The sequence below is a fragment of the Oncorhynchus kisutch genome, linkage group LG8 (assembly GCF_002021735.2).
Source record: "Oncorhynchus kisutch isolate 150728-3 linkage group LG8, Okis_V2, whole genome shotgun sequence".
Taxonomy (NCBI): domain Eukaryota; kingdom Metazoa; phylum Chordata; class Actinopteri; order Salmoniformes; family Salmonidae; genus Oncorhynchus; species Oncorhynchus kisutch.
Genome location: NC_034181.2, coordinates 26270783 through 26414961, shown reverse-complemented (window position 1 = coordinate 26414961; position 144179 = coordinate 26270783). Strand labels below are relative to the sequence as shown.

Sequence of the window (144179 nt, the reverse complement as noted above, 5' to 3'; positions counted from 1 at the left end):
GCACTGGTTGCCATTCACACACACGTGAGGGAGAGAGAGCGCACGAGAGAGAAAGTGTGGCTTAGAACTGCATCAGAACAGGGTTATCTCAAGTTGAACTACTTTTCACCTCCTCACCTAGACATCATCACCTCTCCACTCCTCCTCACCTATACATCCTCACCTCCTGACCTAGACATCACCTCCTCTCCACATCACCACCACTCCTCCTCACCTAGACATCACCTGCTCTAGAAATCCCCTCCTCACCTAGACATCATCATCTCCTCACCTAGACATCATTACCTCCTCACCTAGGCATCATCACCTCCTCACCTCCTAAAGACTTTGTCACCTCCTCACCTAGACGTCATTATAACCTCCTCACCCTAACTTATTTTCAACCTTCCTCTTCCTCCTTCTTCCTTAGTCAGTCCTGTTTGAGTGCTGCCTTTAAAAAGCTTCTTCCAGTTGGATACCTTATCACCTCAGGGATGTCAGTCTTTAAAGGCTGAAAACTCACGTCAACACAGCTGACATTTGTGATGCTCGGAGAACCTTTACTGTGGCCTTTACTGTGGCTCACACCTTTCACCATGGTACAGAGCTCAGGAGGCCTGGCCCCAGGTGGGGTGGCCTGTGTTAGTGTTGGGTCACAGGTTTCAGCTCTGGATGTGTTAAACACTTCACTTAACACAGCCTCTGGCTGGGCCGGCCAGGGTGGCGGTTCTGATGTCACTTCATCTCACCTCCAGGAGAGAGAGGAGAGAGGAATAAGAGAGAGAAGAGGAGATACAATAGGAGAGAGACAAAGAGTAGGTCGGTCTGTCTGTCTGTCTGTCTGTTTGTCTCTTTCTGAGACTGTTCAGTTCTTTGTGTTGCTTGTATCTAGCACTACAGTGACACTACCAGATCACAGGATGATAAACAGTTACTACTACAGCAGGACTATGTGGGTCATACAATCACTTCACATCAAAGTACGGACCAATATGAGATGGGTTTCAAATCAGATACCTTTACAACAGAACTAAAAAGCTTCCCTTGTTATTTAATGTGCTTGCTTACAAGTCAAAAAACAATACCATTTCATCAGGAAGGTGAGTGGACACCAGGTAACCAGGTAAAATACATATGCAAAACAACAGGAATGAATCAGAAAACACTAACCAGAAGAGAAAAATACATTAATCACACATTAGCATTTAACCATTCTCTTTTCTGGAATGACAGTACTTAATGTTGAAAATATACTTACCTTTAAAAACAACCATTAGGTCTATGTTTGTACTTGGTGTAAAGTAAAAAAATAGACAAATACATAATCTTGTTTCTAAAATGTTTGGCCAGCCAGTCAACCATGATGAGAATACACACACACACGTTTGTGATTAATAACAGGAGTCTATACATAGAATCATAAACATGACATGTTTGGTTTTGAAGAGAAGGAGAAAAGCACACCTCGAACAGGTTGGTGAGGTGCAGGCAGGCAAAACACAAGACATAACACAATACCATCGGCGATTCCACACCAGCTGAAAATATTTTTGATATCTCAGGTTGTTCTGGCATTTCTCACATAGTAATATCATTGGAAAGAAGGGTGTTTGAAATGGGTTTTACATTTGTATCACAAACTATTTTTGAGAAAATCATGATGAAAGTGGTCATTTTTTGCCCTTTTAAGACTTACAGGGCCTTGCAAAAGTAACACCCCTTGGTGTTTTTCCTATTTTGTTGCATTACAACCTGTAATTTAAATATATTTTTATTTGGATTGAATTTAATGGACATACACAAAATAGTCCAAATTGGTGAAGTGAAATGAAAAAAAAAAAACGTACAAAAATAAATAAATAAAATTGGAAAAGTGGTGCGTATGTATCTATTCACCCCCTTTGCTATGAAGCCCCTAAATAAGATCTGGTGCATCCAATTACCTTCAGAAGTCACACAATTAGTTAAATAAAGTCCACCTGTGTGTAATCTAAGTGTCACATGATCTCAGTATATATAGAGCTGTTCTGAAAGGCCCCAGAGTCTGCAACACCACCAAGCAAGCAGCACCACCAAGCAAGCAGCAGCAGCACCACCACCACCACCACCAAGCAAGCAGCACCACCACCACCACCACCAAGCAAGCAGCAGCACCACCACCAAGCAAGCAGCACCACCACCACCAAGCAAGCAGCACCACCAAGCAAGCAGCACCAAGACAAAGGAGCTCTCCAAACAGGTCAGGGACAAAGTTGTGGAGGAGTACAGATCAGGGTTGAGTTATAAAAAAATATCTGAAACTTTGATCATCCCACAGAGCACCATTAAACTCATAACATTTTTTAAAGACTATGACACCAAAACAAACCTGCCAAGAGAGTGGGTGGGTGGCCCCCCAAGAGAGGGCCACCCACCAAAACTCACAGACCAGGCAAGGAGGGCATTAATCAGAGAGTTAACAAAGAGACCAAAGATAACCCTGAAGGAGCTGCAAAGCTCCACAGCGGAGATTGGAGTATCTGTCCATAAGGACCACTTTAAGCCGTACACTCCACAGAGCTGGTCTTTACGGAAGAGTGGCCAGAAAAAAGCCATTGATTAAAGAAAAAAATAAGCAAACACATTTAGTGTTCGCCAAAAGGCATGTGGGAGACTCCCCAAACATATGGAAGAAGGTACACTGGTCAGATGAGACTAAAATTGGCCATTTTGGCCATCAAGGAAAATGCTATGTCTGGCGTAAACCCAACACCTCTCATCACCCCGAGAACACCATCACCACACAATTTTTTTAATCGTCAGGGACTGGGAAACTGGTCAGAATTGAGGGAATGATGGATGGCGCTAAATACAGGGAAATTCTTGAGGGAAATCTGTTTCAGTCTACCAGAGATTTGAGACTGGGACAGAGGTTAACCTTCCAGCAGGACAATGACCCTAAGCATACTGCTAAAGCAACACTCAAGTGGTTTAAATATCCCATTTAAAGGTCTTGGAATCGCCTAGTCAAAGCCCAGACCTCAATCCAATTGACAATCTGTGGTATGACTTAAAGATTGCTGTACACCAGCGGAACCCATACAACTTCAGGGAGCTGGAGCAGTTTTGCCTTGAAGAATGGGAAAACATCCCAGTGGCTAGATGTGCCAAGCTTATAGAGACATACCTCAAGACACTTGCAACTGTAATTGCTGCAAAAGGTGGCTCTACAAAGTATTGATTTTGGGGGGGTGAACAGTTAAACGCTCAAGTTCTGTTTTTTTGTCTTATTCCTTGTTTGTTTCCCCCAAAATATTTAGCATTTTCAAAGTGGTAGGCATGTCGTGTAAATCAAATGATAAACCCCCCCCCAATTTTTTTTTTTAAATTCCAGGCTGTAAGACAACAAAATAGGAAAAATGTGAAGAGGGGTGAATACTTTTACAAGTCACATGTCTCCTGTAAGACCCTATGATCTGTGAACCGTTCATGATTCAGACAACATCTGGGTGTCATTACACTCCGTATGGTGTTCTCTAAAATATGGAGTATGTCTAGATTCTGAAATAAAAAGTTCACATTCATTTATTTAACATAAAATATGAATATCCCATAATGACTCTTAGATTTAGTTCATTTTAAACACATTGTTTGGAACAATATACTTTACAACAGGGGTTCCCAACCTTTTTCCCCCAGGGACCCCTTTTTCATATTTCAACATTAAGAACACCTGCTCTTTCCATGACAGACTGACCAGGTGAATCCAGGTGAAAGCTATGATCCTTTATTGATGTCACTTATTAAATCCACTTCAATCAGAGTCAAGGTTAGAAGACAGGTTAAAGAAGGATTTTTAAGCCTTTAGACAATTGAGACATGGATTGTGTTTGCCTGTCATTCAGAAGGTGAATGGGCAAGACAAAATATTTAAGTGCCTTTCCACAGGGTATGGTAGTACTGTAGGTGCCGGGCACACCAGATTTATCAAGAACTGCAACGCTGCTGGGTTTTTCATGCTCAACAGTTTCCTGTGTGTATTAAGAATGGTCCACCAAGGACATCCAGCCTACTTGACACAACTGTGGGAAGTATTGGAGTCTACATGGGCCAGCATTCCTGTGGAACGCTTTCGACAACATGTAGAGTCCATGCCCTGACGAATTAAGGCTGTATCAATAATCAATATTAGGAAGGTGTTCCTAATGTTTGGTATACTCAGAGTCAAACATTGTATTAGATTATCTCCCAAGCGAAGTCCAATTTCTTTGACTCCTCGACTTTAGGATGTCTCAGCTCATGTGCAGAGTCGCATTGTCCTCTGGCATTTTACCGCTTGTTTCTAGCCTAAAGCATTGCGGATTTATGAGTTGTTTTAGATTGGTTTAAACAATTGTGAATTGTAAAGAAGAAAAAAACAATAAGAATGAGCCCTTTAATCAAGTAAGGTCCCGTACACCCCCACAAAATGTTGGTGCGCCCCCTAGTTTGGGAACAGCTGCTCTGCAAGTAAATCAAAATTCCATTGTGGGCTCTCTGATAACATTTTATGGGAAAATTGATTCAAACGGAACTTCCTCTGCTGGTGACTTGCTGAATATGCATCCTACAGTAGGGCTGTGATTGATTAATGATCTATAATGTCAATTTCTATGTATAAAATGGGTCATATAATGAAAAGTACTAGAGAGAGCCCACTCTGGAAATTTTAACTTGTTTGAAGAGCGTCACAAACTATATGTAAAAAAAGAAAGAAAGCTAAATCAAAGGGTCGTTTTGAGATATGAATGTGAAAATGAGTATTTCAGAATCTAGACATACTCCATATGTTAGAGAACACTATAAGGAGTATAATGGCACCCAGATGTTGTTTGTATCATGTACGGTTCACAGATCATAGGGCAGTATTGTGATAATCTGTCGATGGCAAAACACAAAGTAGACCAAACTCTTCGGTCCTTTAAAAACCTGCTGTATGTAAAATAGTGTGCTTCAGCTTGGAAAATGAATAAATGTGACTCTGGATGACAACCTGATGTTTGTTTCCAACATTAGGGCTGTTTTCCTAAAGAAGTTAAATCTGCTTTGTTTCCTCGCGATACTGGTATCATCCCAGTCATAATGTATAGGTCTAAAAATGGCCACTTTTATCAAAATAATTGTTTGTGATACAAATGTAAAAGCATGTCAAACATCGTTCCTCCTAATGAAGTTACAATGTGAGAATTGCTAGAACAATCTGAGACACCCAAAATATTTCCACTCCCTCTGGAGTAGTAAATCCTTTGCATTCGATAAAGAGAACGAGGCTAGCGGAAAAGTGTGCAGAAATACCATAAAATGCGCTGCTGATGTACCGATTTAATGCAATTGGATTTAGTCTAACAAGGGAACAACATTGTCTAGAGACAAGCAGACCCACTGACACGAACATCGTCACTATTCTATGACCAGGTGATGGATTGAATGGGACTCTTGGGTTGCGTCCCAATTGGCAGTGGCACCACATTCATTATATAGTGTACTACCTTTGACTAGGGCCCATAAGGCTCTGGTAAAAAAGTACTGCATGATATAGTGAATTAGGGTGCCAATTGGGACATACTTTAGATTTGGTTAATATAGGTAAAAGACCAGCTGACTAATACTATTAGAGGGTATTTGGTAGACAGACCAGGCTCCAACACAATACAAACCTTCCTTCATCTCAGTACATGAGAATTACATTCAGGTTTTAAGAGGAAATCGTACAACACAGAACTTAACCCTTCGCAGTCTACCAGACACTCCAACACTGATAACCCCTCCCAGTCTCTCTGAATAACCCTTTATACCAGAAGCCCACAGCCACTAACACACCCCTCACTGAGAGAACACATCCAGGAACCACAATTTGCATCACTACCCTCCCCCACAGGCCTCCAGAGAGAGGCTACTTTAGCAAACAGCCCACAGTAGCCGCAGCCAAATTTAATTTAATTTTACCTTTATTTTACCTTTATTTTACTAGGCAAGTCAGTTAAGAACAAATTCTTATTTTCAATGACGGCCTAGGAACAGTGGGTTAACTGCCTGTTCAGGGGCAGAACGACAGATTTTGTACCTTGTCAGCTCAGGGATTTGAACTTGCAACCTTTCGATTACTAGTCCAATGCTCTAACCACTAGGCTACCCTGCCGCCCCAAAGCAGCAGGCCTATGGAACTCTCAAAGGAGAGTGGCTGGGAGAGGGAAGGTTTAGTCTTTCAAAGGGAAAGGCACTCAATCAAGTGTCATTGTTGCTCTAGATATTGGTTCTAGATGTTGGTGGTTCCACATATTGTTGGATCCAGAGTTCTGTTGGTCTAGACGTGGTTGGTTCTAGACGTCGGTGGTGCGGATGCCATCATGGTCCAGGCTGAAAGGGAAGCTGCGGTCTGTGGTGGGCTGAGGCTGAGAGCGGTGTCTCCTCCGGCTGCTGGAGGGGCCTGGGGCTATGGGGCCTGGGCAGACTGGGACCCCCACACCACTGGCTGGAGCTGAGACCCCCTGTGGGGTGGGAGAGGGGAGGGAGGATAAAGATGAGGAGGTGGAAAGAGAGAGAGAGGAGAGGCTGGGCAGCAGAGAGCTAAAGGGACTGTCCTTATCTAGTATGCCCAGTGCGGGAGCCTCTCTTTGGGGTACGGGGGTCCAGGGCTGCCACCCCGGGGCCACGGAACATGACTTCACTAAAGGGGGTCTCTTGTCATCTCCCTGACGGCCACGGACAACAGAGGGTTGGTGGGAGGAGTTACCATGGCAATACAGAGAGGAGGAGGCACGTGTGAATGGAGAGCTCTGAGAGGGAAAGAAAAAAAGAGATACCATTTTGTGATTCCCCCACTGAATCAGAATTCCTCATCTCCCTGTTGTGCAATGACACTTGTATGGGCGCGCCATCAGGACCACTAATAGTACTGGTCGGAACTGTAAGTGGAATTTAAATCCACCTTTACCTTGCCCGGGCCTCTGAAGTCCTGTATCTTCCCCTCAATGTCTCTGATCCAGCCCTGCATGTCCTCTGGCGTGTCTGTCTGCAACAAAACCAGCACACGCTGACACATTATGCTTATACAACAAAGTAAGCACACACACAGTTACCTCTCTCTGATCTAAGGCCCCTGCCCCTAGTCAGCTGTTCTCCCATGGGGGGGACAAGCGATGTTGTTTTATGGTTAGTGTTTGTACAAACATTCCGTTCGTCCAAAAACAGAAGGCCACACATGAGCAACAGAGCATCAAACACAGAGGGAAGACCATCTGACGCACACACACACACCTTTATTTGAGAAATTTCAGGACTTGTTTGACCATTAAAAATCATTTTCTTTAACCCCAGGCAGGGAGCCTAGCAGTTAGAGCGTTGGACCAGTAACCAAAAGGTTGCTGGTTCAAAAACCCGAGTTGACCAGGTGAAAAATCTGTCAATGTGCCCTTGAGCAAAGCACCTAACCCTAATTTGCTCCAGGAGTGCAGTACTACTATGGCTGACCCTGTAAAACAACACTTTTCTTTTTTAAAACTTAACCCTAAACCTTAATCTTAAAGTTCTTGTTTTCCTACTTTGTACGGCCATTTGCGTGAATTGTTAGGACATTGGGGTCCTGATAAGGTAGGAAAACAAGTACACACTTACCTGGATGTAGAAAACCCTAGAGCTGGTGATAATCTCAAACAGGTTATCCCTCATCAGCAGGTCCCTGACAGAGAGATGACTAGGTAAGACAGCGAGCTTGTGTGTGTGTGTGTGTGTGTGTGTGTGTGTGTGTGTGTGTGTATTAGATTAGATAGATTAAATAGATATGTGTGACTCTCACCCAGATTTGACCAGACATTCATGGACCTTCTGAATGTCTCTCAGAAGAACCGCTCTTAGCGGCTCCTTATGCTGAAATACATATCAAATACAGGTTACACACACTGACGCCATCGTGCATCAGAGAAACACCAAACTTTACTCTGTTCCACTGACAGAAACACATCTGTCACACAGGACACTGAAACATACACCACACCAAAGCAGAAACAAAAACTTAAACATGGAGGACACATGTTTTTCTGACAATGTATTGTCTTGGTATGAATTTACTCCCCAAAGCCATTTGAGGACATCTGTAATTACAACCCACTGTGGTTTAAACAGCAACAGTTACCACCCAGAGCCACTCACAGAGGAGAGAGGAGAGACAGGATATGACCTCACCGTCTCACACTTGTAGTAACTGACAGAATTGTTGTCCAGCATGAAGAAACGCCTTTTCCAGCTTTTCCTCTGAAACATACAACTGATTAGTTCAAAAGTGTATGTGTAGGGATGTGGTGGTCATGACATTTCGTCAGCCGGTGATTGTCAAGCAAATAACTGGTTGGTCTCTCTGTAATTGACCGTTAATTAACATAAACACATTTAGCATCTCCTGGCTTCCACACAAAGCCTACAAGCCATTTTAAAAAGTCTATATAGCCTACACCTTCGCAATAAATCCATTATTTTAGACAGGTCTAAAGAAGCATGATATGGAGAAAATGTATTCTAATGTATTTTCAGAAGAAAATAATAGCATACTCTGAGTGGTCCTTATGTGGCTATGCCAAATGGCTGTGTGCTACACTAGTTCATTTAGCAGACAAGATTTGTTTATAATTCCGTGGCATTATTTTAGTATGAAGAATACAATTGAACAAAGCTGAATAAAATATTAATATTTTCTCCAAACGATTTGAGGGAGTGTGCACATGCGGCTATTCTAGGTTGAGCGGTTAAGCAATAGGTACTCCTATATGTTTCATGTAGAGTTATTAATCTAACTTTAGTTGTTCTACAAATGTTGGGCTATATGTTCTGAATACATTGTAAGGCTGCATGATGAGACTAATGATGATTTGAAAAAAGCTTGAAAGTCATGAGCTCTTTGTTTTTTGGCAGATTGTACACACTCCAAGAGTCTCTCATTTACAATTTGAAAAGTATTTGATAATGCCTCGAACTTCGCGCCGGCTTCCCCTTTGTGGCCGTAATGCCCCTTAAAAAAAAGCCATGCCTTTTGCGACCCGGAGTGCTGCGTTGTGCCCTTCTCCCTGAGTGTGCTGACCAATCCGAAGCCTCTCTGTCACAGGGTCTTTCTCACAGGCTACAAGTAAAGACAGACACATCAGGGACGCAACTGTGTGTGTCCTTATCCAATCCCGAGGTGAATATTGAAGATATTGGATGGACTGTCCACATTTACTTTTCGTCAGCCAACAAGATGAGTAGGCCTAATGAACAGCAGAAGCACTAGCCTATGTCAATCTACTATCCCCCATAGCACAAAAGTCGACCTATTCTGTTAGAGAAATAAATATTCCAAACATAGTCTGGAACAGTTGTGGGATGCGATAGATCCCAAATGAATACCACTAGCATCAAAAATACTTTTTTATGCAATGTGGCTGACACAATATCAGAACTTTTAGCTTGAAATGTTGATAAACTATTAGGCTATTTCTTCACATTAGAAGCGCAGCAATGCGCACATGGTAGGAGGCTATAAGCACTAATGTTCCGTTAGCGGAAAACACCATTACCAAAAGTGACCGCTAATGTGATTATGCATGTAATGCTTTTATTATAAAGGTGCATTTTTATGGTAAAAATTAACTTTCCCAAACTTGAAACTCACATGCTGCTTATATACAGTGTGGAGAACAAGTATTTGATAACCTGCAAAATCTGCAGTGTTTCCTACTTACAAAGCATGTAGAGGTCTGTAATTTTACATCATAGGTACACTTCAACTGTGAGAGACGGAATCTAAAACAAAAATCCAGAAAATCACATTTTTAAGTAATTCATTTGCATTTTATTGCATGACATAAGTATTTGACATATCAGAAAAGCAGAACTTAATATTTGGTACAGAAACCTTTGTTTGCAATTACAGAGATCATACGTTTCCTGTAGTTCTTGACCAGGTTTGCATAAACTGCAGCAGGGATTTTGGCCTACTCCTCCATACAGACCTTCTCCAGATCCTTCCGGTTTCTGGGCTGTCGCTGGGCAATACGGACTTTCAGCTCCCTTCAAAGATTTTCTATTGGGTTCAGGTCTGGAGACTGGCTAGGCCACTCCAGGACCTTGAGATGCTTCTTACGGAGCCACTCCTTAGTTCCCCTGGCTGTGTGTTTCGGGTCGTTGTCATGCATAAAGACCCAGCCACGACCCATCTTCAATGCTCTTACTGAGGGAAGGAGGTTGTTGGCCAAGATCTCGCGATACATGGCCCCATCCATCCTCCCCTCAATACGGTGCAGTCGTCCTGTCCCCTTTGCAGAAAAGCATCCCCAAAGAATGATGTTTTATCATTATATGTTATATCCATAATTTGCAAATAAATCATTAAAAATCCTACAATGTGATTTTCTGGATTTTTTTTCTCATTTTGTCTGTCATAGTTGAAGTTTACCGATGATGAAAATTACAGGCCTCTCATCTTTTTAATTGGGAGAACTTGTACAATTGGTGGCTGACTAAATACTTTTTTTGCCCCACTGTATATGCAACGCAGGACACGCTAGATAAACTAGTAATATCATCAACCATGTGTAGTTAACTAGTGATTATGATTGATTGATTGTTTTTTATAAGATACATCTAATGCTAGCTAGCCACTTACCTTGGCTTACAGCATTCGCGTAACAGGCAGGCTCCTCGTGAGGCAGGTGGTTAGAGCGTTGGAATAGTTAACTGTAAGGTTGCAAGATTGAATCCCCAAGCTAAAAAATCTGTCATTCAGTCCCTTGCCTAGTTAAATAAAGATTAAATAATGGTGTAAAAAATAAATAAATCGGCCAAATCGGTGTACAAAAATACCAATTTCCGATTGTTATGAAAACCTGAAATCGGCCATAATTAATCGGCCATTCCGATTAATCGGTCGACCTCTAGCTCCAACATCTAGTGGAAAGTCTTCCCAGAAGAGTGGAGTCTATTTTAGCAGCAAAGGGGGGACCAACTCCATATTAATGCCCATGATTTTGGAATGAGATGATTGTCGAGCAGGTAGGCCTACACAGAGCAAGTTGTGGTTACAGGACTATGCCACCCGTTTATGTTAATCTATTAAAATACACACAGTGTATTTATGCAAATGCGGCACAAAATATTTTTGCAAATACCTGATACCATTATAAAATGTATGAGTGAATAAAAGTGAAATTTTACATTAAATTGAATACCAGAATTCCCACCAAAATCGCTGAACATTATTTGTCCGTGGCAGTAAAATGTTTTGTGCTATAATTCGGTCAATATCTGATGGATTATAAAAATTCCAAAAGGTTTGGAGTATCTTCCTCCATTGTCCAACTGTTGCATTTATTTAAACCTTTTAACAATTTTGATGACCGTTGCTAGTGTGTGTTTGTACTCACCATGTTACCCTGTTTGACACAGTAGCCACACCTCAGCACGCCTGGTCTACTGCCTACAGCGTTGACCTTCCTGTCCCCTACCTCCATCTCCTCCCCCTCATTCTGCAACATGCACAAAATCATCATTATTATCACCATCACTGTACATCATCATCCTCCCCCTCCATTGTCATCACCACCATCATCACAATCACCAACACAGTCACCATGGCAATGATGCGTTTGGACTAGAACATAGTACCTGGTACATGGGGGTGTGCACCACCACTCCCCCGATGATCTCAGTCTTATAGGCCTGCCTCTTACCCCCTGCCTCACCGGTTACCATAGAAACCTCTGTCCTTGGCTGGAGAGGTCTAGCTTTCGGGACCTACAGAAAACAACAGTTTGAGCATCAAGTCAAACCCATAGCTAGCATTTATCCAACAATACATTATCATTAACTTTCATATATTGATAAACCATGAAACTATAATATAACATATTTCTGGAGTGATAAACAAGACATTTGATATAAACATGGCGCACATGTAGGCCTACAGTGTTTCTTCAGGGGGAGCCAAAGAGGAAGTGGAATAGAGAGAGCATCTGTGTTTCCTGTGTGAGGGCAGGTGACAATACAGAAGAAACAGAGCGGCACCACTCTAGCCTCACAGAGCCAAACACAGTGTTGACTATTGGGTCACAGGTCCCAATAATTTCTCCTTTCTCCTGAAGTGTGCACTTGTTCACCTCCTTTCATGGATTGAAAACAAAATGACTGGTATATGGAAACTCCCTCTAGGCCATGCCTATACCAATCCAATGCTTAAACATTTGTGTGAAGTGGTGAACGAGTGCACACTTCAGGAGAAAAAGAGAGAGAAAAGAGATTATTGGGATGTAATCACTAACTGCTGTTCTCAGCCTTCTGTAGTGGTGTGGAGGGGAGGAGTTACAGGCCTTATGACCTCCATGACTCAGCATTAAACTCTTTGACCCCCCCCCCCCCAAGAAAAATGTGTGGTCGAGAAGATTGCATGTGTGTGTGCTCTATAGTGCAGCTCCACAGCACAAACATCAGCAGTCTGTTAAAACAGTGTGTGTGGAAAGCCCCCCACAGGCTGGATATAAGTTAGCACACACTGTTCTTACCTAAATGTAAATATAACCCTGTACATTGGCTCAGTACTCCCTGTATATAGCCTTATTATTTTATTGCGTTACTTTTTTAACTTTAGTTTATTTAGCAAATATTTTCTTACTATGCATTGTTGGTTAAGGGCTTGTAAAGTAAGAATTTCACGCTAAGGTCTGTTGTGTTCGACGCATGTGACAAATAACATTTGATTTGATATGAATCTGCTATGTGAAACCTCAAAACAACTCCCACTGTCCTGTTTCACCATTTCCTCATATTTTAGATGTGTGTGTGTGTGTGTGTGTGTACACCCTGGCCAAACAGTTGAATGTGAGACCACAGACTTCTTCCTCTTGAGTGCTATATGCAGGTAACTACCAAAATAAAGGAAACACCTATACACAGTGTCTTAATACACCGTGCTTCTACACCTGCATTGCTTGCTGTTTGGGGTTTTAGGCTGAGTTTCTGTACAGCACTTTGAGATATCAGCTGATGTACGAAGGGCTATATAAATAAATTTGATTTGATTTGATTCTTAATAGGGCTTTGGGCAACCAAAAGCCAGAACAGATTGAATGTGTCACGTGTGTCACCTTAGTTCCTTTTTTATGTCTCTGTTTAAGTTTGGTCAGTGCGTGAGTTGGGGTGGGCATTCTATGTTGTGTTTTCTGTTGTGTGTCTGCACCAGCCAGAACTGTTTCGGTCGTTCGCTTTGTTATTTTTGTGATTTCAGTGTTCATTAAATAAATATGGACACATACCACGCTGCACCTTGGTCCTCTCCTTCCAACAGCCATTACAGAATGCATAGATTTTACAAGTGTCTGGAACTCTACTGGAGGGATGCGACACCATTCTTTCACGAAAATATCCTATAATTTGGTGATTGTTTTGATGGTGGTGGAAAACACGGTCTCAAGCGCCGTTCCATAATCTCTCATAAGTGTTCTATTGGGTTGAGATCTGGTGACTGAGATGGCCATGGCATATGGTTTACATTATTTTCATGCTCATCAAACCATTAAGTGACCACTCATGCCTTGTGGATGGGGACAATGTCATCCTATGGGGGGGGCATAGCTTGCCTATTATTTTTATGCATGACCCTAAGCATGATGGGATGTTAATTGCTTAATTAAGTCAGGAACCACACCTGTGTGAAAGCACCTGCTTTCAAAATAGTTTGTATCCCTCATTTACTCAAGTGCTTCCATTATGTTTGCAGTTACATGTATCTATGGCTCTGTGTAACATCACTTCTTGTCAGTGTGACTCAGGTGATTGTAGTTTCAGCTGCACTTAGCCTACAGGTTTACCAAAATCAAACATGAACATATTACGTGTAGTGTTAGAGTCAAGTTATAAATGCAATATCAAAAAGGTAGAGTCAGACACAGTTACACTAATATATAATTAGTGTAACTGTGCACAAAAAAAAAAAAAATTAAATCACTATTTCTTCTAAAATAAGTTGAAACTGAAATAACTTTCGGGATTCATATATTTTTTTGTTTGATATACAACTGTACAGGACCCCCAAAAATAATAATGGCCTAGACTAAACCATTACGAATTCAGAAGAATTCGGTTGGAGGCAGGTGATTCTCATTTACAGTGTAATTTCTCTCACTTGTGAGAAGTTGCGGGTCAAATCAAATCAAATTTTATTGGTCGCAGACACATATTTAGCAGATGTTATTGCGGGTGTAGCGAAATACTTGGGTTCCTACAGTAGCTCCAACAGTGCAGTAATATCTAATACACAGCAACAGTTGCAGGTGCGCACAAGGTAAAAACAACAATTCAGCCAGTTTTGAGAAGAGAAAATGGAACATTCCGCTCCATACCACTTCACTGTAAAGTGCATGGATGCCAATATATTACAGTACAACTGTATGCACGAAGTAAACAGCAATGTTAGGCCCATTGCCACAATAACCAAAAGTAGTGAAACGCAAACCTAAACTTCTCTGGTCTTTCTGATTCGCAGCAATCAGGTTGTAGCTATTGAAGCGCATCCGTGCAGACGCCCTGTGATAATCTGAGTGCCAAAGGTGACACCATTGGTTCTAAAGTGGTTTGGCAAAATGTGTTACGTGTCTTTTCTGGGGCCTTTCACATCTCAAAATAGGATGCTGCCCCTTTAAGACAAACGTTCCAAAAGAGACATTGACTGGCAACTGTAGACGAGCCTAGACCAATGCTAGGTGTCTTTTTGCATCTTTCTTTATACAGACTATCAACAGTAGCCAGCATATTGCTAATATGTTCACTAGTGAAAGTTTACTTTTGTAAATCACTTTCCCTAAAAATAAATAACTCAGTGAGTAGATTGATGGGCGCTTATTTTTGCTCAGGCCAGCTCGCATCTGCAATGTGAACATAGCCATCAACTTCTGTACTGCTCAAGAAGTGGTGACTCGCGGGAGTGTAGTGGTGCTTGAATGAACGGCCTATGATATTGCTCAAATAAAAACAGCACAACTTTTCTGTGTGTAGTCTTCAATGGTTTGTCAATGGTAGACGGCAACAGAGCAGGTAGATGCTGAACTGGAACGCAAAAAATTTAGAAGTTACTGGCCCGGTTGGTGCTGCTGCTTTGAAAGTGGTGTGCGATTGAAAAGTACTGGGGCAGATGCTGTCTCGCCACATGTTTTCCAGCAGCTCTGGGGAGTGCATTGTCTTGCATCACGCTCATCTGCAACATATGCAGTGCTGTTTGTAGCAACTTAATATCGCTAAGTCTCAGTTTGATGGAACGTTATACGTGTATTGATTAGATGGCTGAATGTAAAAGTTGATTTGAAGCTACATGAGTTGGGGTACTCACAGTGATCTTGGTGGCTTTGTTGAGAGCAATGACCCAGTCTCTGAGGTCAGCAGCATCGTTGGCTTGGAGGAAATACCGCCGAGATACTGCATTGATCACTGCAGACATAGTGATATACAGTACCACACCTACTCAGTCAAGGGTTTCTCTTTATTTTTACTATGTTCTACATTGTATATTAATAGTAAAGACATCAAAACTATGAAAACACACACACACACATTAACCAAAAAGTGTTAAACAAATCAACATATATTTGAGATAATTCAATGTTGCCACCCTTTGCCTTGATGACAGCTTTGCACACTTGGCATTCTCCCAACCAGCTTAATCTGGAATGCTTTTTCAACAGCCTTGAAGGAGTTCTCACATATGATGAGCACTTGTTGGCTGCTTTTCCTCCACTCTGCATTCCAGGTGAAGCTGCGGTCCAACTCAGGTTGGGTGATTGTGGAGGCCAGGTCACCTGAGGCAGCACTCATCACTCTCTTTCTTGGTCAAATAGCCCTTACACAGCCTGGAGAAGTGTTGGATCATTGTCCTGTTGAAAAACAAATGAGGGTTCCACTAACTAGATGGGATGGCGTATTGCTGCAAAATGCTATACCCATGCTGGTTAAGTGTGACTTGAATTCAAAATAAATCACTGACAGTGTCACCAGCAAAGCACCCCCACACCTCCTCCTCCATGCTTCACGGTGGGAACCACACATGCAGAGATAATCCCTTCACCTACTCTGCATCTCACAGAGACAGCGTAGCCTAGTGGTTAGAGCGTTGGACTAGTAACCGGAAGGTTGCAAGTTCAAACCCCCGAGCTGACAAGGTACATATCTGTCGTTCTGCCCCTGAACAGGCAGTTAACCCACTGTTCCTAGGCAGTCTTTGAAAATAAGAATTTGTTCTTAACTGACTTGCCTGGTTAAATAAAGGTAAAATACATTTTAAAAAGACACGGCGGTTGGAACCACTACTAAAATTTGGACTCAGTCATCTTTCTAGGCCCAAGCAAGTCTCTTCTGCTTATTGGCGTCCTTTAGTAGTTCTTTGCAACAATTCGACCATGAAGACCTGACTCACACAGTCTCCTCTGAACAGTTGATGTTACTTGAACTCTGTGACATAGCGACTTTATTTTGATAGCTTATTCGCCGTTAGTCAGCACCTCCACACAAACTTTTATTCTGGGTGTGCGCCAGCTCATGTTTTTTTGAAGCATTTAAACTCAGCAAAAAAATAAACATCCTCTCACTGTCAACTGTGTTTATTTTCAGCAAACTTAACAAGATTCAACAACTGAGACATAAACTGAACAAGTTCCACAGACATGTGACTAACAGAAATGTATTAATGTGTCCCTGAACAAAGGGAAGAAAAATCCAAATCAAAAGTAATAGTCAGTATCTGGTGTGGCAACCAGCTGCATTAAGTACTGCAGTGCATCTTATCCTCATGGACTGCACCAGATTTGGCGGTTCTTGCTGTTAGATGTTACCCCACTCTTCCACCAAGGCACCTGAAAGTTCCCGAACATTTCTGGGGGGAATGGCCCTAGCCCTCACCCTCTGATCCAACAGGTCCCAGAAGTGCTCAATGGGATTGAGATGTTTTTTGTTGTTGTTCACCTTTATTTAACCAGGTAAGCTAGTTGAGAACAAGATCTCAGTTACAACTGCGACCTGGCCAAGATAAAGCAAAGCAGTGCGACACAAACACAGAGTTACACATGGAATTAACAAGTCAATAACACAATAGGAAAAAAAGTTTAAATACAGTGTGTGCAAATGGAGTGAGGAGGTAGGCAATAAATAGGCCATAGTAGCGAAGTAATTACAATTTAGCAGAATAACACTGGAGTGATAAACGAGCAGATGATGATGTGCAAGTAGAGATACTGGTGTGCAAAAGAGCATAAAATAAAATAAAAACAATATGGGGATGAGGTAGGTAGATTGGGTGGGCTATTTACAGATGGACTATGTACAGTGTTGGCTTTGGGGATGACCAGTGAGATATAGCTGCTGGAGCGCGTGCTACAGGTGGGTGTTGTTATCATGACCAGTGAGCTGAGATAAGGCGGAGCTTTACCTAGCATAGACGTATAGATGACCTAGAGCAGTGCGTCTGGCGACGAATATGTTGCGAAGGACAACCGACTAAGGCATACAGGTCGCAGTGGTGGGTGGTATAAGGGGCTTTGGTAACAAAACAGATGGCACTGTAATAGACTGCATCCAATTTGCTGAGTAGAGTATTGGAAGCTATTTTGTAGAGGATATTGCCGAAGTAGAGGATCGGTAGGATAGTCAGTTTTAATAGGGTAAGTTTGGCGGCGTGAGTGAAGGAGGCTTTGTTGCGAAATAGAAAGCTGATTCTAGATTTGATTTTGGATTGGAGATGTTTAATATGAGTCTGGAAGAAGAGTTTACAGGCTAGCCAGACACCTAGGTATTTGTAGTTGTACACATATTCTAGGTCAGAACAGTCCAGGGTAGTGATGCTAGTCGGGCGGGCGGGTGTGGGCAGCGAACAGTTGAAAAGCATGCATTTGGTTTTACTAGCGTTTAAGAGCAGTTGGAGACCACAGAAGGAGTGTTGTATGGCATTGAAGCTCGTTTGGAGGTTAGTTAACACAGTGTCCAAAGAAGGGCCAGATGTATACAGAATGGTGTCGTCTGCGTAGAGGTGGATCAGGGAATCACCCGCAGCAAGAGCGACATCATTGATATGTACAATGTACAGAGAAAAGAGTCGGCCCGAGAATTGAACCCTGTGGCACGCCCATTAGAGACTGCCAGAGGTCCGGACAACAGGCCCTCCAATTTGACACACTGAGATCTGTCTGCAAAGTAGTTGGTGAACCAGGCGAGGCAGTCGTTTGAGAAACCAAGGCTATTGAGTCTGCCGATAAGAATACAGTGATTGACAGAGTCGATGAAGACGGCTGCAGAGTACTGTTTTTTATCGATGGCGGTTATGATATCATTTAGTACCTTGAGCGTGGCTGAGGTGCACCCGTGACCAGCTCGGAAACCGGATTGCACAGCGAAGAAGGTACGGTGGGATTCGAAATCGTCAGTGATCTGTTTATTAACTTGGCTTTCGAAGACTTTAGAGAGGTTCGGCAGGATGGATGGTCTGTAGCAGTTTGTGTCTAGAGTGTCACCCCCTTTGAAGAGGGGTATGACCGCGGCAGCTTTCCAATCTTGAGGGATCTCGGATGATACGAAAGAGAGGTTGAACAGACCGGTAACAGGGGTTGCAACAATGGCAGCCGATAGTTTTAGAAAGAGAGGGTCCAGATTGTCTAGCCCAGCTGATTTGTACGGGTCCAGGTTTTGCAGCTATCTGGATTTGGGTGAAGGAGAAGCTGGGGAAGCTCGGGCAAGTAGCTGCGGGGTGGGGTGGGGGGATCGGAGCTGTTGGCCGGGGTTGGGGTAGCCAGGGGGAAAGCATGGCAAGCCATAGAGAAATGCTTATAGAAATGTTCGATTATCATGGATTTATCGGTGGTGACCGTGTTACCTAGCCTCAGAGCAGTGGGCAGCTGGGAGGAGGTGCTCTTGTTCTCCATGGACTTTACAGTGTCCCAAAACATTTTGGAGTTAGAGCGACAGGATGCAAATTTGTGTTTGAAAAAGCTAGCCTTTGCTTTCCTGGCTGACTGCGTGTATTGGTTCCTGACTTCCCTGCACAGTTGCATATCGCGGGGACTATCCGATGCTATTGCAGTCCGCCACAGGATGTTTTTGTGCTTGTCAAGGGCAGTCAGGTTTGGCGTGAACCAATGGCTATATCTGTTCTTTTTATTTGACCTTTATTTAACCAGGCAAGTCAGTTAAGAACATAAGAACAAATTCTTATTTTCAATGACTGCCTAGGAACAGTGGGTTAACTGCCTGTTCAGGGTCAGAACGACAGATTTGTACCTTGTCAGCTCTGGGATTTGAATAACCTTCTGGTTACTAGTCCAATGCCCTAACCACTAGGCTACCCTGCCGCCCCTAGGTCTACATTTTTTGAAAGGGGCATGCTTATTTAAGATGGTGAGGAAATTACTTTTAAAGAACGACCAGGCATCCTTGATTGACGGGATGAGGTTAATATCCTTACAGGATGCCCGGGCCAGGTCGATTAGAAAGGCCTGATCGCAGAAGTTATTTAGGGAGCGTTTGACAGTGATGAGGGGAGGGGTGGTCGTTTGACCGCGGACCCATAGCGGATGCAGGCAATGAGGCAGTGATCGCTGAGATCCTGATTGAAAACAACAGAGGTGTATTTGGAGGGCAAGTTGGTCAGGATAATATCTATGAGGGTGACCATGTTTACGGATTTAGGGTTGTACCTGGTGGGTTCCTTGATGATTTTTGTGAGATTGAGGGCATCTAGCTTAGATTGTAGGACGGCCGGGGTGTTAAGCATATCCCAGTTTAGGTCACCTAACAGAACGAACTCTGAAGATAGATGCAATCAATTCACATATGGTGTCCAAGGCACTGATGGAAGCTGAGGGGGGTCTATAACAGGCGGCAACAAATTATTTCTAGAGAGATTAATTTTTTAAATTAGAAGTTAGAACTGTTTGGGCATATACCATGAAAGTAAGCCTGCAAAGTTCTGTCAATCTCTGCAGTAGATTGCAACTCCACCCCCTTTGGCAGCTCTATCTTTACGGAAAATGTTGTAGTTGGGTATGGTGGCCTAAGCCAGGATTCAGACACGGCAAGGACATCAGGGTTGGCGGAGTGTGCTAAAGCAGTGAGTAAAACAAACTTAGGGAGGAGGCTTCTGATGTTGACATGCATGAAACCAAGGCCTTTTCGATTACAGAAGTTAACAAATGAGAGTGCCTGGGGACACGCAGGGCTTGGTTAACCTCCACATCACCCTGGGAACAGAGGAGGAGTAGGACGAGGGTACGGCTAAAGGCTATCAAAACAGTTTGTCAAGTGCGTTGGGGACTTAGAATAAAAGGAGCAGATTTCTGGGCGTGGTAGAATAGATTCAGGGCATAATGTGCAGACAGGGGTATGGTGGGGTGCGGGTACAGTGGTGGTAAGCCCAGGCACTGAGTGATGATAAGAGAGGTTGCATCTCTGGACGTGCTGGTTATACTGGGTGTGGTCACCGCATGTGTGAGGGGTGAGACAAAGGAGGAATCTGAGGCATGTAGAATGGGACTAGGGGCTCCATGGTAAACTAAAACAATGATAACTATCCTAAACAACAGTATACAAGGCATATTGACATTTGAGAGAGACATAAAGCGAGGCATAAAGCAATCAAACTGTCACGCCCTGACCTTAGAGGGCCTTTTTTATTCTCTGGTTAGGTCAGGGTGTGACTTGGGTGAGAAAATCTATGTGTTCTATTTCTTTGTTGGCCAGGTCTGGTTCCCAATCAGAGGCAGCTGTGTCGTTGTCTCTGATTGGGAATCATACTTAGGCAGCCTGTTTTCCACCCTAGTTTGTGGGATCTTGTCTTTGTATAGTTGCTGTTTAGCGCTAGAGCTTTACATTCGTATCGTGTTTTGTTGTAATTTCAAAATAAAGTAAAATATACGCCTACCACGCTGCACCTTGGTCTCCTTTGAACAATGGACGTAACACACAGGTGTTGATTGGGAGAGCTAGCTAAGACAACAACGGTTAAGACAACAGCTAATCAAGTAAGACAACAGGTAAAATGGCAATGAATGGGCAGAGGGTCGGTTAACTGCACATAGGGCCTGAGTTCAGGCCGACATTTAAAAAATAATAATAATAATGGAGTACCGTGATAAATGAACAGTCCAGCAGACATCAGCTATGTAGCCAAGTGATCATATGGTCCAGTGAACAGCAATAGATGTAGCAGGGAAGCCGCAGTGTAGTCGTTACCACACTAGCACACGGGAGACACGGCTTTTAAAGTTAGCAGGCCAGGGTAGGTAGAAGCGTCTGCTCCGACGTCGGCAACAGCCTGTTGAGGACACAGCAGATGGAATTAAGATCCGGGCTCCTCGCTGGCCATGGCAGAATACTGACATTCCTGTCTTGCAGGAAATCACACACAGAACGAGCAGAATGGCTGGTGGCATTGTCATGCTGGAGGGTCATGTCAGGATGAGCCTGCAGGAAGGGTACCACATGAGGGAAGAGGATGTCTTCCCTGTAACGCACAGCGTTGAGATTGCCTGACAACAAGCAATGACAACAAGCTCAGTCCGATGATGCTGTGACACACCGCCCCAGACCCTCCACCTCCAAAGCAATCCCGCTCCAGAGCACAGGCCTCGGTGTAACGCTCATTTCTTTGACGATAAATGCAAATCCGACCATCACCCCATGTGAGACAAAACCGCGACTCCTCAGTGAAGAGTACTTTTTGCCAGTCCTGTCTGGTCCAGCGACGGTGGGTTTGTGCCCATAGGCAACGTTGTTGTCGGTGATGTCTGGTGAGGACCTGCCTTTACAACAGGCCTACAAGCCCTTAGTCCAGGCTCTCTCAGCCTATTGCGGACAGTCTGAGCACTGATGGAGGGATTGTGCAATCCTGGTGTAACTCGGGCAGTAGTTGTTGCCATCCTGTACCTGTCCCGCAGGTGTGATGTTCGGATGTACCGATCCTGTACAGGTGTTGTTGTTACACGTGGTCTGAGACTGCGAGGACGATCAGCTGTCCGTCCTGTCTCCCTGTAGTGCTGTCTTAGGCGTCTCACACTACAGACATTGCAATTTATTGCCCTGGCCACATCTGCAGTCCTCATGCCGCCTTGCAGCATGACTAAGACACGTTCACACAGATGAGCAGGGACCCTGGGCATCTTTTTTTTGTGTTTTTCAGAGTCAGTAGAAAGGCCTCTTTAGTGTCCCAAGTTTTCATAACTGTGACCTTATTTGTCTACCGTCTGTAAGCTGTTAGTGTCTTAATGACCATTCCACTGGTGCAGGTTCATTAATTGTTTATGGTCCATTGAACAAGCATGGGAAACAGTGTTTAACCCCTTTAGAATGAAGATCTGTGAAGTTATTTGGATTTTTACGAATTCTTTAAAGACATGGTCCTGAAAAAGGGACGTTTGTTTTTTTCCCATAGTTTATTTGGGCTGCAATTTCTGAGGCTGGTACTTCTAATGAACGTATCCTCTGCAGTAGAAGTGACTCTGGGTCTTCCTTTCCTGTGGCGGTCCTCATGAGAGCCAGTTTCATCATCGCGCTTGATGGTTTTTGCGACTGCACTTGAAGAAACTTTCAGATTGACTGACCATGTCTTAAAGTAATGACGGACTGTCATTTCTCTTTGCTTATTTGAGCTGTTCTTGTCCTAATATGGACTTGGTCTTTTACCAAATAGGGCTATCTTCTGTATACCAACCTTACCTTGCCACAACACAACAGATTGGCTCAAACGCATGAAGAAGGAAAGAAATTACAACTTAACTTTTTACAAGGCACACCTGTTAATTGAAATGCATTGCAGGTGACTACCTCATGAAGCTGGTTGAGAGAATGTCAAGAGTGTGCAAAGCTGTCATCAAGGCAAAGGGTGGCTACTTTGAAGAACCTCATAAAATATATTTTGAATTTGTTTAACAATTTGTTTTAGTTTAGTTACTACATGATTCTATATGTGTTATTTCATAGTTTTGATGTCTTCAATATTATTCTACAATGTAGAATGAATAGGTGTGTCCAAACTCTTGACTGGTACTGTATGTAGAAATATATAATATTATATAGCAATACAGAACATAAATACAGAGGCTATAATAGCATTGATCACTGCAAAGAGGACAGAACAGGTATGATAAAAATAGGAACACATTTTACTGTACGTGTTTCACCAGGGCCATGAGAACACACACACACACACACACACACTAACAAACAGGTTGACTCACCAAAGCAGAACTCAGTCTTGGGCTTCTGTTTCCCCGTGGCCTCGCTCACCTAACCCCCAAACAGAGGAGGAGAAGGCAAGAGAGAGAAGATGAGAGTCTGGAATTAGTCAAAAACATTGCCCTTAATAAGTAATCTGTTTTAGGGTGTTGTTACCTTGGAGATATATGTCAGCTGCAGACTCCCGACTGCGTTCGCTCCACTGGGCAGGTTCTACAGGCAGTGATACAACACACCAATGTAATAGACACAGTAACACAACACTCAATATAGCAAACACTTCTGCAGGCAGAGATAGTTCAAGACACAGAGAAGCCTTCTACACCTAGTCTCACTTCCCCTATAGGAGGTGTGTTTCTACTCTGCTAGTGGCAGAACACAACCACTATCTGACCACACTCTGCCTCAGACACATCAGAGATCATGTGTGTTTGTACAGGCAGTATGATGTGCGTGTTTGTGTGTACCTGGGGGTTGTCCATGTACCACAGCAGTGTGTTGCCCTGTGTGTCCAGTATAAAATAGCGTCTCTGGAAGCGGTTGCTGCCCTCTTTCTCCTCGATGTCTAGAAAGCCACAGACACGGTTCTGTCTGTCCACATACGGCATACTGCTGCCTGCTACCACATCACTGAGAGGGGGGGGGGGGGGGCATGTCACACACACACTCAGCAGTTTTTCATGTGACGTTATTGAGGCAGCCTAGCTAAGCCTAAGGCCCGAGGCTGTGCTGCTAACCAGAGGATTCACCACAGCTGGAAATTATAGACTACTGAACAGATCTGCATACAGGCACATTTCATCTGGCCAGATAGAGAGAGAGAACGGCAGGGGTGGGGGGGTGGGGGGCAGAGAGAGAGTGACAAGGGAATGAACATCAGAGGACAACCTAACCTAACTGTCAGAGAGACTGACATGCTGAGGACATAACATCATCATGACATCATCTGTGCAGTTATTGCACCTACCTGGTCACATGAGCATACAAAGACAACTTCCCTTCTGGAACAGGCAATATGAACAACATTTTGTTTTAGGAAATAAAGAAAAACACACACATGCAGACACACAGCCAATGCTTGGTATAAAACAAATCATATATTTTTGGCATTAAGCATAGCAGCAGTAACCAATGGTGGGAAAAGTTCTCAATTGTTATACTTGAATAAAAGTAAAGATACCTTAATAGAAAATGACTCAAGTAAAAGTTCCCCAAAAGTATCTGGTTTTAAATGTACTTAAGTACAGTGGTGGAAAAAGTACCCAATTGTCATACTTGAGTAAAAGTACAAAGTTAATCCTGTACATCAAACCTCTTACATTAAGTAAACCTGACTGCATGATTTTCAGACAGCCAGGGCACACTCCAACACAATTGACAAAAGCAGTATTTGTGTTTAGTATGTCCGCCAGATCAGAGACCGTAGGGATGACAATGCATTATATTAATAAGTGTGTGAATTGGACCATATTGCTGTCCTGTCTGAGCATTTGAAGTGTAAGTGTAGTACTTCTGGGTGTCGAGTAAAATGTACATATTTTCTTTAGGAATGTCGTGGAGAAAAAGTAAAAGTTATCCAAATTATAAACAGTAAAGCACAGATACCCCAAGTATTTTTACTTAGTTACTTTACACCACCAGCAGTAACCAAGTCTGAAATTAGGCTACATGTTGGCATAGATGGAAAACTTAAAGTAGTTATCCATCTTTACAATACATGGTGATTTGTGTGTGATTCCATGCTGATTGATCTATATAGGCCTGATTCCTGTAAATATTTAGTTTTGTTTAAATGCAGTTATTCTCCAAACCGAATGAGGAGATAGATACTTATACTATATTGATACTATCTATCTATCTATCTATAGGATCATATACAGACGGAACCCATCCTGTATCATATATACATTATTTCGTCAGGTGCTCAGTGGGCTTTGTTCCATAGATAAACTGTCTGTCAGTTATTTCACTAGTTGTCGACCCGTATGGATAACTTCGTCAGCCAATAAAGCATGATTTAGCATCAGGTTGAGATGACATGAAAGTTTCATGATTCAATTATCTGCCGACCACAACCCCCCCTTCCCAACAAGACGCGCGCGAGCGCGCGCACACATACACACGCAGACATAAATTCCGCGAAAACTTACCCGTTTTAACTGGTCAGTGTGCGCCAGTGCGTCCGAAGTGGAAGAGTAAAACGCGTCTCACCAGGGTAAAATGGAAGTTTAAATCCGCTGTTACTCTGAGTTTACATGACATAGCCTGACATCTGAAATGTATGTGTGCAGCACCCGAACACCGCTGTGGCTTCTTTCCGGGTAGAGCTCGCAATTATAATATATTTTCGACCTAGAACCAACCCCGGAAATGATCTAGTCTCTTGCTCGTTGTTACTGGACAAAAACGTCATCTATATACCTCTCTGGCATTAAAGAACTGCGTTGACTTGAACTCTTGACTGGCTCTGATCTCTCGGTTGTTGCTTCGTGTTTGAATTGTCCTCATGACTGTCATTGTGCTCTGCGCTACAATGTAACTTTCTGCAGCAGCTGTCAATTTAGCCAGCAGATCCGACCCGCTTGCTTACAGCTGCAATAGGGTCAGACAGGCTTCCTGTGTAGATTGACACATTGGAGCAGGTGAGAGATATGGCTCAGAAAACATACCTCAATCCAGGCATGAGAAATGAGTTAGTACTCAATTGTCCCATTATCCCAACTGTTTATCCAAGGTTTAATAGCAGTGGTTCAATCTTCTTGGTGTAACAGTTGGGATAAAGGGACAATTTTGAGTAACTGTTTGGATAATGGGACAATTCTCATCCCTGGATTGAGGTACATTTCTGAGCCATGACCCTACTGCAGCTGTAAGCAAGTGGGTAGGATCTGCTGGATACCTTCAACTACTGTAGGGTACAGCAGGGGTGTATTCAATAGTCAGAATATGTTGCTAAGCATTTTTCAGTTGCAAAACATTTGTTGCAAAACGTTTTGCAACAGAAACCCTTTACTCCAAATGTAAAATGTTATTCAACAAAAACAATAGTTTATTTTGGACAAATTCAGGTAAGTCCCTTCCTGTTTTGTTCATAGAGTAAACAATCAATGGTTTCCATTGCAAAACGTTTTGCAGCAGACAAAAACGTTTTGCAGTGGAATTGGACTAATGAATACACTCCTGGCTAGCCTGGAGGCTGAATGTAACTCACAGGAGAAAGCATCAGAGCAAGCAAAACAGCACCCCTCTGTCTCTCTACGTGTAGGCCATCTATCTGATACTGTCTGGTCCAAACGAGTATGACATTGTTGCTGGCTGTAGCATTGAATGAAAGGGAAGCCAGTGAGCATTTTGTATGAAAAATAAAATGTACCAATCAACGTTGAGCCAAACTGAGTGAGCTCCACTGTGAATGGTCCTAGCTTAGGTAAAAAATAAGTGTTCTGGGAAGCCAGCTTGGATTTGGTGTCTCCTATCAAATTGCTTTGAGAGCATACGTCATTAACAGAAACAACTTGAATTGTTGCATCTTGTGTTGTCCGCTGGTGGCTAGCTAGCTAAAATGGGCCCTTTACTAAATTAGCCATGGATGGAGATAGGGATTTGGACTTCTGGTTTTACTTAATTCTCCGTACTGGCCAATGTTTATAACTGTGATTCTGATCCAACCATTAATTCATACATTGTTGTGCCCCTGGCCTGAGAGGATGGAAGTTCAATATGTACAGTAGCTGGATGTAGAAGGCTGTTAACTAGCTAACGTTGCCCATGAATGAAAGGTAGGCTAGCGAGCACAAATTTTATAGCGAGCAAGCATTTTAGCCAGGTAGCCTAGGAGAACAAAAAATAAGAGTGTACTGTATGACAGAGTGATAGACCGTTTCGTCAACATGAAAGAGAGCAGGACGGCATTGGTGTTTCTCTAGAAGTAGGTTGAGTCAACATGTTTTTCTACTTCCACGGACATGCGTGTAAACAGATTAGAACCATGGATAGCCACATATTTAGCTTACATTGATTGGACTAAATTGTTTTTGGTATCTTTTAGTTGTCACTGTATTAGACGAAGCAGAGATGATTTGATGAATTTAAAATGGTGCTGGAATAGTGGAGGCAGCTCCTGTTTTCTTTGTAACTTGTGGTAACTCTCTGTGGTTCTAAATCAATAGTTGTTTAGTGGTCTGAAAATGTCAGAAACATTAACTTGCTTAATCATGCTGTAGGTCATGCCTGTTACATGCAATATGTGTCCTGGACTTCACTGGGCAGAGGTTGCTATCCGGTATTGTGATAAAAACAAAGGTGTGGTTGAATTTATTCTGCCACTGTCTTATTTTCCTGGCCTTTATTAGCCTAAACATCACAGTCGTGATGCTACAGAGCGGAAAAGTTGCGCATCTTGATTGTAGACCAATAGTGCCCCACAGTGGAGGTGTCATAATACCCATAACCTAGCAGTCAAACAGGGAAATAGTTCCAATTGTTTTTCAAACATACATTTTTCCCTTATGGAATTTTAGAAACACTTCAAATAAAAGCTGTGTTTCTTGTAGGCTTACCTTGGCGTGATGTTTTGATAAACGTGTAAATCTCTCCCAGACAAGGTGACTTTTATCAATATATTCAGCTCTATTTACTCTCAGATCTGAAAATACTAATTAGCATCAAAGTAGACATCATGCAAGACTACAAATCCCTGCAAACTCTTGGACGTCATCTCTAGCTGACACCTTTGCTAAAAGGTATTGTGTCAATTTAGAACTTGCACAAAACAGTTCACAGAATTGTCAATTTACAGAAATGAAGCCATTTTATTCATTACTACATTAGATAGTTAATCCAGATATTCTTAACTTTCCCTCGATTCGGCAGACTCGTCCAGATCATGGCATTTGTAGTTCTTTATGTTAGCCACATTAGCAGCTAATTAGCGTTTCATTTTTTGGGGGGGATACAGGCAAATATATTGATAAAATTCACCTTGTCCTAGAGAGATTTGCACGGTTATCAAAACATCACACCAGGGTAAACCTACATGAAACACAGCCCTTATGTTAAGTGTTTCTAAAATCCCTTATGGGAAAAATTTATGGGGGGAAACTATTAGAACCATTTCCTTGTTTGACCGCTAGGTTTTATGGGTATTATGACTCTAACTGTGGTACTGTCAATGATCAGCATTGAAAAGGGGATACCTAGTCAGTTGTCCAACTGAATGTATTCAACTGAAATGTGTCTTCTGCATTTAACCCAACCCCTCTGATCATTGGCACAAAGGCTGGTTCAAATATCCAAATTTGTGACCAGAAAGAACTTGTTTGGAGGAAATGAGTAGGCCTATGTTTATCATCCATATAAAATACAGTTTAGCAATCTACTAGTGACTTATTATTGCCTGAACAATAGGCTTCCTGGTGATTACATTGATCATTTTGCAGATAGCCAGTAGCCAACCAAACAAGTCCTATGTGTCTAAATAAGCAGCTGTTACATCGCACTGCCTTCTATATTACGAGATGAAGATGTAACATATTTTGGTGAATTTATTATGATATTTGTTAGGAAGAACAGGGCTAACCCTCAAGTGTTGGTGCGGTGCAGACCAACCTGGTCTCAGAGCATTTCATATTATTCTGTAAATACATCGGAGACCTCCATTTTAGTATGGTATGTATTCATTTCTGGATGTCATCCCCCATTTTGTATGATATATTACAATTTGTATTATATGTTACGAATTTGCAAAACATACAATATGTTACGAATTTGAAAAACGTATCATATGTTACAAATTGTAGCTAGGTGGCTAACGTTAGCGGGGTTAGGGTTAAGTTTAAGAGTTAGGTTAAAGGGTTAAGGTTAGGGGAAGGGTTAGCTAACAAGTAGTTTACACCACCATCAGTAACCAAGCAGTAACCAAGCAGTAACCAACAAGTAGTTGCAAAGTACTTAAAAAGTAGTTGAAAAGTTGCTAAAGTTGTCAGTGATCAAATTCGAACTTGCAACCTTTGGGTTTATACGCCCACCCAACCAACCACCCTACTTTCGTTTTTTCCTTAAGTAACAAGCTGTCCTATGTAAGCATACCAAATGTAACATACAGTGGGGCAAAAAAATATTTAGTCAGCCACCAATTGTGCAAGTTCTCCAACTTAAAAAGATGAGAGAGGCCTGTAATTTTCATCATAGGTACACTTCAACCATGACAGACAAAATGAGAAAAAAATCCAGAAAATCACATTGTAGGATTTTTAATACATTTATTTGCAAATTATGGTGGAAAATAAGTATTTGGTCAATAACAAAAGTTTATTTCAATACTTTGTTATATACCCTTTGTTGGCAATGACGGAGGTCAAACGTTTTCTGTAAGTCTTCACAAGGTTTTCACACACTGTTGTTGGTATTTTGGCCCATTCCTCCATGCAGATCTCCTCTAGAGCAGTGATGTTTTGGGCTGTTGCTGGGCAACACAAACTTTCAACTCCCTCCAAAGATGTTCTATGGGGTTGAGATCTGGAGACTGGCTAGGCCACTCCAGGACCTTGAAATGCTTCTTACGAAGCCACTCCTTCGTTGCCCGGGCGGTGTGTTTGGGATCATTGTCATGCTGAAAGACCCAGCCACATTTAATCTTCAATGCCCTTGCTGATGGAAGGAGGTTTTCACTCAAAATCTCACGATACATGGCCCCATTCATTCTTTCCTTTACACGGATCAGTCATCCTGGTCCCTTTGCAGAAAAACAGCCCCAAAGCATGTGATTGCTTGTGATCATTTTGACCCCACAGGGTGAGATCTTGCGTGGAGCCCCAAATCGAGGGAGATTATCAGTGGTCTTGTATGTCTTCCATTTCCTAATAATTGCTCCCACAGTTGATTTCTTCAAACCAAGCTGCTTACCTATTGCATATTCAGTCTTCCCAGCCTGGTGCAGGTCTACAATTTTGTTTCTGGTGTCCTTTGACAGCTCTTTGGTCTTGGCCATAGTGGAGTTTGAAGTGTGACTGTTTGAGGTTGTGGACAGGTGTCTTTTATACTGATAACAAGTTCAAACAGGTGCCATTAATACAGGTAATGAGTGGAAGACAGAGGAGCCTCTTAAAGAAGAAGTTACAGGTCTGTGAGAGCCAGAAATCTTGCTTGTTTGTAGGTGACCAAATACTTATTTTCCCCCATAATTTGCAAATTAATTAATAAAAAATCCTACAATGTGATTTTCTTGATTTTTTTCCTAATTTTGTCTGTCGTAGTTGAAGTGTACCTATGATGAAAATTACAGGCCTCTCTCATCTTTTTAAGTGGGAGAACTTGGACAATTGGTGGCTGACTAAATACATTTTTCCCACTGTATCATATTAATTTGAATGTCCTGAATATACATTAACTATGTTACGTCTAGTCTTGGAGACCAAGCTGCGCAGACAGAACATGCCTTCCATCTACCAATCCTGCAACCTCTGCTACAAGCAGGCCATATGATTTTGCCTGCTCTGGACTCTAGAGAAGTGACATGATATATCGCTAGTTGATATTGGCTGCTAACATGAATGACTTTCAGTTCCAAATGCAGGTCTAAAATGCAATTTATTTCTGCGTTTTGAAAATGTGTCAGCATTTATGGGTATAATGACAGGCAACATTTATGCTCCCGAGTGACGGATCGGTCTAAGGCACTGCATCTCCGTGCTAGAGGTATCACTACAGATCCTGGTTCGATTCCAGGCTGTATCACAACAGGCCGTGATTGGGAGTCCCATAGGGTGGTGCACAATTGGCCCAGCATCATCCAGGTTAGTTTGACCGGGGTATGCTGTCCATTGTAAACAAGATTGCGTTCTTAACTGACTTTAGTAGTTAAATAAAATGTAAATAAATACACAGCAGATGTGTGCGTGGGGGTCACAAGTTTTGTACCACTTCCTTTTGGGTGTTGTGGGTCAAAAAGTGTGAACCACTGGGATACATGATAGAGACAACACATGGAGAGGGGTTGGATATAGTAATGGTTGGCCAGTATTTCTTAATCTTCTATTTTTACTGGAATTGTATTGGTAGTTCTTAATACGTTCAAAATAGTTTTGTAAAATAGGCAAATTTACTCATCAGATTGTGCTGCTTTCCCTTAATAATTGCTCAATCCGTGACCATGGTTGTGGGAATTTTTTTTTTTGTTTTGTGTAAATACATACCCCCCAAAAGGTTGGTGTATGGCCTTGAGCCAGACTAACAGCAGACACTGTCTCAAACATTAATTGGTCTACCACTCACTAGGCTTCATGTATATCGGAAACAGTCTAATTGATTGTGGACCTATGCTTTATTTATTGTAGGTTATAGGGCCTACCTAGGCTATTAAATATGCTAGTTCCCTGCATTTATGATACATTCTCATAAACAGAGCAAGATATTCTAACCATTTATCTCTTTCCTTGTTGTCTTCTATCATTCTTTCCTCCCTCTCTCAGCTGGCAGCATCGCTATGGGAACTGGGTCAAAGTCACATCATATGATTCAGGATTTCACCCCCACACCCCCTCTGTATGTGTGTCTCTCTCTCTCTCTCCCTGTGTCTCATTCTGTGTTTGTCTCCCCCCCCCCCCCCCCCCCCCCCCCCCCCTCCTAATCACAGAGCTACTGTGATTAGCCTGTACGGGGTAGATATTCTGTCTGAATTGAATGATCAGGGGACGCGATCTGTATCCTTGTCTAGACCAGTTGTTTTCTCTGCCTCATATCCAACTGTCCTTACCTGAGCCTGCCATACATAGAGTTATTATATAGTCTGAGACAGAGACAGAAAGGAAGCCAGTGTTCAGTAGAAAAAACATGGGCCTGTGTGCTCTCTCTATGGAGAAGACTGGAGGTTAGAGGAGGAAGTAAGTGGGGTCTGTTAACCACAAGCGAGCAAAATGCTACCTGAGTGACCTCACGTCCTGTGGGCTGTAACTAGGTCAGAGGTCACAAACAGCGGAGAGAGTCTAAATCTACGGACTCAACATTTCCTGTGATGCCACCCACTGACAGTCTCATGCTAGCATGCTGCACAGGGGCGGATTGGCTGGACCATTATTTAGTTGGATGGGCTGGTTGAAATTGACATACAGAAATAAAACATTTTTTTTTTAAAGGTGACATAGGCCTATTAAGATTTTTCTCTGTTATACTAATCTATAATGAGTCTTTGGCTGATCAGTGGGCAAAGACTGGCCCCCCTACCAAGACAGACCAGCCTGGTTTTCTAATACCGGAGGTCACGCAAATTCAAAGTCTAACATGACATCAGCAAAGAAACCTGCTCCGACTCTGTCTTCAGCTATTTTATGGGTGGCTTAGACCATGATTTGGTCGAACAGTAAAGAGCATTATTCTCATGATTCCTGTAACGAAAGTGTCTGCCCTGTGCCCTCGCTGAGGCCTGCTACTGTGATGAACGAGACACTTTCCTCTCCCACATGTGCTCAAGAGAAAAATGCATTTAAAAATAAAATTGTGAAAATCTTTCGAAGATTAGTCCTGACCGTAAGCAACAATTTGTTTATCTTCATTAGACCACTTTGTTCCAATATATCTGCAATTCAGTGATATTTATTCCCATAGTAATTCGTTATGGATCCATAACTAAATAGACATCGGTATTTTGAAAGAGTTTTTATCATTCTTTTATTAACGAAAGCATAAAGATGTTATCATTATTTACATTGCACGTTCAAACTAAAACAGACTGGCACTAAGAACAGTGGGAATGTTTCCCTAGTCAGCGCCATTATTAGTGCAATGCCCCTTAAAGTGTTGCTCTGTGCTACACAGTGTGGGGGGGGGGGGGGGGGTTCCCCCCCCTTCCCCATGGGTTAGGTCTGTCTTCTGTGCACGGCTCTGTAGGCCCATCCAGTGCCCACTGCCCTCATGCCTTGAGCATTGTGCACTTTCAGTGGATGCAGCTGGAGAACTGCAAGCCAATCCCATTGTGAGCCACTCGGGAGCCATGACCAATATATATTGTCCTGCTAATGATAGGGTTGATAATATATCTGTGAGAATATCCAAGGGGCTTTTAAATAATTCAAAATTAATAATATTTGCTTTGTTTAAAAAAATAACAATATTTTGGGGATTTTGTTTTTTCAAATAACATAAAATGAGAGAGGGAAAAGGCCATTGAAGAGGGGGTGAGACATTATTACTCATTTGTAAATAAAGCCAGTTTGTTACTTTGAATGATTTCTTTCTGTTTTTTGAGGGGGAGAAACCAAAAACCTAGAGTCATCTCATGGGTCTCCCAGTTGAGGCCAGTACAGGTATTGAACCAGCATCTGTAGCAACACAGCTTGCACTGCTACTCAGTGTCTTAGACCATTGTGCCACTTAGGTGCTGTACAACGTGACCAGTCGGGAGTGGGCTACACTACAGTAAGAGCAAAATAATCCTGACAAAATAAAATAACCTTAGTGTAACAGTTTTAGTAAGTAATAATGAAGTCGTGCACAATTATCAGTTTCTATGTAGGTTTGTCGCCCGTTCATTGTCAGTTAGAGACACAGTAGGACCCAAAAGCATAATCAGAGCTCTAACTCCCCCTTGCGCTGGTCTGGAGCAATGAAGTGGTGACGCAGGGTACCGTACTAAACCACAAATTACCTCTAAGTACCGCAGCATAATCGCAAAACTTTTAGTGGAGTAAACACTGTACCAATGTAGTTAATGTGTTGAAAAAAATACCAGCATTGTAACGGCTCTCTTCTATCTCCTCCTCTGACGAAGAGGTAGAACAAGGATCGGACCAAAATGCAGCGTGATGATGATTCATGATATATTTTAATGAAGGAAAACTATACATGCAGAAACGACAAAAAATAACGAAAAGAAATAACGAAAACCGAAACAGCCCTATCTGGTGCAAACACAAAGACAGGAACAATCACCCACGAAAACACTCACAGAATATGGCTGCCTAAATATGGTTCCCAATCAGAGACAACGATAATCACCTGACTCTGATTGGGAACCGCCTCAGGCAGCCATAGACTAAGTAGACACCCCACAAAACCCCTAAGACAAAAACACACCACAATAACCCATGTCACACCCTGGCCTGACCAAATAATTAAAGAAAACACAAAATACTAAGACCAAGGTGTGACAAGCATATTCTGGAGTAATATATAGCAACTATAGCCTAATTGTCAACCCAAAATTCATGTCAATCACTGGATTAGGTTGCACATCCAAAATATCTTGACTCATTCATTCCTGCTCAGATGTGATAAATGAAACAACTTTGGAGCATGTTGGAGGCACGCACCGTGATGTGGGGCTGAATTCTTGTCCCACACACACACAACAAAACCAACTGCAGAGCGAATGGAAAGGAAAAAGTAAAGGGTGCAATAGCATGTTTATTTCTAAATAAGTATTCAAGCATAACAATATGAACAAACTTGTTGTCTGTGTTTTAGTTTCTGTTTAATTCATGATGTTTGAAGGCTGAAGAGTGCCGTAACAGACAGTAGGGGGTAACTATGGGAACAAGCCCAACACTAGGCCTACTGTGGGCTCAGCACTAACCAATAGTATCATACATGCACACTGCTACTGGCATGTTTAGATCTGCCCCAGCTATAAACCAGTGGAGGCTGCTGAGGGGAGGACAGCTCATAATAATGGCTGGAACAGAGCAAATAGAATGGCATTAAACACATGGAAAGCATGTGTTTGATGTATTTGATACCATTCCACTCATTCTGAGCCAGCCATTACCACGATCCTGTCTTCCCTAATTAAGGTGCCACCAACCATATCGTGTTAACTATTTAGAAATTAAAGCACTTTTTGTACAATGAACAAATTCACTTATACTGTATGTGTATTAAAGTAGTGAAAAGTTTAGTATTTGGTCCCATATTCCTAGCACGCAATGATTACATCAAGCTTGTGAATCTACAAACTTGTTGGATGCATGTTTTGGTTGTGTTTCAGATTATTTTGTGCCCAATATAAATAAATTGTAAATAACGTATTGTCACGATTCATTCAAGACTATCTGTAATCATGGTAGCATACACATGAATGTAGAAGTGTTTAGAAACGTATTCTATAATTATTTACAATAAAAGTGACTCCAAAATGACAATACATTATTTACCATTCATTTCTATTGGGCAAAAAATTATCTGAAACAATCAAAACAAACAACAAATGCACCCAACAAGTTTGTAGAGTCTCAAGCTTGATGTAATTTAAAAACAAATGTGTACCTTTATTTAACTAGTCAAGTCAGTTAAGAACAAAGTCTTATTTACAATGAAGGCCTAGGAACAGTGGGTTAACTGCCTTGTTCAGGGGAACAGTGGGTTAACTGCCTCGTCCAGGGGAACAGTGGGTTAACTGCCTCATTCAGGGGCAGAATGACAGATTATTACCTTGTCAACTCAGGGATTCAATCTAGCAACCTTTCGGTTACTGGCCCAACGGTCTAACCACTAGGCTACCTGCCGCCCGCCATGTCATCTCTGTGTGCTAGAAATATGGGACTAAATACTAAACTTTTGACTAATTTTAATACACATAAGAGAATTTGGGAGGGGGGATATGTACAAAAAGTGCTTTAATTTCTGAACGGTTCACCTGACAAATCCAAAGTGCTGGAGTACAGAGCCAAAACAACAGAAAATGTGTCACTGTCCCAATACTTTTGGAGCTCACTGTACATGTATAGTTGTAAACCCAGCCTGGATGCATGCACCCAGAGTCTACTGACACTACAGGAGCTCCAGTCCATCGCTGAATAAATTGAATAAATTTTTTTTATATATATATTTTTTTACATATGACTGGTTACAGACACACAACTGCATCATAGAGTCATATGGTATGATACATCAGTTCCATCTGTCTTTAAACTTGGTTGAATGTGCTTTTATGACCCCCCCCCCCCACCACAGGCAACACACACACATTCTCTACTAAACCCCGTAACCCCATATGATTCAGCAAACCATGGCTCACCAGCATTCTGCTGACACAGCTGACTGAGGGGATGAATCGATAAATGGTTTTGAATAGTAGAGGGTTGTGTGTGTGTATATATATATATATATATACACAGTGGGGCAAAAAAGTATTTAGTCAGCCACCAATTGTGCAAGTTCTCCCACTTAAAAAGATGACAGAGGCCTGTAATTTTCATCATAGGTACACTTCAACTATGACAGACAAAATGAGAAAAAAAATCCTGAAAATCACATTGTAGGATTTTTAATGAATTTATTTGCAAATTATGGTGGAAAATAAGTATTTGGTCACCTACAAACAAGCAAGATTTCTGACTCTCACAGACCTGTAACTTCTTCTTTAAGAGGCTCCTCTGTCCTCCACTCGTTACCTGTATTAATGGCACCTGTTTGAACTTGTTATCAGTATAAAAGACACCTGTCCACAACCTCAAACAGTCACACTTCAAACTCCACTATGGCCAAGACCAAAGAGCTGTCAAAGGACACCAGAAACAAAATTGTAGACTTGCACCAGGCTGGGAAGACTGAATCTGCAATAGGTAAGCAGCTTGGTTTGAAGAAATCAACTGTGGGAGCAATTATTAGAAAATGGAAGACATACAAGACCACTGATAATCTCCCTCGATCTGGGGCTCCACGCAAGATCTCACCCCGTGGGGTCAAAATGATCACAAGAACGGTGAGCAAAAATCCCAGAACCACACAGGGGACCTAGTGAATGACCTGCAGAGAGCTGGGACCAAAGTAACAAAGCCTACCATCAGTAACACACTACGCCGCCAGGGACTCAAATCCTCAAAACATGTCCCCCTGCTTAAGCCAGTACATGTCCAGGCCCATCTGAAGTTTGCTAGAGAGCATTTGGATGATCCAGAAGAAGATTGGGAGAATGTCATATGGTCAGATGAAACCAAAATAGAACTTTTTGGTAAAAACTCAACTCGTCGTGTTTGGAGGACAAAGAATGCTTTGCATCCAAAGAACACCATACCTACTGTGAAGCATGGGGGTGGAAACATCATGCTTTGGGGCTGTTTTTCTGCAAAGGGACCAGGATGACTGATCCGTGTAAAGGAAAGAATGAATGGGGCCATGTATCGGGAGATTTTGAGTGAGAACCTCCTTCCATCAGCAAGGGCATTGAAGATGAAACGTGGCTGGATCTTTCAGCATGACAATGATCCCAAACACACCGCCCGGGCAACGAAGGAGTGGCTTCGTAAGAAGCATTTTAAGGTCCTGGAGTGGCCTAGCCAGTCTCCAGATCTCAACCCCATAGAACATCTTTGGAGGGAGTTGAAAGTCCGTGTTGCCCAGCAACAGCCCCAAAACATCACTGCTCTAGAGGAGATCTGCATGGAGGAATGGGCCAAAATACCAGCAACAGTGTGTGAAAACCTTGTGAAGACTTATAGAAAACATTTGACCTCTGTCATTGCCAACAAAGGGTATATGACAAAGTATTGAGATAAACTTTTGTTATTGACCAAATACTTATTTTCCACCATAATTTGCAAATAAATTCATTAAAAAATCCTACAATGTGATTTTCTGGATTTGTTTTCGCATTTTGTCTGTCATAGTTGAAGTGTACCTATGATGAAAATTACAGGCCTCTCTCATCTTTTTAAGTGGGAGAACTTGCACAATTGGTGGCTGACTAAATACTTTTTTGCCCCACTGTGTGTGTATATATATATATATATATATATATATATATAAAATCAGGAGTTTAGAGCCTGCTGAGGGCCATGCGGAGTATCAGAGCCCCAAGTAGTAGAGCAGGGCTGGCTCCCAGACCACTAGCTGTGTTATTGTGCTCCCCGTGGCGGTGGCCCTTATGGGGCCCGTTGCAGTCGTCCGAGAAACAACACTCCATCTTGGCTTCAGAGTTGCCATTGCGGGCCTGATCACAGAACGCCTTGTAGGAGCATGACTTCATCACCGTGTCTGAAACAGAAGGAAGGGAGAGAGGAGTAAGGAGAAAGTGAGTGGGTAGGGACAGGAAAGGTGTGAGGAAGGAGAGTCAGAATTGGCTTATTCCAGCCCTGTTGAACCATGGTTTCATACTCTCCTCCTCGTCCTTCAATCTGCCTCTTCTTGGCCCTACCACTTTTCCCTCTTCTTGGCCCTAGCCCCTGCCCCTGCCCGCTCCCACTTTTCCCTTTTCTTGGCCCGAGCCCCTGCCCCTGCCCGCTCCCACTTTTCCCTTTTCTTGGCCCGAGCCCCTGCCCCTGCCCCGCTCCCACTTTTCCCTCTTCTTGGCCCTAGCCCCTGCCCCGCTCCCACTTTTCCCTCTTCTTGGCCCTAGCCTCTGCCCCGCTCCCACTCTTCCCTTTTCTTGGTCCTAGCCCCTGCCCCGCTCCCACTTTTCCCTCTTCTTGGCCCTAACCCCCTGCCCCGCTCCCACTTTTCCCTCTTCTTGGCCCTAGCCCCTGCCCCGCTCCCACTCTTCCCTCTTCTTGGCCCTAGCCCCTGCTCCGCTCCCACTCTTCCCTCTTCTTGGCCCTAGCCCCTGCCCCGCTCCCACTTTTCCCTCTTCTTGGCCCTAACCCCTGCCCCTGCCCCGCTCCCTTTTTCCCTCTTCTTGGCCATAGCCCCTGCCCCGCTCCCACTCTTCCCTCTTCTTGGCCCTAGCCCCTGCCCCGCTCCCACTCTTCCCTCTTCTTGGCCCTAGCCCCTGCCCCGCTCCCACTCTTCCATCTTCTTGGCCCTAGCCCCCGCCCCGCTCTCACTTTCCCTCTTCTTGGCCCTAACCCCTGCCCCGCTCACACTTTCCCTCTTCTTGGCCCTAGCCCCTGCTCCGCACCCACTCTTCCCTCTTCTTGGCCCTAGCCCCTGCCCCGCTCCCACTTTTCCCTCTTCTTAGCCCTAGCCCCCGCCCCGCTCTCACTTTCCCTCTTCTTGGCCCTAACCCCTGCCTCCGCCCCCATCCCCTTTTCCCTCTTCTTGGCCCTAGCCCCTGCCCCGCTCCCACTTTTCCCTCTTCTTGGCCCTAGCACCTGCCCCGCTCCCACTCTTCCCTCTTCATGGCCCTATCCCCTGCCCCGTTCCCACTTTTCCCTCTTCTTGGCCCTAGCCCCTGCCCCGCTCCCACTTTTCCCTCTTCTTAGCCCTAGCCCCTGCCCCGCTCCCACTCTTCCATCTTCTTGGCCCTAGCCCCCGCCCCGCTCTCACTTTCCCTCTTCTTGGCCCTAACCCCTGCCCCGCTCACACTTTCCCTCTTCTTGGCCCTAGCCCCTGCTCCGCACCCACTCTTCCCTCTTCTTGGCCCTAGCCCCTGCCCCGCTCCCACTTTTCCCTCTTCTTAGCCCTAGCCCCCGCCCCGCCCCGCTCTCACTTTCCCTCTTCTTGGCCCTAACCCCTGCCTCCGCCCCGCTCCCCTTTTCCCTCTTCTTGGCCCTAGCCCCTGCCCCGCTCCCACTCTTCCCTCTTCTTGGTCCTAGCCCCTGCCCGCTCCCACTTTTCCCTCTTCTTGGCCCTAACCCCTGCCCCGCTCCCACTTTTCCCTCTTCTTGGCCCTAGCCCCTGCCCCGCTCCCCTTTTCCCTCTTCTTGGCCATAGCCCCTGCCCCGCTCCCACTCTTCCCTCTTCTTGGCCCTAGCCCCTGCCCCGCTCCCACTCTTCCCTCTTCTTGGCCCTAGCCCCTGCCCCGCTCCCACTCTTCCATCTTCTTGGCCCTAGCCCCCGCCCCGCTCTCACTTTCCCTCTTCTTGGCCCTAACCCCTGCCCCGCTCACACTTTCCCTCTTCTTGGCCCTAGCCCCTGCTCCGCACCCACTCTTCCCTCTTCTTGGCCCTAGCCCCTGCCCCGCTCCCACTTTTCCCTCTTCTTAGCCCTAGCCCCCGCCCCGCTCTCACTTTCCCTCTTCTTGGCCCTAACCCCTGCCTCCGCCCCGCTCCCCTTTTCCCTCTTCTTGGCCCTAGCCCCTGCCCCGCTCCCACTCTTCCCTCTTCTTGGTCCTAGCCCCTGCCCGCTCCCACTTTTCCCTCTTCTTGGCCCTAACCCCTGCCCCGCTCCCACTTTTCCCTCTTCTTGGCCCTAGCCCCTGCCCCGTTCCCACTTTTCCCTCTTCTTGGCCCTAGCCCCTACCCCGCTCCCACTTTTCCCTCTTCTTAGCCCTAGCCCCCGCCCCACTCCCACTTTTCCCTCTTCTTGGCCTTAACCCCTGCCACCACCCCGCCCCGCTCCCCTTTTCCCTCTTCTTGGCCCTAGCCCCTGCCCCGCTCCCACTCTTCCCTCTTCTTGGCCCTAGCCCCTGCCCCGCTCCCACTCCTCCCTCTTCTTGGCCCTAGCACCTGCCCCGCTCCCACTCTTCCCTCTTCATGGCCCTAACCCCTGCCCCGTTCCCACTTTTCCCTCTTCTTGGCCCTAGCCCCTGCCCCGCTCCCACTTTTCCCTCTTCTTAGCCCTAGCCCCTGCCCCGCTCCCACTCTTCCATCTTCTTGGCCCTAGCCCCCGCCCCGCTCTCACTTTCCCTCTTCTTGGCCCTAACCCCTGCCCCGCTCACACTTTCCCTCTTCTTGGCCCTAGCCCCTGCTCCGCACCCACTCTTCCCTCTTCTTGGCCCTAGCCCCTGCCCAGCTCCCACTTTTTCCTCTTCTTAGCCCTTGCCCCCGCCCCGCTCTCACTTTCCCTCTTCTTGGCCCTAACCCCTGCCTCCGCCCCGCTCCCCTTTTCCCTCTTCTTGGCCCTAGCCCCTGCCCCGCTCCCACTCTTCCCTCTTCTTGGTCCTAGCCCCTGCCCGCTCCCACTTTTCCCTCTTCTTGGCCCTAACCCCTGCCCCGCTCCCACTTTTCCCTCTTCTTGGCCCTAGCCCCTGCCCCGTTCCCACTTTTCCCTCTTCTTGGCCCTAGCCCCTGCCCCGCTCCCACTTTTCCCTCTTCTTAGCCCTAGCCCCCGCCCCGCTCTCACTTTCCCTCTTCTTGGCCCTAACCCCTGCCTCCGCCCCGCTCCCCTTTTCCCTCTTCTTGGCCCTAGCCCCTGCCCCGCTCCCACTCTTCCCTCTTCTTGGTCCTAGCCCCTGCCCGCTCCCACTTTTCCCTCTTCTTGGCCCTAACCCATGCCCCGCTCCCACTTTTCCCTCTTCTTGGCCCTAGCCCCTGCCCCGTTCCCACTTTTCCCTCTTCTTGGCCCTAGCCCCTGCCCCGCTCCAACTTTTCCCTCTTCTTAGCCCTAGCCCCCGCCCCGCTCCCACTTTTCCCTCTTCTTGGCCTTAACCCCTGCCACCACCCCGCCCCGCTCCCCTTTTCCCTCTTCTTGGCCCTAGCCCCTGCCCCTCTCCCACTCTTCCCTCTTCTTGGCCCTAGCCCCTGCCCCGCTCCCACTCCTCCCTCTTCTTGGCCCTAGCCCCTGCCCCGCTCCCACTTTTCCCTCTTCTTGGCCCTAGCTCCTGCCCCGCTCCCACTCTTCCCTCTTCATGGCCCTATCCCCTGCCCCGTTCCCACTTTTCCCTCTTCTTGGCCCTAGCCCCTGCCCCGCTCCCACTTTTCCCTCTTCTTAGTCCTAGCCCCTGCCCCGCTCCCACTCTTCCATCTTCTTGGCCCTAGCCCCCGCCCCGCTCTCACTTTCCCTCTTCTTGGCCCTAACCCCTGCCCCGCTCACACTTTCCCTCTTCTTGGCCCTAGCCCCTGCTCCGCACCCACTCTTCCCTCTTCTTGGCCCTAGCCCCTGCCCCGCTCCCACTTTTCCCTCTTCTTAGCCCTAGCCCCCGCCCCGCTCTCACTTTCCCTCTTCTTGGCCCTAACCCCTGCCTCCGCCCCGCTCCCCTTTTCCCTCTTCTTGGCCCTAACCCCTGCCCCGCTCCCACTTTTCCCTCTTCTTGGCCCTAGCCCCTGCCCCGTTCCCACTTTTCCCTCTTCTTGGCCCTAGCCCCTGCCCCGCTCCCACTTTTCCCTCTTCTTAGCCCTAGCCCCCGCCCCGCTCCCACTTTTCCCTCTTCTTGGCCTTAACCCCTGCCACCACCCCGCCCCGCTCCCCTTTTCCCTCTTCTTGGCCCTAGCCCCTGCCCCGCTCCCACTCTTCCCTCTTCTTGGCCCTAGCCCCTGCCCCGCTCCCACTCTTCCATCTTCTTGGCCCTAGCCCCCGCCCCGCTCTCACTTTCCCTCTTCTTGGCCCTAACCCCTGCCCCGCTCACACTTTCCCTCTTCTTGGCCCTAGCCCCTGCCCCGTTCCCACTTTTCCCTCTTCTTGGCCCTAGCCCCTACCCCGCTCCCACTTTTCCCTCTTCTTAGCCCTAGCCCCCGCCCCACTCCCACTTTTCCCTCTTCTTGGCCTTAACCCCTGCCACCACCCCGCCCCGCTCCCCTTTTCCCTCTTCTTGGCCCTAGCCCCTGCTCCGCACCCACTCTTCAAATCAAATCAAATCAAATCAAATTTATTTATATAGCCCTTCGTACATCAGCTGATATCTCAAAGTGCTGTACAGAAACCCAGCCTAAAACCCCAAACAGCAAGCAATGCAGGTGGAGAAGCACTTTCCCTCTTCTTGGCCCTAGCCCCTGCCCCGCTCCCACTTTTCCCTCTTCTTAGCCCTAGCCCCCGCCCCGCTCTCACTTTCCCTCTTCTTGGCCCTAACCCCTGCCTCCGCCCCGCTCCCCTTTTCCCTCTTCTTGGCCCTAGCCCCTGCCCCGCTCCCACTCTTCCCTCTTCTTGGTCCTAGCCCCTGCCCGCTCCCACTTTTCCCTCTTCTTGGCCCTAACCCCTGCCCCGCTCCCACTTTTCCCTCTTCTTGGCCCTAGCCCCTGCCCCGTTCCCACTTTTCCCTCTTCTTGGCCCTAGCCCCTACCCCGCTCCCACTTTTCCCTCTTCTTAGCCCTAGCCCCCGCCCCACTCCCACTTTTCCCTCTTCTTGGCCTTAACCCCTGCCACCACCCCGCCCCGCTCCCCTTTTCCCTCTTCTTGGCCCTAGCCCCTGCCCCGCTCCCACTCTTCCCTCTTCTTGGCCCTAGCCCCTGCCCCGCTCCCACTCCTCCCTCTTCTTGGCCCTAGCCCCTGCCCCGCTCCCACTTTTCCCTCTTCTTGGCCCTAGCACCTGCCCCGCTCCCACTCTTCCCTCTTCATGGCCCTATCCCCTGCCCCGTTCCCACTTTTCCCTCTTCTTGGCCCTAGCCCCTGCCCCGCTCCCACTTTTCCCTCTTCTTAGCCCTAGCCCCTGCCCCGCTCCCACTCTTCCATCTTCTTGGCCCTAGCCCCCGCCCCGCTCTCACTTTCCCTCTTCTTGGCCCTAACCCCTGCCCCGCTCACACTTTCCCTCTTCTTGGCCCTAGCCCCTGCTCCGCACCCACTCTTCCCTCTTCTTGGCCCTAGCCCCTGCCCCGCTCCCACTTTTCCCTCTTCTTAGCCCTAGCCCCCGCCCCGCTCTCACTTTCCCTCTTCTTGGCCCTAACCCCTGCCTCCGCCCCGCTCCCCTTTTCCCTCTTCTTGGCCCTAGCCCCTGCCCCGCTCCCACTCTTCCCTCTTCTTGGTCCTAGCCCCTGCCCGCTCCCACTTTTCCCTCTTCTTGGCCCTAACCCCTGCCCCGCTCCCACTTTTCCCTCTTCTTGGCCCTAGCCCCTGCCCCGTTCCCACTTTTCCCTCTTCTTGGCCCTAGCCCCTGCCCCGCTCCCACTTTTCCCTCTTCTTAGCCCTAGCCCCCGCCCCGCTCTCACTTTCCCTCTTCTTGGCCCTAACCCCTGCCTCCGCCCCGCTCCCCTTTTCCCTCTTCTTGGCCCTAGCCCCTGCCCCGCTCCCACTCTTCCCTCTTCTTGGTCCTAGCCCCTGCCCGCTCCCACTTTTCCCTCTTCTTGGCCCTAACCCATGCCCCGCTCCCACTTTTCCCTCTTCTTGGCCCTAGCCCCTGCCCCGTTCCCACTTTTCCCTCTTCTTGGCCCTAGCCCCTGCCCCGCTCCAACTTTTCCCTCTTCTTAGCCCTAGCCCCCGCCCCGCTCCCACTTTTCCCTCTTCTTGGCCTTAACCCCTGCCACCACCCCGCCCCGCTCCCCTTTTCCCTCTTCTTGGCCCTAGCCCCTGCCCCTCTCCCACTCTTCCCTCTTCTTGGCCCTAGCCCCTGCCCCGCTCCCACTCCTCCCTCTTCTTGGCCCTAGCCCCTGCCCCGCTCCCACTTTTCCCTCTTCTTGGCCCTAGCTCCTGCCCCGCTCCCACTCTTCCCTCTTCATGGCCCTATCCCCTGCCCCGTTCCCACTTTTCCCTCTTCTTGGCCCTAGCCCCTGCCCCGCTCCCACTTTTCCCTCTTCTTAGCCCTAGCCCCTGCCCCGCTCCCACTCTTCCATCTTCTTGGCCCTAGCCCCCGCCCCGCTCTCACTTTCCCTCTTCTTGGCCCTAACCCCTGCCCCGCTCACACTTTCCCTCTTCTTGGCCCTAGCCCCTGCTCCGCACCCACTCTTCCCTCTTCTTGGCCCTAGCCCCTGCCCCGCTCCCACTTTTCCCTCTTCTTAGCCCTAGCCCCCGCCCCGCTCTCACTTTCCCTCTTCTTGGCCCTAACCCCTGCCTCCGCCCCGCTCCCCTTTTCCCTCTTCTTGGCCCTAACCCCTGCCCCGCTCCCACTTTTCCCTCTTCTTGGCCCTAGCCCCTGCCCCGTTCCCACTTTTCCCTCTTCTTGGCCCTAGCCCCTGCCCCGCTCCCACTTTTCCCTCTTCTTAGCCCTAGCCCCCGCCCCGCTCCCACTTTTCCCTCTTCTTGGCCTTAACCCCTGCCACCACCCCGCCCCGCTCCCCTTTTCCCTCTTCTTGGCCCTAGCCCCTGCCCCGCTCCCACTCTTCCCTCTTCTTGGCCCTAGCCCCTGCCCCGCTCCCACTTTTCCCTCTTCTTGGCCCTAGCCCCTGCCCCGCTCCCACTCTTCCCTCTTCATGGCCCTATCCCCTGCCCCGTTCCCACTTTTCCCACTTCTTGGCCCTAGCCCCTGCCCCTGCCCCGCTCCCACTTTTCCCTCTTCTTAGCCCTAGCCCCCGCCCCGCCCCTCTCCCACTTTTCCCTCTTCTTGGCCTTAACCCCTGCCACCACCCCGCCCCGCTCCCCTTTTCCCTCTTCTTGGCCCTAGCCCCTGCCCCGTTCCCACTTTTCCCTCTTCTTGGCCCTAGCCCCTGCCCTGCTCCCACTTTTCCCTCTTCTTAGCCCTAGCCCCCGCCCCACCCCGCTCCCACTTTTCCCTCTTCTTGGCCTTAACCCCTGCCACCACCCCGCCCCGCTCCCCTTTTCCCTCTTCTTGGCCCTAGCCCCTGCCCCGCTCCCACTCTTCCCTTTTCTTGGCCCTAGCCCCTGCTCCGCTCCCACTCTTCCCTCTTCTTGGCCCTAGCCCCTGTCCGCTCCCACTTTTCCCTCTTCTTGGCCCTAACCCCTGCCCCGCTCCCACTTTTCCCTCTTTTTAGCCCTAGCCCCCGCCCCCGCTCTCACTTTCCCTCTTCTTGGCCCTAACCCCTGCCTCCGCCCCGCTCCCCTTTTCCCTCTTCTTGGCCCTAACCCCTGCCCCGCTCCCACTTTTCCCTCTTCTTGGCCCTAGCCCCTGCCCCGTTCCCACTTTTCCCTCTTCTTGGCCCTAGCCCCTGCCCCGCTCCCACTTTTCCCTCTTCTTAGCCCTAGCCCCCGCCCCGCTCCCACTTTTCCCTCTTCTTGGCCTTAACCCCTGCCACCACCCCGCCCCGCTCCCCTTTTCCCTCTTCTTGGCCCTAGCCCCTGCCCCGCTCCCACTCTTCCCTCTTCTTGGCCCTAGCCCCTGCCCCGCTCCCACTTTTCCCTCTTCTTGGCCCTAGCCCCTGCCCCGCTCCCACTCTTCCCTCTTCATGGCCCTATCCCCTGCCCCGTTCCCACTTTTCCCACTTCTTGGCCCTAGCCCCTGCCCCTGCCCCGCTCCCACTTTTCCCTCTTCTTAGCCCTAGCCCCCGCCCCGCCCCTCTCCCACTTTTCCCTCTTCTTGGCCTTAACCCCTGCCACCACCCCGCCCCGCTCCCCTTTTCCCTCTTCTTGGCCCTAGCCCCGGCCCCGTTCCCACTTTTCCCTCTTCTTGGCCCTAGCCCCTGCCCTGCTCCCACTTTTCCCTCTTCTTAGCCCTAGCCCCCGCCCCACCCCGCTCCCACTTTTCCCTCTTCTTGGCCTTAACCCCTGCCACCACCCCGCCCCGCTCCCCTTTTCCCTCTTCTTGGCCCTAGCCCCTGCCCCGCTCCCACTCTTCCCTTTTCTTGGCCCTAGCCCCTGCTCCGCTCCCACTCTTCCCTCTTCTTGGCCCTAGCCCCTGTCCGCTCCCACTTTTCCCTCTTCTTGGCCCTAACCCCTGCCCCTGCCCGCTCCCACTTTTCCCTCTTCTTGGCCCTAACCCCTGCCCCACTCCCACTTTTCCCTCTTCTTGGCCCTAACCCCGCCCCTGCCCCGCTCCCACTCTTCCCTCTTCTTGGTCCTAGCCCCTGCCCGCTCCCACTTTTCCCTCTTCTTGGCCCTAACCCCTGCCCCGCTCCCACTTTTCCCTCTTCTTGGCCCTAGCCCCTGCCCCGTTTCCACTTTTCCCTCTTCTTGGCCCTAGCCCCTGCCCCGCTCCCACTTTTCCCTCTTCTTAGCCCTAGCCCCCGCCCCGCTCCCACTTTTCCCTCTTCTTGGCCTTAACCCCTGCCACCACCCCGCCCCGCTCCCCTTTTCCCTCTTCTTGGCCCCTTGCCCCTGCCCCGCTCCCACTCTTCCCTCTTCTTGGCCCTAGCCCCTGCCCCGCTCCCACTCCTCCCTCTTCTTGGCCCTAGCCCCTGCCCCGCTCCCACTTTTCCCTCTTCTTGGCCCTAGCCCCCGCCCCGCTCCCCTTTTCCCTCTTCTTGGCCCTAGCCCCTGCCCCGTTCCCACTTTTCCCTCTTCTTGGCCCTAGCCCCTGCCCTGCTCCCACTTTTCCCTCTTCTTAGCCCTAGCCCCCTAGCCCCTGCCCTGCTCCCACTTTTCCCTCTTCTTAGCCCTAGCCCCCGCCCCACCCCGCTCCCACTTTTCCCTCTTCTTGGCCTTAACCCCTGCCACCACCCCGCCCCGCTCCCCTTTTCCCTCTTCTTGGCCCTAGCCCCTGCCCCGCTCCCACTCTTCCCTTTTCTTGGCCCTAGCCCCTGCTCCGCTCCCACTCTTCCCTCTTCTTGGCCCTAGCCCCTGCCCGCTCCCACTTTTCCCTCTTCTTGGCCCTAACCCCTGCCCCTGCCCGCTCCCACTTTTCCCTCTTCTTGGCCCTAACCCCTGCCCCGCTCCCACTTTTCCCTCTTCTTGGCCCTAGCCCCTGCCCCGCTCCCACTCTTCCCTCTTCTTGGCCCTAGCCCCTGCCCCGCTCCCACTCCTCCCTCTTCTTGGCCCTAGCCCCTGCCCCGCTCCCACTTTTCCCTCTTCTTGGCCCTAGCCCCTGCCCCGCTCCCATTCTTCCCTCTTCATGGCCCTATCCCCTGCCCCGTTCCCACTTTTCCCTCTTCTTGGCCCTAGCCCATGCCCCGCTCCCACTTTTCCCTCTTCTTAGCCCTAGCCCCCGCCCCGCCCCTCTCCCACTTTTCCCTCTTCTTGGCCTTAACCCCTGCCACCACCCCGCCCCGCTCCCCTTTTCCCTCTTCTTGGCCCTAGCCCCTGCCCCGTTCCCACTTTTCCCTCTTCTTGGCCCTAGCCCCTGCCCTGCTCCCACTTTTCCCTCTTCTTAGCCCTAGCCCCCGCCCCACCCCGCTCCCACTTTTCCCTCTTCTTGGCCTTAACCCCTGCCACCACCCAGACCCGCTCCCCTTTTCCCTCTTCTTGGCCCTAGCCCCTGCCCCGCTCCCACTCTTCCCTTTTCTTGGCCCTAGCCCCTGCTCTGCTCCCACTCTTCCCTCTTCTTGGCCCTAGCCCCTGCCCGCTCCCACTTTTCCCTCTTCTTGGCCCTAACCCCTGCCCCTGCCCGCTCCCACTTTTCCCTCTTCTTGGCCCTAACCCCTGCCCCGCTCCCACTTTTCCCTCTTCTTGGCCCTAACCCCTGCCCCTGCCCGCTCCCACTTTTCCCTCTTCTTGGCCCTAACCCCTGCCCCGCTCCCACTTTTCCCTCTTCTTGGCCCTAGCCCCTGCCTCGCTCCCACTTTTCCCTCTTCTTGGCCCTAACCCCTGCCCCGCTCTCACTTTTCCCTCTTCTTGGCCCTAGCCCCTGCCCCGCTCCCACTCTTCCCACTTCTTAGCCCTAGCCCCCGCCCCGCTCTCACTTTCCCTCTTCTTGGCCCTAACCCCTGCCTACGCCCCGCTCCCCTTTTCCCTCTTCTTGGCCCTAGCCCCTGCCCCTGCCCCGCTCCCACTCTTCCCTCTTCTTGGTCCTAGCCCCTGCCCGCTCCCACTTTTCCCTCTTCTTGGCCCTAACCCCTGCCCCGCTCCCACTTTTCCCTCTTCTTGGCCCTAGCCCCTGCCCCGTTCCCACTTTTCCCTCTTCTTGGCCCTAGCCCCTGCCCCGCTCCCACTTTTCCCTCTTCTTAGCCCTAGCCCCCGCCCCGCTCCCACTTTTCCCTCTTCTTGGCCTTAACCCCTGCCACCACCCCGCCCCGCTCCCCTTTTCCCTCTTCTTGGCCCTAGCCCCTGCCCCGCTCCCACTCTTCCCTCTTCTTGGCCCTAGCCCCTGCCCCGCTCCCACTCTTCCCTCTTCATGGCCCTATCCCCTGCCCCGTTCCCACTTTTCCCTCTTCTTGGCCCTAGCCCCTGGCCCGCTCCCACTTTTCCCTCTTCTTAGCCCTAGCCCCCGCCCCGCCCCGCTCCCACTTTTCCCTCTTCTTGGCCCTAGCTCCTGCCCCGCTCCCACTCTTCCCTCTTCATGGCCCTATCCCCTGCCCCGTTCCCACTTTTCCCTCTTCTTGGCCCTAGCCCCTGCCCCGCTCCCACTTCTCCCTCTTCTTAGCCCTAGCCCCTGCCCCGCTCCCACTCTTCCATCTTCTTGGCCCTAGCCCCCGCCCCGCTCTCACTTTCCCTCTTCTTGGCCCTAACCCCTGCCCCGCTCACACTTTCCCTCTTCTTGGCCCTAGCCCCTGCTCCGCACCCACTCTTCCCTCTTCTTGGCCCTAGCCCCTGCCCCGCTCCCACTTTTCCCTCTTCTTAGCCCTAGCCCCCGCCCCGCTCTCACTTTCCCTCTTCTTGGCCCTAACCCCTGCCTCCGCCCCGCTCCCCTTTTCCCTCTTCTTGGCCCTAACCCCTGCCCCGCTCCCACTTTTCCCTCTTCTTGGCCCTAGCCCCTGCCCCGCTCCCACTTTTCCCTCTTCTTAGCCCTAGCCCCCGCCCCGCTCCCACTTTTCCCTCTTCTTGGCCTTAACCCCTGCCACCACCCCGCCCCGCTCCCCTTTTCCCTCTTCTTGGCCCTAGCCCCTGCCCCGCTCCCACTCTTCCCTCTTCTTGGCCCTAGCCCCTGCCCCGCTCCCACTTTTCCCTCTTCTTGGCCCTAGCCCCTGCCCCGCTCCCACTCTTCCCTCTTCATGGCCCTATCCCCTGCCCCGTTCCCACTTTTCCCACTTCTTGGCCCTAGCCCCTGCCCCTGCCCCGCTCCCACTTTTCCCTCTTCTTAGCCCTAGCCCCCGCCCCGCCCCTCTCCCACTTTTCCCTCTTCTTGGCCTTAACCCCTGCCACCACCCCGCCCCGCTCCCCTTTTCCCTCTTCTTGGCCCTAGCCCCTGCCCCGTTCCCACTTTTCCCTCTTCTTGGCCCTAGCCCCTGCCCTGCTCCCACTTTTCCCTCTTCTTAGCCCTAGCCCCCGCCCCACCCCGCTCCCACTTTTCCCTCTTCTTGGCCTTAACCCCTGCCACCACCCCGCCCCGCTCCCCTTTTCCCTCTTCTTGGCCCTAGCCCCTGCCCCGCTCCCACTCTTCCCTTTTCTTGGCCCTAGCCCCTGCTCCGCTCCCACTCTTCCCTCTTCTTGGCCCTAGCCCCTGCCCGCTCCCACTTTTCCCTCTTCTTGGCCCTAACCCCTGCCCCTGCCCGCTCCCACTTTTCCCTCTTCTTGGCCCTAACCCCTGCCCCACTCCCACTTTTCCCTCTTCTTGGCCCTAACCCCCGCCCCTGCCCCGCTCCCACTCTTCCCTCTTCTTGGTCCTAGCCCCTGCCCCGCTCCCACTCCTCCCTCTTCTTGGCCCTAACCCCTGCCCCGCTCCCACTTTTCCCTCTTCTTGGCCCTAGCCCCTGCCCCGTTCCCACTTTTCCCTCTTCTTGGCCCTAGCCCCTGCCCCGCTCCCACTTTTCCCTCTTCTTAGCCCTAGCCCCCGCCCCGCTCCCACTTTTCCCTCTTCTTGGCCTTAACCCCTGCCACCACCCCGCCCCGCTCCCCTTTTCCCTCTTCTTGGCCCCTTGCCCCTGCCCCGCTCCCACTCTTCCCTCTTCTTGGCCCTAGCCCCTGCCCCGCTCCCACTCCTCCCTCTTCTTGGCCCTAGCCCCTGCCCCGCTCCCACTTTTCCCTCTTCTTGGCCCTAGCCCCCGCCCCGCTCCCCTTTTCCCTCTTCTTGGCCCTAGCCCCTGCCCCGTTCCCACTTTTCCCTCTTCTTGGCCCTAGCCCCTGCCCTGCTCCCACTTTTCCCTCTTCTTAGCCCTAGCCCCCTAGCCCCTGCCCTGCTCCCACTTTTCCCTCTTCTTAGCCCTAGCCCCCGCCCCACCCCGCTCCCACTTTTCCCTCTTCTTGGCCTTAACCCCTGCCACCACCCCGCCCCGCTCCCCTTTTCCCTCTTCTTGGCCCTAGCCCCTGCCCCGCTCCCACTCTTCCCACTTCTTAGCCCTAGCCCCCGCCCCGCTCTCACTTTCCCTCTTCTTGGCCCTAACCCCTGCCTACGCCCCGCTCCCCTTTTCCCTCTTCTTGGCCCTAGCCCCTGCCCCTGCCCCGCTCCCACTCTTCCCTCTTCTTGGTCCTAGCCCCTGCCCGCTCCCACTTTTCCCTCTTCTTGGCCCTAACCCCTGCCCCGCTCCCACTTTTCCCTCTTCTTGGCCCTAGCCCCTGCCCCGTTCCCACTTTTCCCTCTTCTTGGCCCTAGCCCCTGCCCCGCTCCCACTTTTCCCTCTTCTTAGCCCTAGCCCCCGCCCCGCTCCCACTTTTCCCTCTTCTTGGCCTTAACCCCTGCCACCACCCCGCCCCGCTCCCCTTTTCCCTCTTCTTGGCCCTAGCCCCTGCCCCGCTCCCACTCTTCCCTCTTCTTGGCCCTAGCCCCTGCCCCGCTCCCACTCTTCCCTCTTCATGGCCCTATCCCCTGCCCCGTTCCCACTTTTCCCTCTTCTTGGCCCTAGCCCCTGGCCCGCTCCCACTTTTCCCTCTTCTTAGCCCTAGCCCCCGCCCCGCCCCTCTCCCACTTTTCCCTCTTCTTGGCCTTAACCCCTGCCACCACCCCGCCCGCTCCCCTTTTCCCTCTTCTTGGCCCTAGCCCCTGCCCCGTTCCCACTTTTCCCTCTTCTTGGCCAAAGCCCCTGCCCTGCTCCCACTTTTCCCTCTTCTTAGCCCTAGCCCCCGCCCCACCCCGCTCCCACTTTTCCCTCTTTTTGTCCCTAGCCCCTGCCCCTGCCCCGCTCCCACTCTTCCCTCTTCTTGGCCCTAGCCCCTGCCCTGCTCCCACTCTTCTTGGCCCTAGCCCCTGGCCCGCTCACACCTTTCCCTCTTCTTGGCCCTAGCCCATGCCTCGCTCCCACTTTTCCCTCTTCTTGGCCCTAACCCCTGCCCCGCTCCCACTTTTCCCTCTTCTTGGCCCTAGCCCCTGCCCCGCTCCCACTCTTCCCTCTTCTTGGCCCTAGCCCCTGCCCTGCTCCCACTCTTCTTGGCCCTAGCCCCTGCCCCGCTCACACTTTTTCCTCTTCTTGGCCCTAGCCCATGCCCCGCTCCCACTTTTCCCTCTTCTTGGCCCTAGCCCCTGCTCCGCTTCCACTCTTCCCTCTTCTTGGCCCTAGCCCCTGCTCCGCTCCCACTCTTCCCTCTTCTTGGCCCTAGCCCCTGCCCCGCTCCCATTCTTCCCTCTTCATGGCCCTATCCCCTGCCCCGTTCCCACTTTTCCCTCTTCTTGGCCCTAGCCCATGCCCCGCTCCCACTTTTCCCTCTTCTTAGCCCTAGCCCCCGCCCCGCCCCTCTCCCACTTTTCCCTCTTCTTGGCCTTAACCCCTGCCACCACCCCGCCCCGCTCCCCTTTTCCCTCTTCTTGGCCCTAGCCCCTGCCCCGTTCCCACTTTTCCCTCTTCTTGGCCCTAGCCCCTGCCCTGCTCCCACTTTTCCCTCTTCTTAGCCCTAGCCCCCGCCCCACCCCGCTCCCACTTTTCCCTCTTCTTGGCCTTAACCCCTGCCACCACCCAGACCCGCTCCCCTTTTCCCTCTTCTTGGCCCTAGCCCCTGCCCCGCTCCCACTCTTCCCTTTTCTTGGCCCTAGCCCCTGCTCTGCTCCCACTCTTCCCTCTTCTTGGCCCTAGCCCCTGCCCGCTCCCACTTTTCCCTCTTCTTGGCCCTAACCCCTGCCCCTGCCCGCTCCCACTTTTCCCTCTTCTTGGCCCTAACCCCTGCCCCGCTCCCACTTTTCCCTCTTCTTGGCCCTAACCCCTGCCCCTGCCCGCTCCCACTTTTCCCTCTTCTTGGCCCTAACCCCTGCCCCGCTCCCACTTTTCCCTCTTCTTGGCCCTAGCCCCTGCCTCGCTCCCACTTTTCCCTCTTCTTGGCCCTAACCCCTGCCCCGCTCTCACTTTTCCCTCTTCTTGGCCCTAGCCCCTGCCCCGCTCCCACTCTTCCCACTTCTTAGCCCTAGCCCCCGCCCCGCTCTCACTTTCCCTCTTCTTGGCCCTAACCCCTGCCTACGCCCCGCTCCCCTTTTCCCTCTTCTTGGCCCTAGCCCCTGCCCCTGCCCCGCTCCCACTCTTCCCTCTTCTTGGTCCTAGCCCCTGCCCGCTCCCACTTTTCCCTCTTCTTGGCCCTAACCCCTGCCCCGCTCCCACTTTTCCCTCTTCTTGGCCCTAGCCCCTGCCCCGTTCCCACTTTTCCCTCTTCTTGGCCCTAGCCCCTGCCCCGCTCCCACTTTTCCCTCTTCTTAGCCCTAGCCCCCGCCCCGCTCCCACTTTTCCCTCTTCTTGGCCTTAACCCCTGCCACCACCCCGCCCCGCTCCCCTTTTCCCTCTTCTTGGCCCTAGCCCCTGCCCCGCTCCCACTCTTCCCTCTTCTTGGCCCTAGCCCCTGCCCCGCTCCCACTCTTCCCTCTTCATGGCCCTATCCCCTGCCCCGTTCCCACTTTTCCCTCTTCTTGGCCCTAGCCCCTGGCCCGCTCCCACTTTTCCCTCTTCTTAGCCCTAGCCCCCGCCCCGCCCCTCTCCCACTTTTCCCTCTTCTTGGCCTTAACCCCTGCCACCACCCCGCCCGCTCCCCTTTTCCCTCTTCTTGGCCCTAGCCCCTGCCCCGTTCCCACTTTTCCCTCTTCTTGGCCAAAGCCCCTGCCCTGCTCCCACTTTTCCCTCTTCTTAGCCCTAGCCCCCGCCCCACCCCGCTCCCACTTTTCCCTCTTCTTGGCCTTAACCCCTGCCACCACCCCGCCCCGCTCCCCTTTTCCCTCTTCTTGGCCCTAGCCCCTGCCCCGCTCCCACTCTTCCCTTTTCTTGGCCCTAGCCCCTGCTCCGCTCCCACTCTTCCCTCTTCTTGGCCCTAGCCCCTGCCCGCTCCCACTTTTCCCTCTTCTTGGCCCTAACCCCTGCCCCTGCCCGCTCCCACTTTTCCCTCTTCTTGGCCCTAACCCCTGCACCGCTCCCACTTTTCCCTCTTCTTGGCCCTAGCCCCTGCCTCGCTCCCACTTTTCCCTCTTCTTGGCCCTAACCCCTGCCCCGCTCTCACTTTTCCCTCTTTTTGTCCCTAGCCCCTGCCCCTGCCCCGCTCCCACTCTTCCCTCTTCTTGGCCCTAGCCCCTGCCCTGCTCCCACTCTTCTTGGCCCTAGCCCCTGGCCCGCTCACACCTTTCCCTCTTCTTGGCCCTAGCCCATGCCTCGCTCCCACTTTTCCCTCTTCTTGGCCCTAACCCCTGCCCCGCTCCCACTTTTCCCTCTTCTTGGCCCTAGCCCCTGCCCCGCTCCCACTCTTCCCTCTTCTTGGCCCTAGCCCCTGCCCTGCTCCCACTCTTCTTGGCCCTAGCCCCTGCCCCGCTCACACTTTTTCCTCTTCTTGGCCCTAGCCCATGCCCCGCTCCCACTTTTCCCTCTTCTTGGCCCTAGCCCCTGCTCCGCTTCCACTCTTCCCTCTTCTTGGCCCTAGCCCCTGCTCCGCTCCCACTCTTCCCTCTTCTTGGCCCTAACCCCTCCCCCTGCCCGCTCCCATTTTTCCCTCTTCTTGGCCCTAGCCCATCCCCCTGCTCCGCTCCCACTTTTCCCTCTTCTTGGCCCTAGCCACTGCCCCGCTCCCACTTTTCCCTCTTCTTGGCCCTAGCCCATGCCCCGCTCCCACTTTTCCCTCTTCTTAGCCCTAGCCCCCGCCCCACCCCGCTCCCACTTTTCCCTCTTCTTGGCCTTAACCCCTGGCACCACCCCGCCCCGCTCCCCTTTTCCCTCTTCTTGGCCCTAGCCCCTGCCCCGCTCCCACTCTTCCCTTTTCTTGGCCCTAGCCCCTGCTCCGCTCCCACTCTTCCCTCTTCTTGGCCCTAGCCCCTGCCCGCTCCCACTTTTCCCTCTTCTTGGCCCTAACCCCTGCCCCTGCCCGCTCCCACTTTTCCCTCTTCTTGGCCCTAACCCCTGCCCCGCTCCCACTTTTCCCTCTTCTTGGCCCTAGCCCCTGCCTCGCTCCCACTTTTCCCTCTTCTTGGCCCTAACCCCTGCCCCGCTCTCACTTTTCCCTCTTCTTGGCCCTAGCCCCTGCCCCGCTCCCACTCTTCCCTCTTCTTGGCCCTAGCCCCTGCCCTGCTCCCACTCTTCTTGGCCCTAGCCCCTGCCCCGCTCACACCTTTCCCTCTTCTTGGCCCTAGCCCATGCCTCGCTCCCACTTTTCCCTCTTCTTGGCCCTAACTCCTGCCCCGCTCCCACTTTTCCCTCTTCTTGGCCCTAGCCCCTGCCCCGCTCCCACTCTTCCCTCTTCTTGGCCCTAGCCCCTGCCCTGCTCCCACTCTTCTTGGCCCTAGCCCCTGCCCCGCTCACACTTTTTCCTCTTCTTGGCCCTAGCCCATGCCCCGCTCCCACTTTTCCCTCTTCTTGGCCCTAGCCCCTGCTCCGCTTCCACTCTTCCCTCTTCTTGGCCCTAGCCCCTGCTCCGCTCCCACTCTTCCCTCTTCTTGGCCCTAACCCCTCCCCCTGCCCGCTCCCATTTTTCCCTCTTCTTGGCCCTAGCCCATCCCCCTGCTCCGCTCCCACTTTTCCCTCTTCTTGGCCCTAGCCACTGCCCCGCTCCCACTTTTCCCTCTTCTTGGCCCTAGCCCATGCCCCGCTCCCACTTTTCCCTCTTCTTGGCCCTAGCCCCTGCCCCGCTCCCACTTTTCCCTCTTCTTGGCCCTAGCCCCTCCCCCTGCCCCGCTCCCACTCTTCCCTCTTCTTGGCCCTAGCCACTGCCCCGCTCCCACTTTTCCCTCTTCTTGGCCCTAGCCCATGCCCCGCTCCCACTTTTCCCTCTTCTTGGCCCTAGCCCCTGCCCCGCTCCCACTTTTCCCTCTTCTTGGCCCTAGCCCCTGCCCCGCTCCCACTTTTCCCTCTTCTTGGCCCTAGCCCATCCCCCTGCTCCGCTCCCACTTTTCCCTCTTCTTGGCCCTAGCCCCTGCCCCGCTCCCACTTTTCCCTCTTCTTGGCCCTAGCCCATGCCCCGCTCCCACTTTTCCCTCTTCTTGGCCCTAGCCCCTGCTCCGCTTCCACTCTTCCCTCTTCTTGGCCCTAGCCCCTGCTCCGCTCCCACTCTTCCCTCTTCTTGGCCCTAACCCCTCCCCCTGCCCGCTCCCATTTTTCCCTCTTCTTGGCCCTAGCCCATCCCCCTGCTCCGCTCCCACTTTTCCCTCTTCTTGGCCCTAGCCACTGCCCCGCTCCCACTTTTCCCTCTTCTTGGCCCTAGCCCATGCCCCGCTCCCACTTTTCCCTCTTCTTGGCCCTAGCCCCTGCCCCGCTCCCACTTTTCCCTCTTCTTGGCCCTAGCCCCTCCCCCTGCCCCGCTCCCACTCTTCCCTCTTCTTGGCCCTAGCCACTGCCCCGCTCCCACTTTTCCCTCTTCTTGGCCCTAGCCCATGCCCCGCTCCCACTTTTCCCTCTTCTTGGCCCTAGCCCCTGCCCCGCTCCCACTTTTCCCTCTTCTTGGCCCTAGCCCCTGCCCCGCTCCCACTTTTCCCTCTTCTTGGCCCTAGCCCATCCCCCTGCTCCGCTCCCACTTTTCCCTCTTCTTGGCCCTAGCCACTGCCCCGCTCCCACTTTTCCCTCTTCTTGGCCCTAGCCCATGCCCCGCTCCCACTTTTTCCTCTTCTTGGCCCTAGTCCCTGCCCCGCTCCCACTTTTCCCTCTTCTTAGCCCTAACCCCTCCCCCTGCCCCGCTCCCACTTTTCCCTCTTCTTGGCCCTAGCCCCTGCCCCGCTCCCACTCTTCCCTCTTCTTGGCCCTAGCCCCTGCCCCGCTCCCACTCTTCCCTCTTCTTGGCCCTAGCCCCTGCCTCACTCCCTCCCACTCTTTCCCCTTCTCTCCCACAGACACAGCGGGTTGTGGTTGATAAAAGCTGCTGGGAACTTATCCAGAAACCTCAGAGATGAGAGAACACACACACACACACACACACACATACTGATTACAGGGGAAAGGAGAGAGACTGCTGACAAAAGAGAGAGAGAAAGACATACGTATGAAGTCATCAAATTTGTGTGGCCATTCATTTAGTATGTGATGTATTATAGTAGCATAAAGACATATTTATTTAGCATTAAAATCAGTTTTGTACAATATGTGTTCATGTCAGTTCCACAGTACCTAGAACACTGCTAATATACACCCTATACAGCCTCAATGGGGGGAATGCTTTAGTCTAATTACTTATAACTTATACCTATCCAATCATATAGTGGTGATGGGGGTGTTGTCCTAGAACTAGCCTGACATCTAGAGTCTGAAAAGAATGCTGCAAGCTTTGGTCATGAAAGTTATTTTTGTGCAGGGGGTGAGAGTTTGTGTGTGTGCTTACTCTGTCCTATGATGGTGGAGCAGGCGTCGGCGAATTGAGGGCAGGTGGTGGAGCCTTGTTTGATACAATCACCCTCATTGGACGCTACGCATGAGTGACACTTCAGTGCATGACCTTTAGACATGAAACAGGAGAGAACATCTGAGATGAGACTAAGCGGTATTTACAACTAGCACTCACAGACAGACTAGCACTCACAGACAGACTAGCACTCACAGACAGACTAGCACTCACAGACAGACTAGCACTCACAGACAGACTAGCTCTCACAGACAGACTAGCACTCACTCTGAAAGAAGTTGTATCCAGGCTACCGCTCAACATAATCCTACCTCTCTGTCTCACCATGCACACAGTGTCTCTGAGGAACTAGGAGCCCATAACAACAAACTGATATCTGATGATGTACAAATAACTCTAGGCTGTGTCTGTGACAACTCAGACTGACCCTGGCCATGTTTCCTGTCCTGTCAACCCTTGGGCTTTTATGAACAAAAAAGACCACGCTGAAACAGCAAAACACACAGACATCCAGACAGACAGGTGAACACAGCCCTTCACTAGCACTTTAAGGCACACCTTCCTAATATTGAGTCGCACCTCCCCTTTTGCCCTCTGAACAGCCTCAATTCATTGGGGCATGGACTGTAGAAGGTGTCGAAAGCGTTCCACACAACCCCTACCAATATGATGACTAAAATTGAAATATGACCATCTGGTACAGTTATGAATAGTGTTGACCCATGGTTAGGGTTAGCATCGACTTCTCTCTGGGTCAGTTCCGTGATCCAAATAAGCTCTTATCATTCCTTTGCCTCCCATCAGATAAACAAGACATAATTTCTAACCTGAACCCAATTTTAACACTACCCAGTAGACTAGATTCAGACCCACCGTTTATCCCCTTATAAACTCTTAGAAAACCCTGAAACCCCTAGAAGGTCCCCCTCTAGTTGAGTAAATAACCCTGCCAGCTAAATGTAGAGAGACTGCCAGCTACATGTACAGAGACTTACTGTGGCAGGCCAGGCATACCAACATCAGCAGAGCCAGGACAGTCTTCATAGTGCTGGATGGACGGTGTGTGTGTCAGTGTACGTTTGGGAGTCCAGTGCAGTAGTGGGAGCAGAGAACGGGTAAATACACAGGAGAGAAAAGAGAAGGGGTGTCTTGGGGCATTAACATCTTAGCCCTAATCCCTATCAACCCTGCACACCCAGCGCCCTCTATTCATGTGTGGACTTACCCAGAGTAGTTTTGACAGGGTCAGGTAAACTCTCAGTGCCGGTGTCTGTACTGTACTCAACTTCAAAATATGTCACTCGCATGCAGTTGCCCTCTAACTCATGGTCAGAGCCTCGTAACATCCATTTAGCAATGTGTGTGTTTCTGTGAGTGTGTTAGAGGTCATTAGTGCTGTGTCAGCTGAACACTGTTCCCTGTTCAGCTGCTAGCCCGGGGCAAGGTTACAGTTCACTCTGGCAGAGAGAAGATGGCAGAAACTGAACATTCAGTAAAGTCAGAGATTGTGAGTGTGCTATGTAGCTGTGATGTCAGACCCAACCTGTGTAGCTGTGATGTCAGACCCAACCTGTGATGTCAGATCCAACCTGAGTAGCTGTGATGTCAGACCCAACCTGTGATGTCAGACCCAACCTGTGTAGCTGTTATGTCAGATCCAACCTGTGTAGCTGTGATATCAGACCCAACCTTTGATGTCAGACCCAACCTGTGTAGCTGTGATATCAGATCCAACCTGTGTAGCTGTGATGTCAATTCCAACCTGTGTAGCTGTGATATCAGACCCATCCTTTGATGTCAGACCCAACCTGTGTAGCTGTGATATCAGACCCACCCTTTGATGTCAGACCCAACCTGTGTAGCTGTGATATCAGACCCACCCTTTGATGTCAGACCCAACCTGTGTAGCTGTGATGTCAGACCCAACCTGTGTAGCTGTGATGTCAGACCCAACCTGTGTAGCTGTGATGTCAGACCCAACCTGTGTAGCTGTGATGTCAGACCCAACCTGTGTAGCTGTGATATCAGACCCAACCTGTGTAACTGTGATGTCAGATCCAACCTGTGTAACTGTGATGTCAGATCCAACCTGTGTAGCTGTGATATCAGACCCAACCTGTGTAGCTGTGATATCAGACCCAACCTGTGTAGCTGTGATGTCAGACCCAACCTGTGTAGCTGTGATGTCAGATCCAACCTGTGTACCTGTGATATCAGACCCAACCTGTGTAGCTGTGATGTCAGACCCAACCTGTGTAGCTGTGATGTCAGATCCAACCTGTGTAGCTGTGATATCAGACCCAACCTGTGTAGCTGTGATATCAGACCCAACCTGTGTAGCTGTGATGTCAGACCCAACCTGTGTAGCTGTGATGTCAGATCCAACCTGTGTAGCTGTGATATCAGACCCAACCTGTGTAGCTGTGATATCAGACCCAACCTGTGTAGCTGTGATGTCAGACCCAACCTGTGTAGCTGTGATGTCAGATCCAACCTGTGTACCTGTGATATCAGACCCAACCTGTGTAGCTGTGATGTCAGACCCAACCTGTGTAGCTGTGATGTCAGATCCAACCTGTGTAGCTGTGATATCAGACCCAACCTGTGTAGCTGTGATATCAGACCCAACCTGTGTAACTGTGATATCAGACCCAACCTGTGTAGCTGTGATATCAGACCCAACCTGTGTAGCTGTGATATCAGACCCAACCTGTGTAGCTGTGATATCAGACCCAACCTGTGTAGCTGTGAACAGAGAAAGCCATGAGAACACAGAAGCCATGAGAACACACTCCCTTATTACTAGTCAGGTTTACTCAGCACACACACTGCACATATTAGTGAACATAGTCTGTACAGTAAAAGTCAGTACAGCTGAATGCTTCTTATTCACTTTACAAATATTAATGACAATGCAAAAAGGGATCATTGGTGATGTACAAACCGTTAAAAACAATAGTATCTAAAGAAACTTGAAGCTACAACTTCAGAATGGCACAAAGATGTGTATTATAGACACTGGCACATGTATGTATGTCTACGTGGTGTTTCACTGCATGCATGCGTGTTATATTGTTTAACTATGTCATCCACAGTGCAGTGTGGTGGAGGGGGAACTAGTACTGTGAGCTGGTGTGAAACTCTCCACTGTGGAAGAGTATTTACCAGAACCAGGTTAGCTGAGAACAGTGAATATGAGAAACACACTGTAACTTTCTATGCCACTAACTAGGTGCTGCAGTAAAACACAGTGATTCCATCCCAAATGGCACCCTATTCCCTATATAGTGCTCTACCTTTGAGCAGGGCTCATGGGAGCTCACATAATCCCTGAACAGTTCTCTCTACCTCCATGCTGTAACGTTTCATACCCAAATACTACAGGTATCCATGGCCACAGGAGATTTTAAACAATTTTGGATTTTGAAAAACCAAATCAAACACTCTCCCAGTTTACGGTATATGTTTGTGCATATACAAATATATAGTATTTGTATTAACTTCACCATATCCAGATTTCCACTTACTGAGTGTACTACTCTCTGCTCCACCCCTCTGGCCTGAGAAAGAGACTAACCAGGTACAACTGAGGACAGTGGGAAACCCTCCCCTGTGCAGTTGTGCTGAAGTCGTACAGAATACACAGTCACTGTACAGCTCCTCTTCCTCTGCTAACACATCACCTCATATACAGACAGGAGAAAAGCTTTATTTTTCCCAGGACAACCCCCCACCCCACCCCTATCTATAGTAGTGCATCCTGACCCTGAACCTACTCCCACATCCCCCCTCCCTATAATAGTGCAGTTATACAAAGGGGTCAAGCATAGCTCACCCCTGACCCCTGACTGTCCTGGAGCCTAGAGAGTGTCTACCTGGTCCTGCCCTAGTCTCCTAGTGTTCAAAATAAATACCATTTGTACAGTACCATATGTACAGTACATCTCAGCCAGGGTGTTTTGTAAGTGTGGGTTTATGTGTATAATATATGAATAAATGCTTAACAAAAAGTTAAATAAGCACAAACCTATGCAATGCCAAGACAGCACATTATATTGTGTTTATGTTACAGTACAGAAAGACAAACGGGTGTGGGGTCTTGCGTGGTAAATAATGACCAAGCCAAAAAGGCGAGTCCACATGTACATAACACAGGCTCAAATTACACCCTATTCTCCAAATACTGCACTAATGTTGACTAAGAGAAATGGGTTATCGTATGACATTTGACCAGTACAGCAGCACTAGGTGCAGGCGCCCTGTGGGGAAATAGAGCTAGCTGCTCATTGGCTGGAGGCATGCACAGGAGTACACTATATGTTGTAGGCAGGGTTGGCTTGGAGGGTCAAGATTGGTCGATTCGGAAGTATGGAATCTCTCTCAGTCTGTTCTGCCCATCTTTGCGATGAGCTCATCACAGATCTTGGTGAGCTCCTCGATCTCCTCGGTCTGTGAATAGACAGAAGACCCTTGTCAGGGAGACTGGTGACTCAGGACTTAGGCCTGGAGTTTTTCCTGTTCAGGTCACCTAGTCAGCAAAAAGCGTTGGCCATTACCTTTTGTTGCAGGGTTAGCATTAGCATGTAGCGTTAGGGTTGTGTGTTTAGAGACAGAGGACTCTCATGCCCAAAAGGCAGTTTTAGTAAAAGTGAAAGTCACCCAGTAAAATACTACTTGAGTAAAAGTTTAAATATACTTAAGTATCAAAAGTAAATGTAATTGCTAAAATATACTTAAGTATCAAAAGTATAAATAATTCCAAATTCCTTATATCAAGCAAACCAGATGGCATAATTTTCTTTAATTTACGGATAGCCAGGGGCATCCGCCAACACTTAGACATAATTTACTAACGAAGCATGTGTTTAGTGAGTCTGCCAGATCAGGTAGTAGGGATGACCAGGTATGTTCTCTTGATAAGTGTGTGAATTAGGCAATTTTCTTGTCCATTCAAAACGTAAAGAGTACAAAAAGTACCAAATTTTCTTTAGGAATGCAGTGAAGTAAAAGTTGTCAAAAATAGAAATAGTAAAGTACAGATACCCCAAAAAACTACTTAAGTAGTACTTTCAAGTATTTTTACTTCAGTACTTTACACCACTGGGGTTAAGGAAGGATCACATAATTCCATCCAGTTCATCAGAAGGGACCAGCCAATGAATTATACTCGTGAGAAAACATTCCATTACTGCTTGTGGCAGTAAATCACCAACATTGGCTTTATACCTGTTCAAACACACTCCAGGTGGCAGTATGCTCCCTTTCTGTTTGTTTACCAACTCATAGAAGTAGAAGAAGAACATTGACTACTTCGAAATGGAGATGGCCTCAATGGAGCTGCCCATGCTCTAACAGACGCCATAATGGTACAGATACAGTGTTGCATCCTCTAACTATCTCTATGGTTGTGTGCTACCTTCTGCTCTAGTCCTAGCAGTGGGCGTTAGCATGTAGCTAGGTAATGTTAGCCCTTACCTTTTGCTGCAGAGCTTTCTCCAGAGACTCTACCCTCATCTGCTCCTTCCTCAGGCTGGCGTTCAGAGCAACACTCTCAGAGCTGGCCTTGCTGCGTACCTGGGCTATGTCCTCATTAGCCCTGAAGGGAATAGTAGGGGTTGGTAGTTACTGATAGACTCCTCTGTGTGTGTGTCTATGTGTCTGTGTGTGTGTGTGTGTGTGTGTGTGTCTAATCATACTTGTCTAGTTTCTCCTCGGCGTGGAGTTTGAGCGTCTGGTATCTCTGCTCCTCCTGCTTGACTCTGGCCAGATACTCCTGAGCACACTTCTTCAACACCTCCTCATTCTACATGCACATAATAGTAGAACCACAATGTTACACATAACTAATATATGAGCTCAAAGACTAATCGTAGTAAGGTCAGACTATTCTTGATCCCTGAACTCTGACCCCTAACCTTCTTAAAGCCGTCCAGGGTGCTCTTCATGTTCTCGTAGCGGCGGAACATACCGGACAGCGAGCGCTCTACTGAGTTCAGGTCTGTTAGGGCCGACTCCTTCTCCATGCTTACAGCCTGCAAAGACTTCTGGGAGCTCATGGTGTTGCGCTGTTCGTCCTCTGACAGAGAGAGAGGTCACACAGACAGGTCATTTTATGATTCCGTGCATCGAGGCCACCACTACATTTATGTAGAGGAATGTTTGAAGAGGTTTGGTTGACCTAAGCCACTCACCAATCATCTGGGCGATGGTCTTCTCATACTCTGCCACTATCTTTCTGTGAGAGAGGAATGATTACTTATGAATCTTGATTAGCTAAAAATCAGTCTGTTCACTGCTCAGCACACATCACGTCATTACTAACCTCACAGTATAGTTGAGGTGAATGGTAACAGAATGGTACATGTGAATTGGCCTACAGTACCTCATCTCCATGACTTCCTGTCTGCTGTCCTCATACTTCCTCCTCCAGTCATTGGCCTCCATCTCCTTAGTGATGATCTGGCACAGGAGACAGTTATGACTATGTTACCCTGTGTGTGTGTGTGTGTGTGTGTGTGTGTGTGTGTGTGTGTGTGTGTGTGTGTGTGTGTGTGTGTGTGTGTGTGTGTGTGTGTGTGTGTGTGTGTGTGTGTGTGTGTGTGGGTGTGTGTGTGTGTGTGTGTGTGTGTGTGTGTGTGTGTGTGTGTGTGTACACGTGCATGCATGTGTGGTCTGTTGTTTAACTTACCTCCCCTCTGATGAGGGTGAGAACAGTCGTCTTCTCTGCCTCGCTGATGCAAATCGAGTCTAGAACCTCACTTCCTGTCTTCTTCGCCGTGTCACTTCCTCCCAGCTTGGCGTTCTTCAGCTGGCAGGTGTCCTCATACTGCAGAAACATAGGTGTCAACAACATAGCTCGGGCAGTAGGAGGCGCTCTCATCATTTTAGAGTTGAAGTCAGAAGTTTACATACACTTAGGTTGGAGTCATTAAAATTTGTTTTTCAACCACTCCACAAATTTCTTGTTAATAAACTATAGTTTTGGCAAGTCGATTAGGACATCTACTTTGTGCATGACAAATAATTTTTCCAGCAATTGTTTACAGACAGATTATTTCACTTGTAATTCACTGTATCACAATTCCAGTTTCTCAGATGTTTACATACACTAAGTTGACTGTGCCTTTAAACAGCTTGGAAAAGCTTTAGAAGCTTCTGATAGGCTAATTGTCATCATTTGAGTCAATTGGAGGTACGCCTGTGGATGTATTTCAAGGCCTACCTTCACACTCAGTGCCTCTTTGTTTGACATCATGGGAAAATCAAAAGAAATTAGCAAAGACTTAATAAAAAATATTGTAGACCTCCACAAGTCTAGTTCATCCTTGGGAGAAATTTCCAAACGCCTGAAGGTACCACGTTCATCTGTACAAACAACAGTACGCAAGTATAAACACCATGGGATCACGTAGCTATCATACCGCTCAGGAAGGAGGCGTGTTCTGTCTCCTAGAGATGAACGGACTTTGGTGCGAAAAGTGCAAATCAATCCCAGAACAACAGCAAAGGACCTTGTTAAGATGCTGGAGGAAACAGGTACAAAAGCTCTAAAAACCACCATAAAAAAGCCAGACTACGGTTTGTAACTGCACATGGGGACAAAGATCGTACTATTTGGAGAGATGTCCTCTGGTCTGATGAAACAAAAATGGAATTGTTTGGCCATAAAGACCATTGTTATGTTTGGTGGAAAAAGGGGGAGGCTTGCAATCCGAAGAACACCATCCCAACCGTGAAGCACAGGGGTGGCAGCATCATGTTGTGGGGGTGCTTTGCTGCAGGAGGGACTGGTGCACTTCACAAAATAGATGGCATCATGAGGGAGGAAAATTATGTGGATATATTCAAGCAACATCTCAAGATATCAGTCAGGAAGTTAGAGCTTGGTCGCAAATAGGTCTTCCAATTGGACAATGACCCCAAGCATACTTCCAAAGTTGTGGCAAAATGGCATAAGGACAACAAAGTCAAGGTATTGGAGTGGCCATCACAAAGCCCTGACCTCAATCTTATAGAAAATCTGTGGGCAGAACTGAAAAAGCTTGTGGAAGGCTACCCGAAAAGTTTGACCCAAGTTAAACAATTTAAAGACAATGCTACCAAATACTAATTGAGTGTATGTAAACTTCTGACCCACTGGAAATGTGATGAAAGGATTAAAAGCTGAAACAAATGATTCTCTCTACTATTATTCTGACATTTCACATTCTTAAAATAAAGTGGTGATCCTAACTGACCTAAGACAATGATTTTTGTTTTATAGGATTAAATGTAAGGAATTGTGAAAAACTAAGTTTAGATGTATTTGGCTAAAGTGTATGTAATCTTCTGACTTCTGTATATGCAGATGATACAGTCTTATACTCAGTTAGCCCCACCCTGGATTTTGTGTTAAATGCTCTACAACAAATCTTTCTTAGTGTCCAACAAGCTTTCTCTACCCTTAACCTTGTTCTGAACACCTCCAAAACAGAGGTCATGTGGTTTGGTAAGATGAATGCCCCTCTCCCCACAGGTGTGATTACTACCTCCGAGGGTTTAGAGCTTGAGGTAGTCACCTCATACAAGTACTTGAGAGTATGGCTAGACAGTACACGGTCCTTCTCTCAGCACATATCAAAGCTGCAGGCTAAAGTTAAATCTAGACTTGGTTTCCTCTATTGTAATCGCTCCTCTTTCACCCCAGATGCCAAACTAACCCTAATTCAGATGACAATCCTACCCATGCTAGATTACGGAGACATAATTTATAGATCAGCAGGTAAGGAGGGTGCTCTCGAGCGGCTAGATGTTCTTTATCATTCGGCCATCAGATTTTCCACCAATGCTCCGTATAGGTCACATCACTGCACTCTATACTCCTCTGTAAACTGGTCATCTCTGTATAGCTGTCGCAAGACCCACTGGTTGATGCTTATTTATAAAAACCTCTTAGCCCTCACTCCCCCCCATCTGAGATATATACTGAAACCTTCATCCTCCACATACAACACCCATTCTGCCAGTCACATTCTGTTGAATGTCCCCAAAGCACGCACATCCCTGGGTCGCTCGTCTTTTCAGTTCGCTGCAGCTAGCGACTGGAACGAGCTGCAACAAACACTCAAACTGGACAGTTTTATCTCTTCATTCATAGATTCAATCATGGACACTCTTACTGACAGTTGTGGCTGCTTTGTGTGATGCATTGTTGTCTCTACCTTATTCCCCTTTGTGCTGTTGTCGGTCCTCAATAATGTTTGTACCATGTTTTGTGCTGCTACCATGTTGTGTTGCTACCATGCTGTGTTGCTGCCTTAGGTAGTAGTGTTGTGTTGTCGTGATGTGTGTTTTGTCCTATATTTAGATATTTTACATTTTTAATCCCAGCCCTGTCCCCACAGGAGACCTTTTGCCTTTTGGTAGGCCGTCATTGTAAATAAGAATAAATGAAAGAGCAATAGAGAAGTTCCATCAATTCCTGACTGGATGTTAGATTAACATGACCCTAATCCTGATTTAGTCACAATGTCAGTGTGGTGTGTGGCAGGGTCAAACTGTTTATAGGTCCTTTCCATCTGCGTGTTTCACTCAATAATAAAGTGATTATAGTACAGTGCAATATAGTGTTTATTGGAGGGTTGTGGTGATATTCTCATCTCCTCCATTCAGAGCCATACAAAGACATCTCTGTATTGGCCCTGCCTTCATCAGCCTGATGCACAGGAGCTCTGAGGCTACACAGGCAGCCCAATTCTGATCGTTTTTCCACTAATTGGTCCTTTGACCAATCACATCAGATATTTTTCAGAGCTCATCTGATTAGTCAATTAGTGAAGAAAAAAAACTGAATTGGGCTGCCTGTCTAAACACAGCCTGAGAGGGAGATGGTAGTTTGAACTTGAGGTCTAGTTCTCGCCCTACCCCTCAACCCTCACCCTCCTGTTGTCCTTCCCTGGATTATAACTCAGTCATATACTAATCCTATGGGTCTGGTAATCTCAATCCCTCTATCACCTGATAAACTGGAGATGATGACAGGCTGAGGAGCTCGTGGTCAGTTCATGTACAGTGTGGGAATAAAGTTACCATGGTACAGTACTGTACTGTAGTGGGCAACAGATCACTGTTAAACACCGGGTGAGTAGACCAATGAAGCCAGTCACCATCACCATCCCAGACAACCAGGTACAATAGCACTAGCTCCTCAACATCACTGTCAACACAGCTCTAATCCACTACATCTACTAGAAACATGATGATAATAATGATGGGCCAAGATCAGCTAGATGGGATGGTGATTAAGTCATTGACTAACCCTCCTAACTACAGTGACATAATGTGTTCTGAGAACAGCATTCTAAACTTCTGGCTCACTAATGTCTCCATCTAGTAGTCACCAGGGAGATCACATGATTCTGAAGTGGGCCAAGCTTTCTGTGGGCTATTAACAAGGCATTTTGTGGTACTCACCATAGAACAGCAGTCTGACTCCTCTGATCTGCCTGACACACTCAGTTCTGTCCCTGGGAGAGAAAATTAAATGTCACAAAAATATCTGTGTGAAATATCCCACACTGTATTCTCATAAGGAACTATTCTATTCTGACTCCAGTCACTGGGAGCTCCATGTGCTACTGCTGCTGCCTGACCAGAAGGGGGCAGTGGATGCCTGCAGCACAGAGGGCATGATGACACAATTCTGTCTCATAATAAATCTGTGAGTTGACAGACAGAATCTACTGTATACATCTCCCCAGACTAGACAGAGAAGAACTGAACAGAGCAGAGCAGATTAGAACAGACAATAAGGTAAACTCAGCTCAACAGAACCGAGCTACAGTAGAAGTGTGTTACATGCAGCCTGAGGGACTATTGATCTGGTACAGTCTGTCTACTTCCTGTCACACTGCTGGGGTTCTGCTGTTGGGCTCATAAGCACACAGACCCACCAGTCATACATAACAGCAAGCTACATGACTCATATAGCCTACACTAGTGGTTGCGCTGAGGGAGGGGAGGGAGCCCAGATCAGAGCACAGGAACTTAGGAACACTCATACAGATTCCTTGGATCCAATTAAGCTTTTGTGGATGTTGACAATGAGTTACTAATTGATAACTGTTCCTGCGGGGCTCTATGAAAAACAATCATGACCTTCCCTGTGACATTGATTAACCAACACATGAGTTCACACAGACACTGATGTTTGGGAGTGTCTGATCCCCTCAACCCCCACTCACCGTTGTGATCTCTGTCTGCTCTGACTCCTGCTGTGCTGGCTAGCTTCTCCTCATCTGTGGCGTGGCCCTCGCCGTGGTCATTCTCCTACAGACAGACAGGGACATTTCAATCTTTTTAATGGGGCCGTCTCCCTTTGCTCCCTGGTGCTGTGCCAGAGCAGGGCTGATGTATACTGAGGGCTGAGGTAGATTAGAGGACAGGGCTGATGTATACTGAGAGCTGAGGTAGAGTAGAGGACAGGGCAGAGGTATACTGAGGGCTGAGGTAGAGTATAGGACAGGGCTGATGTATACTGATGGAACGGCTCAGTCTCTCAGAGAGGAATGCCCAGGTTAACCAGGGTCACGGTCAGATACACAGAGAAATTGCACCAGAGTGGAAAACACTATAACACTACATTACACACACACACACACACACACACACACACACACACACACACGCACACACGCATGCATGCATATGTAATACAATGATAGCCAAGGACAGCAATATACACACATTTATTTGAAAAACATTATTTTAAACTTAAATAAAGTTTGCTGTCTTTATGAGTAAAGGAGGCAAGTGAAGTATTTCCTGTTTGAGGAGTTGGTAAAGAACATGAACCCTTACCTGTCCGCAGTTGTTCTGTAATGGAGTCTGGTTGTCCAGCTTCTTCACTTTACAGGAGTTCCTGAAGACAAGCACTGAGGTCAGAGCTACTGAGACCAATCCTAACGCTAACCCTACCCAGATCGTAGCTGACCCACCGACCGTGTGTGTGTGTGTGTGTGTGTTTGAGTGTGTGTGTGTGTGTGTGTGTGTGTGTGTGTGTGTGTGTGTGTGTGTGTGTGTGTGTGTGTGTGTGTGTGTGTGTGTGTGTGTGTGTGTGTGTGTGTGTGTGTGTGTGTGTGTGTGTGTGTGTGTGTGTCAGGGGAAGCAGCTAGACCTAAAGGTATAGGATTCCTGTGATGTGAGACTGAATCAATGTACTGAGCATAGAGAGAGAGTACAGTAGGATAAAAGCAGAGGAAATACAAGAGAAAGCTTTGAAATCAGCCCTCATTCTGTGCTCTCTCTGTTGCGTTGCTCTGTGCGTCTGCTGCTAAACAGCTCAATTGCAGCAGAAAGCAGATGACAGGCTGTTGCCTAATAGAATAAGAGCAGGGTCACCAAACCACTGCACAGAGCATGACTATGCTTATACAGAGAGTATCTGTGAAATTGCTGTAGGGTATTATGAGGTCACCTCTCTCCTTTTCTCGGTATTGAGGTCAGGTAGATTATGTAATTGACTAGCCCCGCCTGGGAGAAGCTGATGACTGCGACAACCTGAGACTGCAGTAGAGAGTGCGGACCAGGGCTGCTCTCTGTAGGATTGTGGTGTAGGAGAACATGCATGGGGGCAGGGAGAGGAACAGGCAGGGGTAGAGGTAGCTCAACTGGGCAGGGGGAGACAAAGAGTCTGGGGATGTGGTTGAGGCCTAGTGGAGGGCCTACAGAGACATACAGTAAACAGTACTTACAGCGTCATACAGAGGAAACGGACCTGATCAGCGGTCCTGATGCCACACAGAAAGAGACTCAGAGACAGGTCAGGACAGAGTATGGGGGAGACAGGAGAGGGGGTGGGGGGAGAGCGGAGCGGAGCGGAGGGGAGCGGAGGGGAGCGGAGGGGAGGGGGGAAGATTGGTTGAGGAAGGGAGAGATAAGATCATATGATTTTATGCTAAGTGGTCAGGCAGGGAACTGTACTGGTAGAGCCAGGATGGTTAGTTTGGTTCCTTAAACCAGAAGGGGAGGGTGTTATGACTGAATGATAGGCAACACAAGATACTGTAAGATAAGATGTCCTATAAGAGTGTTACTCACGTGATGCCTGTGCTCTTCCTAGGTGACTGTCTGTCTGAGTCCTCTGGTCTGTCCATTTCAGAAGTCAGGCTGTTGGGGTGAGAGTTGATGTTGCCATTGGGGTCAGAGGTCATAGGAGCGAGATCCTCAAACTCAGCGGGGACGTGGGGGTTGTGGACGGGGAGCGAGGGGGGACGTAGGGCGCGGGGCTGAGGCAGAGGGGACGGGGAGAGACCATCTTCTCCAGGTCTGGAGGTAAACATCAGGTTCAGGTTCTGGTCCAAACCTGCTCTGCTCTGGGAGGGGGAGGGGCTATTGAGGTTGTTCAGGGCATCCTGGACTTCCTGGAGGGAGGCGGGATAAACATCCTGATTGGAGTTCCTGTCCAGGAAGGCACGGGGCGTCAGCTGTCCGTCATCTCTGGTGAGGGCTGCAGAGAGGAGAGGCAGAGTCAGTATCTCACGCTGGAGACAAGCAAGACAGCAACCTTTCTTCAAAAGTTTTTTTCAGGGATATAAGATATCTCTGTTCCTTGTTTCAGATAATATACTACAGAAAGTATACATCTCTCTCTCACACTCTCTTCACCAATCCCTCTATAGCTTATATTTTCTCTAAAGCCTATTCCCTCTCTCTCCAAGCGTAAATCTGCTGTCATGTTATCGAGAAAAGCAAGACGTTTGTCCTCTTCTCTCTTTTGTGTGTGTGCGTGCGTGCATCTCTATGTGTCTATGTGTGTGTTAGTCTCTCTCCCTTAATGTGCTACAGATTTCCTGCCAGTGTTCTCTCCACCAAGGACACAGTGACCCTGGGCTGTAAGAGCTTCCTGTGTAATCACTAGTAGATGTGACTGTGGGGCACTCTCCCATTCTCAGAAACATCTCTGCATTTGCTGTAAAACACATTCATAAAATGTGTGGGAGTGCTCCTCAGTCCCCAGTGCGCAGGGTGGAAAACATCTCTGGAATAGGATGGGGCATTGGGTGTATGTATACCAAATGACACCCTATTCCCTACATAGTGCACTATATAGGGTGACATTTGGGACACATAGTGTCTCATCTTTAAACCCTACAGTGACTCAGACCACTGCAGCTCCACCGCCTCAGTTCATGGCTATTTAAAAGCATGTATGGACTGAGCTATGTTTGAATATCCTCTCACTTCCTGTTAGAACACTCACAATGGCTCCTCACTTCTAGAATGCTAAGAATGGTACCTTACAATGATCCCTGTGTCAACAAACACCTTGTCAAAAGCAAACACTGATACACACGCACACACACACACACACACACACACACACACACACACACACACACACACACACACACACACACACACACACACACACACACACACACACACACACACACACACACACACAAACACACACACACACACACACACACACACACACACACACACACACACACACACACACACAGTAATACAGTCATGGTTTGAGTACATGTTCAGCCCAGGACCCTGTTGTGTTTAGGACAGCCTGCAATGCTGCTAACATGCTTCTGTTCTCTGGGGGCCGGGCTGCTCATTCCAGTCTGGGCTGAGAGGGGCTCTAGCTCAGGCCCCTGTCAACCACATTTGAGGGGTTAGGCTCCAGAGAGAAGGCATCGCTGAGCAGTCCTGCCACTATGTCCTGCATGTCTCATTAACATTGGGATACATGCAGCTCTACAGACACAAGTCAGTGTCCTTGGGTTATTACATGTGTGTGTGCGTGCACGTGTGCGTGCGCATCAGGGTTGCAGACTCATACTGCTGTACAGTGATCTCGCTGTTACAGAGAAATCCAGCAGATTTCAGGAACACAGAACAATGAGACTACACAGCCATCCACACATGCACGCACACCAACACACACAGACACACAGACACACAGACACACACCCTTGTGATATTGCTCTCTCTTTCTCAGAGAGATAGGGTGTGTCAGATCATCTTTCAATTGTCCTTTCTCAGAGATATCAATAACATGTCACAGTTAAACTGCCCTCTGTGGATGTGTAAAACAGAGTCATTATGACAATCCCAAATGTATGCTCTGTCAGAACGAAGAAACGCTCCTTAACCCTAACTAACCAGAATTATCTGGGAGTAGAGCAGGACAACCTCACCCCTGCCCTTTAGAACAGGCCTCACACTGTAGCCTACACCAGCTTCTAAACATTTTAAAGAGTTTCTCCGGTACTTTTGTCATCTTTTTAGCCAGAAGTTTGGCTCTTGAGACAAAAGTGACCCACAAAAATGGCGTACTACGCCACATAAATGCAGACATGTGCACCACGCCATTGCTCTCTCTCTCTCTCTCGCTCTGCAGTGTGTGCATCTTGCTAGTAGTAAATCCTGCTCATAGATTATGCATGTATGAACTACATACTGACACATCCAGCCCAACGTGGGACGTTTAAAAAACATCTACTAGTCTTTAACAGGGTCCCACATTGATGAGAGGGAGAGACAGTACTTAATATAGAATTCTATAGTAAACTGTAGTATACTGTAGAATACTATACTACACACTGTAGTATGCCTCGATCATGTGTAGTACTTACTATATAATGTTGTAGTATACTGTAGTAAATACTACAGTCTGCAAAAACACTACTGTAATTACTATAGTATATACTATTATTTTTCTTACTGCAGTACTTCTACTATAGTAAACTGTAAATAGTACAGTATATTACAGTAAAGGCCACAAAAACACTACAGTGAATACTATTGTATTTAACCATAGTATACTATTACTATTTTTTCATGTGGGCAGACATCAGACATCTAGTGTTGTTGTTACCATGTAGATTGCTCCCTGAGGTGACGTAGTCAAGTAGACTGTGATTATTCCTCCAGACTGAATTGTCTCTCAGTGAATGTTTTATTTAGGGCACTAACCCAAATATACACAAGCAGCATGTGATTGGCTGCTGTTCTATAAGAGGAGGGGTTGTTATTGTCTACAGAGACAGAGATGTAGTACATTTGGATCATAGAATGCCATCTTCTGATTGCATTGTGTCTAGATATAGGATAATGAATCCAAAACAAAATCAACTAATCCGGTCCAAGACGCCACAGAGCAGTTCATTTTAATAGGATAACATTGTGTGTCTACAAATTCCACAATGGTCAACAACACATGATCTGTTTCATATGACCCGTGTGTGCTGTAGGGTTGGTGTGTGTGTGTGTGTGTGTGTGTTTGTTAGAGGGGCACTCTCGTTTATGTTGTTGCCACTGACCCAAAAAAGAGTTGTCTTTATTGGTCTCTGTGGCATTACTGAGCAATAATAGACTAGCTTATGACCAGTGGCCATCTGTCAATTTTTTCCCTCTGAGCAGGATAGGGGTTTAACTGATACATAGGTAGTGAGCTGAGGATGGAGTCTCACCTTTGTCGGCAGAGTTATCCAGCTGGGTCAGGTCATCCTGCAGACCTGGAGACTCCGCCACTGGTGTCTCAAAGTTCCCTTCTGAATCTGAACTAGAGAGAGACAGCGAGAGAGAGAGACAGCGAGAGAGAGAGACAGCGAGAGAGAGAGACAGCAAGAGAGAGAGAGAGAGAGAGAGAGACAGCAAGAGAGAGACAGCAAGAGAGAGACAGCGAGAGAGAGAGAGAGAGTGAGAGAGAGAGAGAGAAAGAGAGAGAGATTACAGGTCAGTACACTGATCTATTTCCTTGGAACTTTCAGGATGTCTGGTGGAGTGAGGTCATACCTTCTCTATGATGTCATATCCTGTCATGTTAGTGTACCACCTGCTGCTCTGTACGGCTCCTTCAACAGCCCGCCAATGGAGTTTATAAGGAGTGTCACAGTAAGAGAAGTAAAGGGGGAGGAAAGGGAAAGAGGGAGGAAGGGAGATGAACCCTGCCTGGCCACCTGCTTCCACTAGTCTCCTCCTCATCCTGCCAACGTGTCCTCAATACACAAGGACAGACTGTGTCGCAGTCTCTCGCTCTCTTCCACTTTCTCTCTCTCGGTCTCTTTCACTCTCTCTCACACACACACACACAGAGTCTTGTATAGCTAACCTTGTCGGCACACACAATTCAGTCCCCATTCAAAGTCCTATTGTCCCTAACCCCCTGACCCTAACCTTAACCTGTACTCTAACCCTAACCCAAAAACCTAACCCTAACACTAACCCTAGCTCCTAACCCTAAACCTAATTCGAACCCTAACACTAATTCTAACCTTACTCCTAAACCCCATAGGAACAGCATTTGACCTTGTGGGGACCAACAAAATGTCCCCAGTTGGTCAAATTTTGGTCTGTTTACTATTCTTGTGGGGACATCTGGTCCCCACAAGAATAGTTAAACACGTCCACACACACACAACTTGGAAATAAGTCTGGGCCTGGTGTCTGGGACCCAGAGACGGGTGTGTGTGTTTTCCCAGGCACTTAAATGCACATCAGACCGTCCACACACTAATGAAAAACAGCTCAGGGGAACAAAGACACAGGCTCCTGAAACACAGACAGTCAGCCCTCCCTCCCTCTCTCTCTATATATCACACACATCACATCTAAACCACACAGAGGTAATCCTTAAAAAACACACACAAAGCAGGCCCAGACAATCAGTCCCAGCGATGGCCTCTACACTGCGATCTTGGACAGTTACTTGGAAACTAGAAACTGGCACAAAAAAATCCCACATCTTTAGAAAGCTCAACCTCCCTTCCCCCAACCGTCCCCCAACCTTCCCTAACCTTCCACCAACCCTCTCCTCCTGGCCCTCTCTCACAGACAGACATATTATGAAAGCAGACAGATTATTTGTTGTCCCATAAGAAAGCAAACAGAGCTACAGTACCTACAAAAACAGTTTTACCAGAAGGAAGGAGGGGCTGTCTGAGTGTGTATGAGTGGTCACCTGCTTTTAGACATGACAACATGATCTAATCACAGTTACGCAGAGCGGCAGCAAAGAACAAGAGACCACGTCAAAACAACATCACACCTCCCTCTTTCTCTTTCTGACTCTCTTTCTCTAGGTCTCTGCCTCTCCTTCCCTCTAGGTTTCTGTCTCTCTCTCCTTCCCTCTAGGTTTCTGCCTCTCTCTCCTTCCCTCCAGGATTCTGTCTCTCTCTCCTTCCTTCTAGGTTTCTGCCTCTCTCTCCTTCCCTCCAGGTTTCTGCCTCTATCTCCTTCCCTCTAGGTGTCTGCCTCTCTCTCCTTCCCTCCAGGTTTCTGCCTCTCTCTCCTTCCCTCTAGGTTTCTGTCTCTCTCTCCTTCCCTCCAGGTTTCTGTCTCTCTCTCCTTCCCTCTAGGTTTCTGCCCTCTCCCTCCTTCCCTCTAGGTTGCTGTCTCTCTCTCCTTCCCTCTAGGTTTCTGCCTCTCTCTCCTTCCCTCTAGGTTTCTGCCTCTCCTTCCCTCCAGGTTTCTGCCTCTCTCTCCTTCCCTCTAGGTTTCTACCTCTCTCTCCTTCCCTCTAGGTTTCTGCCTCTCTCTCCTTCCCTCTAGGTTTCTGTCTCTCTCTCCTTCCCTCTAGGTTTCTGCCTCTCTCTCCTTCCCTCTAGGTTTCTGCCTCTCTCTCCTTCCCTCTAGGTTTCTGCCTCTCCTTCCCTCCAGGTTTCTGCCTCTCTCTCCTTCCCTCTAGGTGTCTGCCTCTCTCTCCTTCCCTCTAGGTTTCTGCCTCTCTCTCCTTCCCTCTAGGTTTCTGTCTCTCTCTCCTTCCCTCTAGGTGTCTGCCTCTCTCTCCTTCCCTCTAGGTTTCTGCCTCTCTCTCATTCCCTCTAGGTTTCTGCCTCTCCTTCCCTCCAGGTTTCTGCCTCTCTCTCCTTCCCTCTAGGTTTCTGCCTCTCTCTCCTTCCCTCTAGGTTTCTGCCTCTCTCTCCTTCCCTCTAGGTTTCTGCCTCTCTCTCCTTCCCTCTAGGTTTCTGCCTCTCTCTCCTTCCCTCTAGGTTTCTGCCTCTCTCTCCTTCCCTCTAGGTTTCTGCCTCTCTCTCCTTCCCTCTAGGTTTCTGCCCTCTCCCTCCTTCCCTCTAGGTTTCTGCCTCTCTCTCCTTCCCTCTAGGTTTCTGCCTCTCTCTCCTTCCCTCTAGGTTTCTGCCTCTCTCTCCTTCCCTCTAGGTTTCTGCCTCTCTCTCCTTCCCTCTAGGTTTCTGCCTCTCTCTCCTTCCCTCTAGGTTTCTGCCCTCTCCCTCCTTCCCTCTAGGTTTCTGCCTCTCTCTCCTTCCCTCTAGGTTTCTGCCCTCTCCCTCCTTCCCTCTAGGTTTCTGCCTCTCTCTCCTTCCCTCTAGGTTTCTGCCTCTCTCTCCTTCCCTCTAGGTTTCTGCCTCTCCCTCCTTCCCTCTAGGTTTCTGTCTCTCTCTCCTTCCCTCTAGGTTTCTGCCCTCTCCCTCCTCTCTTTCTCTCTCTCTCTGTCTGTATGAATAATAACAGAAAATTCCCCCCAGTCATCCGGACAGGTTACTTCAGTCTGCTGATAATCTCTCTGCACATGTACACACACAATGTCTCTCCTCTCCCTCGCTCGTGTGCCAGACAGGCATCACACACACACACATACACACCTGTAGCCTACTTACTTTCCGCCTTCATCCTTGGTTCTGGGCCCTCCTTCCTCCTCCTCCCCTCCTCCCCGTACAGCTGACCAGGTCCATTTGGCCCACTGGACCGGAGACAGCAGAGACCCCCAGGACATCTTTATTGAGACACACCAGGTCCACTACCACTCCTTTATACAGTACACAACCCTTTAGGTACGGTTCCACCGCTCTGGCTCTGATGATACTCCTGGTTCTAGTTCTGGTAACCTGATGGTTCTACAGTTCCATTGTCGGTTCTGCTACTCCCACACAGAGTCCAGTTCTCGTCTTCAGCTAGTGTTCTGGATCGGACTCTTTCTTAGTTCTGCTGCTCCTCTGTGCATCAGCATCAACACACCAGAGGAGAGGAGCGGAAAGGAAAGCAGAGGGGGAGGAGGAGTGACTCACCACAGAGTATGTTTACCTCTCTCTCTTCTCCTTCTGTCTAGCTCTCTCTTTGAGCTGTTGTGTGTGTTCTTTCTCTTTGAGAGGATGTTGGTTTTATGGCATCTCTCGTTTCTCTCTTCTCTCTTCACTTCCTCCTCTTGCTCTAGTTTCCCAGCCTGCTCTTTTACATTGTTGATTTCCGGAACAAACTGTGACAGAGGCTGACAGTTCTGCGATGACGCTGTTGGTTTCTGACTCTCTGTCAGATTACAGATGAATGTAGCATCAGTAGCCTCTTCTCTTCTTCCTCTGCCTCTCTCGTTTTCTCTCTGCCTCTCTCTATCCTCCGCTCCAACTCTGAATGCTAGACCAGCAATCAGCTGGCTGCCAGACTGCTCCCTCCTCTTTCCTCTCCCCGCTCCCTCCCTCGTCTGCTCTCACTCCCACCCAAAGAGAGTTTGCCTAGCCCTCCACCCCTTCCCCCATCTCTCTCAGGCTGTTCTATTGTGAAATGGAGAGAGGCATTTTGTGAGAGGAGGGAGAAGAGAGGGAGGGTAGAAGGGGGTTAGAGAAGGAAGGGAGCAAGTTTCCCGTTTCAAAAGAGCCGTTGGATTTTTAAGAGTCAGCTGACTGTTTACACAGAGTGGTAGAACCCTAGTGTCCCAAGGAGTGGGAAAGAGAGGGAGGAAGAAGGGAGAGGAGGAGGAGGAGAGAGGAAGACACCTAACACAACTAGGACGACAGGTAGTACACATGTTTCTGTCAGACCAGACCAGACACAATATAGATAGAGAGTTAGATAGATAGAGTTGATGTCGGAAGTTTACATACACTTTAGCCAAATACATTTAAACTCAGTTTTTCACAATTCCTGACATTTAATCCTAGTAAAAATCTCTGTTTTAGGTCAGTTAGGACCACCGCTTTATTTAAAGAATGTGAAATGTCAGAATAATAGTAGAGAGAATTATTTATTTCAGCTATTATTTCTTAAATCACATTCCCAGTAGGTCAGGAGTTCATATACACTCAATTCGTATTTGGTAGCATTGCCTTTAAATTGTTTAACTTGGGTCAAACGTTTCGGGTAGCCTTCCACAAGCTTCCCACAATAAGTTGGGTGAACGTTGACCTATTCCTCCTGACAGAGCTCCTGTAACTGAGTCGAGTTTGTAGGCCTCCTTGCTCGCACATGCTTTTTCAGTTCTACCGACAAGTTTCTATAAGATTGAGGTCAGGGCTTTGTTATGGCCTCTCCAATACCTTGACTTTGTTGCCATTTTGCCACAACTTTGGAAGTATGCTTGGGGTCATTGTCCATTTGGAAGACCCATTTGCGAACCAGCTTTAACTTCCTGAGTGATGTCTTGAGATGTTGCTTCAATATATCCATATAATTTTCAATTCCTCATGATGCCATCTATTTTGTGAAGTGCACCAGTCCCTCCCGCAGCAAAGCACCCCCACAACATGATGCTGCCACCTCCGTGCTTCACGGTTGGGATGGTGTTCTTCGGCTTGCAAGCCTCCCCCTTTTTCCTCCAAACATAACGATGGTCATTATGGCCAAACAGTTATATTTTTGTTTCATCAGACCAGAGGACATTTCTCCAAATAGTACGATCTTTGTCCCCATGTGCAGTTGCAAACCATAGTCTGGCTTTTTTATGGTGGTTTTGGAGCAGTGGCTTCTTCCTTGCTGAGCGGCCTTTCAGGTTATGTCGATATAGGACTCGTTTTACTGTGGATATAGATACTTTTGTACCTGTTTCCTCCAGCATCTTCACAAGGTTCTTTGCTGTTGTTCTGGGATTGATTTGCACATTTCGCACCAAAGTATGTTAATCTCTAGGAGACAGAACGCGTCTCCTTCCTGAGCGGTATGACAGCTGAGTGGTCCCATGGTGTTTATACTTGCATACTATTGTTTGTACAGATAAGCGTGGTACCTTCAGGCATTTGGAAATTGCTCCCAAGGATGAACCAGACTTGTGGAGGTCTACAATTTTTCTTTAGCTGATTTCTTTTGATTTTCCCATGATGTCAAGCAAAGAGGCACTGAGTGAAGGTAGGCCTTGAAATACATCCACAGGTACACCTCCAATTGACTCAAATCATGTCAATTAGCCTATCAGAAGCTTCTAAAGCCATGACATAATTTTCTGGAATTTTCCAAGCTGTTTAAAGGCACAGTCAAGTTAGTGTATGTAAACATTTGAGCCACTGGAATTGTGATACAGTGAATTATGAGTGAAATAATCTCTCTGTAAACAATTGTTGGGAAAATGATTTTTGTCATGCACAAAGTAGATGTCCTAACCGACTTAGCAAGAAATTTGTGGAGTGGTTGAAAAATAAGTTCTAATGACTTCAACCTAAGTGTATGTAAACTTCCGACTTCAACTGTAGATAGATAGATAGATAGATCAATCTATCTCTATAACATTAACAACATTCAGTTTGCTACTGCTGTATTTGTTCCACTGACTCTTCTATCCTCATCATTACAGTTTACTACATCTGTCACATCAAATCAAATCCAACTAAAACATTTAGTTCCTCTCATGAATAGACAACAACCATCCTTACAACCCTCCAGACCTGTTCTCTCTATAGTGGTTTGTCAACCATATGGAAACTCTCTCTTTCCCATCTCTGCAGACACACACACACAACATGAACCACACATGCACACACACATGAATATATACACCCACAAGCCTGAAGGGTGCTCATGATGGCTTACATAACTCACAAAATGTGCACACACAGACACACTCACACTGACACACAGCACTGACACACAGCACTGACACACAGCACTGACACACAGCACTGACACACTCACACTGACACACAGCACTGACACACAGCACTGACACACAGCACTGACACACAGCACTGACACACTCACACTGACACACAGCACTGACACACAGCACTGACACACAGCACTGACACACAGCACTGACACACTCACACTGACACACAGCACTGACACACAGCACTGACACACAGCACTGAGTACCACATGTCGTGACAAAATCTGACTAACAACCATCCCAATCACTGAAACACATACAGTGGGGCAAAAAAGTATTTAGTCAGCCACCAATTGTGCAAGTTCTCCCACTTAAAAAGATGAGAGAGGCCTGTAATTTTCATCATAGGTACACTTCAACTATGACAGACAAAATGAGAAGAAAAAAAATCTAGAAAATCACATTGTAGGATTTTTAAGGAATTTATTTGCAAATTATGGTGGAAAATAAGTATTTGGTCACCTACAAACAAGCAAGATTTCTGGCTCTCACAGACCTGTAACTTCTTCTATAAGAGGCTCCTTTGTCCTCCACTCGTTATCTGTATTAATGGCACATGTTTGAACTTGTTATCAGTATAAAAGATACCTGTCCACAACCTCAAACAGTCACACTCCAAACTCCACTATGGCCAAGACCAAAGAGCTGTCAAAGGACACCAGAAACAAAATTGTAGACCTGCGCCACGCTGGCAAGACTGAATCTGCAATAGGTAAGCAGCTTGGTTTGAAGAAATCAACTGTGGGAGCAATTATTAGGAAATGGAAGACATACAAGACCACTGCTAATCTCCCTCGATCTGGGGCTCCACGCAAGATCTCACCCCGTGGGGTCAAAATGATCATAAGAACAGTGAGCAAAAATCCCAGAACCACACGGGGGGACCTAGTGAATGACCTGCAGAGAGCTGGGACCAAAGTAACAAAGCCTACCATCAGTAACACATTACGCCGCCAGGGACTCAAATCCTGCAGTGCCAGACGTGTCCCCCTGCTTAAGCCAGTACACGTCCAGGCCCGTCTGAAGTTTGCTAGAGAGCATTTGGATGAACCAGAAGAAGATTGGGAGAATGTCATATGGTCAGATGAAACCAAAATATAACTTTTTGGTAAAAACTCAACCCGTTGTGTTTGGAGGACAAAGAATGATGAGTTGCATCCAAAGAACACCATATCTACTGTGAAGCATGGGGGTGGAAATATCATGCTTTGGGGCTGTTTTTCTGCAAAGGGACCAGGACGACTGATCCATGTAAAGGAAATAATTAATGGGGCCATGTATCGTGAGATTTTGAGTGAAAACCTCCTTCCATCAGCAAGGGCATTGAAGATGAAACGTGGCTGGATCTTTCAGCATGACAATGATCCCAAACACACCGCCCGGGCAACAAAGGAGTGGCTTCGTAAGAAGCATTTCAAGGTCCTGGAGTGGCCTAGCCAGTCTCCAGATCTCAACCCCATAGAAAATCTTTGGAGCGAGTTGAAAGTCTGTGTTGCCCAGCAACAGCCCCAAAACATCACTGCTCTAGAGGAGATCTGCATGGAGGAATGGGCCAAAATACCAGCAACAGTGTGTGAAAACCTTGTGAAGACTTACAGAAAACGTTTGACCTCTGTCATTGCCAACAAAGGGTAAAAAACAAAGTATTGAGATAAACTTTTGTTATTGACCAAATACTTATTTTCCACCATAATTTGCAAATAAATTCATAAAAAATCCTACAATGTGATTTTCTGGATTTTTTTTCTCATTTTGTCTGTCACAGTTGAAGTGTACCTATGATGAAAATTACAGGCCTCTCTCATCTTTTTAAGTGGGAGAACTTGCACAATTGGTGGCTGACTAAATACTTTTTTGTCCCACTGTACACACAAACATACGCACACACACAAACTAGTCCAAGCCAAATGAGATGTGTTGTATGAGAAACATCAACCATGACTAATCTAATAACCATTTTCTACTGTGGAAGAGCAGAGCGAGGGATGGATAGAGAGAGGAAACAGTTGACAGCTTCTCTTTTATCTCCAATTTCATGTCCTCTTTACTCTGCTCTCTTCTGCTCAGACGTGATCAGCAAGATGGAGAACACACAAAGACACACAGAGGGTACCCTCTCTCCCTCTGACACCTTCTCCGTCTCAACCTCTCTCAGACCAAACCCCACTGTAGACCTTTGAGAAAGAGAGAGGAAGGGCAGAAGAGAGCGCGAGGGTGGGTACCGCGTATTCTCTATATTTTTGTAGGACTTTTTGTCATGTCTATCAGGAATGCCTGGCATAGCTTTCCCTCCCCTCTCTATTGTCTGCTGTCTGTGGCAGGACAGACCTGTTGGGGGAGCTATTCAATCGTTTTTATCACAGCCTTCACATCCCTTATCACCATGTCAACACCCTCTCTCTACATCTGTATAGACCAGGGTCCACTCACACTAGCCTGGTCAAGCAGACACAAGATTTGTTTCAGAATGTGAGCTATTGCGAGCTCAGGCTGGTTTCACAAGGCTACACCCAGACTACATGTGGGATAAACAGTCTACTTTAAACACAAGCACACGTGCGCATGCACACACAAACACAGTTAGGTCTGACAGAGCGGAGGTTGAGAGTGCCTTGACTCACAGGCAGGAAAATGTGCAGAGGAAAGGAAAGAGAAGGAGATGAAGAGAAGACAGAGTGAAAGAAAGAATAGTCAGGTCTTACGTAACTCCTTTCCTTGCATCCAGAAATAGACCAGCACACATGGAACACTGGCGGAGCCACAGACATATAGCCATACTCTAGTCTAGAACCCATGCAGTCTGGAACACACTGAGACTTCACACTGACACGTCACACTGACACTTCACACTGACACTTCTAGAACAACACAAAGGTCTAACTCCATGAAGCTTCACAGAGCTTAAACCAAACAGAGGCTGTTTCTATAGAGTAAAGAAGGATATTAGAATTCTAACAGACATACAGCCAGTCACATTTATGACTATAGATGACTTCAGCTTCCCTGAGTAAACACAGAGGGTAACAGTCCCTGAGTAAACACAGAGGGTAACATTCCCTGAGTAAACACAGAGGGCAACATTCCCTGAGTAAACACAGATGGTAACAATCCCTGTGTCTGGAAGTCTGACCACATCCTAACCCTATCCCCCAGACAACTAGCAGACTAGTGTGTGTGTGTTGTGTACGTGCGAACAGCCTAGTCTATCATCCCTTTTCATTTAATTAAGATGTGACTGAAAGTGACAGGTGTGTGTGTGTGTGTATGTGTGTGGTTAGGAGCTAAATATAACTAGTATGATAAACATTCATTGTAGCCACATGAGGAATGATATACTTGCTGTCCCCAGTCTACCTGGCCATGCTGCTGCTCCAGTTTCAACTTCCACCTGACTGTGCTGCTGCTCTAGTTTCAACTGTTCTGCCTTATTATTATTCGACCATGCTGGTCATTTATGAACATTGAACATCTTGACCATGTTCTGTTATAATCTCCACCCGGCACAGCCAGAAGAGGACTGGCCACCCCACATAGCCTGGTTCCTCTCTAGGTTTCTTCCTAGGTATTGGCCTTTCTAGGGAGTTTTTCCTAGCCACCGTGCTTCTACACCTGCATTGCTTGCTGTTTGGGGTTTTAGGCTGGGTTTCTGTACAGCACTTTGAGATATCAGCTGATGTACGAAGGGCTATATAAATAAATTTGATTTGATTTGATTTGATTTGATTTGATATACCGTATGAGATAATTGAGCAGGCTAGGACACACAGATGGGGATTACCAAAAGCATTTTAATCCCTTCCATGACTCTGAATGATGATCTGAACAGTAAGTTTGTCTTTCCTATAATAGCAGGTCTGCCTGGTGAAGCCGTGGCACTGAGACAAAAACAGGTTCAACAACCCCATCTGGTGGTCAATAGAAGTCAACATATCTCTCCTTCTGGGCAAGTAGGCCTACATACTATAATGTAGTGGTGAACCACAGCATTGGTGAAACAGTCCCTCCAGTCTAAGGCCATACATACCTAAACACTGAGCACCTTACAGCACCCTAACAGTTTTATTCATGGTTTGATCACAAAACACAACACTCAAACTGTCCATGTGAACTTATGGTGGATACACATGAATGTTGTCTGTCTTGTGCAAGAGGAGAGCTCCATCTAATGGTGATCAGTGGTCTCTGACCAGGTCCAGTCTCTAACTGTCAGTCTGGAGGAGAGGCTCTGTTTTAGTCAGACAGAAACACACAGGAATGAGAGAGAAAGTCACTGTTTAGAGTGCTAAGTACACCCACCCTCTGTCCCTCTCTGTCTCTCTGAGTCCCCCTCTGTCCCTCTCTGTCTCTCTGAGTCCCCCTCTGTCCCTCTCTGTCTCTACGAGTCCCTCTCTGTCTCTCTCTCTCAGTACCTCTCTGTCCCTCTCTGTCTCTACGAGTCCCTCTCTGTTTCTCTCTCTCTGTCCCTCTCTGTCTCTCTCTCTCTCTCTCAGTACCTCTCAGTCTCTCTATGTCTCTCTCAGTCCCCCTCAGGCAGTACTAACCATGTTTGAAATTTGAATACTGCTGTACAACTCTGTTCTGAATGCAGTAATGCTTTAACCTAGTTTCTCCCATGCTTGTGTATGTGCGTGTACGTGTGTGTAGAGCATCATCATGACGGGTGTTTAAATATAAATGACTATTGTCGGCATGGTTACAAGTAACCAGGCCAGCTGACATTACATCATCATCCTGGGGATGTAGTCTGAAGTGCATTGCATCATCTTGTACTCCAACAACAGCCCTTGTAATTGTGCTAGATGGTGAGAGAAAGAGAGAGAGGGAGGGAGGGAGATGAGGGAAAGAGGGAGAGAAAGAGAGAGAGAGAGAAAGAGAGGGAGGGACAGAGAGGGAGAGAGAGAAAAAAAGAGGGAGGGACAGAGAGAGGGAGAGAGAGACATGAGCTACAGAGAGCGTGATCACACAGTTATCTGGAACAGCTGGTTCTCTCACGCATGGTTCAGTGTTATTTGCCTCGAAGTGAGCCTAGAAGGCATTTAGCTTGTGTCACTGGCCAGCTCGTGGTTGGGTTTCCCTTTGTAATCCGTGAGTTTGCAAGCCCTGCCACATCCGACGAGCTCAGAGCCGGTGTTGTAGCATCAGATCTTAGTCCTGTATTCACGCTTTGCCTGTTTGATGGTTCGTCGGAGGGCTTAGCAGGAGAACTTATAAATGTCTGGGTTAGGGTCCCGCTCCTTGAAAGTGACAGCTCTAGCCTTTAGCTCAGTGTGGATGTTGCCTGTAATCCATGACTTCTGGTTGGGATATGTACATAAGTCACTGTGGAGACTTAAAAGTGCATCGACGATGTAATGAAGCCGGTGACTGATGTGGTAAACTCAGTAGTTTAGCATCCGCTTCATCGGACCACTTCCTAATTGAGCGTCTCACTGGTACTTCCTGTTTGAGTTTTTGCCGCAATCAGCCGCAATCAGGAGGATAAAGTTATGGTCAGATTTGCTTATCTTTTTGCCTATGTGTGTGTGTGTGCATGTGTGTGTGCGTGTGTGTGGCTATGAGGGATAAGATTGTGGCTCTTATTTGCTGATCTATTTCAAGCAAATCATCATTTTTAAGTGGAACAGAAATCTGACTCCTAATTTCTTCATCCCCCTCCCCTCACCGCCCCTTCTCCATCTCTTTCTTTCCTATTGTGAGTTGAGAGTGACCTGCATTTGGAGGGTTTCTCAGGGGGAGTGGGATATACAAAAAAATTCGCTTCCATTTCACACCACACACTTGTACAGGTTACACACTTATACATGTGTTAAACAGGACAAATATAAGCACCCCCTATCAGATCTTTAGAGCCTATTCAGAATGTAGAACGTTGATCTATCTTTGGCCTGAAGCTCTCCCTCTTCCTCTCCACCTCTTCTCCTCTTCCTCTGTTCCTCTCCACCTCTCTGTCAGTACTAAATCACCAACATTACAACTCGCTGTCTATAGACAGACATTGTGCGTGTGTGTTCGTGTGCATGCAGTGGTGTAAAGTACTGAATTAAAAATTATTGAAGTACTACTTAAGTACTGTTTGGAAGTATCTGTATCTTACTTTTTATATTTTTTAAACTTTTACTTTTACTCCATTACATTCCTAAAGAAAATATGTACTTTTTACTCCCATACATTTTCCCTGACACCCAAAAGTACTAGTTACATTTTGAATGCTCAGGCAGGACATCAATATGGTCCAATTCACACACCTAACAATCTGAAGCTTTGCCATCCCTACTGACTCTGATCTGGCGGACTAACTAAACACAAATACTGCATTTGTAAATTATGTCTGTGTGCCCGTTTGTTCGTAAATGTAAAAACAAGAACATTATGTCATCTGGTTTGCTTCATATAAGGAATTTGATGTATAGCATTTACTTTTTACTCAAGTCTAACAATTCAGTACTTTTTCCACCACTGTGTGTACACCATTGTTTGGGGGAATTATGTATCCTGTGTGTCCCTATATTGCTACACACAATATTCTGGTGTCTGTCTGTCCCTCTGTCCCTCCTCTCTGTCAGTCTGTCCTTTCACAAGACAGAAGCCACTCGTCAGTAAAAGGTACATTACAGTCCGCTTAGAGTTTACCAAAGGGCACCTAAAGGACTCCCAGACCATGAGAAACAAGATTCTCTGGTCTGATGAAACCAAGATTGAGCTCTTTGGCCTGAATGCCAAGCGTCACGTCTGGAGGAAACCTGGCACCATCCCTAAGGTGAAGCATTGTGTTGGCAGCATCATGCTGTGGGGATGTTTTCAGCAGCAGGGACTGGGACACTAGTCAGGATCGAGGGAAAGATCAACGGTGAAGCATGGTGGTGGCAGCATCATGCTGTGGGGATGTTTTCAGCAGCAGGGACTGGGAGACTAGTCAGAATCGAGGGAAAGATCAACGGTGAAGCATGGTGGTGGCAGCATCATGCTGTGGGGATGTTTTCAGCAGCAGGGACTGGGACACTAGTCAGGATCGAGGGCAAGATCAACGGTGAAGCATGGTGGTGGCAGCATCATGCTGTGGGGATGTTTTCAGCAGCAGGGACTGGCAGACTAGTCAGGATCGAGGGAAAATACAGAGAGATCCTTGATGAAAACCTGCTCCAGAGAGCTCAGGACCTCAGACTGGGGCAAAGGTTCACCTTCCAATAGGACAACGACCCTAAGCACACGGCTAAGACAACACAGGAGTGGCTTCGGGACAAGTCTCTGAATGTCCTTGAGTGGCCCATCTAGAGCCCGGACTTGAACCAGATCGAACATCTCTGGAGAGACCTGAAAATAGCTGTGCAGATACGCTCCCCATCCAACCTGACAGAGCTTGAGAGGATCTGCAGAGCTTGTAGCATCATACCCAAGAAGACTTGAGGCTGTTATCGCTGCTAAAGGTGCTTCAGCAAAGTACTGAGTAAAGGGTCTGAATACTTATGTCAATGGGATATTTCAGTCTTTTACTTTTTAGTAGATTTGCAAAAATGTTGTCATTATGGGGTATTGTGTGTAGATTGAGGGGGAAAAAACAATTAAATCCATTTTAAAATAAGGCTGTAATGTAACAAAATGTAGAAATAGTGAAGGGGTCTGAATACTTTCCCGAATGCCCTGTAAAATCAGCCAAACAAAGGCGGCTCTGTCTGTAGGCTTTCCTCTGATTTCATGAGGGCTCCAGCTAACAGAAGAAGTCTCAGATCCAAGTCTCGGGAGCCACTCAGGGCTTCAGGCTGTAAAATACCTTACAGTTGCACTACTCTGGGTAATTCAGTGTCAATCAGAATGCCCTCCACTGTAAACAACTGCTGTGGAACATAACAACACCACTAATACATCCATTGGTACTAATGAGTCACTGTGACAACAGGATGGTTAGAGCAGAGCAGCATCATGGTTTGACTGGGTAGCGCGTGTGTGTGTGGGGTACTAAAGGGAAAGTGATGAAGTGTAAGAGGATTAGCAGATCATTAACATGGTACTGATCCACTGGGTCCTACTTGGAGAAAGAGAGAGAGAGACTGGCTGATATGTTACCATGGATTTTTGAGTGAGTGAGTGAGTGAGGGAAATAACAACCAGATCTTTTATCACATAAGACCATAATTAAGGGACTCAACCACACCTTAACACTTGACTGAGGAGGACATCGATACCAGAGATAATGCAGAAAAGGCTATATTGACAGAAAATATTGTTCTCCTGTTGACTGATTACTGAATTTACATCCCACTATTGGGTTTCTTATGTACACATCTAGAACATTGTTTCTATCTTTCTCCCTAACATGTATTTGTAATTGAACTGCCTTTCATTAAACACTGTGTTATTATCATATAATTAAATTTTAGCTTGAACAATAAACATTTTTGCTTGTTGCTTCTCTGCAAGACATCTTACTTCACAAGGGTTGAAGTTATACAAAACTGTGAATCCAGCAGCTGTTAGTGGTCAGGTGTACCTCTGTCTGTCAGTACACCTGATCACATCTCTCTCATTACATCATTATTCATTACATTAGATTAGCCTCTACTAATGATCCTAATGACCCGTTCTCTCCTTCCCCTGTTCTAAAATTAAATCATTTACATTTACATGTTCACAGGACAGGAAAAATATCAATTTGGATAGAGTGCTCTAAAAGAGACACGCCAGTCGCTTGGAATAATCATAACACACACACACACACACACACTGTAACAGTGATAGGGGGGTGTAGTCTACTCACATGCTGCTCTTCTTCCTGGGGGAGCCAAAGGAGTTCTTCCTGTGCTGACTGAGGGAGCCCCCCATGGCAACGCTGGGTGTGTGTTGTGTGTGTTGTATCTTGTTCAAAGCGACCGGCTAGTCTTTTTTAGAGCGCTTTCTCCATATTCCCACTCTTCCAAAATAGTAGAATCCCGGTGATGAAGGCACAGCCTCTATAGACTCTTCTCGTTTAACACACTGCATCTCTCTTTCTCTCTCTCATCTAGGCTGAATGGTCTAGCAGCCCAGGAGTCCTGATCACATGTCAACTACTACACCAGTCCCTGCCCCTCTCCTCTCCCTCCTTCTAACCCCTCCTCTCCCTCTCTCCCTCTCCTCTCCCTCCTTCTTACCCCTCCTCTCCCTCTCCTCTCCCTCCTTCTAACCCCTCCTCTCCCTCTTTCCCTCTCCTCTCCCTCCTTCTAACCCCTCCTCTCTCTCTGCTTCTATCTCGCCGTCCCTCCTGCACAGAGCAAATTACAGTCACTTGTAAGGAATTACAGAGATTCTCTAGAGAAAGAGAGTGAATAGGGGAGAGAAAGAGAGAGAGAGAGAGAGAAAGTGGGAAGGAGGGGGTAGTGTTAAAGGCCACTAAGCTCTGGGAGTGAGGGCGGGGGAGGATAGCTTGGCAGAGGGGAGGGGGATGGGGATGTGTGGCTAGCCTGGTATGGGTGAGGGTACTGTCCGGAGGGAGTCTCGGCCCTATTGTTAGTCGCTGAACAACAGACAGAGATGGGAGGAGGGAGAGGGGGCTGGTGAGATGAGAGAGAGACCAATTAGGATCTGGCTAAAAATACTTGAAATCAGTTATAGAACTCATTGCCCTCTATAGTTGTGAGGTCTGGGGTAACCAATAATTCACAAAAATGGGACAAACACTATATTGAGACTGCATGCAGAATTCTACAAAAAATATACTCTGTGTACAATGTAAAACACCAAACGCATGTAGAGCAGAATTAGGACGATACCCGCTAATGATCCAAATCCAGAAAATAGCCATTAAATTCGCAACCACCTAGATGGAAGCGATTCCCAAACCTTCCATAACATAGCCACCCCCTACAGAGAGATGAATCTAGAGAGAAGTACCCTCAGCAAGCTGGTCCTGAGGCTCCGTTCACAAATACAAACAGAGCCCCAGAACAGCAACACAATTACTTGACACATTGGAAAGAAAGAACCAAAAAACAGAGCAAACTGGAATGCTATTTGGCCCTTAAAACAGAGTGTACATAGTGGCAGAATACCTGACCACTGTGACTGACCCCAAACTAAGGAAAGCTTTGACTATGTACAGATTCAGTGAATATAGCCTGGTTATTGAGAAAGGCCGCCGTTAGCAGACCTGGCTCTCAAGAGAAGACAGGTTATGTGCACACTGCCCACAAACTGAGGTGGAAACTGAGCTTTACTTCCTAACCTCCTGCCAAATGTATGACCATATAAGAGACACACATTTCCCTCAGATTACACAGACTCACAAAGAATTAGAAAATCAAATCACATTTTGATAAACTCCCATATCGGTTAGGTGAAATACAACAGTGTGTCATCACAGCAGCAAAAAGGGCAACCAGTGAATAACAAACACCATTGTAAATACAACCCATATTTATTTTCCCTTTTGTACTTTAACTATTTGCACATTGTTATTACACTGTACATAGCCATAATGACATTTGAAATGTCTGTCATTTTTACTGAAATAATTTTTTTAATTTTTGATGTTTATTTCACTTTTGTTATTATCTATTTCACTTGCTTTGGTAATGTAAACATGTTTCCCATGCCGATAAAGCCCACTGCATTAGAGAAAGAGAGAGGGAAAGAAAAGAGGGGTGAGCATGCTGGTAGATACCTATAGACTTCCAGTCATTGCGCTAACGCTAGTTAGCATTGGCTTGCAAAACTACCTCTAGCCAGTGTTGCCAACTTAGCAACTTTGTCGCTATATTTAGCAAGTATTCAGACCCCTCTAGCGACACATTTTTAAAAAATGACTAGCGACAAATCTAGTGACTTTTTTCTGGTGTTATTGGAGACTGACGTGAGAGCACGTATCGTTTTTACTCTTCTCAAAGAGCAGCGGGTGCTGCCATGGGCCCCACCCCGTCCCAAAGTCCTTGCGCAGCAGTCCCTCCCAGCTGCAGTCAGAGCAGGAGATGTTCACCCCTCCACGTCCAGACTGCAAATTAATCGTGCATGCGGGAAGCTGCCGCTGGCTGATCCAGCCCTGGCTTACATTCAGGGAGGGATGTAAATGTAAAATGATTTTTGTCTAAAATAAATCAATGCACAAAAATAAATCGCTGCATTTGACTCACACAGCCTCAATCACTTACTCACCTTGTCCACTGTGTGTGTGCCGCTCTGTGACATAAGCTGAACATCTAGCTGCCTAGCTCATCATTAAACTGTACACTCAAAAATACATAAAGGAGTGGGAATCAAACCCTGAATTCAAAGACTGGTTGAAGCTGTTTATTGGAGATGATACACGGGCATCCTGCCTGTATTGTAAAGGCTGGTTGAAGCTGTTTATTGGAGATGATACACTGGCATCCTGCCTGTATTGTAAAGGCTGGTTGAAGCTGTTTATTGGAGATGATACACGGGCATCCTGCCTGTATTGTAAAGGCTGGTTGAAGCTGTTTATTGGAGATGATACACGGGCATCCTGCCTGTATTGTAAAGGCTGGTTGAAGCTGTTTATTGGAGATGATACACGGGCATCCTGCCTGTATTGTAAAGGCTGGTTGAAGCTGTTTATTGGAGATGATACACTGGCATCCTGCCTGTATTGTAAAGGCTGATTTCTACGCCAAACTTAGTGATGTAAAATAACACATGAAAACTCAAAAACATACTGAAAAGGCAAAGCCTTATAACAGTTCCACCCAAAACAAGCTGCCAATTATGGTTAAAAAAATGTACTCTGCAAAAAACGCTGAGGCCACCATGGCATTAGCCATCGCTGAACACTGTTCCATGATGGCATGTGATCACATTGGAGAAGCATGTAAAGCTGCTTTCTCATACTCCACTGCTGCTACCCACTTCAAAGTGCACAGAAATTATCAATGACGTCATGAAGTAATTTAGCAACTTCTAGCGAATTTTAGGACAGCCAATAGCTACTTTCCTTACTGAGGAGTTGGCAACACTGCCTCTAGCTTCCTTCATACTGGACAACGAGACATACAAATGTTATCCACACATTCATTTGACTCTGGGGAAGTAGATAAGGTCCTCAATCCTTAAGTATGCTTCCCAGCCGAAACAGTTCGGAAGAGTTTGCGCATATATTATGATGACAATTTGTGATGCTTTTGTTAGTTTTGGACTTCGGGGGGGGGGGGGGGGGGGCAAGCTGAAGTTCAGAGCCGAAGTCTACGCCCCTTCGTCGGTGATTGGTCAACAGTAGGGATTCTTCAATAAAGTCTTTGTTGTCATTCAACGAGAGACGACTCGTTTTCATGCACATTTTTTCATTGAGGAACACTGCACCAAACACCTTACTTAAAATTGTGCGACTAAGATCTCCTAGGCAAAAAGGTATTTTAAGGGACTATGCGAGCACACTTGTTCAGTTCGACTAGGCGTCAGCCGAACTGAAGCATGCTGACGCCTTAACACATCTCCTGTTGTTGTGAGACATTCCCCCTGCTGTGAACCAGTGTGTGTCAGGAAACCTCCCCTGAGGAGTGTTAGGATGTGACAGTGTTTGCACGCTTACAAACACTGTCACAAAAAGCTTTTGTTCATAACATATGGGCCTTTGTCAAAAGTAATGCATTAAACTCTTTGAAAAAAAGGGTTTCAAGGGGGTTCTTTGGCTGTCCTCACAGGAAAACCCTTTTTGGTTCCAAGTAGAACTGTTTTTAGTTTCAAGTAAAACCCTTTAGGGTTCCATGTTGAACCCTCTGTGGAAAGGGTTATTCATGAAAACCAAAAGGGTTCTACCTGGAACCAAAAAGGGGTTTTCAAAGTGTTCTCCTATGGGGAAAGCCAAATAAGCTTTTTTTTCGGTGTACATAGGGAATAGGGTGCCATTTGCAATGGAGACTGTTCTCACAGCACAGAGCCAGCTAACAGGTTATAAAATAAGAGTTAACACTACTGTCATGACTCTCCTGTGAAGATCCAAGGATCAAGTTACAGTGGATCAGCGTTCAATAGAGCCCTCTCACCCGCAGAGGGGGGAGGGATGGATGTGGGGGTTCTATGACATCTCACGTCGATCTTAAATTGTAGGCATCAGACGATTCCTTTTAGTTTCTAGTTTGGGCGAATGGAATGTCTTTGTTACAGAAGAGTTTCCAGCCCAAAACTTCAACATCAAACAATGAACACTTGGACAATGTATTTCAACATCCGAATGTTGGGAATGTCTATTTTGTGATGCCATTGTAACTTGAAGAACTTTTACACTGTACATCCTTTACGTTGTGTAGAAAATATTAAGGATAAAGTGAACGTTTTTGTGATGATAAGATTGTGATATTAGTTCTCTAACGAGATCATAGTGAATTATGATACCTTGCCTCGTAACTAGCCACACCCAAGGGAGCCCAAAGAGCATGTCAAGTATGACATAAATGCTCCTTTTTATCCGAGGGTATAAAAGATGGAGTTAAGAATTAACATATCATGGGCCTCCCGAGTGGCGCAGTGGTCTAAGTGGCGCAGTGGTCTAAGGCACTGTGCCGCAGTGCTAGCTGTGCCACTAGAGATCTTGGTTCAAGTCCAGGCTCTGTCGCAGCTGGCCGAGACCGGGAGACACATGGGGCGATGCAAAGTCCGGGTTAGGGGAGGGTTTGGCCAGCAGGGGTGTTCTTGTCCCATCGCGCACTAGCGACTCCTGTGGCGGGCCACACGGATTTTCCTCTGACCCATTGGTGCGGCTGGCTTCCGGGTTGTGTCAAAAAGCAGTGTGAGGCTTGGTTGGGTTGTGTTTTGGAGGATGTCCTTACAGGAGTTGCAGCGATGGGACAAGACTGTAACTACCAATTGGATACCTCGTAATTGGGGAGAAAAGGGGTAATAAAAAAAATATATATATTTAAATTTAACACAGGCTGCAGTGAGCTCTACGATAGTGATGAGCCCGGAACAAAACATGAGGTTGAAGAAGACAAAAGAACTCTAACAATCCAATGCTGTACTGTATCTAAGAAGGTGAATTTAAGTAGGATCAGTAGGATCATCCTAGGATCATTCTCTTCAAATCATCATCGCCTACAACTCCTGTACGGACACAGAAGAGGTGAAGGTCACCGCTCTGGGATCATCGACACGGCTGATTAGCTGTCCACTCTTCCAAAACGAGTGCAAGTAAACAGACAACTAAGGACATTGTGACCTCTTGTGGACAATCAGAGACTTACACCTGAGAACGAAGGAGAACGCAGTCCGAAGGAGAAGGCCCAATCAACCCTCCTCACAAAGCGGAACCCTTTCCACGAATGCCTGGGCCCAACAGAGATACCCAACGAAGACCTTCAACATGTACAGTGGGGCAAAAAAGTATTTAGTCAGCCACCAATTGTGCAAGTTCTCCAACTTTAAAAAATGAGAGAGGCCTGTAATTGTCATCATAGGTACACTTCAACTATGACAGACAAAATGAGAGAAAAAAATCCAGAAAATCACATTGTAGGATTTTTTATGAATTTATTTGCAAATTATGGTGGAAAATAAGTATCTGTATTCATAGTCATGTAAAATTCAGAGATTAGGGCCTAATGAATTTAAGACAATTTAAATAAACTGTAAAATCTTTGAAATTGTTGCATGTTGTGTTTATATTTTTGTTCAGTGTAGATGGTTGAGTACTGGGCCCCCAATGTCTCTGTTGTTTAGGAAACACATCCATCCTCCTTTCCTTTATGTGAAGCCTGAACCCCAACTGGAGAGATGAGGAACTGCATCTCTACTCATAAACCCGGCAGCCCTTAACACTGCTTCATGTCAATTGTTGTGTTGTTGAATGAAAGAAGTTGTCCTAGTTCTCATTTAACTCTCTTTAATAATAACTAACAGTCAGACAGCTTTCACAGTTCACCGCCATTCTTATAACATGTAGTTAATCTCTATGAACCCCGGCTCCCACACACAAAGACCAGCAGTAGCATGTGAATATCGTTGCAGTGGATGAGATGCTGATAAACTAACTCTGAACTTTCCTCTGAACGTTCCTCTAGACATTGGGCAGCAGTGGGTACATGATTGCCTCCTGTTAAGGCTCAGATACACATTCCTCTGGTCTCTCTGGCAGGTATTCCCTCAGCTGGGGTGGAGCATGCAGAGCACCCCTGATCTGGCGTGAGAAACTACAATAACCCTAACCAAAGGGTCAGGTGCAAGAAGGACTATAAACCACTGACACATGCTTCCTTATCAAAACATGATTCATGAAGTCTAATATTTTTCTAAACACATATACAGTCGTGGCCAAAAGTTTTGAGAATGACACAAATATTAATTTTCACAAAGTCTGCTGCCTCAGTTTGTATGATGGCAATTTGTATATACTCCAGAATGTTATGAAGAGTGATCAGATGAATTGCAATTAATTGCAAAGTCCTTCTTTGCCATGCAAATGAACTGAATCCCCCAAAAACATTTCCACTGCATTTCAGCCCTGCCACAAAAGGACCAGCTGACATCATGTCAGTGATTCTCTCGTTAACACAGGTGTGAGTGTTGACGAGGACAAGGCTGGAGATCAGTCTGTCATGCTGATTGAGTTTGAATAACAGACTGGAAGCTTCAAAAGGAGGGTGGTGTTTGGAATCATTGTTCTTCCTCTGTCAACCATGGTTACCTTCAAGGAAATACGTGATCATTGCTTTGCACAAAAATGGCTTCACAGGCAAGGATATTGCTGCCAGTAAGATTGCACCTAAATCAACCATTTATCGGATCATCAAGAACTTCAAGGAGAACGGTTCAATTGTTGTGAAGAAGGCTTCAGGGCGCTCAAGAAAGTCCAGCAAGCGCCAGCACCATCTCCTAAAGTTGATTCAGCTGCGGGATCGGGCACCACCAGTACAGAGCTTGCTCAGGAATGGCAGCAGGCAGGTGTGAGTGCATCTCAGTGAGGTGAAGACTTTTGGAGGATGGCCTGGTGTCAAGAAGGGCAGCAAAGAAGCCACTTCTCTCCAGGAAAAACATCAGGGACAGACTGATATTCTGCAAAAGGTACAGGGATTGGACTGATGAGGCCTGGGGTAAAGTAATTTTCTCTGATGAATCGCCTTTCCGATTGTTTGGGGCATCCGGAAAAAAGCTTATCCAGAAGACAAGGTGGGCACTACCATCAGTCCTGTGTCATGCCAACAGTAAAGCATCCTGAGACCATTCATGTGTGGGGTTGCTTCTCAGCCATGAATAAAGAATGGTACCAACACATCCTCCGAGAGCGACTTCTCCCAACCATCCAGGAACAGTTTGGTGACAAACAATGCCTTTTCCAACATGATGGAGCACCTTGCCATAAGGCAAAAGAGATAACTCAGTGGCTCGGGGAACAAAACATCAATATTTTGGGTCCATGGCCAGGAAGCTCCCCAGACCTTAATCCCATTGAGAACTTGTGGTCAATCCTCAAGAGGTGGGTGGACAAACAAAAACCCACAAATTCTGACAAACTCCAAGCATTGATTATGCAAGAATGGGCTGCCATCGGTCAGAATGTGGCCCAGAAGTTCATTGACAGCGTGCCAGGGCGGATTGCAGAGGTCTTGAAAAAGAAAGGTCAACACTGCAAATATTGACTCTTTGCATCAACTTCATGTAATTGTCAATAAATGCCTTTGACACTTATGAAATAATTGTAATTATACTTCACTATTCCATAGTAACCTCTGACAAAAATATCGAAAGACACTGAAGCAGCAGACTTTGTGAAATTTAATATTTGTGTCATTCTCAAAACTTTTGGCCACGACTGTATATGGTTCTTAGTCTCTGTAAGATTAAATTGTAAACCAGTTTATATGAATAAGTCAATCCGATAGCCTGTCAAACAATGAAATAAAAAACACTTGTGACAAAAAGTCTCTTTTAAAGTTTTATTATGACATAAACAATATGTAAGCACACTGTATAGCCTATGTATGGTACTGTGGTTGAATAAATTAAACAAATTGGTAACACGACAGGTTTAATGCATTACGATGCTATATGACCTCCTTATAAACATCTTATCTCATAATAATCCTGACTAAAGTACAACCATTGAGTCAGTAAAACTATTATAATAAGACATAATAAGGGCTCATACATGCTTATATCAAGTATTAAAGTATACTTGTCAGCTTACATTAAATTTCATTAATATTATATTTTGGGGGCGGTTTGAATATACAATGTCACTAAGTGCAAAACTTGAGGTTAACAGAACAAAATACATCATTCAGGAGTGAAGCAGAGAGGATGAGTGCTCACAAAGCAGGGTTTAGGGGTCAGAGGGATATCTCACACAGCACATTTTAAGCAGGGAGTCAAGCTGCCTAATCAGAACCTCAAAGCCTCTTCTGTGGTTGTAGAATGATTAGAAAACTAAGATCTATTGTTCAGCTAGGTCCTGTCCAGGGCGTTTACATGTGGCTTGCTGTCGCAGTAAGCCACACCTAACACCCTGGACCAAAGCTATTGTCTCCCCTCTGCTGACAGAGCTAGCTGGAGTGAGGAGGTCCATGGTCTGATTGGACCACAGTGATGATTCATGCCATGTTAAAGGACTGCAGGTTTGTTGCTGGTTGACTGACAGTGAAACCAGTGTCAGTGATACAGTAGGGACATAAATGATTGGCACCCTTGATAAAGATTACAATTACAATTAAAATACTGAGCTATATTGTATAATAAAAAAAAGGGAAATTATATTATAATAATAAATCGGTGGGTACTTATATGTGTCATATTTCACACATGTACAAATGTAATAATAATATATATGTTTTTATCTAAAAAAGATATGGGTCAAAAGCATTGACACCCGTTTTCAACACCTTACCCTGCGAGTATTAAGGCATTGAGACTTTTTCTAAAATGTTTTATCTGATTGGAGGCTACATGGGGAGGATTCTTAGGCCATTCCTCCATACATAATCTTTCCAGATCCTGCATATCATTCATCTTCTCTTATGGACTGCTCCTTTCAATTCAAACCACAGGTTATCAATGAGATTTAAATCCGGAGACTGAGATGGCCATTGCAAAATGTTGATTTTGTGGTCAATTAACCATTTTGTTAATCTCATAAGGCCTTTTAGAAAAAGGCTCAGTGCCATTATCCTCGCAAGGTAAGGTATTGAAAACAGGGGTATCCCAAGCATCGTCTGGAGTGGTGTAAAGCTCACCACCATTGGACTCAGTGGAAACGTTCTCTGGAGTGAAGAATCACGCTTCGCCATCTGGCAGTCCAACTGGTGAATCTAGGTTTGGCGGATGACAGGAGAACACTACCTGCCCCAATGCATAGTGCCAACTGTAACGTTTGGTGGAGGAGGAATAATGGTCTGGGGCTGTTTTTCCATAGTTCAGGCTAGTACCAGTGAAAGGAAATCTTAACGCTACAGCATAAAATGACACTAGACGATTCTGTGCTTCCAACTTGGTGGCAACAGTTTGGGGAAGGCCCTTTCCTGTTTCAGCATGACAATGTCCCCGTGGACAAAGCAACGGCCATGCAGAATGGTTTGTTGAGATCGGTGTGGAAGAACTTGACTGGCCTGCACAGAGCCCTGACCTCAAACCCCATCGAACACATTTGGGATGAATTGGAACGCCGCCTGCTAGCCAGGCCTAATCGCCCAACAGCAGTGCTCGACCTCACTAATGCCCGTGGCTGAATGGAAGCAAGTCCCCGCAGAAATGTTTCAACATCTAGTGGAAAGCCTTCCCAGAAGAGTGGAGGCTGTTATAACAGCAAAGGGGGGAACCAACTCAACTCCATATTAACGCACATGATTTGGGAATGAGATGTTTGACGAGCAAAATTGGCCCTAACCACAGTTTAAAGAGGTTGGTTGGCACACACCAAAGGGGGGGGGGGGGGGGATTTATACACACACTCATAGAAAGAAAACAACCCTGTCCCTTTTCTCCCCTCATACATACCTTCCTCTAAGATAAGTACTTGGAGGAACAATGTCTTGTCAGTTACATTAAAGATATATCATGTTATTTTCTACAATAATTTTAATACTTAGCTTTTACATGATACAAATAAATCCAAAAATGTAATTATCTATAGTCAGTCAGTTCATCTAGAGAGGAGTGAGATTATCAGAACATCACATTGCACTGGAATTATGGGTTGAGTACTTTTTATGGTAACACTTTACTTAAGAGCGACATGCAGCCTTCATATGCAGCCTTCATATGCATGACGTAAAAGAGTTGTAATGCCCTTTATAAAATGCTTTTCTAAGCCTTAAGCAGCACCTAAGTAAAGTGCTACCTTTTTGGTAGTCAAGTACGTACTGATACGTACTGGTATACAACCTTCTGGAGACATGCACTAAACACACAGGAGAGGAATTATCATCCTGCATGATCTGTCGTTGTAAATGTATTATAGGACATGTCAAGTCTAAGGCCAAGTAAAAAGAAATGACCTGAAAATAACGTATATAAAAGTTATGATCCAGACATGATCAAACAGGATCTGATTCTTTAGAAACACACATGTTAAATGCAGTCTGCCCCTTCAACAGGAGGATCCAGCGGCTCAAACCCAGATCCTTCAGTGTGGTTTTAGGAAAATCGAAAACCAGTCTTCACTATGGTTCTCCCATAGAGTTGGGTAGAGGGCTCACTTGATAGTATTCAATGTTGCTGCCCATGTGGTCACAGGATGAGAAATTCAGAGATAGAAATGCACTAGAGAGCTCATCTCCAATGGGTTCTCCAGACCTCTTCATGTCAGCTGGGACAGGTTTGGTTCTTCACGGAGCACTTCTCTGTCACACCCTTGACACACACACACTCAGAGGCAGACGCCATCTGTCCGAGGAGGTGACTCAACGGTTTTGTGAGGCTCAGACACAAGGAATTCTGGGAGAGAGCAGTGGCTGCATGTCCTTTTTCATGTTGCTTTCATTACATTTTAGTAACTTATAAATAACGCTCTGTGTATGTATAAAGACTTTATAGCCCTCTCTGTGTGTTTATAAAGCCTTTAAAACTCTGTGGTTATTCAATATTTATATCTCTGTGTTTTTACTGACTTACTTGCCTTACTCCTTTCAGCTCCTAATAAAGCAAAGGGCCTCATTGGTGCATCTCCACGGAATTCATGTGTTGTTATGAAGCCTTTATACCGGTCTCTGTGTTTATAAAGCCTTTGTTATTGCTGTGGTTGCTCAAAGGCCACACCCAGTTTGTCGTAGATCTCCTTTAGCAGCAGCAGAGCAGTGTCCTCAGACTCCCTACACACACAGGAGAGACAAAGAGTGACTTACTTGTGTGTATGTACTGACATGAATAGTGCATTTGGAAAGTATTCAGACCCCTTCCCCTTTTACACATTTTGTTACGTTACAGCCTTATTCTACAATTGATTAAATAAATAAAACATCTCATCAATCTACACACAATACCCAATAATGACAATTATAATTTTTTCAAATGAATAAAAAAATATTTGATTTACATTAGTATTCAGACCATTTGCTATGAGACTCGAAATTGAGCTCAGGTGCATCCTGTTTCGATTGATCATCCTTGAGATGTTTCTACATCTTGATTGGAAGACACCTGTGGTCAATTGTCTATATAAAGGTCCCACTGTTGACAGTGAATGTCAGAGCAAAAACCAAGCCATGAGGTCAAAGGAATTTTTATTTATTTATTTATTTTTATTTAATTTGACCTTTATTTAACCAGGCAAGTCAGTTAAGAACACATTCTTATTTTCAATGACGGCCTGGGAACAGTGGGTTAACTGCCTGTTCAGGGGCAGAACGACAGATTTGTACCTTGTCAGCTCGGGGGTTTGAACAGGCAACCTTCCGGTTACTAGTCTAACGCTCTAACCACTAGGCTACGCTGCCGCCCCAATTGTCCGTAGAGCTCCGAGAGCGGATTGGGTCGAGGCCCAGATCTGGGGAAGGGTACCAAACTATTTCTGCAGCATTGAAGGTCCAAGAAGACAGTGGCCTCCATTATTCTTTCTAGAGCTGGCTGCCAGGCCAAACTGAGCAATCGGGGGAGAAGGGCCTTGGTCAGGAAGGTGATAACCATCTCTGCAGCACTCCACCAATCAGACCTTTATGGTAGTGGCCAGACGGAAGCCACTCGTCAGTAAAAAAAAAGGCACATGACAGCCCGCTTGGTGTTTGCCAAAATGCACCTAAAGACTCTCAGACAATGAGAAACAAGATTCTCTGGTGAAACCAAGACTGAACTCTTTGGCCTGAATGCCAAGCATCACGTCTGTAGGAAACCTGGCACCATCCCTACGGTGAAGCATGGTGGTGGCAGCATCATGCTGTTGGGATATTTTTCAGCGGCAGGGACTGGGACACTAGTCAGGATCGAAGGAAAGACGAACGGTGCAAAGTACAGAGAGATCCTTGATGAAAACCTGCTCCAGAGAGCTCAGGACCTCAGACTGGGTCGAAGGTTCACCTTCCAGCAGGACATCGACCCTAAGCACACGCCCAATACAATGCAGGAGTGGCCCAGTCAGAGCCCAGACTTGAACCCGATCTAACATCTCTGGAGAGACCTGAAAACAGCTGTGCAGCGACACTCCCCATCCAACCTGACAGAGCTTGAGAGGATCTGCAGAGAAGAATGGGAGAATAAATCCCCAAAATCTAAAGGTATTAGCATTACACGCACACAAGGATACACACACACAGGTACTGACCAGTAGCAGAGGTGGGACTGGATGGCAAACAGATATTCGTTGAAACTCTCAATGGGCGCCTCCTGCAGTACATAGTCTATCCTCCGCCCTCCATTCAGCATCCCCACCTTCACCTGACGCCCCTTGTCCTCCACCGACCCTGGAGACTCCACCTCTTCATGCCCACCTGCAGGGTCAGAGATGGACCAATCACACAGAGGCAGACGGACTCCTATGTCCAGTCCAGAAACAACTCCTAGCCCTTACTTGCCATTTGCAGATATGAAAGGACTGGAAAATAAAATCCTAAATGATGCCGGCTCCACCTAGACTTCTAATTAATAGGATTAGAGAAGTTTCTGCCATTTTGCACATACAAATCTGCAGATGATGAAGCTACCTGGGAATGACAAGTGTTTCTGGGCCAGGTAAGTGACTCCTGTTTGAAGGAAAGATATCGAAGGGGAGGGGAGATTGCTAGAAATTGTGGAGAGAAAGTTAGCGAGTGGAGTGAGAGTTCAGTGGGCGAGGGGAGTTAGAGAGTTGAGTGTGCATAGGGAGTGAACGAGTAGAGTTTGTGAGAGGAGTTAGTGAGTGGGGTTAAAGAAAAATAAAGCTGAGCTTCAGGAAGCAGCAGCCACAAGTCAGGCAGTCTATCAAGGCTCTGGGAGAGGCCATGTGCATGGGGGAGGGGCCAGGTGCATGGGGGAGGGGCCAGGTGCATGGGGGAGAGGCCAGGTGCATGGGGGAAGGGGCTCAGAGATAACAGGTGAGATATGCTAAGAAGAGAGTGTTTAAAAGGCTTGATATGCTGAGAGAAGAGGGAGGATAATAACACACTACTGAAGAGCGTGAGCTGTGAGACACTGCATCAACAGAACACATCCAAGGTAAGATGGATACTTTCCTGAAGACAGTTAATGCTATTGATTTAACCACACTATGTCTAGTTTCATTATCTAGTTTTTAAATCAGTCCATAGATATCACTGAAATATTATTGTAACTAGTCTGTCAGAAAATACTGCTTTAGCTAGTAGTAGCCTTAAAATAAATGCTTTGAGGCCCATATCAGGCTTCAATTTCCAGGTAGCTAAGGGACTCTATGCCTAGAGGACAATTTCAACTCTAAATATTAGGCTATTTCATCCAAGTTCAAGACAAAATATCAGGCCAAATATCAGGCCATTGTTGCTACAAAAAGTTATATTACCATATCTGTGAGTGCACACAGGCGGCTATGTCTCTCTCTCTGACAGAGGGGGGCGCTGTAAGGAGTATTCTCTGTGTACAGAGTTCTGGGCTGCAGCTGACAGTCAGACCACCCACACAGTAGATCATTCTGGCCTCCATATCTCCTGGCTTCTTACCTTGGAAGTAATGTAAGTGAAGGGCTTTGGGCCACTCCAGAATTTTAGTCCACAAATCAGCCTTACTCTTTTCCCTCACAGCAGCGCAGGCTGCTGCAGGGGCTAGGGTCAGGGGTTAGGGGTCAGGGTAAAGGAAAGAACACCAGAACAGCAGAGAGGAGAGGAAACGGAACATGCAGGAGGAGACAAGGTTAGACATGTCAGCAAAAACACTCCCACACGCTTCAAACATGCTGAGGACTGGAAGTTAACAGTTATGTTAAAAGCTTTAAAACTTGGGGTATTTGCCTACGCAGAGCAGTAATGCACTGACTCTGTGTGTGTGCATATGTGTTACTCTCTGTCTCCTGCAGGGATCTCTCTGCTGTAGTTTCTCCATCCTCCACAGGGGGCAGTGCAGCGACAGGCATTCGGACCAGAGACTGCCAGGCAGTACGAAACGAGCCGAGAACGTTATTCTTCAGATCAGTACTCATCCGCGTCAGACTCTCTTTCAACTCTAGAGAACACACACGTGCACACACACTCCAAATGTTATTATATTTCATGTCATAAGGCTTTTCAACACCACAACACATTTCAGACACAAAGATGAATTCTTTGACAAATTGATAGAAAAATTGGTTGATATCCGTACCCAGGTGCATCCTCTTGCGGCCCTTGTGATGTGGGATCAGCATGGGCTCTAGGTCTGACTCAGACACAATCATGGGCTCGATCCGATAGGCCACAGGGTCAAACTTTAGAGGGAGAGAGAACAAGCCATGTCCCAATAAATCGGATGTGTGCACGTGTGTGGGTGTTATATTATACAAATCTCAGGCAGGCAGGAATGGTGTGTATGTGTGTGCTTACAGGGTGGTATATGTTATAGAAGTTCTTGCAGGTGGGAAAGGTGTAGTTTGGGTCGATGCGTTTGAGTCCACGGACGGTCAGGAACATTCCGATGGGAGAACCGAACGCAAAGAAGGTCTGAGGATGGAATGCCAGCTGGGGGTAGTTAATGGACACCTGGAGAGAAGACAGGGAGGGAGGGAAAGTGAGCGAGAGAGAGAGTTGGGGGGGGGTTATAAATCACGTGTATATTCAGCCCAGAGAAAACCACGACAATAGGCTTGAACAGCCCAATAGAAATCGATCCCATGCAAAATGTCAAAATTAAGTGATAATACATGGGTCAATACAGTGAAAAATAACGACCCAATAACATTCACACACACATACATACATTCAACATGGGTGCAAAATGTTCATGCATCACAACAAGCCAGCAAACATTGATGGCAACACAAGGTTGGGGACCCTCACAGCAGATAGCAGGAAACCATGGAGATGAGGACTCACACAGGCATGAACAGTGGATGTGTTCATGTACATACAGTATGTATCCTGGTAACAGTGAGAGTCCTATAAGGAAGGAAGGGTGGAGGTGGAATGAGAGATTTGTCTGACTCATATGAGGACAGTAGAATAGATCTTTGAGAGGGCCTGACAGACGAGATGACTGGTCACATTGGTGTTGAGGTTAGGGGCGGGGCTGGAGTTCTTTCTAAGGATACATTCTAATGTTTTCTATGAGGATAGGAGCATAAGAGGAAATGGAAGAGGAAAGAGAAGAGAACTAGTGTTGGGAAGCACAACCAACAGCATGTCCTGTATAGAGAGACAGTGTGACAGACCTGTCCCTTGGCTATGCCCCCGTTGGTCTGTCCAGGCAGGCAGAGGGAGACAAGCAGGAGGGCTAGTTAGACCTCACAGTCACTTTTACTACTACAACTACTACTACTACTGCTGCTACAACTACTACGACTGCTGCTACAACTACTACCGCTGCTGCTACTACTACTACTGCTGCTGCTACTACTACCGCTGTTACTACTACTACTACTACTGCTGCTGCTACTACTACCGCTGCTGCTACTACTACTACTGCTGCTGCTACTACTACTACTACTACTACTGCTACTACTACTAATACTACTACAAACGCTGCTGCTACTACTACTACTGCTGCTACTACTACCGCTGCTGCTACTGCTGCTACTACTACTACTACTGCTGCTACTACTACTACAACTACTGCTGCAACTACTACAACCGCTGCTGCTACTACTACTACTGCTGCAACTACTGCTACTGCTGCTACTACTACTGCTGCTGCTACTACTTCTGCTGCTACAACTACTGCAACTACTACTTCTGCTGCTACTACTACCGCTGCTGCTACAACTACTACAACTACAGCTGCTGCTACAACTACAACTACAGCTGCTGCTACAACTACTACAACCACTACTGCTGATACCACAACTACTATTACTACAACTACTACTGCTGATACCACTAGAACTACTACTACAACTACTACTGCTGATACCACTACAACTACTACTGCTGCTACAACGACTACTACAACTACTACTGCAACTACTGCTGCTACAACAACTACTGCTGCTACAACTACTGTTGCTACAGCTACAACTACTACTGCTGCTGCTACAACTACTACAACAACTACTGCTGCTGCAACTACTGCTGCTGCAACTACTGCTGCTACAGCTACTACAACTACTGCTGCTGCTACAACTACTACAACTACTACTGCTTGTGCTACTACTGCTACAACTACTACTGATTCTGCTACAACTACTACTGCTACAACTACTACTGCTGCTGCTACAAGTACTACAGCTGCAACTACTACTACAACTACTGCTGCTACAACTACTGCTGCTGCAACTACTACTGCTGCAACTACTGCTGCTGCAACAACTGCTGCTACAACTACTGCTGCAACTACTGCTGCTGCAACAACTACTACTACAACTACTGCTGCAACTACTGCTGCTGCAACTACTGCTGCTACAACTACTACTACTGCTACAACTACTACTACTGCAACTACTGCTGCTACAGCTACTACTACTGCAACTACTGCTGCTACAGCTACTACAACTACTGCAACAACTACTACAACTACTACTGCTGCTGCTACAACTACTACTGCTACAACTACTGCTGCTGCAACTACTACTACTGCTACAACTACTGCTGCTACAACTACTACTGCTGCTACAACTACTACTAATGCTGCTACAACTACTACTACTGCTGCTACAGCTACTACAACTACTGCAACAACTACTACAACTACTATTGCTGCTGCTACAACTACTACTGCTACAACTACTGCTGCTGCAACTACTACTACTGCTACAACTACTACTGCTGCTGCTACAACTACTACTGCTACAACTACTGCTGCTACAACTACTGCTGCAACTACTGCTGCTGCAACTACTGCTGCTACAACTACTACTACAACTACTACAACTACTACTGTTGCTGCTACAACTACTACTGCTACAACTACTGCTGCTGCAACTACTACTACTGCTGCAACTACTGCTGCTGCAACTACTACTACTGCTATAACTACTGCTGCTACAGCTACTACAACTACTACTGCTGCTGCTACAACTACTACTGCTACAACTACTACTGCTGCTACAACTACTACAACTACTACTGCTAATACCACAACTACTACTACAACTACTACTGCTGATACCAATACAACTACTACTACAACTACTACTGCTGATACCACTACAACTACTACTGCTGCTACAACTACTACTACAACTGCTGCAACTACTGCTACAACAACTACTGCTGCTGCAACTACTGCTGCTACAGCTATTGCTGCTACAGCTACTACAACTACTACTGCTGCTGCTACAACTATTACTGCTACAACTACTACTGCTGCTGCTACAACTACTGTTGCTACAGCTACAACTACTACTGCTGCTGCTACAACTACTACAACAACTACTGCTGCTGCAACTACTGCTGCTGCAACTACTGCTGCTACAGCTACTACAACTACTGCTGCTGCTACAACTACTACAACTACTACTGCTACAACTACTACTGATTCTGCTACAACTACTACTGCTACAACTACTACTGCTGCTGCTACAAGTACTACAGCTGCAACTACTACTACAACTACTGCTGCTACAACTACTGCTGCTGCAACTACTACTGCTGCAACTACTGCTGCTGCAACAACTGCTGCTACAACTACTGCTGCAACTACTGCTGCTGCAACAACTACTACTACAACTACTGCTGCAACTACTGCTGCTGCAACTACTGCTGCTACAACTACTACTACTGCTACAACTACTACTACTGCAACTACTGCTGCTACAGCTACTACTACTGCAACTACTGCTGCTACAGCTATTACAACTACTGCAACAACTACTACAACTACTACTGCTGCTGCTACAACTACTACTGCTACAACTACTGCTGCTACAACTACTACTGCTGCTACAACTACTACTACTGCTGCTACAACTACTACTACTGCTGCTACAGCTACTACAACTACTGCAACAACTACTACAACTACTACTGCTGCTGCTACAACTACTACTGCTACAACTACTGCTGCTGCAACTACTACTACTGCTACAACTACTACTACTGCAACTACTGCTGCTACAGCTACTACTACTGCAACTACTGCTGCTACAGCTACTACAACTACTGCAACAACTACTACAACTACTACTGCTGCTGCTACAACTACTACTGCTACAACTACTGCTGCTACAACTACTACTGCTGCTACAACTACTACTACTGCTGCTACAACTACTACTACTGCTGCTACAGCTACTACAACTACTGCAACAACTACTACAACTACTACTGCTGCTGCTACAACTACTGCTGCTGCAACTACTACTACTGCTACAACTACTACTGCTGCTGCTACAACTACTACTGCTACAACTACTGCTGCTACAACTACTGCTGCAACTACTGCTGCTGCAACTACTGCTGCTACAACTACTACTACAACTACTACTACTGCAACAACTGCTGCTACAGCTACTACAACTACTGCAACAACTACTACTGCTGCTGCTACAACTACTACTGCTACAACTACTGCTGCTGCAACTACTACTACTGCTGCTGCAACTACTGCTGCAACTACTGCTGCAACTACTGCTGCTACAACTACTGCTGCAACTACTGCTGTTGCAACTACTGCTGCTGCTACAACTACTACAACTACTACTGCTGCAACAACTACTGCTGCAACTACTACTGCTACAACTACTGCTGCTACAACTACTGCTACAACTACTGCTGCAACTACTGCTGCTGCAACTACTACTACTGCTATAACTACTGCTGCTACAACTACTGCTGCAACTACTGCTGTTGCAACTACTGCTGCTGCTACAACTACTACAACTACTACTGCTGCAACAACTACTGCTGCAACTACTGCTGCTACAACTACTGCTGCAACTACCGCTGCTGCAACTACTACTACTGCTATAACTACTGCTGCTACAGCTACTACAACTACTACTGCTGCTGCTACAACTACTACTGCTACAACTACTACTGCTGCTACAACTACTACTGCTAATACCACAACTACTACTACAACTACTACTGCTGATACCAATACAACTACTACTACAACTACTACTGCTGATACCACTACAACTACTACTGCTGCTACAACTACTACTACAACTGCTGCAACTACTGCTACAACAACTACTGCTGCTGCAACTACTGCTGCTACAGCTATTGCTGCTACAGCTACTACAACTACTACTGCTGCTGCTACAACTATTACTGCTACAACTACTACTGCTGCTGCTACAACTACTACAGCAACTACTACTGCTGCTACAACTACTGCTGCTACAACTACTGCTGCTACATCTACTGCTGCTACAACTACTGTTGCTACAGCTACAACTACTACTGCTGCTGCTACAACTACTACAACAACTACTGCTGCTGCAACTACTGCTGCTGCAACTACTGCTGCTACAGCTACTACAACTACTGCTGCTGCTACAACTACTACAACTACTACTGCTTGTGCTACTACTGCTACAACTACTACTGATTCTGCTACAACTACTACTGCTACAACTACTACTGCTGCTGCTACAACTACTACTGCTGCAACTACAACTACAACTACTGCTGCTACAACTACTGCTGCTGCAACTACTACTGCTGCAACTACTGCTGCTGCAACAACTGCTGCTACAACTACTGCTGCAACTACTGCTGCTGCAACAACTACTGCTACAACTACTGCTGCAACTACTGCTGCTGCAACTACTGCTGCTACAACTACTACTACTGCTACAACTACTACTACTGCAACTACTGCTGCTACAGCTACTACAACTACTGCAACAACTACTACAACTACTACTGCTGCTGCTACAACTACTACTGCTACAACTACTGCTGCTGCAACTACTACTACTGCTGCTGCAACTACTGCTGCAACTACTGCTGCTACAACTACTGCTGCAACTACTGCTGTTGCAACTACTGCTGCTGCTACAACTACTACAACTACTACTGCTGCAACAACTACTGCTGCAACAACTACTGCTGCAACTACTACTGCTACAACTACTGCTGCTACAACTACTGCTACAACTACTGCTGCAACTACTACTACTGCTATAACTACTGCTGCTACAGCTACTACAACTACTACTCCTGCTGCTACAACTACTACTGCTACAACTACTGCTGCTACAACTACTGCTACAACTACTGCTGCTGCAACTACTACTGCTGCAACTACTACTACTGCTATAACTACTGCTGCTACAGCTACTACAACTACTACTGCTGCTGCTACAACTACTACTGCTACAACTACTACTGCTGCTACAGCTACTACTGCTAATACCACAACTACTACTACAACTACTACTGCTGATACCAATACAACTACTACTACAACTACTACTGCTGATACCACTACAACTACTACTGCTGCTACAACTACTACTACAACTGCTGCAACTACTGCTACAACAACTACTGCTGCTGCAACTACTGCTGCTACAGCTATTGCTGCTACAGCTACTACAACTACTACTGCTGCTGCAACAACTGCTGCTACAACTACTGCTGCAACTACTGCTGCTGCAACAACTACTACTACAACTACTGCTGCAACTACTGCTGCTGCAACTACTGCTGCTACAACTACTACTACTGCTACAACTACTACTACTGCAACTACTGCTGCTACAGCTACTACTACTGCAACTACTGCTGCTACAGCTACTACAACTACTGCAACAACTACTACAACTACTACTGCTGCTGCTACAACTACTACTGCTACAACTACTGCTGCTGCAACTACTACTACTGCTACAACTACTGCTGCTACAACTACTACTGCTGCTACAACTACTACTAATGCTGCTACAACTACTACTACTGCTGCTACAGCTACTACAACTACTGCAACAACTACTACAACTACTATTGCTGCTGCTACAACTACTACTGCTACAACTACTGCTGCTGCAACTACTACTACTGCTACAACTACTACTGCTGCTGCTACAACTACTACTGCTACAACTACTGCTGCTACAACTACTGCTGCAACTACTGCTGCTGCAACTACTGCTGCTACAACTACTACTACAACTACTACAACTACTACTGTTGCTGCTACAACTACTACTGCTACAACTACTGCTGCTGCAACTACTACTACTGCTGCAACTACTGCTGCTGCAACTACTACTACTGCTATAACTACTGCTGCTACAGCTACTACAACTACTACTGCTGCTGCTACAACTACTACTGCTACAACTACTACTGCTGCTACAACTACTACAACTACTACTGCTAATACCACAACTACTACTACAACTACTACTGCTGATACCAATACAACTACTACTACAACTACTACTGCTGATACCACTACAACTACTACTGCTGCTACAACTACTACTACAACTGCTGCAACTACTGCTACAACAACTACTGCTGCTGCAACTACTGCTGCTACAGCTATTGCTGCTACAGCTACTACAACTACTACTGCTGCTGCTACAACTATTACTGCTACAACTACTACTGCTGCTGCTACAACTACTGTTGCTACAGCTACAACTACTACTGCTGCTGCTACAACTACTACAACAACTACTGCTGCTGCAACTACTGCTGCTGCAACTACTGCTGCTACAGCTACTACAACTACTGCTGCTGCTACAACTACTACAACTACTACTGCTACAACTACTACTGATTCTGCTACAACTACTACTGCTACAACTACTACTGCTGCTGCTACAAGTACTACAGCTGCAACTACTACTACAACTACTGCTGCTACAACTACTGCTGCTGCAACTACTACTGCTGCAACTACTGCTGCTGCAACAACTGCTGCTACAACTACTGCTGCAACTACTGCTGCTGCAACAACTACTACTACAACTACTGCTGCAACTACTGCTGCTGCAACTACTGCTGCTACAACTACTACTACTGCTACAACTACTACTACTGCAACTACTGCTGCTACAGCTACTACTACTGCAACTACTGCTGCTACAGCTATTACAACTACTGCAACAACTACTACAACTACTACTGCTGCTGCTACAACTACTACTGCTACAACTACTGCTGCTACAACTACTACTGCTGCTACAACTACTACTACTGCTGCTACAACTACTACTACTGCTGCTACAGCTACTACAACTACTGCAACAACTACTACAACTACTACTGCTGCTGCTACAACTACTACTGCTACAACTACTGCTGCTGCAACTACTACTACTGCTACAACTACTACTACTGCAACTACTGCTGCTACAGCTACTACTACTGCAACTACTGCTGCTACAGCTACTACAACTACTGCAACAACTACTACAACTACTACTGCTGCTGCTACAACTACTACTGCTACAACTACTGCTGCTACAACTACTACTGCTGCTACAACTACTACTACTGCTGCTACAACTACTACTACTGCTGCTACAGCTACTACAACTACTGCAACAACTACTACAACTACTACTGCTGCTGCTACAACTACTGCTGCTGCAACTACTACTACTGCTACAACTACTACTGCTGCTGCTACAACTACTACTGCTACAACTACTGCTGCTACAACTACTGCTGCAACTACTGCTGCTGCAACTACTGCTGCTACAACTACTACTACAACTACTACTACTGCAACAACTGCTGCTACAGCTACTACAACTACTGCAACAACTACTACTGCTGCTGCTACAACTACTACTGCTACAACTACTGCTGCTGCAACTACTACTACTGCTGCTGCAACTACTGCTGCAACTACTGCTGCAACTACTGCTGCTACAACTACTGCTGCAACTACTGCTGCAACTACTGCTGTTGCAACTACTGCTGCTGCTACAACTACTACAACTACTACTGCTGCAACAACTACTGCTGCAACTACTACTGCTACAACTACTGCTGCTACAACTACTGCTACAACTACTGCTGCAACTACTGCTGCTGCAACTACTACTACTGCTATAACTACTGCTGCTACAACTACTGCTGCAACTACTGCTGTTGCAACTACTGCTGCTGCTACAACTACTACAACTACTACTGCTGCAACAACTACTGCTGCAACTACTGCTGCTACAACTACTGCTGCAACTACCGCTGCTGCAACTACTACTACTGCTATAACTACTGCTGCTACAGCTACTACAACTACTACTGCTGCTGCTACAACTACTACTGCTACAACTACTACTGCTGCTACAACTACTACTGCTAATACCACAACTACTACTACAACTACTACTGCTGATACCAATACAACTACTACTACAACTACTACTGCTGATACCACTACAACTACTACTGCTGCTACAACTACTACTACAACTGCTGCAACTACTGCTACAACAACTACTGCTGCTGCAACTACTGCTGCTACAGCTATTGCTGCTACAGCTACTACAACTACTACTGCTGCTGCTACAACTATTACTGCTACAACTACTACTGCTGCTGCTACAACTACTACAGCAACTACTACTGCTGCTACAACTACTGCTGCTACAACTACTGCTGCTACATCTACTGCTGCTACAACTACTGTTGCTACAGCTACAACTACTACTGCTGCTGCTACAACTACTACAACAACTACTGCTGCTGCAACTACTGCTGCTGCAACTACTGCTGCTACAGCTACTACAACTACTGCTGCTGCTACAACTACTACAACTACTACTGCTTGTGCTACTACTGCTACAACTACTACTGATTCTGCTACAACTACTACTGCTACAACTACTACTGCTGCTGCTACAACTACTACTGCTGCAACTACAACTACAACTACTGCTGCTACAACTACTGCTGCTGCAACTACTACTGCTGCAACTACTGCTGCTGCAACAACTGCTGCTACAACTACTGCTGCAACTACTGCTGCTGCAACAACTACTGCTACAACTACTGCTGCAACTACTGCTGCTGCAACTACTGCTGCTACAACTACTACTACTGCTACAACTACTACTACTGCAACTACTGCTGCTACAGCTACTACAACTACTGCAACAACTACTACAACTACTACTGCTGCTGCTACAACTACTACTGCTACAACTACTGCTGCTGCAACTACTACTACTGCTGCTGCAACTACTGCTGCAACTACTGCTGCTACAACTACTGCTGCAACTACTGCTGTTGCAACTACTGCTGCTGCTACAACTACTACAACTACTACTGCTGCAACAACTACTGCTGCAACAACTACTGCTGCAACTACTACTGCTACAACTACTGCTGCTACAACTACTGCTACAACTACTGCTGCAACTACTACTACTGCTATAACTACTGCTGCTACAGCTACTACAACTACTACTCCTGCTGCTACAACTACTACTGCTACAACTACTGCTGCTACAACTACTGCTACAACTACTGCTGCTGCAACTACTACTGCTGCAACTACTACTACTGCTATAACTACTGCTGCTACAGCTACTACAACTACTACTGCTGCTGCTACAACTACTACTGCTACAACTACTACTGCTGCTACAGCTACTACTGCTAATACCACAACTACTACTACAACTACTACTGCTGATACCAATACAACTACTACTACAACTACTACTGCTGATACCACTACAACTACTACTGCTGCTACAACTACTACTACAACTGCTGCAACTACTGCTACAACAACTACTGCTGCTGCAACTACTGCTGCTACAGCTATTGCTGCTACAGCTACTACAACTACTACTGCTGCTGCTACAACTATTACTGCTACAACTACTACTGCTGCTGCTACAACTACTACAACAACTACTACTGCTGCTGCTACAACTACTACTGCTACCACTACTGCTGCTACAACTACTGCTGCTACATCTACTGCTGCTACAACTACTGCTGCAACTACTGCTGCTGCAACTACTGCTACAACTACTGCTGCAACTACTGCTGCTACAACTACTGCTGCAACTACTGCTGCTACAACTACTGCTGCAACTACTGCTGCTACAGCTACTGCTGCTGCAACTACTGCTGCTGCTGCTACTGCTGCTACAGCTACTACAACTACTACTGCTGCTGCTACAACTGCTGCAACTACTACTGCTGCTGCTACAGCTAATACTACTACAACTGCTGCTAAAACTACTACTGCTACAACTACTGCTGCTACAACTACTGCAACTACTACTACAACTACAGCTGCTACCACTACTGCTGCAACTACTGCTGCAACTACTGCTGCTGCAACTACTGCTGCTACAACTACTACTACTGCTACTACTACTACTACTGCTGCTGCAACTACTGCTGCTACAACTACTACTGCTACAGCTACTACAACTACTACTGCTGCTGCCACAACTACTACTGCTACAACTACTACTGCTTCTGCTACAACTACTACTGCTACAACTACTACTGCTGCTGCTACAACTACTACTGCTACAACTACTGATGCTACAACTACTGCTGCTGCAACTACTACTACTGCTACAACTACTGCTGCTACAACTACTGCTGCTACAGCTACTACAACTAATACTGCTGCTGCTACAACTACTACTGCTGCTACAACTACTACTGCTTCAACTACTACTGCTACAACTACTACTGCTGCTGCTACAACTACTGCTGCTACATCTACTGCTGCTACAACTACTGCTGCAACTACTGCTGCTGCAACTACTGCTGCTGCAACTACTGCTACAACTACTGCTGCAACTACTGCTGCTGCAACTACTGCTGCTACAACTACTGCTGCAACTACTGCTGCTACAACTACTGCTGCAACTACTGCTGCTACAGCTACTGCTGCTGCAACTACTGCTGCTGCTGCTACTGCTGCTACAGCTACTACAACTACTACTGCTGCTGCTACAACTGCTGCAACTACTACTGCTGCTGCTACAGCTAATACTACTACAACTGCTGCTAAAACTACTACTGCTACAACTACTGCTGCTACAACTACTGCAACTACTACTACAACTACAGCTGCTACCACTACTGCTGCAACTACTGCTGCAACTACTGCTGCTGCAACTACTGCTGCTACAACTACTACTACTGCTACTACTACTACTACTGCTGCTGCAACTACTGCTGCTACAACTACTACTGCTACAGCTACTACAACTACTACTGCTGCTGCCACAACTACTACTGCTACAACTACTACTGCTTCTGCTACAACTACTACTGCTACAACTACTACTGCTGCTGCTACAACTACTACTGCTACAACTACTGCTGCTGCAACTACTACTACTGCTACAACTACTGCTGCTACAACTACTGCTGCTACAGCTACTACAACTAATACTGCTGCTGCTACAACTACTACTGCTGCTACAACTACTACTGCTTCAACTACTACTGCTACAACTACTACTACAACTACTACTGCTTCAACTACTACTCCTACAACTACTGAAGCTACAACTACTGCTGCTACAACTTCTGATGCTACAACTACTGCTGCTGCTGCTACAACTACTACTGCTACAACTACTACTGCCGCTACAACTACTACAACTACTACTGCTAATACCACAACTACTACTACAACTACTACTGCTGATACCAATACAACTACTACTACAACTACTACTGCTGATACCACTACAACTACTACTGCTGCTACAACTACTACTACAACTGCTGCAACTACTGCTACAACAACTACTGCTGCTGCAACTACTGCTGCTACAGCTATTGCTGCTACAGCTACTACAACTACTACTGCTGCTGCTACAACTATTACTGCTACAACTACTACTGCTGCTGCTACAACTACTACAACAACTACTACTGCTGCTGCTACAACTACTACTGCTACCACTACTGCTGCTACAACTACTGCTGCTACATCTACTGCTGCTACAACTACTGCTGCAACTACTGCTGCTGCAACTACTGCTGCTGCAACTACTGCTACAACTACTGCTGCAACTACTGCTGCTGCAACTACTGCTGCTACAACTACTGCTGCAACTACTGCTGCTACAACTACTGCTGCAACTACTGCTGCTACAGCTACTGCTGCTGCAACTACTGCTGCTGCTGCTACTGCTGCTACAGCTACTACAACTACTACTGCTGCTGCTACAACTGCTGCAACTACTACTGCTGCTGCTACAGCTAATACTACTACAACTGCTGCTAAAACTACTACTGCTACAACTACTGCTGCTACAACTACTGCAACTACTACTACAACTACAGCTGCTACCACTACTGCTGCAACTACTGCTGCAACTACTGCTGCTGCAACTACTGCTGCTACAACTACTACTACTGCTACTACTACTACTACTGCTGCTGCAACTACTGCTGCTACAACTACTACTGCTACAGCTACTACAACTACTACTGCTGCTGCCACAACTACTACTGCTACAACTACTACTGCTTCTGCTACAACTACTACTGCTACAACTACTACTGCTGCTGCTACAACTACTACTGCTACAACTACTGATGCTACAACTACTGCTGCTGCAACTACTACTACTGCTACAACTACTGCTGCTACAACTACTGCTGCTACAGCTACTACAACTAATACTGCTGCTGCTACAACTACTACTGCTGCTACAACTACTACTGCTTCAACTACTACTGCTACAACTACTACTACAACTACTACTGCTTCAACTACTACTCCTACAACTACTGAAGCTACAACTACTGCTGCTACAACTTCTGATGCTACAACTACTGCTGCTGCTGCTACAACTACTACTGCTACAACTACTACTACTGCTGCTACAACTACTACTGCTACTAGAACTACTACTGCTGCTGCTACAACTACTACTCCTGCTACAACTACTGCAACGACTACTACAACTACTGCTGCTACAACTACTACTGCTACTGCTGCAACTACTGCTGCTACAACTACTACTACTGCTACAACTACTACTACTGCAACTACTGCTGCTACAGCTACTACAACTACAACTGCTCCTGCTACAACTGCTGCTACAGCTACTACAACTACTGCTGCTACAACTACTGCTGCTACAGCTACTACAACTACTACTGCTGCTGCTACAACTTCTGCTGCTACAGCTACTACAACTACTCCTGCTGCTACTACAACTACTGCTGCTGCTACAACTACTACTGCTGCTGCTACAACTACTGCTGTTACAGCTACTACAACTACTACTGCTGCTACTACTACTGCTGCTGCTACAACTACTGCTGCTACAGCTACTACAACTACTACTTCTGATACAACTACTGCTGCTACAGCTACTGCTGCTACTACTGCTACTGCTACAGCTGCTACTACTGCTGCTGCTACTACTACTGCTACTACAGTCTACTGCTGCTGCTACTACTACAGTCTACTGCTGCTGCTACTACTACTACTGCTACTATTACCACTACTGCGACGACTACTACTACGACAACAACTACTACTAAAGTGACTACTACTACGTCGACTACTACTACTACGGCGACTACTGCTGCTACAACTACTACTACGGCGACTACTACTACGGCGACTACTACTACGGCGACTACTACTACTACGACTACTACTAGTGGTGTTACGACTATTACTACTACTAGTACTACTGCGACGACTGCTGCTGATCCGACGATGACTACTGCTGTGACGACGACGACGACTGCTGCTGCAACAACGACTGCTGCTGCAACGACGACTGCTGCTGCGATGACGACTGCTGCTGCAACGACGACTGCTGCTGCGATGACGACTGCTGCTGCAACGACGACTGCTGCTGCGATGACGACTGCTGCTGCAACGACGACTGCTGCTGCAACGACGACTGCTGCTGCGATGACGACCGCTGCTGCAACGACGACTGCTGCTGCGATGATGACTGCTGCTGCAACGACAACTGCTGCTGCAACAACGACTGCTGCGGCAACGACGACTGCTGCTGCAACGACGACTGCTGCTGCAACGACGACTGCTGCTGCGATGACGACTACTACTATGACTACTACTAATGCTGCTACTACTACTGCGATGACGACACTACTACTACTACTACTACTACTACTACTACAGCTCACACCAATCAGACAGGGCAGCAGAGGTGATGATACCTTGAGAGCAGTGTTTCAAGAGTAGAAAGTTAGTTGTCACTGAGTTAGTTTTCTCCGAGTTACCATTGATTTAGTTACCACTGAGTAAGTTACTGCCAAATTATGACTGAGTTAGTTACCAATTAAGTCACCACAGAGTTAGTCACTACAGAGTTAGTTACCACAAAGTACCACTTGCACGCAACCCCAGGTAGGGGGTATGTGTCTTTGTGTGTGTGTGTTACCTGTCCAATGCCCACGTCGAAGTATTCGTAGTCAACGGCGCTGGTTATGGACTGGGCTCTGAGAAACTGCTGTCGGCGTGCTGACGCCTCTGAAGACTGGTTGCCAAAGCTAACCGTGGGAGAGGGGGAATCTTCGGAGGGGTCTGGAAGGGCCTGCATCCCGGGGGCCAAAAGCACCGTTCCCTGTCGACCCTCCTACACACACACACAAATATGTGACAGAAAGAACAATAAATGAGAATGTTAAATATCTGACGTTTGCAGCTGAGACTCCACTGCATGAAAGCGCGCGCACACACAGATACAGTACTTTGTGACCTTATGAACCCTGACCTGTAGGAAGTGTCTCTTCCGTATGAAGCTGAGGATCTTCTTCCTCGGTCCCAGAGGGATTCCGAGCTCTGTCAGGTCAGTTTCGTCACACATAGCCTGAGGGAAGACTGGGAGATTAGCGCACGCAGATAGACAGGCAGGCAGGCACGCACTCACACAGTCTTACCAGTGAGTCAAGGTCTAGGTCCACGCTCTGTAGTGTAGCCAGGTGCTCCTGGAGGCCCATTCTGCATAGAGCCTGCTCCAACGCATCACAGGTCAGAGGGCAGGGGTCACGGTTACGACCCTACAGGCCAGACGAGGGGTGTTATCATGCTATAGAACATAAATATAATGGGATAGTCATTACATTCATACACTGTGATGTCTATAGCATTAACAAAGTGGCATCTAGACCTTAATTGCACTTTACAGCAGGATGTATATCACTAAGAGGCCTACAGTTCCCCCTAATATTGAGAAGACATGAGCTATGTAGTACATTTACCACAACAGAACCGCACTGCTGTGAGATTATGTCACAAGAATTTTCAATCCCAATGATTATAACTAACAATTATTTAAGCTTTGACCAATCCCCGAGGTTTGTAAGACTCTGGGTTTAATAATAATTAGGCTAAGACTCAGCTGCAGCAAAAGGTCCGTAAAGTTTATTCAGAGAACGTTCTAAAGTCCAAAATGCAAAGACATGTCATTTTATAACTCCCATCCACCAACTACTAACACGCACACACACAGAGACACACACACAGTAGGTGGGCTGTATCTTTCCCCACAGTCCTACTTACATGCACACACAGACACACAAACAGTAGGTGGGCTGTATCTTTCCCAACAGTCCACATTCCTCGTTTATCACTACCAAGCTGGCAGTTCCATGCCGTTCCCTCCCTCCCTAGATTAGAGGGACCTTGGAAGGAGCCTCTTTCCTGTTGTCCTTTGTTCTTTCAACTCTCACACCACTACACAGCAACACAATGGTCCAGTCACACATATTATGGAATTATGACTACTAACACATTTCATACAATTACATGATTTCAGGGTGGAATCCTTCAGTCATTACTTTAAACATATAAATTCCCTTGTCAGATTATAAAAGATCTTTGGTACCTGGAGTTTAGCTTGAGGTGTGTGTCAGGTATGTAATAATACTGAGTCTCTGTCATGGCAAAGACCTGGTTACCTCATCTCTGTCTGCCTCTCCTGATCCTGTCTTCTGATTGGTCAGCAGATCAAACAGGATCAGCGAGCCTGTAGGGGCATCCGAGGTCATTCAATAAAAGGTCACAGGTCAAGATAGGCCAATCCTGTATAAGATGTACGATTCTTACAGGTGGTGTTTCTAGACACTTGCATCATTTGAATGAATTCTAATTAGAATGGTTGTCAAATCATATTTTGAGGAGGACAGTTGACAAACTGTATCATACAAATGAAACCCTTGCCAACAACGTGTGTGGGTTTTTATACAAAAATATTTTAAATGAGTAGGCCCTTGTGTTCTTACAGCAAAGAAAAGAGACTTCAAATAAAGTGCAAAATGTATTTTCTGCAGATTTCTTAGTGCCATGTTTTATTTTCTGCTAAATCCTTTGGAGGGCAGAATTTGAAGAAAAAAAGACGATACTAGACGCCAAATGATATCACTGCAACAAAAAAAGAAAGCGGGGAGAAAGACTGATTTCCCAAAATTCTGGGGGGGTTTCGCTCTCAAAAGAACAATGTTTTATAGAAAAACAACAAAATTGGATGTTCTAAGTTCACAACAATGCTTAAAACCACATCAAGGGACAATTTGAGGTCTGTGAAAAATCTGAGGAATGTATATATTTTTTGTGTAGACAACCTTTATTTCAGATGTGCACCAGCCAGACAGTTGGCTAGCGGTGTTTCTGCAGCACACATGCGATGGGAGTTTTCAAAACAAATGGCCACTTAATTGATAAAAATAATCATGATTCTGCCAAGTAGGCATAGGCTACTTTGTAGTTACCCTTTAATTGCCTTTCTATCTACCCTAAAAAGTTTAGGCTATCATTAGCATCGCCATTACGGCTACACAAAGTGGTAGACATTTACAGTATATAGGCCCTACAGGCACCACACACAGCGGGGCTCGACATTCAGGTAAATCTGCCAGTGGCACACCAGGCCAGTGCCAACTGACAGTTACTGGCCCAAATGAAAAAATCTATACTGGCCAGGGTCAGTATGATGCGTGCATCATTTTAATAGCAGGGGATTTTATCTTTCATTTGCGTGGTGAGCAAGTAGCCTATACAGGGTTCATAAATACATTGGCAGGTCAAATTCAAGGACTTTTTCAAGCACTTAATTATAATTTTCAAGGACCTACATTTGATATTGAACTGTTTTAACTGTTTTCACACATTTTATTACGTTACAGTTTATTGTCAAATTGATTGAATGCATTTTTCTCCTCATCAATCTACACACACAATACCCCATAATGACTAATTGAAAACAGGTTTTTAGAAATACCTTATTTATATACCTTATACCCTATTCATACTCTTTGCTATGAGTTTCGAAATTTAGCTCAGGTCCATCCTGTTTCCATTGATCTTCCTTGAGATGTTTCTACAACTTGATTGGAGTCCACCTGTGGTAAATTCAATTGATTGGACATGATTTGGAAAGGCACACACCTGTCTATGTAAGGTCCTACAGTTGACAGTGCATGTCAGAGCAAAAACCAAGCAATGAGGTTGAAGGAATTGTTCGTAGAGCTCCGAGACAGAATTGTCAAGGCACAGATCTGGAGAAGGGTACCAAAACATTTCTGCAGTATTGAAGGTCCCCAAAAATACATTGGCCCCATCATTCTTAAATGGAAGAAGTTTGGAACAACCAAGACTCTTCCTAGAGCTGGCCGCTCGACCAAACTGAGCAAATCGAGGGGGGGAGATGGGCCTTGGTCAGGGTGGTGACCAAGAACCCATCCAGACAGAGCTCCAGAGTTCCTCTTTGGATATGGGAGAACCTTCCAAAAGGACAACCATCTCTGCAGCACTCCACCAACTCCTCTGTAAAATGCACGACAGCCTGCTTGACGTTTTCAAAGAGGCACCTAAAGGACTCTAACCATGAGAAACAAGGTTCTTATGTCTGATGAAACAAAGATTTTGAATTAACCTGAATGCCAAGCATCACATCTGGAGGAAACCTGGCCCCATCCCTACGCTGAAGCATGGTGGTGGCAGCATCATGCTGTGGGATATTTTTCAGCAGCAGGGACTGGGACACTAGTCAGGGAAAGACTGAGAGAAAGATGAACAGCGCAAAGTACAGAGAGATCCTTGATGAAAACCTGCTCCAGAGCTCTCAGGACAGACTGGGGCGAAGGCTCACCTTCCAACAGGACAATGACCCTAAGTACACAGCCAAGACAATGCAGGAGTGGCTTCGGGATAAGTCTCTGAATGTCCTTGAGTGGCCCAGCCAGAGCCCAGACTTGAACCCGATCTAACATCTCTGGAGAGAAGTGAAAATAGCTGTGCAGTGATGCTCCTGATCCAACCTGACAGAGCTTGAGAGGATCTGGAGAGTAGAATGTGAGAAACTCTCCAAATACAGATGTACCAAGCTTGTAGCGTCATACCCAAGAAGACTTGAGGCTGTAATCGCTCCCAAAGATGCTTCAACAATGTACTGAGTAAAGGGTCTGAATACTTATGTAAATGTGATATTTCAGTTGTTTTCATACATTTGCTTTTTATACATTTGCAAAAAGTAATTATGGGGTATTGTGTGTAAATTGATGAGGGGAAAATTCAATGTAATACGTTTTAGAATAAGGCTCTAATGTAACAAAATTTGGAAAAAGTGAAGGGGTCTGAATACTTTCCGAAGGCACTGTACTTAGTTTTTACAGATTATTTTACATTCTAAAACGTCTGAATAATGTGGGCATTGCCTGACTAAATAGACACAAACACAACGAATGGAGTCTGTCCATGTGGTATCTAGTCAGTCTTGCTATTTGAGATGTTGAAGAGATATTGATGTTTTAAAACATAAAAGAGACGAAGAACCGGGTTCTGTTTGTAATGGAACACTTTGTATGGACAACTATGTTGAAGGCAACATTCAATGTCATCTTGCTCATAATAACCGCACATGGTTTTACGGCAACACACTAGCACAACACCCTTCAATAGAAACGTCGGGAAACAAACGAAAGCACCTAACGTTACCTCTCTCATAAAAACTGACCAGAAATGAAATCATGGAATAATTATATTGGAGCAGTAGAACTTTTAAATCGGCGACTAACTTCAATGACTTTTCAAGGACCAAAGAGCCTAGACTAGAGAAATGTCTGATTTTCAAGGTAGGCAATCTCATTATGAGTGAATTGTGCATGCAAATATTCAACCAAGACTGAACCTTATAAATACCTTGCTTGCATAGCCATTTTTGCCTTAGCATTTATTGGTAGATACTGTATCATAACTTGGAAAATCTTTCGTACCCTTTCCGCTGGCGATCTTTCCTCCACACAACAACCAGCTGTTTCAGGCTGCGTGCTCTCTCTGCCCGACAGACTATCTATAGCAGGTGTGAGCAACTTAAAATGGGGTTGGGGCCACCAAAAAATCTGAACTCCTCATGAAGGGTTGCAGTTAATTTCCTGCAATTCTGCACATTTTGCCATGGGGCTGACAGAAGATTTAGCAATTGTACAACTCATTTAATGTAATTGTATTAATTTTGCCATGGGGCAGAGAGAATAATAATTAGTTGTACAGATAATTTCCAGCAATTCTACACATTTGGCCATAGGATGTAGGTGCAAATGTTTGCAGTTTTTAATATGATAACTGATGATCAATGAGCCCCACCCCGGTCGGTAATTTGACCATGCTTACTACAAGTTTAAACAGATGGCCGCTAGACTAATTTACCAATCCAAAAACGTTTTGCTGACATGGGCTAATTTAGTGACTGCTGATACACAACCAAATTGCACCTTGCGTATTTTATTATTCAAACTTTCAATAGTAAGCTGAGACCACGACTGAGTTCCTCAATTAAAAAAAAGAACCTTTTTAAAAGTATAATGTTATATTGGACAATTTAGCCACTACAATATATACAGTACCAGTCAAAAGTGTGGACACACTCATTCAAAGGTTTTTTCTTTATTTTTTACTATTTTCTACATTGTAGAATAATAGTGAAGACATAAACTATGAAATAACACATATGGAATCATGTGGTAACCAGAAAAGTGTTAAACAAATCCAAATATATTTTATATTTGAGATTCTTCAAAGTGGCCACCCTTTTCCTTGATGACAGCTTTGCACACTTTTGGCATTCTCTCAACCAGCTTCACCTGGAATGCTTTTCCAACAGTTTTGAAGGAGTTCTCACATATGCTGAGAACCTGTTGGCTGCTTTTCCTTCACTTTGCGGTCCAACTCAGCCCAAACCATCTCAATTGGGTTGAGGTAGGGTGATTGTAGAGCCCAGGTCATCTGATGCAGCACTCCATCACTCTCCTTCTTAATCAAATAGCCCTTACACAGCATGGAGGTGGGTCGGGTCATTGTCCTGTTGAAAAACAAATGATAGTCCCACTAAGCCCAAACCAGATGGGATGGCGTATTGCTGCAGAATACTGTGGTAGCCATGCTGGTTAAGTGTGCATTGAATTCTAAATAAATAACTGACAGTGTCACCAGCAAAGCACCCCCACACCATCACACCTCCTCCTCCATGCTTCACGGTGGGAACCACACATGTGGAGATCATCCTTTCACCTACTCTGCATCTCACAAAGACATTGCGGTTGGAACAAAAAATCTCAAAATTGGACCAAAGGACAGATTTCCACCGGTCTAATGTCCATTGCTCGCGTTTCTTGGCCCAAGCAAGTCTCTTCTTCTTATTGGTGTCCTTTAGTAGTGGTTTCTTTGCAGAAATTCACCATGAAGGCCTGATTCAGGCAGTCTCCTCTGAACAGTTGATGTTGAGCTGTCTGTTACTTGAACTCTGTGACGTATTTATTTGGGCTGCAATTTCTGAAGCTGGTAATTTTAATGAACTTATCCTTTGCACCCAACTCTGGGTCTTCCTTTCCTGTGGCGGTCCTCACGAGAGCCAGATTCATCATAGCGCTTGATTGTTTTTGTGACCAGCACTTGAAGAAACTTTCAAAAGTTGTTGAAATGTTCAGAAACAGGATGCAACTGAGCTCAATTTCGAGTCTCATAGCAAAGGGTCTGAATACTTATTTAAATAAGGTATTCGCTTTTATATTTTATAAATTAGCAAAAATGTATAAAAAAAACGTTATGAGGTATTGTGTTTATATTGTGTTTATATTGAGGACATTCTTTTTGTTTATTCCATTTTTGAATAAGGCTGTAACGTAAGAAAATGTGGAAAAAGGGAAGGCGTCTGAATATTTTCCGAATGCATTTTGTGTGTGTGTGTATATATTTACTGATTTGATTTAAAAATAATAAGGCATACCAAAAAAATAATATTGGTATGCCTACAAAAGAGGGGCCAAGGGTCGCATGCAGCCTGTGGGCCGCCAAATGCCCATCCCTGATCTATAGGCTGTGTGTGTGCAGTGTGCATGTGATAAATACAATAGACTAGGTTAAAAATAGCAATATTACAATCGTTTTTACACTGGCCCAAGCAGCCCCTCACAGGGATGATCTACTGGCCCGGAGGGTTTCCAAAACCTCCCCTTCATATCAAGTCCTGACTGAGACATACACACACACACACACACACACACACACACACACACACACACACACACACACACACACACACACACACACACACACACACACACACACACACACACACACACACACACACACACACACACACACACACACACACACACCTGTACCGTTGCTGCCTCTTCAGAAAGTTGGTTTATTTTTGGTCAATTGCACATTACTGTTTAAATAAATCATGATGATAAAGCAAATTATAATGTGACCAGGTTAAACAATTTCATTGGCACCCTTGCAAAGAAAAAATGTGTGTTGCACTCCCAAGTCAAATGGTCGCAAATGCTGTTTTGATCGCACTATCGAACCCTGGTGTGTGTGCATGGCTGTGTGCGTGTGTCTCACCCAGGCTGTGTCCAACCACAGACACTGCTCCAGTGAATTCTGGGTGTCTGTGTTTGAACAGTGAGTGGAGCTTGTTAACCTCGGAGGCCACAGTGTCCACTATGGTCTGGCAGTAGGTAGGACTGTTGTAGAAGAACAGGTCGAGCAGAGTGTCATTGGTGAAATGTCTCAGACGACTGATACTGGGGAGAGTGATCCTCTGAATGTCCCTGAGAGATAGGGGAAAGAGAGAATGGGAAGAGAGGGAAGAGAGAAAGAGAAGGGGGGAGAGGAGAGAGAGAGAGAAAGGGAGGTTGGGGAGAGAGCAGGGTGAGGGGGAAAGAGAGAAGGGGGTGAGAGGGGAAAGAGAAGGGGATGAGAGGGGAGGGAGGGGTGAGGGTGAGGGGGAGAGAGAGAATGGGATGAGAGGGGAGAGAGAAAAGGGGTTGCGAGGGGACAGAGAGAAGGGGATAGAGGGGGGTGAGAAGGGGAGGATAGGGGAGAGAGATGGGTAAAAAGGGGGGTTAAGAGGAGGAGAGAGAGGAGGGGTGAGGGGGAGTGAGATGAGATGAGATGAGATAAGGAGAGTGGAGAGAGGAGGTCGGTAGACAGAGATAAAAAGATTAGTAAAAAATGCAGTACTAGATACTGGTTGACTAGACTGAGGATGCTTGTGTGTGTGTGTGTGTTCTTACTCGTCTACTCCAGTGGCGTCTCCGTGTAGTGCGCTGTGCCAGTTGACAGGTAGGAACTCCACTCTGCCCACCCTGCCCTCCTCCTGGCCTCTCCTGTAATGGCTCCCCAGTAGGGATAGGGACGCACTCCTGAAGTCATTCACTATACAAAGAGAGAGAGACCGTTAATACACACATACACACACAGAAAGACAGTTCACACACACACACACACACACACACACACACACACACACACACACACACACACACACACACACACACACAGAGACCATTAACACACAGAGATAGTTGACACACACACACACACACAGAGACCGTTAACACACACATACACACACAGCCACAAACACAGTCAAATAGATGCATTGACACACACACACAGTCAAACAGGCACACACACACACACTCACCACACTGTATGATAGATCTGAAGCGGATGTCACAGGCGGGGCCGATGCCGTGAACCATGAATACCAGGTGATCTATTGTCTCTGGTTCACCTGGATAACACACACAGACAGGCCTTCAGTAGAGCAGGACGCATGTCTCTCACACACACGGAGATTAGAAACTCGCACACACACACACCTAAAAAGGTGTTTAGTAATGTAGGACAGATATACTGAAAGTAATCCATTATCCTAAATGGTTTTGAGACTGACCAGAGGTCAAACAGTAAATATATCTCTCACACACATATATACACACACACACCGTCAGGTATCTCTGCTGTGATGTTGTCGACACCCCTCTTGACAGTACGTGGGCGAGTCTGCTCCGAGGGAGAGGAGACCCACTCGTCCTGCAACGTGATTGGCTGGTACTGCATGATCAGCTGACCATGGAAGGGGGGTTAGAGGTGGAGAGAAAAAGAGAGAGAGTAAATACAGGTTGAGGAGATACTAAAAACATGACAGAACATAAATAACGCATCCAAACTTAGCATAGCATGAGTCAGTCCCATTGGAGTAGTACAGACATGAGGAGCGGTCAGCATTTTTACTTTAGGGTTGTGCAGGATGACTGTCTCTCCTGAAGGAAAATCCAGCTTCCTCTTCCACTCATCTAGAGTCACTGCTATCATATAGGCCTCCTGACAGACAGACAGACAGACAGACAGACAGACGGACGGACGGAAGGACAGACAGACAGAAGGGGGGATTACACAACTTAGTAGTGCTGTAATAATGTTGTAGTTATGTACTATTGTTGTTGTAATGGTGTATTAGTGTTGTAATGTTGATTATGTTGTAGAAATGTTGTACCAATGGTGTAATAATGGGGGTACTGATGTTGACATGATGCTGTAATAACATTGTAGTGATGTTACAGCACTGCCAGGGTAACGTTAGAGTGTCGTACCTCCAGGTTGGTGCTGAACTCCTCTGGGTAGGGCATGTATCTGGTATCTTTATCTCCTTTATAGAACCAGGTACAGCGTCGCACCTCTGACGGGCCCTGCTCCCAGTACACCGCATACCTCTGCCGCTCCCGAACACGCACGTCATACCTCTCCCCTTCTACTGCCACCACCACCTCCTCCTCTCCTGCTAAACACACACAACATACACAACACATACAACATACACAACATACGCACACAAATATTCTCAATGAACACAGATGAAACTGATACAGAGACCGTGTGAGTATGTGAGTGTGTGTAGCCTATTCCTCTAATTTCTGACAGCCGCAGAGACTGACCCAGTGGGCAGCAGACCAGAGAGGACTGTTATGGTGATATCTGACAGTTGTTCAACACACACTCTCTCTACCTCTCTCTCTCTACCTCTCTCTCTCTACGTCTACCTCTTTCTGCTGCTCTCCCTCTCTCCCACTCACCGGTAGACAAGGCCTGTTCCAGTCTCTCCGAGTCCTCTCTGCTGAAAGGGAGCCACACATCCTTGGAGTCGACACGGCGACAGTAGAACCAATGGGGTTGCACGGGCTGGTACAGGGGCGGGGCTGGCTCCATGTCAACCAACTCGAAGGAGGAAGTGGAGGAAGGGGAGGTCTCCTCCACCACTCCAGACCCCTGCATGGGTGAAATCATCAACATGACATCATCATACTGATACCTGGGGTGTAATGGTGCTTTCAAGACAACTCAGAAACTCGGAACCTCCAAGTGAAAATGTGCATACCTTTCCGAGTTGTCTTGAATGCAGCATGAACGCGACTAGAATTCTGTATTTACACATGCACATACAGTAAGAATTAACACTGGATAAACAAATAGTATAAATAACCGTCTGTGTGTGTGTATAAATATAAATAACACTAAGCTCTGTGAAACACAGCAGCTACAGTAGCACCCACCTGATTATTTAGTGATCATTCACCTTCACTGGGAAAGTCTACTTTAAGACCCTTATAACCAGGAGGTCTCTGTAGAGATCCATAGTTTCTATTCTAGGGAGGTAGTATCGTCACAACCCCTGACGTAGTTCGACCTACCTTCCCCTCCACACAGCACAGTCTCTCCACAATCACACCATTCTACAGTTACATCCAGGAGCTTCAATAATTAAACAGCAGCCAAGCAGGGCTTCGGTTGTTCCTTTTTCCTGTAGCTCCCACTGATCACTGATCCTCAGGAGACGAGCAGAGACGAGACCAGGACAGAGCACAGCGTAACGGACCTCTCTCGGGCTAAACAAACCCTGCTTTATTCTCTCTACTGCAGTAAGCATCTCCTCTCTCCTTTGCCTTTCCTCTGTTCCGCTCTTCTTTCCTCTCCACTCTTCCCCTCTATTTTCCAATTTTCTCCTCTACTCACAGCTAACATGGGCCCCAGTGCTCGGCCCCAGTGTGTGAAAGAACAGCACAAAGGCTGGATCTCTCTGTACCTCTGAAAGGGAGATTGACATCCTCACATCACGTGCTGTGCTAGAATTCTGTACGCAAAAGGAGATTCTGCGACAGTATTTTCCACAGCCAAACCTTTAAACTCTGGGTTGCGAAATAAAATCTCTGATTTGTGCTGTTAAATCTTCCGTTGCCTGGGCAATATTTTTATTATTGTGACACCAATGCAGATGTTACACAACTTCACCATGACATTGTTCTTCTAAAACAGATTCCGTAATGTGGCTTCAGGAATGAACCAGGAATGTTTATGGAAGGTTCTTCCTGTTAGCTGCCCAAACAGGAAGTCTCCTTCGCCTCGCAACTGAGTTTTTAACCAAACTAATAAATGACCTGTACCCGCTCACACAAATTGGCTTTTGCCAATCATGACAATGCTTCTGAATAGACCAACACTATAAAAGTGTCAACTGTATGACTACCTCTCCCTTCCTAACCTCTGTTGTGTGTTGGCAGTTGGCACAGGCCCTAAGGTGACTACAGGACATATCATTCTTATTGTAACATTAGCTCTGTGGGGCAGGAGAATTTAACAGTTGACTTTGAGCAAGGGGACCAGAGCACACACACACACTAGAGCAGGGGGACTAGCGGAGGGGGCATAGTTGTAAGAGGCTGGGGAGGGGCCTAGCAGTGACTGACATTAGTCAAGTGTTCACTGACAAGACAAGCTGCCTTATAGGGCCTCTGCTATAGAAGTGTTATGGGAGGAGTAAATACCACCAGTACACGCTGTATTCCCATTGCCTATAGTGTGATAACATTACTGTTCACTTGTGACATTTGGGGATTTTTTTTGCCTTTCAGAATCTGTTTTACATCAGCCAGGTCTGGAAAGCTCCTGGAAAAGTCTCAAGACTGTATTTGTGGTTATAGACTATCAGGGGATTTCTACTGATTTCTACTTATTGAAGAGTGACAGGGAAGCCTGTTAACAATGGACATTGCCCCCCCCTCAGGGTCAACTTGAGGGTTAAACTAACGCATTCTGGGAAATGTAGTACTTTCCCCCATATTGAACTAAATGTAAGTGATTAATTAAATATAATAACAGATGATTCACATACAGGTTTGGTTTTCCTTGATCATTCATTTCAAAAGTTTGTCCTGAAAATCAACTGCTTCAACAAATGTTTAATATGCAGTATATAACGACATGTTTTATGTTTTATTTACAAGATGTATATGTGTATAGACTACACCTAACATAGAATAGAAGAGGCATTTGAATTTCATTGAATTTAACTGAATTCAATTTTATTTCCTTAAATTCAAATTAAATTCTATTTCATTTTAATTCAAATTGCAATTCTATATTCTGTTTACTACATCAATTAAAATGTAATTAAAATTCAATAATTAAATTGGAATTCATGAAGCATTCTCAATTCAAACCTGAATTGAGCCCAACCCTGACACACACTTTACTGATCATGCCGTCACAGAACTGTACACAGTTGCACAGTACAGTTACACAGTACACAAACTCACCTGCTCCACAGGCGTGTTCCCATCCAGAAGTGTGTGCGCAGGTGTGATCCTGTCCAGAGGTGTATGTGCAGGTCTGTCTGACAGGTCCTGAACAGTGATGGTGGGGGTAGGCTGTGAGTGCCCCCCCTCTGGCCCCAGGCCCTCTGACATCACCCTTACCCCACAGCCCTACAGGGAGAGAGAGTTGGGCACTGAGGCACACTGAGGTACTACTGTAGCTAACTGAGGACCTGAAAGAGAAATAATAACAACAAAACCATCATGTTAGCTCATCTGTGGGCACTTTGTTTTATTTGACCTTTATTTATTTAGCACTAGCTAGAGATACACAAGAAAGTAACGGAACCCATGCATGGTATCTGTTTCGGATTAGATCCGCAATAGTCCAAATGGTGACGGAATAGTGCTGGTTCTTTATTATTATGGCAGCGCGTTAACGTTATAGGTTTCTCTTGTAGGATGGAAAAAGAAGAGCTGTCAGGAGTACAGGTCAAATTATTGGCTTGTACTAGAGGCTCATGACGGTGATGGCGAGATAGCTAACTAGCTAACGTTCATGAATAAAGACCATCTGGCATATGCCAGTCAGCCACCAATCTGGGATAGCTTGCTTAGCCTGGCTGCATGATTAGCTAATATCGCTTGAGTAGATGTAGGTAATAGTTAGCTAATAATCAAAAACAAGAACACTACACTCCTAGTTAGCCAGCTATAACGGATTCTCCTCAGTCAATGTAGCGCCAGTAGTAGCTAGCTAGCCAGGACGGAGAGAAGGCAGTAAGAAAACAACATTAACTGACCTGCTGCTGCTGGACTAGGTGGTCGGGCAGCCGGTCGGGGGACTCACATAGCTCTTCTACTGTTATTACATTACAGACGTAACAACCTATCACTCCACCAAGCACGGTTGAAACAGTTGAAACAATCAAAAGCTAGCTAGCTAGCTAGATAGCTATCAAACTACCTAATGTGTGCGGTCATCTCTCGGTTGTGTAGTTGTAGAGAGCCTGTCCTGTCACTACTGGCGATGTTTTAAAGAAATGTTTTTTTATTGACAACAACTCAATACAGGAAGAACATGTGGTAACGCAAGTATATATAAATAATATACAATGGACAATTGGACTAGGGGGCACAATATCACATTACACAAGGACCTTAAGGGACATACATACACTTATTATTGTAACAGCTTTTTTGATAGTATAGTATTTAATTGTCTTAAAATAGAGTTACATTTATTTTTGTACGTTAAGAAAATGTGGTGTTTTGTTTGTAAATTTACATTTGTGAATATGAAATTTGTCCAAAAGAATAATTAAATTAATTACATAAACATTTTCAGCTTATTTCTATCGTAGGTAAAGAATCCAAGCAGTACATCTCTCCATAATAGTGTAAAATCGTCATAAATGTGTTCAATTATAAATCTACTGATGTCTTGCCACAGTTTTCTTACATGAATACAATGCCAAAAAAGATGCAACGCTGTTTCTGGGTGGTCATTACAAAAGGAACAATTTGATATGATATTTTCCTTACACTTCTTCATATAATGGTTGGCAGGATAATATTAATGAATAATTTTAAAGGAAACGTCCTTAATTTTGTTAACAAGTAGGTATGTGTGTGGCAACATCCAAACTTTTTTCCAACAGATATTATCAATAAATCTATTCCAATAAGGCATGACATAAGGTATAGATAGATACAACATCCTGCTGAAACACGGTTCGTATCGCTCTGTTGTTGAAAGGACCAAAAGAGAAACAAATCTTTCCTACTGATGAGTCAACAGGGTCAATGGAAGGTAGGCTCTGAGGGTCAGGTCTTGACACGTTCCTGAATAATAAAGCAACACCTGAGCATCTAAAACAATTGCAAAATCTTTAGGCGTTACAGGGACCTTGTAAAGTGATAATACCATATAACTAAGTAAAAGACCCTCTGCATTTACCAGTTGGCTCACCGATAGGATATTATTTCGCAACCAATATTCTAAAAACAAAGAAGTATTTTTATACAATATATCCCGAGTATTCCATGTATAATATCTGTGTGGAGAAAAATGATGCTTATAAATTAAGGACCATGACAATAAAACCTGCCAATGAAAAGCAGAAAGTTTCACTGGAACTTTGTCAATATTATAATTGCAAACCAACATGAAGTTAAGGCCACCAAAAGTAGAGAAGACATGATGAGGAATACAATTCCACATGGAAGTGGGTCTTCTTAGGAATTGTTTTATCCAATTGATCTTAAAAGTATTGTTAAAGGTAGTAAAGTCCAGAAAATTCAGCCCAGAACACATAAGTGTTCATTGCAACAGTTTTCCTAATGTAATGGGTACGATTTCTCCACAGAAAATTGAAAATAAATTATCTTTATTTTACCATCAAGATATAAAGATAGAGCGCCATATGTTAGTCTAGAGATACCTTCAGCCTTGGTTATTAGGACTCTTCCTTTTAAAGATAAGTCCCTCTGTAGCCATTGATTTAGCTTCTTCTGGGGTTTTTTAATAAGAGGGTTAAAATTTATTAAGCCTCTAGACTTCTGATCCTTTGTAATGGTAATGCCTAAATATGTAAGTTCTTCTTTTACTGGAATACCATAATATGAAGGTGTCAAACAATCTTTAACAGCTATGAGTTCACATTTATTAATGTTAAGATATAGACCAGACACTTTGGAAAAGGATTGTATCACATTGATCGATATGGGAATTTGGTTAGCGTCTTTCAGAAAATGTGTAGTATCGTCAGCCAGCTGGCTTTTAGTAATTTCTTTACCAGCTATGGAAATACCTTGTACAGGACTATTATTTAAAGAATTTGTAATAAGTTGGGTGATTGATAAAAACAGGTACGGAGAGATAGGACAACCTTGCCTAATTCCTCTTTTTAACTCAAATCTAGGTGAGGTGCCATGTTTCAATTTGATAGAGCTGTTTGTATCGAGAGTCTTAATAGCCTTACAGAAAAAATCCACAAAGCCAAGTTTCTCAAGGGAGTGGAAGAGGAACTGATGCTCTACTGTGTCAAATGCTTTAAAAAAATCTAAAAATAATATGAAGCTATCCTCGGTTATTAGGTCTGAGTAGTCAAGTATGTCTAATACTAGTCTGATATTGTTGAGAATATGTGTTACGGTTTTCTTCCGTTGAAAGAGAGTCGGACCAAAATACAGCGTGGTTAATTCGATACATCTTTAATAAACGAAAAAACACGAAAATACAAAGCAAGAAACGGAACGTGAAAACCTATATAGCCTATCTGGTGACAACTAACACAGAGACAGGAACAATCACCCACGAAATACTCAAAGAATATGGCTGCCTAAATATGGCTCCCAATCAGAGACAACGATAATCACTTGACTCTGATTGAGAACCGCCTCAGGCAGCCATAGACTATGCTAGACACCCCCAAGACGAAACACACCACAATAAACCCATGTCACACCCTGGCCTGACCAAATACATGAAGACAAACACAATATAAAGAGACCAGGGCGTGACAGAACCCCCCCCCCCCCTAAGGTGTGGACTCCCGGACACACATCAAAACAACAGGGAGGGTCCGGGTGGGCGTCTGTCCATGGTGGCGGCTCCGGCGCGGGACGTGGACCCCACTCTATCATTGTCTTAGTCCTTCCTCCTCGCGTCCTAGGATAGTCCACCCTCGCCGCCAACCATGGCCTAGTAGTCCTCACCCAGAAACCCACTGGACTGAGGGGCAGCTCGGGTCTGAGGCAGCTCGGGACTGAGGGGAAGCTCAGCACTGAGGGGAAGCTCAGCACTGAGGGGAAGCTCAGCACTGAGAGGAAGCCCAGCACTGAGAGGAAGCCCAGCACTGAGAGGAAGCTCAGGCAGGTAGTTGGATCCGGCAGATGCTGGCTGGCTGGCGGTTCTGGCAGATCCTGGCTGACTGGCAGATCTGGAAGAGTCTGGTTGACTGGCGAATCTGGAAGAGTCTGGTTGACTGGCGGATCTGGAAGAGTCTGGTTGACTGGCGGATCTGGAAGAGTCTGGTTGACTCGCGGATCTGGAAGAGTCTGGCTTACTGGCAGATCTGGAAGAGTCTGGCTGACTGGCAGATCTGGAAGAGTCTGGCTGACTGGCGGTTCTGGAAGAGTCTGGCTGACTGGCGGATCTGGAAGAGTCTGGCTGACTGGCGGATCTGGAAGAGTCTGGCTTACTGGCGGATCTGGAAGAGTCTGGCTGACTGGCGGATCTGGAAGAGTGGCTGACTGGCGGATCTGGAAGAGTCTGGCTGACTGGCGGATCCTGGCAGACTGATGGTTCTGGCTGCTCCATGCTGACTGGCGGCTCTGGCTGCTCCATGTAGACTGACAGCTCTGGCGGCTTCTTGCAGACTGGCAGCTCTGGCGGCTCCTTGCAGACTGGCAGCTCCTTGCAGACTGGCAGCACCTTGCAGACTGGCAGCTCCTTGCAGACTGGCAGCTCCTTGCAGACTGGCAGCTCCTTGCAGACTGACATCTCTGGCTGCTCCATGCAGACTGGCAGCTCTGGCTGCTCCATGCAGACTGACATCTCTGGCTGCTCTATGCAGGCTGACAGCTCTGGCTGCTCCATGCAGGCTGACAGCTCTGGCTGCTCCATGCAGGCTGGCGGCTCTGGCTGCGCTGAACAGGCAGGAGACTCCAGCAGCGCTGTAGAGGAGGAAGGCTATGGCACGCTGAACCGGCAGGAGACTCCGGCAGCGCAGGAGAGGAGGAAGGCTCTGGCTGCGCTAAACAGGCGGGAGACTCCAGCAGCGCTGTAGAGGAGAGAGGCTCTGGCTGCGCTGAACAGGCGGGAGACTCCGGCAGCGCAGGAGAGGAGAAAGGCTCCGGCAGCGCTGAACAGGCAGGAGACTCCGGCAGCGCAGGAGAGGAGGAAGGCTCTGGCTGTGCTAAACAGGCCGAGAACACGTACAGGAAGCCTGGTGCGGGGAGCTGCCACCGGAGGACTGGTGTGTGGAGGTGGCACTGGATAGACCGGACCGTGCAGGCGCACTGGAGCTCTTGAGCACTGAGCCTGCCCAACCTTACCTGGCTCGATGCCCACTCTAGCCCGGCCAATACGAGGAGCTGGTATGTACCGCACCGGTCTATTTTTATTTTTTATTTTTTTATTTTACCTTTATTTAACCAGGTAGGCAAGTTGAGAACAAGTTCTCATTTACAATTGCGACCTGGCCAAGATAAAGCAAAGCAGTTCGACAGATAAAACGACACAGAGTTACACATGGAGTAAAAACAAACATACAGTCAATAATGCAGTATAAACAAGTCTATATACAATGTGAGCAAATGAGGTGAGAAGGGAGGTAAAGGCAAAAAAGGCCATGATGGCAAAGTAAATACAATATAGCAAGTAAAATACTGGAATGGTAGTTTTGCAATGGAAGAATGTGCAAAGTAGAAATAAAAAATAATGGGGTGCAAAGGAGCAAAATAAATAAATTAATTAAAATTAAATACAGTTGGGAAAGAGGTAGTTGTTTGGGCTAAATTATAGGTGGGCTATGTACAGGTGCAGTAATCTGTGAGCTGCTCTGACAGTTGGTGCTTAAAGCTAGTGAGGGAGATAAGTGTTTCCAGTTTCAGAGATTTTTGTAGTTCGTTCCAGTCATTGGCAGCAGAGAACTGGAAGGAGAGGCGGCCAAAGAAAGAATTGGTTTTGGGGGTGACTAGAGAGATATACCTGCTGGAGCGTGTGCTACAGGTGGGAGATGCTATGGTGACCAGCGAGCTGAGATAAGGGGGGACTTTACCTAGCAGGGTCTTGTAGATGACATGGAGCCAGTGGGTTTGGCGACGAGTATGAAGCGAGGGCCAGCCAACGAGAGCGTACAGGTCGCAATGGTGGGTAGTATATGGGGCTTTGGTGATAAAACGGATTGCACTGTGATAGACTGCATCCAATTTGTTGAGTAGGGTATTGGAGGCTATTTTGTAAATGACATCGCCAAAGTCGAGGATTGGTAGGATGGTCAGTTTTACAAGGGTATGTTTGGCAGCATGAGTGAAGGATGCTTTGTTGCGAAATAGGAAGCCAATTCTAGATTTAATTTTGGATTGGAGATGTTTGATATGGGTCTGGAAGGAGAGTTTACAGTCTAACCAGACACCTAAGTATTTGTAGTTGTCCACGTATTCTAAGTCAGAGCCGTCCAGAGTAGTGATGTTGGACAGGCGGGTAGGTGCAGGTAGCGATCGGTTGAAGAGCATGCATTTAGTTTTACTTGTATTTAAGAGCAATTGGAGGCCACGGAAGGAGAGTTGTATGGCATTGAAGCTTGCCTGGAGGGTTGTTAACACAGTGTCCAAAGAAGGGCCGGAAGTATACAGAATGGTGTCGTCTGCGTAGAGGTGGATCAGGGACTCACCAGCAGCAAGAGCGACCTCATTGATGTATACAGAGAAGAGAGTCGGTCCAAGAATTGAACCCTGTGGCACCCCCATAGAGACTGCCAGAGGTCCGGACAGCAGACCCTCCGATTTGACACACTGAACTCTATCAGAGAAGTAGTTGGTGAACCAGGCGAGGCAATCATTTGAGAAACCAAGGCTGTCGAGTCTGCCGATGAGGATATGGTGATTGACAGAGTCGAAAGCCTTGGCCAGATCAATGAATACGGCTGCACAGTAATGTTTCTTATCGATGGCGGTTAAGATATCGTTTAGGACCTTGAGCGTGGCTGAGGTGCACCCATGACCAGCTCTGAAACCGGATTGCATAGCAGAGAAGGTATGGTGAGATTCGAAATGGTCGGTAATCTGTTTGTTGACTTGGCTTTCGAAGACCTTAGAAAGGCACGGTAGGATAGATATAGGTCTGTAGCAGTTTGGGTCAAGAGTGTCCCCCCCCTTTGAAGAGGGGGATGACCGCAGCTGCTTTCCAATCTTTGGGAATCTCAGACGACACGAAAGAGAGGTTGAACAGGCTAGTAATAGGGGTGGCAACAATTTCGGCAGATAATTTTAGAAAGAAAGGGTCCAGATTGTCTAGCCCGGCTGATTTGTAGGGGTCCAGATTTTGCAGCTCTTTCAGAACATCAGCTGAATGGATTTGGGAGAAGGAGAAATGGGGAAGGCTTGGGCGAGTTGCTGTTGGGGGTGCAGTGCTGTTGTCCGGGGTAGGAGTAGCCAGGTGGAAAGCATGGCCAGCCGTAGAAAAATGCTTATTGAAATTCTCAATTATGGTGGATTTATCAGTGGTGACAGTGTTTCCTATCTTCAGTGCAGTGGGCAGCTGGGAGGAGGTGTTCTTATTCTCCATGGACTTTACAGTGTCCCAGAACTTTTTTGAGTTAGTGTTGCAGGAAGCAAATTTCTGCTTGAAAAAGCTAGCCTTGGCTTTTCTAACTGCCTGTGTATAATGATTTCTAGCTTCCCTGAACAGCTGCATATCACGGTGGCTGTTCGATGCTAATGCAGAACGCCATAGGATGTTTTTGTGTTGGTTAAGGGCAGTCAGGTCTGGGGAGAACCAAGGGCTATATCTGTTCCTGGTTCTAAATTTCTTAAATGGGGCATGTTTATTTAAGATGGTTAGGAAGGCATTTAAAAAAAATATCCAGGCATCCTCTACTGACGGGATGAGATCAATATCCTTCCAGGATACCCCGGCCAGGTCGATTAGAAAGGCCTGCTCGCAGAAGTGTTTCAGGGAGCGTTTTACAGTGATGAGTGGAGGTCGTTTGACCGCTGACCCATTACGGATGCAGGCAATGAGGCAGTGATCGCTGAGATCTTGGTTGAAGACAGCAGAGGTGTATTTAGAGGGGAAGTTGGTTAGGATGATATCTATGAGGGTGCCCGTGTTTAAGGTTTTGGGGAGGTACCTGGTAGGTTCATTGATTATTTGTGTGAGATTGAGGGCATCAAGTTTAGATTGTAGGATGGCTGGGGTGTTAAGCATGTTCCAGTTTAGGTCGCCTAGCAGCACGAACTCTGAAGATAGATGGGGGGCAATCAGTTCACATATGGTGTCCAGAGCACAGCTGGGGGCAGAGGGTGGTCTATAGCAGGCGGCAACGGTGAGAGACTTGTTTTTAGAGAGGTGGATTTTTAAAAGTAGAAGTTCAAATTGTTTGGGTACAGACCTGGATAGTAGGACAGAACTCTGCAGGCTATCTTTGCAGTAGATTGCAACACCGCCCCCTTTGGCAGTTCTATCTTGTCTGAAAATGTTGTAGTTTGGAATTAAAATGTCTGAGTTTTTGGTGGTCTTCCTAAGCCAGGATTCAGACACAGCTAGAACATCCGGGTTGGCAGAGTGTGCTAAAGCAGTGAATAGAACAAACTTAGGGAGGAGGCTTCTAATGTTAACATGCATGAAACCAAGGCTATTACGGTTACAGAAGTCGTCAAAAGAGAGCGCCTGGGGAATAGGAGTGGAGCTAGGCACTGCAGGGCCTGGATTCACCTCTACATCGCCAGAGGAACATAGGAGGAGTAGAATAAGGGTACGGCTAAAAGCTATGAGAATTGGTCGTCTAAAACGTCTGGAACATAGAGTAAAAGGAGGTTTCTGGGGGCGATAAAATAGCATCAAGGTATAATGTACAGACAAATGTATGGTAGGATGTGAATACAGTGGAGGTAAACCTAGGTATTGAGTGATGAAGAGAGAGATATTGTCTCTAGAAACATCGTTGAAACCAGGAGATGTCATTGCATGTGTGGGTGGTGGAACTAATAGGTTGGATAAGGTATAGTGAGCAGGACTAGAGGCTCTACAGTGAAATAAGCCAATAAACACTAACCAGAACAGAAATGGACAAGACATATTGACATTAAGGAGAGGCATGCTTAGTCGAGTGATCAAAAGGGTCCGGTGAGTGGAGAGGTTGGTTGGTGATTTAGACAGCTAGCCAGGGCATCGGTAGCAAGCTAGCATAGGATGGAGGTCTGTTGTTAGCCACCTCCTGCGCTCCGTCAGTAGATTAGTGGGGTTCCGTGTGGTAGAGGGGATCAATCCAAATCACACAACAACAACAAAAATAAAAACAATAGATATAGTTATAGAGGCCCAAGAAGAAAACATAATAATAATAATAATAAAAATAAAAAATAAAAATAAAAATTTTAACAAATAAAAAATTGTCCGATTGTCTATTCAGATAGCAGCCGGTAAGACAGCTAACGGTTAGCAGGCCGCAGATGGGCGTTCAGGTAACGTCGCGACGGAGGAGCCAGCCGAATAACTCCTTCGGGTAGATAACGTCGGCAGTCCAGTTGTGAAGGCCCGGTGGGGCTCCGCGAAGGCAGCAAAACGGGTCCGGATAGGCGACTGCAGCCCAGGTGCGATTGATGGAACTCAGGAGTGATTGACGGAGCTTGCTAGCTCCGGAACAATTGATGTTTGCTCCGGAATCGACGAAGGCCGATAGTCACACGGATAGCAGCTAGCTAGCTGTGAGATCCGGGCATGAATGTCCAGAGAGCAGTCGAAATCCAGGGACATGGAGAGAAAAATTGGTCCGGTATGCTCCGCTCCGAGCCGCGCTGCGCCGTACAGAACTGGCGATAGACTTTCGAGCCAAAGGATAGCCGATGACCACAAACCGTGGTTAGCTGAACACCAACGACTTGCCAGTAAAGGAGCCAACTAGCTTCTGAACTAGCTTCTGGATTAGCTTCTGGCTAGTTTCAGGCCAGCCTCCTGGAGTTTCTGGCTAGCTTCTTGGAGGATTACAGATCTGAGGTAAATAATACTTTTTTATAAATATACATTGGTGAGGCGGGTTGCAGGAGAGTGTTTTGAAGATGAGTTGATGGAAAATAAAAATAAAATGTATGTGAAAAAGTTGTAAATATATATATATACAGGACACGACAAGACGAGGACAAAAGACGTCTGAACTGCTATGCCACCTTGGAGCGAACCATAATGACGAACCATAATGACACCTGCCTCTGATTGAGAACCATACTAGGCCGAAACATAGAAATCCCCAAATCATAGAAAAACAAACATAGACTGCCCACCCAACTCACGCCCTGACCATACTAAATAAATACAAAACAAAGGAAATAAAGGTCAGAACGTGACACCCTGTAGTCCCCAGCTGCCACCAGTAGAAGTTATGCCGACTCCCTACCGCACACTGAGCTGGCTGGGTCCCACATCAGCCTCCCACTCCCACAGAAACCCTCTCAGCAGACTGGGACTAGATCAACACTCTGGAGCACAGGTCTTTGTCACACACACACGGAAAAAACGACTGACTGTCTGACCGATTGATTGATTTGATGTTTGTGATGTGAAGGCTCCAGACTGGAACGAGGAGCTGCAGGCAGCCAGAGATCTGCCTCAGGGGAGTATGGAGGAGAGACTACAGAGCGATAGGGCTCTTCTACAGGTACACACTTCACACTCACTTTAGGAAGTATTCACAGCTGAAAAGCTGTTATTGTTCCTCTCAAAAAAAGGTATGTTTTCCTTTTTTTTTACCAGATAAGTTGACTGAGAACACGTTCTCATTTACAGTAAGGACCTGGGGAATAGTTACGGGAGAGGGGGGGGGGGGGGTGAATGAGCTCGAATTGTAAAATTATTTAGTATTTTCTAGAAATGTCTATCTTCTTTCATCACCCTTTCAGGTGAACAGTACGTTTGTGTGGGCAGTAGCCCAGGGTGCGGAGATTGTTATTGAAGGCTGTATAGAGCCAATCAGTGGATGTCCTGATAATACTGCCTTCCTTTGGGGCAGGCTGTTCCTGAACCAGGGAGGGGCAAGGGGGCGAGAGGGGACGCAGATAAGCTCTTGTTCTGCTTGTCTACAGCCGGTCTAATTGTATGTAGATGGAGAATGAAGTGTTTGTCATAATGTATAATCATAGAAAATCCTGTTAAAGGCACCATGCTGCTGTATAACACACCCCTCCCCAGGGCAGCCCAGAGGCTGGAGCTGAGGGGTATACAGTCATACAGTGACCTGGAGGGGTGCTCCAGGGCCTCCACACCCTGCCCACTGCCACCGTGGACTACAGGGGGATCCGCCTGTCTTCCCAGGGTCTGGCCCCTGGCCCCTGGCCTGGAGGGCCCCCCTGCTCCTACCAGGTAAAGCTCAATAGCAACATAAACATTAGCTATTATACGATCATACTTTACAGGTCTATGCCCAAACAGTTCGAGCTTCTAATTTTAAAAATGAATCTCTCCAGAAATAAGTCTCTCACTGTTGCAGCCTGTTATAGACCCCCTCAGCCCCCAGCTGTGCCCTGGACAATATATGTGAATTGATTGCCCCCCATCTCTATCTTCAGAGTTCGTTCTGTTAGGTGACCTAAACTGAGATATGCTTAACACCCCGGCAGTCCAACAATCTAAGACAGATGCCCTCAATCTCACACAAATTATCAAGGAACCCACTAGGTACAACCCTAAATCCGTAAACATGCGCACCCTCATAGATATTATCCTGACCAACTTGCCCTCCAAATACACCTTTGTTGTTTTCAATCAGGATCTCAGCGATCACTGCCTCATTGCCTGCGTCCGTTATGGGTCCGCGGTCAAACACTCCCTAAAACACTTATGCGAGCAGGCCTTTCTAATCGACCTGGCCCGGGTATCCTGGAAGGATATTGACCTCATCCCGTCAGTAGAGTATGCCTGGTCGTTCTTTGAAAGTAATTTCCTCACCATCTTAAATAAGCATGCCCCTTTCAAAAAATGTAGAACTAAAAACAGATATAGCCCTTGGTTCACTCCAGACCTGACTGCCCTCAACCAGCACAAAAACATCCTGTGGAGGACTGCACTAGCATCGAATAGTCCCCGCGATATGCAACTGTTCAGGGAAGTCAGGAACCAATACACGCAGTCAGTTAGGAAAGCAAAGGCTAGCTTTTTCAAACTCCAAACAGTTTTGGGACATTGTAAAGTCCATGGAGAATAAGAGCACCTCCTCCCAGCTGCCCACTGCACTGAGGCTAGGAAACACTGTCACCACCGATAAATTCACAATAATCGGGAATTTCAATAAGCATTTCTCTACAGCCGGCCATGCTTTCCTCCTGGTTACCCCGGCCAACAGCTCCGCGGCTACTTACCCAAGCCTCCCCAGCTTCTCCTTCACTCAAATCCAGATAGCAGATGTTCTGAAAGAGCTGCAGAACCTGGACCCCTACAAATCAGCTGGGCTAGACAATCTGGATCCTCTCTTTCTAAAATTATCTGCCGCCATTGTTGCAACCCTTATTACCAGTCTGTTCAACCTCTGTTTCATGTCATCCGAGATTCCTAAAGATTGGAAAGCTGCCACGGTCATCCCCCTCTTCAAAGGGGGTGACACTCTAGACACAAACTGCTACAGACCTATATCCATCCTGCCCTGCCTTTCTAAAGTCTTCGAAAGCCAAGTGAACAAACAGATAACTGACCATTTCGAATCCCACCGTACCTTATCCACTATGCAATCTGGTTCCCGAGCCGGTCACGGGTGCACATCAGCCACGCTTTGCTTAACACACCTGGTAATGTTGTGTTTCTTTCCTTGCCAGTGGATGCAAGGAGCCTAGTGGTTAGAGCATTAGACTAGTAACCAAAAGTAAAATCTGTCGTTCTGCCTCTGAACAACAACTGTTCCTAGGCCGTTGTCGAAAATAGGAATTTGTTCTTAACTGACTTGCCTAGTTAAGTAAATAAAATACTTGGTCTCAGAGTTTTGTATTATTCTTTACGTAAATCCAAAACGCTCCATTTAGTATGATAGTGTAACGACCCTGGGTTTATAAGCGAGGAAATCGACCCTGCCGCTCGAGCATTCTTT

The 144179-nt window shown here is 46.6% G+C and overlaps 3 protein-coding genes and 1 long non-coding RNA gene across 17 annotated transcripts in view; 1 reads left to right on the top strand and 3 right to left on the bottom strand.

Annotated features, from left to right (window-relative positions):
* Nucleotides 1-1010: 1010 nt before the first annotated feature.
* Nucleotides 1011-25748, bottom strand: LOC109895988 (pleckstrin homology domain-containing family A member 2-like). Of its 2 annotated transcripts, XM_031829964.1 has the most exons (13): nt 25371-25727; nt 23688-23850; nt 23377-23433; nt 23223-23271; nt 15711-15881; nt 15341-15438; nt 11629-11757; nt 11388-11489; nt 8179-8247; nt 7793-7863; nt 7612-7675; nt 6932-7009; nt 1011-6773 (listed from the first exon to the last, which is right to left on the bottom strand). In XM_031829964.1, the coding sequence occupies exons 5-13, from the start codon at nt 15820-15822 to the stop codon at nt 6318-6320; spliced, it is 1179 nt and encodes a 392-aa protein (XP_031685824.1). In that variant the 5' UTR covers nt 15823-15881; nt 23223-23271; nt 23377-23433; nt 23688-23850; nt 25371-25727; the 3' UTR covers nt 1011-6317. The 2 variants fall into 2 exon arrangements, with proteins under 2 accessions (XP_031685824.1, XP_020345734.1); XM_020490145.2 differs by lacking the exon at nt 15711-15881 and having other exon boundaries at nt 25371-25748.
* Nucleotides 25749-60098: 34350 nt separating this feature from the next.
* Nucleotides 60099-89132, bottom strand: LOC109895989 (transforming acidic coiled-coil-containing protein 1). 5 transcript variants are annotated; one of them, XM_031829961.1, is made up of 14 exons: nt 88884-89102; nt 73776-73867; nt 70384-70792; nt 70038-70073; nt 69145-69205; nt 68529-68613; nt 67759-67811; nt 63995-64132; nt 63689-63765; nt 63498-63541; nt 63222-63382; nt 63003-63109; nt 62782-62902; nt 60099-61755 (listed from the first exon to the last, which is right to left on the bottom strand). In XM_031829961.1, exons 1-14 carry the CDS (start codon nt 88946-88948, stop codon nt 61687-61689), a joined length of 1518 nt encoding a protein of 505 aa, XP_031685821.1. In that variant the 5' UTR covers nt 88949-89102; the 3' UTR covers nt 60099-61686. The 5 variants fall into 5 exon arrangements, with proteins under 5 accessions (XP_031685821.1, XP_031685819.1, XP_031685823.1 ...); XM_031829959.1 differs by lacking the exon at nt 88884-89102 and adding an exon at nt 76923-77667; XM_031829963.1 differs by lacking the exon at nt 88884-89102 and adding an exon at nt 76908-76913.
* Nucleotides 89133-96967: 7835 nt separating this feature from the next.
* LOC109895990 (phospholipase DDHD2) lies at nt 96968-132429 on the bottom strand. 9 transcript variants are annotated; one of them, XM_031829949.1, is made up of 20 exons: nt 132186-132429; nt 131386-131615; nt 128869-129061; nt 128389-128576; nt 128030-128119; nt 127741-127861; nt 127437-127526; nt 127024-127165; nt 126350-126558; nt 120403-120470; nt 119383-119502; nt 119217-119312; nt 118884-119078; nt 104820-104846; nt 103996-104151; nt 103778-103880; nt 103478-103639; nt 103141-103242; nt 101793-101958; nt 96968-100347 (listed from the first exon to the last, which is right to left on the bottom strand). In XM_031829949.1, the coding sequence occupies exons 2-20, from the start codon at nt 131533-131535 to the stop codon at nt 100266-100268; spliced, it is 2460 nt and encodes an 819-aa protein (XP_031685809.1). In that variant the 5' UTR covers nt 131536-131615; nt 132186-132429; the 3' UTR covers nt 96968-100265. The 9 variants fall into 9 exon arrangements, with proteins under 9 accessions (XP_031685809.1, XP_031685811.1, XP_031685810.1 ...); XM_031829951.1 differs by having other exon boundaries at nt 128389-128573; XM_031829950.1 differs by having other exon boundaries at nt 131386-131553.
* Nucleotides 132430-141988: 9559 nt separating this feature from the next.
* LOC116352887 (uncharacterized) overlaps nt 141989-144179 on the top strand; it is an 11686-nt gene continuing 9495 nt past the window's right edge. The window contains exon 1 of the long non-coding RNA XR_004210766.1: nt 141989-142465. This is a non-coding gene — a long non-coding RNA (uncharacterized LOC116352887). The remainder of the gene's footprint in view (nt 142466-144179) is intronic.

Bases quoted from the DNA above. Each gene is read 5' to 3' on its own strand.
- LOC109895988 (XM_020490145.2), bottom strand. From the start codon at position 23,828: ATGCCGTATGTGGACAGACAGAACCGTGTCTGTGGCTTTCTAGACATC. The intron at 11,758-15,340 runs GTGAGTACCCCA...TGTTTTCTGTAG, and splicing joins ACAAAGCCACCAAGATCACT to GTCCCGAAAGCTAGACCTCT. The intron at 11,490-11,628 runs GTACTATGTTCT...TGCATGTTGCAG, and splicing joins TGCACACCCCCATGTACCAG to AATGAGGGGGAGGAGATGGA.
- LOC109895989 (XM_031829959.1), bottom strand. From the start codon at position 77,038: ATGTCCTGGGGGTCTCTGCTGTCTCCGGTCCAGTGGGCCAAATGGACC. The intron at 67,812-68,528 runs GTGAGTGGGGGT...TTTCTCTCCCAG, and splicing joins AGCAGACAGAGATCACAACG to GGACAGAACTGAGTGTGTCA. The intron at 63,766-63,994 runs GTAAGTTAAACA...CTCCTGTGCCAG, and splicing joins TCACCCTCATCAGAGGGGAG to ATCATCACTAAGGAGATGGA.
- LOC109895990 (XM_031829949.1), bottom strand. From the start codon at position 131,535: ATGTCAGAGGGCCTGGGGCCAGAGGGGGGGCACTCACAGCCTACCCCC. The intron at 128,120-128,388 runs GTACGACACTCT...TCTGTCTGTCAG, and splicing joins AGTTCAGCACCAACCTGGAG to GAGGCCTATATGATAGCAGT. The intron at 119,079-119,216 runs GTCAGGGTTCAT...GTGTGTGTGTAG, and splicing joins GGAAGAGACACTTCCTACAG to GAGGGTCGACAGGGAACGGT.